This window comes from Prionailurus viverrinus, unplaced genomic scaffold, assembly GCF_022837055.1.
Source record: "Prionailurus viverrinus isolate Anna unplaced genomic scaffold, UM_Priviv_1.0 scaffold_35, whole genome shotgun sequence".
In the NCBI taxonomy this organism is placed as follows: domain Eukaryota; kingdom Metazoa; phylum Chordata; class Mammalia; order Carnivora; family Felidae; genus Prionailurus; species Prionailurus viverrinus.
The window spans coordinates 5,285,492-5,425,139 of record NW_025927605.1 but is presented as its reverse complement, the minus strand read 5'-3'; the positions used below and the strand labels follow the sequence as shown (position 1 = coordinate 5,425,139).

The window sequence follows — 139,648 nt, the reverse complement described above, 5'->3', positions numbered from 1 at the left end:
AAACTGTGGTACATCCAGTCAATGGAATATTATTCAGTGCTAAAAAGAAATGAGCTATCAAACCACGAAAAGACACGGAGAAACCCTAAATGCATATTACTAAATAAAAGAAGCTGGTCTGGAAAAGCACCATAGCATATGATTCCAAATACATGACATGTGGAAAAGGCAAAACTCTGGAGTCAGTAAAAAGACCAGGGAATGGGGCGCCTGGGTGGCGCAGTCGGTTAAGCGTCCGACTTCAGCCAGGTCACGATCTCGCGTCCGTGAGTTCGAGCCCCGCATTGGGCTCTGGGCTGATGGCTCGGAACCTGGAGCCTGTTTGCGATTCTGTGTCTCCCTCTCTCTCTCCCGCTCCCCCGTTCATGCTCTGTCTCTCTCTGTCCCAAAAATAAATTAAAAAGTTGAAAAAAAAAAAAAAGACCAGGGATTGCCAGGGGCTGGGGCTGGAGAGGAGGGAGGACTGAATAGCCATAATGTGGGGGATTTTTAGGGTACTGAAAATATTTTGTACGTATGATACCATAATGGTAGATACATATCATTATGCATTTGTTAAAACCTATGGAATGTACAACAAGAGTAAACCCTCAGGTAAACTGTGGACTTTGGGTGACAATGATATATCTATACAGCTCATCAGTTTTAACAAATGTACCACTCTGGTACGGGATGTTGATGTGGGGGGAGGCTGTATGTGTTGTCGGGGGTGTGCACGGCCATATGGAAAACTTCTGTAACTTCACTCAATTTTGCTGGGAACTCTAAACTGCTCTAAAAAATAATGTCTATATGTAAAAAAAATTTTAAGGATGGCACTGAACCTTTATTATTTTTTTTTAAGTTTTAAAAATTTAATTCCAGGATAGTTCACTTACAACTTAGCCTTTAATTTAGAAGATTTTTTCTAGTTAAAAAAACTGGACTATATGGGGCGCCTGGGTGGCTCAGCCAGTTAAACATCTGACTTCGGCTCAGGTCATGATCTCATGGTTCGTGGGTTCAAGCCCCATGTCGGGCTCTGTGCTGACAGCTCAGAGCCTGGAGCCTGCTTCAGATTCTCTTTGCCCCTTCCCCACTTGTGCTGTCTCTCTTTCTCTCTCTCTCAAAAATAAATAAACATTAAAAAAAATTAAAGAAAAACTAGACCATAGATATTAAGCAGCCAGATTTTTAAAAATATGTACAGTATTCCAGGCTGTGTGTGCTTATGGGAAAGTAGATGAGCACTGTATCTTTGTCTTCGTAAATCTTTCAAAAATCATTAAAAGGTATTTTAAGAAAAATAGTTTTCTGTTCTATTAAATAATTTTTACCAGACCTCATGAATGCAAGACTAATGGCACTATTTTTTTTTTAACTAACAGCAATTATTAGAAAAAAATTCCATGAGTAGATTTGGCAGGGCAGTCATTGCAAAACACTGGACAAGTATAAAAAAGAAAACGTTCCTGTGGGAAAACCTGCTAAAAAATGAATTTCCAGATGGTCAAAGTTCAGGCTTGACTCATTTGGAATGTTTTACAAATTAAAAACACTGAAACTAGGAAAACTCAGAAAACCATAATTCTCATTAATTGACTGAAATTACTAAGTAAACAAGCCTCAGTATCAAGGGTACTGGCTGGATACTAGACAGAGTTCATTTCAAGCCGAAATGGATGCTGTAATTTTTCCGGCAGGTGGCAGCAGAGAGCTGTATAAGATTTTAATATGTTTTCTGGATCGAGGCCTGGAAATCCCAAAGGTAGAGGACTGGAAAACACTTTAGTCACAAAACACCTTCTTCTCACAGACGAGGAAACTGAGCTCCAGAGAGATTATCTGACCTTCTGAAGGCAAAACTCTGCATTATACTTCCTTGAAACATGTCAGGCTGTGCAGATTTCATTTATAATTATACTCCACCCCATGCAAACAAATTTAATTAGATATGACAAAATATTATATTTCACATGAAATTTAAGTTATAATTTAAAAAGCTTTGGGGGTATTTCCAGAACTCTCTCTCTCTCTCTCTCTTTCGTGTGTGTGTGTGTTTTAGTTTTTATTTTAGTTTTTATTTTAATCGCAGTCAGTTAACCTACAGTGTTATTTTAGTTTTGGGTGTATAATATAGTAATTCAACAGTTCCATACATCACCCTGTGCTCATCGCAAGGGCACTGCTTAATTTCCATCACCCACTTCTCCTCTGGTAACCATTAGATTGTTCTCTATAATTAAAAGTCTGTTTCTTGCTTTGACTCTCTCATTTCGTTCCTTTGCTTGTTTGTTTTGTTTCTTAAATTCCACATATGAGTGAAAGCATATGGTATTTGTCTTTCTCTGTCTGACTTACTTTATTTAGCCTTATACTGTCTAGCTCCATCCGTATCGTTACAAATGGCCAGAGAACTCTCTCTCTTTTTTTAAGTTTATTTATTTATTTTTGAGACAGAGAGAGAGAGAGAGAGAGAGAGAGAGAGAGAGAGAATCCCAAGCAGGTTCCACACTGTCAGTACAGAGCCCAATGTGGGGCTAAAATTCACCAACTGTGAGATCATGGCCTGAGTGGAAATCAAGAGTCGGACGCTTAACCGACAGAGCCAGCAAGACAGCTAAAAGCTTCTGGTAGAAAGTGCCCCGAGAGGGAAAAGGTACAGACTGGAGAAGCAAACCTGAATTTCATTCTTCACCCATCTCATGTCTGCTGTCTCACCTGGAAAAAATTACTCAAGCTCTGTGTTTACTTGTAAAATTGAGTAATATGTACCCCCATAGACTGTGGCAAGGTTTAAGTGAGATCACATTTATAATGCACTTGGCTTATACATAGCTGACACTCAATGAATGAATGTTACTTCCTTTTCCCATCCACTCCAGGGTACACAGAGATGGAAAGCCTGGGCACTTCATTCCCAGAGCTGCCAGATAAAATACAGGGCACCCAGTAACATTTCAATTTCAGATAAATAATAAACACTCTTTTAGTGTAAATATGTCCCTGATTTTGCATACTACATACTAAAAAATTACTTGTTATTTATCTGAAGTTAAAATTTAGCTGGGTGTTCTGTATTTTTCCTTGCTAAATCTGGCAACCCTAAGGTGGTTTTTGTTTGTTTTAATAATGTATTTATTTTTAAATGTACATCCAAGTTAGCTAGCATATAGTGTGACGATGATTTCAGGAGTAGATTCCTTCATGCCCCTTACCCATTTAGCCCATCCCCCCTCCCACAACCCCTCCAGTAACCCTCAGTTCTCCATATTTATGAGTCTCTTCTGTTTTGTCCCCCTCCCTGTTTTTATATTATTTTTGTTTCCTTTCCCTTATGTTCATCTGTTTTGTCTCTTAAAGTCCTCATATGAGTGAAGTCATATGATTTTTGCCTTTCTCTGACTAATTTCACTTAGCATAATACCCTCCAGCTCCATCCACGTAGTTGCAAATGGCAAGATTTCGTTCTTTTTGATTGCCGAGTAATACTCCATTGTATATATACACCACATCGTCTTTATCCATTCATCCATCGATGGACATTTGGGCTCTTTCCATACTTTGGCTATTGTTAATAGTGCTGCTATAAACATTGGGGTGCACGTGCCCCTTCAAAACATCATACCTGTATCCCTTGGATAAATACCTAGTAGTGGAATTGCTGGGTCATAGGGTAGTTCTGTTTTTAATTTTTTGAGGAACCTCCATACTGTTTTTCAGAGTGGTTGCACCAGTTTGCATTCCCACCAACAATGCAAAAGAGATCCTCTTTCTCCACATCCTTGCCAACATCTGTTGTTGCCTGAGTTGTTAATGTTAGCCATTTTGACAGGTGTGAGGTGATATCTCATTGTGGTTTTGACTTGTATTTCCCTGATGATGAGTGATGTTGAGCATTTTTTCATGTATTGGTTGGCCATCTGGATGTCTTCTTTAGAGAAATGTCTATTTATGTATTTTGCCCATTTCTTCACTGGATTGTTTTTTGGGTGTTGAGTTTGATAAGTTCTTTATAGATGTTGGATGCTAACCCTTCATCTGATATGTCGTTTGCAAATATCTTCTCCCATTCCGTTCATTGCCTTTTAGTTTGGCGACCCTAAGTTTTAAAGGCTGCTGGTTTATTACAAAATGAAGAAATGCCAAAGCAGTGTTATAAAATGTATGCTAAAATTTTTAAGTATTTACATTTAATAAATTAGAATTCCAAACAAAAACTACAGTGCAGGGGACGCCTGGGTGGCTCAGTCGGTTAAGAAAGTGAGTAGGGTTGGGGTGCCTGGGTGGCTCAGTCGGTTAAGCGTCCGACTTTGGTTCAGGTCATGATCTCACAGTTCGTGAGTTCAAGCCCCGTGTTGTGCTCTGTGCTGACAGCTCAGAATCTGGAGCCTGCTTTGGATTCTGTGGCTCCCTCTCTCTCTGTCTTTCCCCCGCTCACACTGTCTCTCTCTGTGTCTCAAAAAAGGAATAAATGTTAAAAAAAAAAAAAAACCCAAACTCCCGTGCAGTATAATTGCTGGCCACAAGATAACAATAGGACAACCATTCACTCTTAGGGAAGTGTGGTCTGGTATTGAGACATATGCTTAAAACTGCATAACAAATGTTTTCATCTTTTTTGTGTGTCTTTTAAAATTTTTTAAATTTAAATTCTAGTTAGTTGACATACAGAGCAATATTGGTTTCAGGAGCAGAATTTAGTGGCTCATCACTTACATACAACACCCAGTGCTCATCACAAGTGCCCTCCTTGATTCCCATCACCCATCTAACCCATCTCCCACCCACCTTACTCCATCAACCCTCAGTTTGTGTGTGTGTGTGTGTCTTTGTGACTGTATTGCAATCTCATTATAGATGAGGTCAAAGATCTAAGTTTGAGGTCTTTTGTGACTGTGAGGGCCCAGCCAGATGGCCCTCTGCAGCCCCCCCCCCCACCCTACCAACCATAAGCCCTACTCACTTTTTTTTTTTAATGCTTATTTATTTTTGAGAGAGAGAGAGAGAGAGAGAGCATGAGCAGGGAAGGGGCAGAGAGAGGAGACACAGAATCTGAAGCAGGCTCCAGGCTCTGAGCTGTCAGCACAGAGCCCGACGCGGGGCTCGAACTCACGAACTTTGAGATCATGACCTGAGCCGAAGTCGGACACCCAACTGACTGAGCCACCCAGGCACCCCAACCCTACTCACTTTCTGATATAATAGAGATTGTTAGTACTTCATCCTAGAAAAATGTTTCCTTTGTCAACTGTGACAAGATCTTTTATGTGCTTATATTTTATGTGTTGTTTTTTTGTTGTTGTTGATGTTGGGGAAAAAGGCAGAGAGAGCTAATGGGCTGAATGCAGCCAAGGGACATGGTGGCCCAATTTCTACCCTGTAAGGAACTGGAGGATCTTCAGTAAGCCTTTAATATGCCCCAAAGGAGGGTACGCTCTCCTTTTAATGACCAACATACAGGAGAGTGATAGTTTATTATGTACTGAGGTTGTCTGTTTATTACATCACAAGCACTTTTTCAGACCACTGTGGTCATCCCGGGGCACCACTAAGGTATTAGGAAAGAAGTAGCCAGGACAAGTAGTTCGATCAAGTAGCTGGCCTCAGTGTTTGACACAAGCCAGATTTACAAATAAAGCCACAAGTTAAAAAAATATACACATATATTAGGGTTTTCTTTACAAATTACCCTTATTAACTATTTGAATAAATAAAAGTGAATCTTTGCAAAATATATGTAAGGAGTAAATAATCATGATGGGAGGACACCCATGTGTATCCCACTACCCAGTTGTAGAAAACAAAAATCAGCATGACCTCTGAAGTTCCCTGGGGTCCCCTTCCAGATCGCCTTCCTTCCCTCTCCCCCCAGAGGTAAGCATTATCCTGCATTTGTGTCTATAACTTCCCTTGCTGTTCATTATTGTTTTGCTACCTGTGTTTATAGGTGTTTAAGTTTTTTTTTTTTTAATGTTTATTTACTTTTGAGACAATGCGAGAGACAGAGTGCAAGCAGCGGAGGGGCAGAGAGAGGGAGACACAGAATCTGAAGCAGCTCCAGGCTCTGAGCTGTCAACCCAGAGCCCCACACGGGGCTCGAACTCACGAATCACGAGATCATGACCTGAGGCGAAGTCAGATGCTTAACCGACTGAGCCACTCAGGCGCCCCAATATGTGTTTAAAATTTTAAGAGAAATATGGCATGCATACAAAATCATGCATGAAAATCTATGTTTACTTAAAAAAAAACCAAAAATAAGGGGCACCTGGGTGGTTCAGTCGGTTGAGTGTCTAACTTCGGCTCAGGTCATAATCTCGCTGTTCGTGAGTTTGAGTCCCATGTTGGGCTCTGTGCTGACAGCTCGGAGCCTGGAGCCTGCTTCGGATTCTGTGTCTCCCTCTTTTTCTGTTCCCGCCCCCACTTGCACTCCCTCTCTCTCTCTCAGAAATAAACATTAAAAAAAAATTAAAGACCACAACAACAACAATAAAATCAACACTTGTGAATCTATTAGCAGGCTGAGGAAGCACATTATCACGTCCCAGAAGACTCATGTGTGTACCTCTCCAACTGCATCTCCTATTTTCATCCCAGAGATGAGTATTCTCTGGAATTTTGTGTTAACCATGTTTTATTGGGGTAAAATCTACAGAACACTCACCATTTTAGCCATTTGTAAGTGTACACTTCAGTTGCATTAGGTACATTCACACTGTTGTGCAACCATCACTGACTATCATCCATCTGCGGAACTTTCCATCTTCCCGGTGAAACTCTGTACCCATTAAACACAAATCCATTCCCCAGTCCCCTCTCCCCTCAGCTCCTGGGAGCCATCATTCTTTCTCTAGGAATTTGACTACTGTAGGTTCCCCATGTCAGTGGAATCATACGGTATTTGTCCTTTTGTGACCGACTGACTTAATTTAGCATTCAAGTTTCGTCTTCATTTTCATCTTCAAAGTCTTCAAGGTTCATCCGTGTATGCGTCAGAACTTCTTTCCATGTATTTATGTATGTACGTATGTATGAGAGAGATAGAGAGTGCGTGTGAGCAAGGGAGGGCAGAGAGAGAGAGTGAGAGAGAGAGAGGGGGAATCTCAAACAGGCTCCACACTCAGCGCAGAATTCAAGCGGGGCTCCATCTCACAACCATGAGATCATGACCTAAGCCGAAATCAAGAGTGGGATGCTTAACCGACTGAGCCACCTAGGCACCCCCCCTTTTAAAGACTTAATAATTAATCTGTTGAATGGGATTGCATTGGATTTATAGATCAATTTGAGGAGGTGATATTTTTATTCATGAGAGTCTTGCAGTCTCTGAACATAGTATAGCCCTGTATTTATTTTAGCATTCTTTAATATCTCTTAATAAAGTTTTATAATATTCCTCCATAGAGGTGTGGCCCATCTTCTGTTAGATTTATTCCTAGGAATTTCATATTATTCATTTTATTATAAATAATATCTCTTCTAAAAGTACAATTTCTGTTAGTAGATGGTTATAGAAATGCACTTGATTTTCATTTATCTAATACTTGCTTGCTAAATGTATCTAACACGCTTGCTAAATTTTCTTATTAATTCTTGTAATATGTCTGTAGATTCTTTGAGATTTTCAAGTAAGTAACCCTATTACCTAGAACAATTTTGTTTCTTTCATTCCAATTTTTATACTTGCTCTGTGTGGTCTCTGGTACAATATAGAAAATCAGTCATTTTTGTCTTGTTTTCAGTCTTAAGAAAATAATTTTTACATACTACCATTATGTTTGTTAATAGTTTTTCTTTTTTAAAATCATGAATGGATGTTCAATTTTGTCAAAGACTTTTCCCTTACTCAGTTAATGTGGTAAATTTCATTACCTGGTTTATTTTTTTCATCATTTTTCATTATGAAAAATTTCCAGTGTACGTAAAAGTTGAAAGAACAGTACAATGAATACACATGTACCTATGGCTTAGGTACAAGCATTGTTAACATTTTATTATTTTTGCTTTATCTATGTAGCTTATATAGCTCTCTAGACAACATGTATACATCATATATATATATATATATATTTTTTTTTAACCATTTGAAGTTAACCTGCAGATATCATTACACAGCACCCATAAAATACTTCAGCATGCAGATCCTAAGTATAAGGACATTTTCCTCCAAAAACACAATATATCATCACACCTAAAAAAAAGAATAGTTAATTGATTTATTAATAATAAATCTCTTAGGCATTCTTGGGGGAAAATCCAACTTGGTAATAATCTATTATCTTTTTAAACGTTGCTGAATTCAGTTTGTCAATAGTTTACTTATGATATTTGCATCTATATTCATGAGTGAACTTGGTAAATAGTACTCTTTCCCTATATTGTCCTTGTATGATGTTACTTAGAATGTTACTTTGGCTTTGTTCTATGTGTGTCCATTAAATTAATCTAGGTAATCGTGCTATTCAAATTTCATAAATCCTTATGGATTTTTTTTTTTTTGCCTGTTTAGTTTATTGATCACTGGAGGGTGGTATTAGTGTCTCCCATTATCATGATAGATTTTCAGTCTCCACTTTGAGTCTGTCAGTTTTTGCAATTTTTTTTATCATTATACATATAGTGATCTCTTATCAAATAATAGATATCTTTTTGCTTTCAAGTACATTTGGTCTGATACGTTCAGAGTTATATCAGCTTTCTTTTACTTAACATATGCCTAGTGTGTCTTTTACATTCTTTTGATTTCAATCTTTCTGTATCTTTACGTTCTAGGTGGGTTTTTTAATAAACTGTATAGAGCTGGGTTTTTCCTCTACTCTGACAATCTCTTAACTACAACATTTATTGCATTACACATTGCAATTGCTGATGTATTATTTTTATTTTTTCTTATTTTATCATTTTGAAAAGTTTATTTATTTATTTATTTATTTATTTATTTATTTATTTAATCTCTACACCCGACGTGGGGCTCGAACTCACAACCCCAACAACAAGGCTTGCATGCTCTTCTGACTGAGCCAGCCACATACCCTTATTTTTCTTTTTTAAACTGTTGTTGTCTTCAGTTAACCGTTGAAGAACATGGATTTGAACTGTGTGATTCCACTTATAGGCATTTTTTTTTACAGTAGAGTCCTATAAATGTATTTTCTCTTCCTTATTATTTTTTTGATAATCCTTTGTTTTCTCTAGTTTACTTTATTATAAGAATACAGTATATAATACATGTAATATACAAAATATGTGTTAATTGACCGTTTATGTTATTGGTAAGGCTTTCAGTCAACAGTAGGCTAATAGTAGTTGAGTTTTGGGGGGAATCAAACATTATATGTAGATTTTTTATTATGGGGGTGTCAGTGCCCCTAAGCCTCGTTTTGTTCAAGAGTGAACTGTATTGGGTCTCCCCCACCCTTTTTTTTTTTTTTTTTTTGAGAGAGAGACAGAGAGAGAGAGAGTGTGAGTGAGAGAGGGGGGTAAAGAGAGAGAGAGAGAGAGAGAGGGAGAGAGAGAATCTTAAGCAGGCTCCATACTCAGCATGGAGCCCAATGCAAGGGATGATTTCACGACCTGAGTTGAAATCAACTCAACCAACTGAGCCACCCAGTCGCCCCCGGTTCTCCCTTTTTATGCTTATTTTTCCTTTTCTAACTTTTTATCACTTCAGTTTTCCTCCTCTATTACTGTGGAAGCTAAATATTCTATTCTTAGACTTTCAGTAGTTGATCTAAAAATTTATTTTGTAGATTTAACTCATTAAAGTCTAAAGTAAATCGTTATTCTTTTGCCTTCTTCCAAACACTGTAAGGACCTTAAAACACTACAATTCCAATCACCCATCTTCTGACTTATATATTACTGGGTTGTGTGTTATGTTATGTTATGTTATGTTATGTTATGTTATGTTATTTATTTAATGTTTTTATTTAATTTTGAGAAAGAGACCAAGTGTAAGCAGGGGAGGGGCAGAGAGAGAGGGAGACACAGAATCTGAAGCAGGCTCCAGGCTCTGAACTGTCAGCACAGAGCCTGATACAGGGGTCAAACCCACAAACCTCGAGATCATGAGCCAAAGTCTGACGCTTAACCAACTGAGCCACCCAGGCGCCCCTGGGTTGTGTGTTTTTAGTTCTTTCTTGCCAGTTTATTTTTTTTCTGTAAAGCTTTTCTTATGCATAGAAGGGGGAGGGGGCTCGGGCCACTTGGCAGCTGCTTTCCTCATGGTGGCCAGGATGCCGCTCAGTTCTCTTATTTCTTCTTGGTGCAGATATGTGTCTCCAATGTTTTCTTTTCTTTTAATTTTAAAAATATTTATTTTTGAGAGAGAGACAGACAGACAGACAGAGACAGAGTGCAAGCCGGAGAGGGGCAGAGAGAGAGGGAGACAAAGAATCCAAAGCAGGCTCCAGGCTCTAAGCTGTCAGCACAGAGCCCAAAGTGGGGCTCGAACCCACGAACTGTGAGATCATGACCTGAACCGAAGTCAGACATGTAACCAACTGACCCACCCAGGTGCCACCCAGGTCTCCACTGTTTTCTTGATGAACTTGAGGGCCTACTTGCCCTTGGAGACCTTGAGCAGTTCCATGGTGTGCAGTTCATGTACCATTTAGAGCACAATTGCACACCTCTTGGATTATGTTCCACAGAAACGTGGTGTGCTTGATGAGGAACCTAAGGCTACAGCTATGTCTTGGCCTGCTCATGTTCTTGGTTACCTTGGCCCCTTGTTGAGATCCATGGCTGTGAGACAGTACAGAACCATGTCTGGACCTATACTGCATCCCTGGGGGCTAGGTGACAGCAGATAGCCTCTTGTTAGTTTTTCAATGCTATAGGACATTATCATAGTTTTATATAGTCAGTAGTAGGCCAGTAAAATAGGTTGTTTATGTTTGATTCATTATTTTACCACTTTTATCTCTCTTCACTCCTCCATCTCATTCCTTCCATCTGAGATTTCTTCTGCTTGAAATATATACTTTGAAATTTGCTTAGGTGTTGATCTTTGGTAGCAAATGCATTTAGTTTTTATTTGTGTGCCATTCCTTCTGTTCACCTTTGTTCTTTTTTTTAATATATTTTTTTAGTTTTTTAATGTTTCTCCATTTTCGAGAGAGAGACAGAGAATGAGCGGGGAGGGGCAGAGAGAGACACAGAATCTGAAGCAGGTTCCAGGCCCTGAGCCATCAGCACGGAGCCCGATGCGGGGCTTGAACTCACGAATTGCAAGATCATGACCTGAGCCGAAGTCGGATGCTTAACCAACTGAGCCACCTAGGCGCCCCCTGTACTTCTTCTTTTTTTAAAGTAGGTTCGAATCACTAAGTTCTACACCTGAAACTAATATTATGTTGTATTTGGCTAACTGGAATTTAAATAAAAACTTGCAAAAAAAATAAAGTAGGCTCTATACCCAACGTGGAGCTTGAACTCATGACTCTGAAATCAAAAGTACCACACTCTACTTAGTGAGCCAGCCAGGTGCCCTTGACCTTTGCTTTTTATAAATATCAGTAGGTATTGAATTCTAGGTTGATTGTAATTTCTTCTTAGCACAGTGAATTCCATTATCTTTTTACTTTTGCTGTTTTTCTTGAGAAATCAGCTCCCAGTCTAATTGCTGCAGCTTTGATGTTATCTGACCTTTCTTTCTGCTTTTATGATCTAGATTCTGTCTTTGGTGTTCTGCAATTTTATTATGATATGTTGGAATGCAAATTTCCTTTTATCTCTAGTAGGAATTCATTGGGATTCTTGAATCTGAGTATGCTTTTGTTTCCCATTGTTTGTCCTGCTGTGCTCAGATGAATCATTTCCTTAGATGTCTTCTAGCTCATGAATTCTTTCTTCACTGTGTCTGTCTGCTATTAAATCTGTCCACTGAGTTTTACATTTTATTTATTACACTTTTCATTTCCAGTATCTTATTTGCTTTTTACAAACTGCTTGATCATTTTTGTAGTCTTATTATTTACTCGTATTATATTAGTAATATATAAAAAGCATATTAATGCCCTTTTTATTTCTTAAAAGCTCTAAAATAGTTATTTTATGTCATGTCTCTCATAATTCCTATATCTAAAGTCTGTAAATCTGGTTCTGCTGTCTGTGTTTCAGCTTCTCTTGTTCATGGTGCCCAGTTTCCTTGGGTTTTATGATTTTTGACTATGGGCTTACATTTCTTAAAACTTTATCTGTGGGAGGGGCGCCTGGGTGGTTCAGTCAGTTAAGTGTCCGACTTCAGCTCAGGTCATGATCTCACTGGTTCGAACCCTGCGTCGGGCTGTGTGCTGACATCTCAGAGCCTGGAGCCTGCTTCGGATTCTGTGTCTCCCTCTCTCTCTGCCCCTCCCCCACTCATGCTCTGTCTCTGTCTCTCTCAAAAATGAATGCATGTTAAAAATTTTTTTTAAAACTTTGTGGGAATTTGGGGGGACCCTGGGATAAAGGTGGGTTCATCTAGAGACGATTTGCACTTGTTTCTTCTAGCACTACAGGCACTTAGGACCACTTTGCATTAAATTCTCTGGTGAAGGCTTTTCAGACCACACCACTAACGTGGATGTGTGCAAGCTAGCTCTGGGCATACATTCTTGGGAATTCGTTTCACTTTCATGCGGTACCAAGAACCAAGATAGCCCATTTTGGTCGCAGACCCTCCAGGTGGAAAGATGAGATTTACAGATCTTCCTTGATTTATAGTAGGGTTACCTTTGATAAAGCCATGGTAAATTGGAAATATCTTAAGGCAAAAATGCATTTAATACATCTAACCTATGGAACATCATAGCTTAGCCTAGCCTACCTTAAATGTACTCGGAACACTTACATTAGCCTGCAATTGGGCAAAACACAAGGTCTATGTTTTATAATAAAGTGTTGAATAGCTCATGTAATTTACTGAAAACTGTACTGAAAGTGTGAAACAGAATGGTTTTCTGGGTGCAGAATGCTTGTAAGTGTATCGATTGTTTACCTGCATGATTGCCCTGTCCAGCATCATGGGAAAGTATCTGACAGCATATTGCTGGCCGGAGAAAAGACCAAATTTCAAAATTCGAAGTATGGTTTTTATTGTACATGTATCACTTTTGCACCACCATAAGGTCGAAAAATTGTAAGTCAAACCATAGCAAGTTGGGGACCATCTGTTTATCTAGCTTAGTCTAACAGTGAAGATATAGTCTGTATGGCCTCACCTGTAGGAGAGGGCATCCAATCTGAATCTCCATTTCAGGCAGACCTGAGGCTCTGTCTTCTGACCCTGGAGCTCCTTAAAGTGTTGAAGACTGAGGGGCGCCTGGGTGGCGCAGTCGGTTAAGCGTCCGACTTCAGCCAGGTCACGATCTTGCGGTCCGGGAGTTCGAGCCCCGCGTCGGGCTCTGGGCTGATGGCTCAGAGCCTGGAGCCTGTTTCCGATCCTGTGTCTCCCTCTCTCTCTGCCCCTCCCCCGTTCATGCTCTGTCTGTCTCTGTCCGAAAAATAAATAAACGTTGAAAAAAAAATTAAAAAAAAAAAAAAGGTGTTGAAGACTGAGAGTTAACTGGTTTGGCAATTGCTCCCGTGATCCCTCTGGGCTCCTATCATCCCGTGGTTTGGGCTGAATATGTCTTATTTGTATTCATGTATTAGAACAAGATACTTTTAGTATTTTATCTAGAACTTAAAAAAATTTTTTTAGTGTTTATTTATTTTTGAGAGTGTGCAAGTGGGGGAGGGGCAGAGAGAGACGGAGACACAGAATCTGAAGCAGGCTCCAGGCTCCGAGCTGTCAGCACAGAGCCTGATCGAGGCTCGAACTCAAGGACCGGGAGATCATGACTTGAGCGGAAGTCGGATGCTTAACCGACTAAGCCACCCAGGCACCCCTAGAACTTTAAATTGTTTACAGCAGGACAGTCAGGGTGCCTGGGTTCATTATGTCATGTGAAATTGAAGACTGCATCACTTATTTTTCATTAATATTCTTTTTTTTTAATGTTTTATTTATTTTTGAGAAAGGGAGAGACAGAGCATGAATGGGGGAGGGGCAGAGAGAGGGAGACACAGAATCTGAAACAGGCTCCAGGCTCTGAGCTGTCAGCACAGAGCCTGACGCGGGGCTCAAAGTCAGGGACCGTGAGATCATGACCTGAGCCGAAGTCGGCCGCTTAACCGACTGAGCCTCCCAGGCGCCCCTCATTAATATTCTTAAAGTTCCTCTAGAAAATCCTCAGGCTTTTATGTGTCAAACCTTTTCCCTTCTCTTTATCCCATTCTTTTCTCTCAGTACCTTGTCTTTTAAGTATGACACATACTGACCAAATTTTTAGCATGTGAACCTGATAGCTTGGGCCAATGAAGAATTATGTAATGTTAGGCAGAGAAAAAGATTTCAAGGGCAGCTGAAGTCTGCAATGTTCATGCAGTTTTGGATTTTGTTTGTTTGTTTGTTTGCCTCTTGTTTTCTTTTATGGTTTAAACTTCAATTTTGAAATACTCCTAAATAGCCCTATTGTTTATTTTCCTTGTTAACATTTCTGGTAAACAGAACAGTTTGATGTTTATCAAAGGAATATTTTTAAGGACAGCATGATCACATTGGACGGTCTCCATTTTTAGCGTGTCTGGTTTTGAAGCACGTCATTGAAACATTTTGAACATCTGATTCTCCTCATTTCATTAAATAACATGCGTTATTTTCTATGAATGCACTGATTATTGTAGCCAGAGTCAAGAAAACACGGCAAAGACGAGACGAGATGCACTTAACCCTCTCTCCTTCCTGTTCTCAGCTGAGAAGCTTTTTTTCTTTTTCTCACTTTCCTTCTATTTTCTTTTTTAATTTTTTTTTCAACGTTTATTTATTTTTGGGACAGAGAGGGACAGAGAGAGACAGAGCATGAACGGGGGAGGGGCAGAGAGAGAGGGAGACACAGAATCGGAAACAGGCTCCAGGCTCTGAGCCATCAGCCCAGAGCCTGACGCGGGGCTCGAACTCCCGGACCGCGAGATCGTGACCTGGCTGAAGTCGGACGCTTAACCGACTGCGCCACCCAGGCGCCCCTCCTTCTATTTTCTAAAACCTTCTCTGACCAGCCTGGGGGAAGTCCTCTCCTCCTGAAGGGGAAGGAGGAAGGTACTCTTGTTCTCAGTAGCGTCTCCCCAGGTGACCCACTACATCTCAGTGTCTTCTGGAACATGCTTTTCTCCTTTTTTTTCTTTCCTACCTCTCTGGCCTCTCCTGCTGACCTCCTTCTCAAGAGCCCCTTCTCATCCACCTACTCCTTAAATGCCAATGCTCCGTAAGGCTGTGCGAGAGACTCTTTTCTCTTCCCCAGCCAAATACTCACCCCCATCTGAGGCTCCATCCACTGCCTTATGTTGTGACTCACAAAGATATATCTTCAGGTCAGTCTCCCCAGGAGCCCCAGATCCCATGTCTAACTACCCACTGAGCACCTCCAACTGGATGTCCATGGGCTTCTCAACCCAATATGTTCTGAACTCATTTTTCTACCTAATGCCCCACCTCTACCAATAGCTGCTTCCAGCCAGAAGCTGGGAGTCATCCTAGACCCTTCCATTTCCTTATTTCCTCCTCTTCTTTTTCCTCTAAGGCTGGCCAGTTTTTTCCTACATGTAAATATTTGTTCTCTATTCCATTACAAATGCCACTGTCCCATCAAGGCTGGCTTCATCCTTTCTTGCCTAGGCCACTGAATTTGCATCTTAACTGGTCTCCCCGCCTCCCATAATATCTTGCTCTCACCCATCCTCCATGCTTCCTCCAGGGGTCCTCCAGAGTGATTTTTCCAGAACGCAAATCTGGTATCTTTCCCTCGATTAAAACCGTTTGCTGGTGCTCTCACCTTAAGGACCTGATTAGAGGTCCTCAGGGACGCATGCCACGCCCCCCCACCCCGGACTTGGCACATGCCTCTCCCGGACCTTGCCACACCTACCCTCTGTTCCAGCAGAGTGAATTGCTCTTAGCTTCCAAAGGCTCCAGGCTCTTGCACCACTCTCCTTTGCTGGAAATGCCTTTCCCCTTGTCAGCCTGCTTGTCGCCAGCTCATTCTTGTTTATCCTTCCAGATTCAGCTCAATATCACCAATTCTGGAAAGCCTCCCTTGGATCCTAACCCTCTGCCTTCCTCGGTCCGAACACAATTGTGTCTTGGAGCAGTAGTCAGTAGTGTGGAGGTCAGTCTCCGGGGTTGTGAGCTCCTTGAGCGCGGGAGCCATTTCTGTTCTCTTTGGGACCTTTGGCACCTAACACAGTGCTGGCACAGCAAGCATTTGGTCAATAAGCGTCTCATGAGGGACTTTTTGATCCTGAGTTCTTCTGTTTATTAGGTGTGTGATCTTGGGTGAATCACTTAACCTCCTTATGTTTTAGTAGAGATAATAATACGACCCTCACAAGGATCAAATGAGATAAAGCACATTAAAGTGCTCTGTAGATTGCATTTCACTGCTACTCAACGTTTTTTATTTTATTTTTCGAGAGACAGAGAGAGACAGAGCACAAGCAGGGGAGGGGCAAGAGAGAGACACGCACACACAGAATCAGAAGCAGTCTCCAGGCTCTGAGCGGTCAGCACAGAGCCCGACGCCCGTGAATGTGAGATCATGACCTGAGCCGAAGTCAGATGCTCAACCGACTGAGACACCCAGGGGCCCCATCGTTGCTTTTCAGATACAAGGACTTATTGTTATCACTATGTGCTGCTCTGATTGGTAGGCTTTTTCAAAATACATGCTGTCTCGGTTTTCCCTTCCTTCTCCGGGATTTGCTCTGCTCCCCCAAATGGCCTCTGTCCCCTTCCTTTCCACCTCTCTGCTTCTTTCTCGTCTGCCTACAAATCTGGTATCATCTCACCCATTCCAGAAATCCCATCTTCCTCCAACCCTACCTCCCACCACACCGCCCTGGTCCTTCCTTTCTTCTCCCCGCGGCTGCCAGGGCCCTTCAAAGAGCGCTTTAGCTGGCCGCCTCCAGGGTTTCACTGCCCGCTCCTTCCCTACCAGACACCATCTGGATCCCTCAGCAGCGTCATAGTCACTGCGCCCTCTGTGGGCTCTTGTGACCTCCTGTTGCCAAATCCTGCGGGCTTTTTCAGACCTCGTCCCACTGGACCTCTGAAGCATCTGGTCCTGCTGATCACCTCCCCCTCGAAAGCAGCCCCCTCCGCGATGCCGTGCTGCGCTTTCCTGGTTTCCCTTTTGTCTCTCCAGCTGCTGCTTATTCTCTTCCCTTGGTGTGGGCATTCCTCAAGGCTCTGCCTCCGAGGCTCGAGGCTTGGGTCTCCTCTCTCCTCTGCCCCGTGACCTCACCCGCTCCCAAGATTGCCACTGGAACCTCTCTGCGGATGCCCCCGGGCTCCAGAGCTCCCGCTGCATTGCCTCTTGGCTAGCTGACTTTGGGCACGACCTGGAACTCAAAGTGTCCAAAATGAAAATCATCCTTTGACTGCCTTCCCCCACCTACATGCTTCTCCTCCTGGTTGTCTTCTTTCTATTAATGGCCCCATCATTTTTTCCCAGTCATCCTAGGATCCTTGCTTTTGCTTTCCTCCCCCACTGGCCATGCCAGAGATGCTCTTACTAAAGGACTGTGGATCGCCCACCTGACCATTTCTAACTCCTCCGTCACTGCAGAAAGGTCTCTGGTGCCTCTCCCCAAACCATCTTCATAGCATACCACAGGTTTGGCTTTTTTTTTTTTTTCCTTCCTTCCCTCCCACCTTTCTATTTCTTTCTTTCAATAAATATTTAATGAGCACCTACTATGTGCCAAGCTCTGGGGAAACAATGAATTAATGCAGTGCAGGACCGGGCTCAAACTCACGAACCACAAGATCATGACCTGAGCAGAAGTCGGATGCTCAACCACCTGAGCCACCCAGGTGCCCCATGCATCTGTGCCTTCTGCTAATAGTTCCATCCCCCTGTCACCCCTGCCTGTAAAAATCCCAACCACGGGTCTATATTCAGCCCTGATTCCGGGAGGTATAACTCTTTCCTCCGTTGGTGCTTCAGACCATTTCATCATCCCTCCAGTGTGCAGGAAACCACTGATTCGGTGAGCAAACCCGCCACTGGAGACTCAGAGAGCTGCAGCATCACCCAACTGTCTGGGGTCAGCAAGCAACCCCTCGAGAGCCATCACCAGCAGCAGCCAGGCTTCCACAGTAAGTGTAGACAGCCCAGAGCTGTTAGGGGGCACCTCGGGCTCATGGAGGAAGAACGCAGATGGGACCAGAGCCAGCTACACTCGGTGAGCACCAGCACCGCTGTCACGGTGAGGCGACCCTGAGAGTAGACCCAGCGGGTGGTCTCTTGAGTCTGTTTTACACGGGGGTGTAGAGCATGTCACAGAGTCCTGGGGGACATTCTACATCTCAGGTGCCACCAACGCTTTCCTGAGTTCTCCAGCTCACGCTTTACTGCTATCACCTTTCAACTCCCGTGACGTGTTGTTTTTCACACCAGTCACCCAGTTGCAACCGCGACAGTTGGGATGTTCTGCCTTGGAGTTCTGCTCATTTGTGTACTTTGTCTTATCCCCCCTGCTAGACTCGTAAGCTCCCTAGGATGGGGACCACGAGCCCTGTGCATGAGAGACGGGGATTCGCAAAGTATTTGCGGATTTCAATACAGAGAAACTTCTTCCACTGCAGTATAAAGCAGGAGCTATATTCTATTCTTGGTGCTTCCAGGGTGACTCACACACACGTGTTCTCAAGAAATACTGCTTGATTGATGGATCCAACCCTTGAAGGGCCCCTTCCATAGTATTTCAGTTGAAACATTATGATGAAATCCCAAACCAAAGGGAAATGCGAACCACAAAAATCAAATCTAAATGTTTAAAAAAAAAATCAAGCATTGGGTTCCTGCCACATAAAAATTCCTAGGTCAGCGTCTGACGTATGGATGTGTTGAATAAATGTTAATGTTACTCCATGAGCACTGGACAGCCAACTCAGTAATGTGTCCTGAGATAGCACAGCTGGAAGAAACTGGTTCGGTAACATTTTCTTTATTTTTTTATTTTTATTTTTTTACATTTTCTTTTCTTTTTTATTTATTTTTTTTAATGTTTATTTATTTTTGACAGAGAGAGACAGAGCATGAGCAGGGGAGGGGCAGAGAAAGGGGGAGACACAGAATCCGAAACAGGCTCCAGGCTCTGAGCTGTCAGCACAGAGCCCCACGTGGGGCTTGAACCCACGAGCCATGAGATCATGACCTGAGCTGAAGTGGGACGCTCAACCGGCTGAGCCACCCTATGTTTTTTCTTTAGAGAGATGCTACTGGGGGTAACAGGCAGGAAGGTTTGTCCATATGGCCAGGTGGGCGGGTCTTCATGGCGCTGGGCTGCCAGAGGGGCATTTTTGGACTTAGCAGATCATGACTGTAGCCTCCCCACATTATGCTGAAATGCCACAGGCGGCCAGGGAATGCTTCATTCCCCCCTGGGGGTGATGTAAATCTTACACTTTTTCTGGACATTCTGTGGTAATCTCTCACCCGGGGTCATTATTTTGAGGGAGTCAAGAGCACAGATTTAGAGGATCTTTCTCTTTTAGAGATACAAACTGAATTGTTAATGGATAAAATGGCATGATGTCTAATGTTTACTTCGAAGTAACCTAAAAAAAGAGAATGGGCAAGCATAGAATGGCAACAAAGGCTCTGTGTTGATGATTGTTATAACTTGGTGTTGGGTATATGGCTATTTGTGGTGCTTTTCTGTATGTTAGAAATTTCCCATAATAAAATTTAAAAAACTTTTTATAAAGACCTCTTTATTTTTTTTAAGTTTGTTTATTTTTGAGAGAGAGAGAGAGAAAGAGAGTATGTGTGCATGAGCAGGGGAGGCGCAGAGGAGGGAGAGAGAGAATCCCAAGCAGGCTCCGCACTGTCAGCACAGGGTTCAACACAGGGCTCAACACAGGGCTCAAACTCACGAACCGTGAGATCATGACCTGAGCCAAAACTGAGAGATGCTTAATTGACTGAGCCACCCTGGTGCCCCTTATTTTGTTTTTTAAAGCACAGATTTTAGAGCACGGCAGAGCTGGCTTCAAATCCCTTCTCTGCTACTTTTTGTCTGGGTGAGCTTGTCGTTTAATTCTTCCGAGTCCGGTTTCCACATTTCCAAAATGTTAATAAGAATAATTCCTGGCTCACACATTTGTGGCAACTATGTAGATGGAGACTTAGGGCAAAGCACATGGCTGGCATCAATAATGCTACTAGGGGTTTACGTGAGCCTAACTATGCTAGTTACACCAACTCTTAGAAACGGTCGTGGTTAGGACCGCAAACCGTGGCTGCTGGCAGATGGTTGACCTGAGGTCTTGACCACACGGGGCCTCCCACAGCTTCTCTAGATGAATTGCAACTGGGGATCAAATTATAGGCTTCAGACCCTTTACTAAAACCCGTAAAGAGCATTTCTTTTATTATTATTTTCTTTTTATTTTGAAAGCGGCAGGGAGGGGCGCCTGGGTGGCTCAGTCGGTTAAGCGTCCGACTTCGGCTCAGGTCACGATCTCGCGGTCCATGAGTTCGAGCCCTGCGTGGGGCTCTGTGCTGACCGCTCAGAACCTGGAGCCTGCTTCAGATTCTGTGTCTCCCTCTCGTTCTGACCCTCCCCCATTCATGCTCTGTCTCTCTCTGTCTCAAAAATAAATAAACATTTGGGGCGCCTGGGTGGCTCAGTCGGTTAAGCCTCCGACTTCGGCTCAGGTCACGATCTCGCGGTCCGTGAGTTCGAGCCCCGCGTCGGGCTCTGTGCTGACCGCTCAGAGCCTGGAGCCTGTTTCAGATTCTGTGTCTCCCTCTCTCTGACCCTCCCCCGTTCATGCTCTGTCTCTCTCTGTCTCAAAAATAAATAAACGTTAAAAAAAAATTAAAAAATAAATAAATAAATAAATAAATAAATAAATAAATAAATAAACATTAAAAAAAAATTTAAAAGGAAAGTGGCAGGGAAAGGAGGGAAGAGGCAGTGGTAAGGTTTAGTGATGCCAATTCTCATGGCTGTGAGTGTTCTGGGTTCACAGCTCTGTTGTCACTGTGAGGGGGACAGACCAGGAAAGCAGACCCTTGGAGTATGATGGCACGGGAGCTGGGTGGGTGGAGGGGAATCCCTTTTGCAGATCCCTCCTCTTGTATTCTGTCCTCGACTTTATTTATTTACTTAATTGGAAAGAGAGAGGGAGAGGGGCAAAGAATCTTTTTTGTTTTTTTTTTTTCAATGTTGGGGAGAGAGACAGAGACAGAGAGAGACAGAACATGAGCAGGGGAGGGGCAGAGAGAGGGAGACACAGAATCTGAAGCAGGCTCCAGGCTCTGAGCTGTCAGCACAGAGCCCGATGCAGGGCTTGAACTCATGAACTGCCGGATCATGACCCAAGCCGAAGTCGGACGCTCAACCGACTGACCCACCCAGGCATCCCGGGGCAAAGAATCTTAAGCAGGGTCTACACTTAGCTCAGAGTCCAACACGGGGCTCGATCCCAGGACCCTAGGATCATGACCTGAGCCACAATCGAGAATCAGATGCTCAACCGACTGAGCCACCCAGGCACCCCATGTCCTCAACTTTCACCCGTTAGCAAGCAGCCAACAATTCACAGGCTGCGCTGGGACTTGGGGTTCCGTCTACCTGGGCACATTGCAAGCTCTGGCTGGCAAAGCAGCCCTGTTGAGTTTTGCAGAGGAGGGTGTGTGGAAGGAGAGTGAGATCACGAGGAATTCATTAGCATCCCAGATCCTTCCTCTTCTCCTCTCTATGCCTCTCCCAACCCTGAGTCCCAGTCCCTACCCCCAGCAATGTGTTTTTTCCCCTTAGAGTAGCTGAGGGAACCTGTCAAACAAAGCCAGGCCAGAAGCTTGCCTTTTCTAAAGACACAGCATTCAGCCCTCACCAGATGGGAACCTGTCAGCACAGCGGGCAGATAATTATCCTTTCAGTGGTGGGAAGCCTTAGCATGAATGGAAATTCAGATGTTTGCTGCAGCTGTGGCCCCACAGCCAATCAGGGAGGCTGTCTGTGCACATGAAGCAAGTGAGATTTACCTAGGTCAAGTCTGTAGGACGTGCTGGGCAGTGAGGTGGCCCGAGTGGGGTGTAGGGCAAATTAGGGCACCATTCCCCACAAAGCAGTGATGAAACTGCCGGACCTGTATCTGAGACCTCTCCTTAAAGGCCAGTGCAAGCCAGCCTGTCCTTTCGGCCTAAGCTCAAGTTGGCTGCCTCCTCTCTGAGTATACGAAACTCAAGGACAGAACTTAGGATGGACTGATGTCTCCTCATTTAGTGGAGGAAAATCTAATAAGCAGGTGGCCAACAATAGGGCATGCTGCCAGGAAAGGTAATGACCTCCCCATTACCATAGGTATTCAAGCAGATGCTAGCCGTCTGTCTTCCAGGAATGCTGCAGAGAGATGACCTGACATGGGTGGGAGTTCAGCTCCTCTGCCCTCTGTCAAAGGTTCCAAATAGCCAAAGCAAAGCCAATGAATCACTGAAGCAGTAAATAGGAGAAATTTATTGTGCACACACCAAAAAGGCAGTTTGCAAACTGGGAGCACTCAGACCAGAACATGGAATGAGGCTCAGGAGTGTATTGCTGTCAAGCAGCTTAGATAATGAGAAAGCAGTGATTGTTTATTCTTCACAGTGATTGGTTACAACATGACAATTTTCAGTGGTTCCCTCCTAGCAAGCTGGGAAACAGTTCAAGTTTTGCTTATCGTTTGCAGAGGCACAAGCAAGAAATAATCCAGGTCAGGTTAGCCTTGCAAAATAAACTAAATTAAGCTTTGCCTGCATGACTAAACTGGTTCTGTCTCCTCAGGGAACCTTTCAAGGCCGGTGTCTCTCTCTCTCTCTCTCTCTCTCCTTGATTTTAACACCTCCAAAGCCTTCTTACCTCTGTAGTTTCTCATGGGGATGAGAACATGAATTAGGAGTTGTCATAGATCCAGGTTCGAGTCCTGGCTCTGCACTTGTTGAATGGATATGGGCAAGTCACTTAATGTCTTTATTTAAAGTAAATTACACAGGCGTAGTTTATTTTCCTGATAAAGGATGATCATGGTTAAAAAACCAATTTAATGGTTAAAAAACCTGAGTGGCTCAGTCAGTTAAGCATTCAACTCTTGATTTTGGCTCAGGTCATGATCTCATGGTTCATGAGTTCAAGCCCTGCATTGAACAGCACAGCACAGAGCCTGCTTGGGATTTTCTCTCTCCCTCTTTCTCTTTTCCTCTCTTTCTCCCTCTCTCTCAAGATAAATTAATGAACATTAAAAAAAAAACAATTTAGATGGATTCCATCACAGTACACATAGTTTTAATTTACCCTCTTATTTTATTTTTTAATCAAATTTTGATTTAATCAAAATTTTAATTTTCTTTAGTTTTTTAATCGCACATTAAGGGAGTGAAATTAATTTTAATAACTTATATAACTCAACATATCCAAAACATAATTTCAATAGGCAATCAATATCAAAATTATTAAAGACATATGTTTACAATCTTTTTTCTGGTATTAAATTTTTTAAATCCAGAGTGTATGTTACACTTATGGCACATCTCAACTGGGACCAGCTGTGTTTCTTTTTTTGTTTATTAATTAAAAAGTTTTTTTTAATGGTTACTTATTTCTTTTTTATTTCTTTTTTTTTATTTTTTTAATTTAAAAAAAAATTTTTTTTTTTCAACGTTTATTTATTTTTGGGACAGAGAGAGACAGAGCATGAACGGGCGAGGGGCAGAGAGAGAGGGAGACACAGAAATGGAAACAGGCTCCAGGCTCTGAGCCATCAGCCCAGAGCCTGACGCGGGGCTCGAACTCATGGACCGCGAGATCGTGACCTGGCTGAAGTCGGACGCTTAACCGACTACGCCACCCAGGCTCCCCTAATGGTTACTTATTTCTGAGAGAGACAGGACACAAGTGGGGGAGGGGCAGAGAGAGAGGGAGACAGAATCCAAAGCAGGCTCCAGGCTCTGAGCTGTCGGCACAGAGCCTGACGCAGGGCTTGAACCCACAAACTGTAAGACCATGACCTGAGCTGAAGTCTGGCACTTAACTGACTGAGCCACCCCAGCAGCTCATGTCTTTTAAGTGCTAAGTAGCCATGTGTAGCTAGTGGCTACTCTACTGAAGGGAGCAGCTGGAGATCTTCCATCTTGGTTTTCCTTGGAGCTACCGTACCTCCGTCTGAGAGTTACCAGTTTAGGCCATAAATGTGGATTCGGTTCTATGGTTCTCTGTTTCATGCGACCTCATCTTTCTCACAGACTCTACCTAAGTACCGTAACTGTGTACTTAGTTATGGTACTTAGTATGGTAACTAAGTACCATAACTGTGACTATGCGACTAGCTCTTATTTTCTATATGCCCACGTCTCTTGCTTTGCAGGGTCCAAGGTCAGGTGCCCAAGAGGCATGTTTTCATTGACATCAGTGGGAATCCAACCATGAGTAAAGGTCATGGCCTCCCTTCTTATCTTCTGTTGAAATGCCACCGAAATGCTTAGCACTGCAGGACCGCAAAAGACACTCCATAACCTTAGCTGTCCTTGCCATATTATTGGTGGCGGGCTGAGGTGAAGTTCCCATGCGGTGTTCCGGTCCGAGGCAGTGGGGCCTGGGAAAACCATTCATGCTCTGAGCTTCAGTTTCCTTTATCCTTACAATGAGATCTAGTTTCTACCCTGCCAACCTGGAAGAACTAGGGAGCTCAGACCATAACCGAGATATTGAGAAAATGTTCTTGACCACTAAGAAGATTAATCGCTAAGACGTATAGTTATGCTTATACTGAACTCAGCATCGTGCTCGGCTGGGGCTGGGGCTGGGGCTGGAGAAGGGACAGGCAGTCGAGTGTCCCCAAGGCTGGATGGTGTGAGCTCTGCTTGCCCTGCCTTTGAGACCTGAGTGTGTGAAAGTGTTTTGAAAGCTGTAAAGCCCCCTAGGAGGGATCCTTTTATTCTGAGTGAGTGTGGAGGTGGGAGAGGAGCCCTGTATATGCCAAACTGCTGAGGCGCTTTGTTTTCCGGAGTGTAGGAAATACAGGTGGTGCGGGAGACGCGAGCTCATTTAGGCTCCTATAATTGCTAGTTGTCAAATCTGTACAGTTGCCTGAAAGGAAGGAACTCAGACGGAAGTAACAGAAACCGCCACAGCGGTGAATTATTTCTTTAACCATCAGATCCAAGTCAAGGAACAGAGAGAAAGCCTGGAGGAGACCCTGTGGGGTCTGTTCTGCCGTCTCTGAGATCTCAAAGGCAGTTACTTCCTCAAAAGGCCTTTTTGGTAAATCTTCACTAACAAAGGAAAAAAGAAATTCCTTTGTAGCCTTTTGGTGCTTGATTCTAACCCGCCCTGGGCCATGATCCCACACCACCCACTCTCCCAGGGTGTTTATATAGCAGTAAGTGATTTTCCCCAGAAACTGAGAATCTGAATTGCGAATACCAGGCCAGGAAGGAATTCGTTCCAGAAATGCTCCAGAAAGGCACCCGGCGCCTCTGGCAGCTTGCTCTGCATTTCTTCATTTTGTGTCCTTTCTTTATGCAGCAGGGCTGACTATGAGTCATCTATTTGGGTGCTGAGGACTGAGAGTTAATTTATGCTTTTTTGCCAAATAACCAGAAACCAGCAGACCCAGCCTGTGCTGTTTCTGGAAGCTGCTGGGACAGCGACCTTCTCTCCTGAAGGAGGGGAGGCCTCCAAAGGGAGAATTGAGGGTTCTAAATTTGGGTTTTCTGGTTATCCTGTGGGCCTAGGGATTAGAGGTCCCCTCCTCCTGCTCTCCCTGGGGTCTGTGAGCCTGCAGCCCACCTGAACACATACCCTATAAGAGAGCCACATCTGGACTTGTCTTGGCCTTATGTGCCTTTGAAAGAAAATGAAGCCTTTTCACCTTTCTTTCTTTTTTTAATGTTTATTTTTGAGAGAGAGAGAAAGAGAGAGAGAGCGAGCAGGGGAGGTTCTGTCCTGAACTGTCAGAACAGAGCCCAACGCGGGGCTCAAACTCGCAAACCTTGAGATCGTGACCTGAGCCAAAGTCAGACGCTTAACCAGCTGAGCCACCCAGGTTAGTTTAATCTGTTTTTTTTTTTTTTTTTCCATTCCAATATAGTTAACAGTGTTATATTGGTCTCAGGCATACAATATAGTGATTCCACAATTCTATACATTACTCAGCACTCCTCATGATAAGTATACTCTGATGGGGTTTTGGGGGTATTGGTGGGGGTTCTGAGCTGACAGCTAAGAAACAATTCTTGAAGTCGTCTTTGGTGTAAAAAGGTGATTTTATTAAAGCACAGAGACAGGACCGTGGGCAGGAAGAGCTGCACTGGGGCTCTGCAGAGTGACTGCTTATCTACCGTAGAGTTGGGGAAGGTAAAGTCAAGAGGAAGTTTTTTAAAGGGATTTCCATATGCTAAAGAGGGTTTACAGATTACTGGAGGCATAGGTATTGCCAAGCTAAGGTTGTTTTTCCCTCTAGGGAAGCATTATTAAGATAGTAGGGAGTTCCTGGAGATTAGGCCATTGATGAGATATTTGTAAACTGATGGAGACTCTATCACTTTAACCATTTGTTTCCTGTACTTTCCTTTGTTCTTGGGCAGCCTGGAGTGCCTGAGTAATGTCACACTTACCCCACCTGGTGGGGGGAGTGGGGGGGCTTTGTGCTAGCTTGTGCTTGGCCCTCAGCTTCCTTATGGCTTCTCATCCATCACACTCTAATCCCCATCACTCATTTCACCCATTTCCCTTCCAATAACCATCAGTTTGTTCTCTATAGTTAAGAGTCTGTTTTTTGGTTTGTCTCTTTTTTTCTCTAGTCATTTATTTCGTTTCTCAAGTTCCACATGTGAGGGAAATCACGGTATTTGTCTTTCTCTGACTTATTTCACTTAGCATTATACCCTCTAGATCCATCCATGTCATTGCAAATGGCAAGATTGCATTCATCTTTTTTTTTTTTTTTTTTGAAAGAGTGTGCGGTGTGCATGTGTGCACAAGCAGGGGAAAAACAGGGAGAGGGAGAGAGAGAATCTTAAGCAGGCTCCATGCCCAGACCATGAGATCATGACCTGAGCCAAAATCAAGTCAGACGCTTAACCAACTGAGCCACCCAGGCGCCCCTCCCAGATTTCATTCTTTTATGGCTGAGTAATATTCCACTGTGTGTGTGTGTGTGTGTGTGTGTGTGTGTGTGTATCCTATCTTCTTTATCCATTCATATATAGATGAATGGATATAGACTGTTTCCATATTTGGGCTATTGTAAATAATGCTGCAATAAACATAGGGGTACATATATCTTTTCAGATTAGTGTTTTCATACTCTTTAGGCAAATAGCCAGTAGTGCAATTGCTGGGTCGTAGGGTAGTTCTATTTTTAATTTTGGGGGGAATCTCCATACTCTTTTCCATACTGACTGCACCAATTTGCACTCCCACCAACAGTGCATGAGGGTTCCTTTTCTTCTACATCCTCACCAACACTGTTGTTTCTTGTTTTTGATTTTAGCCATTCTGACGGGTGTGAAGTGGATACTTCATTGTGATTTTGATTTGCATTTCTCGGATGATGAGTGATGTTGAGCATTTTTTCATGTGTCTGTTTGCTCTCTGTATATCTTCTTTGGAGAAATGTCTCTTCATGTCTTCTGCCCATTTTTTAAAAAGTTTATTTATTTATTTTTTGAGAGAGAGAGTGAGAGAGAGAGAGCACAAACAGGGGAGGGGCAGAGAGAGAAGGAGAGAGAGAGAGAGAGAGAGAGAGAGAGAGAGAGAGAGAGAATCTCAAGCAGGCTCCGAGCTGTCAGCACAGAACCCTAAGCGGGGCTTAAATTCACCAACTGTGAGATCATGGACCTGAGCTGAAACCAAGAGTCGAGTCGGATGCTTAACTGACTGAGCCACCCAGGTGCCCCATCTGCCCATTTGGAAATTGGATTATTTGTTTTTTTGGTGATGAGTTGTATAAGTTCTGTTTATATTTTGGAGAGTAACCCCTTTATCGGATATGTCATTTGTAAATATCTTCTCTCATTAAGTAGGTTGTCTTTTGTTTTGTTGTTTCCTTTGCTATGCAGAAGATTTTTATTTTGGTGTTGTCCCAACAGTTTATTTTTGCTTTTGTTTCTCTTGCCTTAGGAGCCATCTAGAAAAATGTTGCTATGGCCAATGTCAGAGGTATTACTGCCTATGCCCTGTTCAAGGATTTTTAGGGTTTCAAGCCTCACATTTAGGTCTTTAATCCATTTTGAGTTTATTTTTGTGTATGGTGTAAGAATCTGGTCCAGTTTCATTCTTTTGCATGCGGCTGTCCAGTTTTCCCAGCACCATCTGTTGAAAAAACTGTCTTTTCCCCATTACGTATTCCTGCCTCCTTTGTCAAAGATGAATTGACCATATCATCGTGGGTTTATTTCTGGACTTCTCTATTCTGTTCCATTGATCTGTGTCTCTATTTTTGTGCCAGTACCATACTGTTTTCATTACTACAGCTTTGTAGTAGATCTTGATATCTGGGATTGTGATGCATCCAGTTTTGTTTAGTTCAATCTGTTTTTAATTTAGGTTTAAAAGGAACTAGAAAAGAAAACCCAGTGCCTCATCTAGACTACTTACAAAACAGTCGGCCTTGGGTACTGAGACCCTCCTTCAAAATTAATCGCTGAGGGCAGTTTTCAGGGGTTGATTTCTGCGGAAATTCTGCAATATCCCTTTCTCATATTCCTCTATTTTTCCCTCTAAAGAACACGAAAATAACTTAGTGTTTTGAAGATAAATATAGAAAGCTAAGAGTGAAGAGTGAGGAGGCATTTCAGTGCCTGTTTCCTTTAGAGTCACAAGAGCCACCCCTTTGCAAGGATGTCTGTCGACGTCTGTCCCCACCCTGGGGTAAGTGGGAGGCTTTCTGAGAGAGAGATGCTGCCTGCTGAACAGGTCGCCCAGCAGAGCACCATCTTCTGGTGGAAACAACACCCAAACATAAAGGCAGTAGAAGGTGCCAGAAAATCCATTCACCCCCAGTGATAATACATCATGCTGCAGTTAGTAATTAACAAGTGAAAAAGAGGTAAAGAGGGGCCCTTGGGTGGCTCAGTCGGTTGAGCGTCCAGCTTCGGCTCGGGTCATGGTCTCACGGTTCATGGGTTCAAGCCCCGCCTCGGGCTCTGTGCTGACAGCTCAGAGCCTGGAGGCTGCTTCAGATTCTGTGTCTCCCTCTCTCTCTGCTCCTCCCCTGCTTGTGCTCTGTCTCTGTCTCTCAAAAATAAATAAACGTTAAAAAGAAGGAAGAGGAGGAGGAGGAGGAGGAGAAATGGAGACCTGGAGAGCACTTTCTGAGTGCTCTGCAAATGCTGGAATATTTAATCCTTACACAGCCTGATGAGGCAGGTGCTACTATTTTCATCGCTTCCGTTTAGCTGATGCTATAAGTGAGCAGGGATATGGAGCGATTGTGTAAGGTGACAGAGGGGGCATGTGGCATCGCCAGCATTCAACCCAGGCCCAGGGGCACCAGAGCCCCTGTGCTTTACCCACCGCACATGCTAGCTCTGAGAACCAGCAAGCCTGGGCCCTCCTGCTTTCTCTGTGGCTGTGGGAGAGTCATTCTTGGCCTTCACGGGCCTCTGCTTTCCCTCTGTAAAACTAAGGGGTTGGGGAACTGGACAAAGCCATTCTTGTAATCTGGGCTCTTATGGACAAGAAAACATCAGGTAACAGTCTTTAAGATGTGTGACCCAAAGGATAGGAGGAGCACCACAAGGGGGTTCATTTCCAGAGAGCTTAACACCTGCCGAACTGGGCGCCCCATCTGGGCGGCCTCAGAGATTTAAAACCTGAGGCAATGTTGCCTCTTTCCATCTAATTCCATTCCCTGGCTTCCATGGAGGACAGAGTTCACAGGGCCTTTGACGGAGGGCTGGCCTGGCCCCAGGAACCAAAGCAGAGACATCGAACAATAGGCCAACTGACTTCTAGTTACCTTTGCCAAGGTTTAGTTACTTTGCCTGAGTGACCTAGCTGGTGATCTGGAGCAAATTTCCTCCTGTGCTTTGCACCTCAGTGGCCTCCTTGTAGGGTAGAGCTAACAATAACACCTGCCTCCTAGGTGATAATACAAATAAATCTCATACCCCATTGCCTGGAATATAGTCAGCGCTTAGTAAATGTGAGCTGTCTGCCACCCGCCCCCATCGTCATCTCAGAGGACAAAAGTAAATGGGATCAGGGCTTTTGTAAGTAAGTTTTGCCAATGCCCGATTTTGTTTGTTTTGGTTCCTCCCTTGCAAGGAAGAGGCCTGAGTGCTTCTCTCTGGAGGCAGAAGAAAGAGCAAAGGCAGCTGGGAAGATTTTGCTCAGTCCATAGAGGTCTTGGGGGAGAAGGGTCCCAAGGAACAGAGAGGAGTGTGGACCCTCTAGAGAGGGGACAGGGTGGGCCCTGGGACCGGCTGCCCTCTTGGCCTTGAGGAGAGAGGCTCTTTGAATTAGTTACTGTTCCTTGGGAGAGAGAGTCCGGGCAAAAGGCTCACCATTAGGCACTTGATTTACCACATCTGAGTTTCTTGAGACCTGTGGGTCCTTGGAAGAGAGATGGGATTTGTTATTTCTTGAGGATTTTCAGACTTTCCTCAGCTGGACCTGGTGAGCCTTAGATTATACCTTTTGGACCCTCCATCGGATCCCATGGTGGTGACAGTCGATTTCTGAATTGAAAAGGAAAGACTGAAGCTGGAAGGGAAGGTTGGATTGTACGACGGGGAATGAATGATGAAATGTTATTGGCCTATATTCAGATATTTCTTTTTCAGTGCTTTTAACTTTATGGAAAACTGTGGGCATGATTTAGCTATCTCGAGGGACCAAATGTAAAAATGCCTCATGAACGTCAGAAAAATCGTCCCCCAGAGACTTTCTCTTTGGTTTTAGCAGTTCAAGTGAGGACTCCCCCTTCCCCCCTCCCTTCTCTCCAGCCCCATTGTGGCAAATGAAGTAATCAATTATCCTCCATTCAAGAAGAAAAATAGCACAGAGGCATGGTCCTTGTTCTGTAAAGCCTTATGGAAAGTGCTTCCAAATCTTGCGAGAGGGTCTCCCAGTGGGGGACATTTTCAAGCTCTTGGGACTGTGGAGATAAATACCTGATAAGCTCACAGTTCCAGGAGCCAAGAATGAGTATCTGAAGTCATTGTTATGCATCTTTTTGAGGCTCCCTACAGGCCTGGGAGGACTCTGTTTTCTCTGCAGTCAGCTTCTACAACTGAACCGTGGCTGTGTGGTTCTGGTGCCGCCCTGTGGTACACAGGCGATAACCTCTGATGGGAACCCCAAGTCCTGGGTGTGGAGATTGTCCCGGCTACTTAGCTAGCTATGTGACCTGGGGCAAGTCACTTAATGGTACCCAGCACATGCCACACGGTAGGTGCTTAATGAGTATGGGTCAAATTAATAAATAAACAAGTATAAACCCCCTGTCTGAACGTCAGTTTCCTCATCTAGGAAACGGGGGAATAATGCCTCCCCAATGGGCTGGTATCATGTAGGTAAATTGCTTCCTGGAAGTGCTTCCTAAACTTTCTTGGGTTTCACATGAGTCACCTTGGGGAGCTACTCAGGCGCAGATTCTGGCTCAGGAAGTCTGGGTTGGGTGGGCCTGACTTCTGCATTTCCGGCTAATCCTTAGGGGTTGCCTATAGAGACCACACTTTGAGTAGCTACGTCCGAGACTCTAAAGTCCTTGAAAATTTTTGTACCTTTTTTTTTTTTTTTAAAGTAGACTTCACACCCAGTGTGGGGCTTGAACGCAGGACCCTGAGGTCAAGCTGTTGCCTGCTCTACTAACTGAGCCAGCCAGCCCCGCCCCTGCCTACAGTGCTTGAAATTATTAATCTTATCTTTTCAGCCAGTGGAGTCTGGATAGACCCTAAGGCTAGACTAACCAACTGGTGCTAGTCCTTGAGAGGTTTCCTGGGACATAGGACTGTCAGTGTTAGAAACAAGAAGGTCCCAGGCAGAGTAGAACAAGTTGGTAACCTTATCAGGATAATGGAAAAGGAAGGGTCGCTTGGGTCTGAGGTGCTGTGTGAAAGGGCGAGGGTTGTGGGGTGGGAGGTGGAAGGAGGCGAGGCTGTTTGCTAAGAAGACGAGCATATTCCTACCCAGAGAAGTTGGGCGACTTGGCCCACATCACACAGCTTCTCAGGGACAAGGCTGGGGCTATAGCTCCCACCTTCTGACCGGCTACATAGCTTAGTGCTTTCCCTCACCAGCCTTTGTTGCCTTCTCCAACTCATTTCTCCTTACTTGGCGACGTGGCATGTTTATTTATAAATCAGCTTGTTTGGAGCCTGAAATTTGGCATAGCTGATTTTGGCCGTGAGGAGTTCAAATTTTTCCTCTCTCTGTTTTGGTCTGCCTGACGGTGTTTTGTGAACAAAAAAACGCAGAGTGATAACACAAAGAGGCCGTTCAAGTGGTCTGACCGGAAGACATCCAGAAATGTGGCAGCCTATCTTCTGCAGATTGATTTTACATCTCTAGATAGTAGATTAGAAACCCGCAAGGGTTACTTCCAGGGATTTACATACCCCAAACAAATAAATAGCTGGGATCTCTTTCCAGACTGTTTCTCCCGGAGGTAGGATGGGAGGCTGGGGGAGGACCCCTGATGGGCACGTTGCTGGAGGGCTGCACCTGTGCTCCTTAGTGCAGGAACTTTGCCAGGAGCAGCAATGTACAGGAGGTACTCAAAGTTCTTGGCACTTTATTTTGCACACAGCAGAAGTCATAGAAGAAAGTTGCTTTTTTATTATTAACACTGAGTGTAAGTTCAGGTAGTTTTTTTGTTGGGAGGTGGGGCAGGGGAAAAAGTGGGGGGAGAGAGAGAAGGAGAGAGAGAGAAAGAAAGAGAGGGAGGTTGGCTGCATTTGATCTGTGACGCTCCCGGGTGTGGGTTCCCAAGGCCAGGGAGCCTGAGTGCAGCCCCTGACGGATCAGTGCTCTGTGCAAATCTGTTATCTTTTCCAGGACTGGGAGAAGAGAGTCTTAGCCTTGCCCACAACCAGATGAGTGATCAATTCAAGTGTTGAACACTCTGCTTTTCAAATAGTGTGGTGGGCTGGTGGCTTTTGCCACTGCCTTTTTTGAAAAAAAAAAAAAAAAAAAAAAAAAGTTTTTTAATATTTATTTATTTTTGAGAGACAGAGTACAAGTGGGGAAAGGGCAGAGAGAGGGGGAGACACAGAATCCCAAGCAGGCTCCAGGCTCTGAGCTGTCAGCACAGGGCCCAGATGAGGGGCTCAAACTCATGAACCGTGAGATCATGACCTGAGCCAAAGTCGGAAGCTCTACTGACTGAACCACCCAGGTGCCCCAGCTTTTGCTACTGTCTTAAGCCTGAGCACAGCTACAGCTCCATCCAATGTTTTCAGCAACAAAATGTACATGTGTATGCACATATGTGTATGCATGCCTAAATATATACACACACAGGGGAGCCCTGCTAAGACACACAAATTGAAAAACTTCTAGTGGTCCATAGAGGACCTCTGATGGTGACAAAAGAACATTGGGCTCAACCTCGGGCTGCAGGCTGAGACATGAAAAAGTGGCCTCTAGTGTCATCGCAGGCCTGCTGGCGTGAGCGGGTGGCACTTGATTCTGGCGGGAGGGAGATGGCCAGTCATTCGAGTTTGGAAACCTCGCCTGCAATACCTGGGGCATTCCTGGTGCTGGGGTTGATGGCTCGGCTCATATGTGCTCATGTTCTAGAATCCGAAACCCCAGGACCTTCCCGGACAAACCCGCACATCTGGAGGCAGCAGACTGAAGGAGTATGGTTGGTGCTGTCAGCCTGACCCAGGGCCCCTCTCACAGCCGGCCTCTGCATTCCTCTTCTCCCCCTCACACGGGCTCTCTTAAGAGTTCTGGTATAGGGGCGCATGGGTGGCTCAGTCGGCGAAGCGGCCGACTTCGGCTCAGGTCATGATCTCGCGGTTTGTGAGTTCGAGCCCCGCGTCGGGCTCTGTGCTGACAGCTCGGAGCCTGGAGCCTGTTTCGGATTCTGTGTCTTCCTCTCTCTGACCCTCCCCCGTTCATGCTGTGTCTCTCTGTCTCAAAAATAAATAAACGTTTAAAAAAAAAATTAAAAAAAAGAGCTCTGGTATAAAACAGAGCTTCCCTGAGAACTTCCGATTTCTGGGTACAACACAGCTTCCCAGAGCCCTGTTTCACAGAGTTGGAGCTTCCTGTCACCGCGGTGAACTCCCACGGATCCTGCCCTCCCGCCCCGCAGTGAGATCATGGTGAGGACACCCAAAGGCACCACGTGGGAAAGGTACCTGCCAACGACCTGTTTTCCTAGGAGACTATCTGCCGGTGGGGCAGAAGGTCCTGGAAGTCTGCAAGCCCTCTGTGGTTGATCGCGCACTTATGTGAGGTGCTACTGGCCTTGCTGGACTGTCAGCCAAACGTGGAGGGTTGACCGCCAGACCCCTGTGTCTCCTTCTGGCCATTCTCCAAGTGAGGCTCTCTCGAGCACCCCCGCTAACCTGCTCTAAACCTTGGCGTAAAACTCCCCGAGTCTAAGAAATGCTTATCTTGTCACAGACCCTAAGGGTAGTCGGGAACTGGCGTTAACTCTGTGACATGCCTGCCACTATAACTCAGGAGCATTGGCTATGTGTTTTGGCTCGGGAGCATTGGCTATGTGTTTTGGCTCGAGAAATCTAAAGACTCTTCATGTCCAGGGGCCTCTCCTGGTGACACATTTTTAGCTCTTTTTGCTGTAAACAAACAAGGCCACCTGCTGCCAAACGGCTCCACTGCCGTCACCACTGTCAACACAGGGGTCAGCCAGGCTTGCTCTGACCCGGCAGAGGCATCCCGAGCTTTCTCCACCTGCGGGGGCCATGGCACAGGCCTCACCGAATCCCTACGCCTTTCTTCATTCTCCATGTTCTTTCCCTTCAGGAATCCTGAACAGTGGGCAGAGCTCCCACTTGGGAAGAAGCTTGCTGGAGTTTGGGAGGGGGGCGAATGGTGCTGTGCCCTGCATTGGGCCACCACAGGAACGGCCCCACTGGCTTTTTTAGACACATAAAGGTCATAGATGTTTTGCTAGACAGGCAAGGGCAAAAATCACCCTCCTGCCAGCCGGGAGTGCTGGGAGCCCAGCTCATTTTAGCGCCTGGCTGCTCTTCTCTCATTAAGAAAGCTCAGTTATAGACCTTTCTGTCCTTCAGAAGCTTGGAAAGGACCCCTATTCTCTTGGTTGCACTTTTTTTCTTTCTCAGATTCTGACCTTCTCCATACCTCTTCCTTGTCCGGTTTATGGGAAAATATTTATATGCATATATAATATATATAACATATATTATATATTATGATTGTATATTATATGCATGTATTATAGATATAATACATATATTGTATATATATATATCCAGCATTTTCCCCACGTGGGTTGTCAATAGCGGCCTCACTGAGGACAAATCACGAAGCGTCTGGAAAACATTGGGTCAAGTGTTCCCATGTGTCTGGTTATTGGCAGACTCCCTACCCCCACCCCAGGAGGCCTTGTACTTCAACTTCTTTCTTCTGCAGTGTCCCGGGTGACACTGACACGGTGATACGCATAAAAGGGCGTGACTAAGTAGAGGTTGATTTAACATTTATTTGCTGCTGCTGTTCTTTACTTTGAATGAGGTTGAGCTATGGATTTTAAGTGTAAAGGCTCTTCAGGAAGCAGCCACAATTCATCCCTGGGACAGAATTCCCTTAAAACCAGGTGAAGTTTGCGAGCCTAGCTCTTGGCTCCAAAAGCTTCCACCGGAGCTGGAAAAAGATGGAAGCCACTTTCCAGGTCAAGGTCGCGTGGAAAGTCCTTCCTGCCCGTGCCGGCTTCCTCTGGCCCATCCATTCCGGCCGCTTTGCTCCTCAACAGAATCCAACTGAAGTTCCCTGCCGAGTAGGTCTCCAGAAGCCCTCCTGCCAGCCTGTTTCTTCTCTTTAATGGCTAGAAACATTCAGCTCAGAGGAAGAAAAGAATTAGTCTGGCAGGCCCTGCCTTTGAAGGTACCTGCTGACACTGACAGGCCAAGCCAGTGAATTCAGTGGCCGCCGAACGTGCCATTGGAATCAAGAGCCCCACACCGTGGATGCGGCCACACACAGCACGGCTCACCAGGCCAAGGCTGGGCCGCAGTTGCGGTAAAGCCCATGATGTGGGCTGCACGCACGTTCGTTGCGAAAGGACTGGTTGCCAGCAGAAAGGATAAGTCAGTCGAGAGAGGGTAAATGCAACTTTCCCCACCAGGTGTTTTGTCTCCTCCCATTTGGCTTTCCTCTGATGACAACCTGCCATACAAAGCCATACCTGTGCTTAACAGATGGATAGAACTTCTTCAGACTTCCAGAACCACAGAGGCTGGGGAAAATACACTGAATCCATAGCCATGAGGACCAGCTCTGGAGTCTATGGACCCTGGAATGGGGCCGCCCCAATCTAGAGTTTTGGCCTCTGTGTCACACGGAGGGGCGTTAGGTGACCGGAGCAGGGTGTCTGGCCATCTCTAGGTGGGAGGGGCCCCTGGGGCAGTACCACCAAGGAGACCACTGAGAGACCCAGAAGGGGACAGAGACCCCTTACATCAAAACAGGATGAAATCAGGTTGTCATCCCTTAAAAACCTCACGTGGTTGCTTTTCTGCCCCCTGCTTCAGGATATGGGGTGTGATGGCCAAACTGTGGCTCTGGTGACACAAGCCATGGACTCATCTTCATCTTCCCAGCCAGGACATGTTCAGAGGAAGCCAAGGAAAGTCACTTCTCCGCTTTGCTTTTGACTGGTCTTTTCTGGGGTCCCGGGGTCTTCTTTCCTGTCCTTCCAAGGGGAGACCGGGTGCTCTCAGCACTGTTCAGCCTCCACGAAGCCCTCCTTCTCGTGGCCCGAGGGCTCGACCTCCGTGTAGGTGGCGTGGTTGGGGTGGTTGCGGAATTTCACAGCTGGCCAGTGGTGAGGTCTCCGCTGTCGGGGGCACAGACGCAGAGTCAGCGGGCACGGCCTCACCCACCTGGGACTCCTCCACACCCCCGAGGACAGTGCTGAGCACCGAGACTCTCTTTACAAGGGTGCTGGGGGCCTACTGTGAGCCAGGTGGAGTTCAGGGCCCTCCTCCCCAGAAGCCTCCCCACTGTGATCCATCAACTGCTGGGAACCTTCCTGGGAGCCTGGGGAGTTTAAGAGGAGGTCATTTCGCCGCTCGCGGCATTGACTGCAGGACTGTAAGAGCCTGAGCAACGTACTGCATGGAGCCCTGAGACTGAAAAGTGAGGCAGTAGGTGAGAGATGGGATGATCTGGGAGGTTCTGAAGAAGTCATGGCAGGACAGGTCCTGCAGCAGAGTCAGCTGGGGAGTTTGTAAACATGCAGATTCCTGGACCTACTTCAGACCTACTCCGTCAACATCCCTGGGGCTGGGTGATACTTAGGACTGGTTAGGGCTTACAAGAAACAGGGGCTTCTAAACAAAGAGGAAAGCCCCTCGCAAGCACCACCTGCGCCTCTGATTGATGAGGTCAATGGGCCTGTGACCTTTGTGGGGAAGACTGTGGGCACAGAGGTAGCACTAATGGACCACAGGCAGAGCTGGGAGGGACTGACAGCGGAGGACAGGGGAGGGAGCTGCTGAGCCCCCGTGGCCCAGAGAGAAGAGGGCTGGCTTTTACCTCCCAAGCTGCACTTTGAGCTGCTTCTTCTGACTTCCGAGACATTCCAAATCATAGCATCCTCAACAAAAGCTCCCAGAGAGAGCAACTCTTAGGATTATCATGCCTTGTCAATTCTAACCTAAAAACCCCCAGAGCAGGCAAAGAGGCAGAGATCCCGGTTCCATTATGGCTTTGAATAAACACCAGGCCTGGAATATGGGGGTGAGAGACCACAAATCATTAAGGAGGGGCTGCACAATCCCTAGTGATTTCTCTTTCTTTCCTCTGGAGGCTCTTCTGATTTCACAAATGGGGGAGCAAAGGCAGACGGGCTGTTCAACAGGACAGGAGGGGTGCCGCACTCCCGGGGGAGCCCTCGGGGTTAGGGACTAAAGGGGCACCAGCCAGTGCACAGTGTGCAGGATGGAGTCAATGAAGTCTCCTCAGATAGGAAGAGGAGTCGGACATGTGGGTGTGAGGCGTGAGGTGGGGAGAGGCAGGCACCCAGTGGCTGGGGAAATGCTGATGCAGAGGCAGACAGACAGCAGAGCTGTGGCCAAATTCAACACTGACCTCGATGAAGAAAAGCGCAGCGTTGGAGGTGGGGTGGCCGTTGATGTAAATCCCAGCCAGGATGATGGCTGCTACCAGGAGGACGGCCAGCACGATGCCCACGATGGTGCCCAGGTGCACGGGGGGGCCCTTTGTCTTGGGGGACAGGTTGTTCTGAAGGCCTGTGGAGAGACCATTTAGGGTAGGGAGTGGCCACAGGGGAGCAGGGAAGGTGGGGCCATGAAGCCCCAGGTTCTGACAAAATCTCAAAGATGAAATCTAGAAGAACCTCAGGGTCTGCTTATGAAATATGTAAAAAGGTGGGGAAGGAGTGGGTGGAGTCATGAGCATAGCATTTATGTTGCCCTTGGCATGGTTCAGGCGGTTTTCCAAAATCACTTAAAAGTTGCCCAAATTCCTAAAACGGATCGCAAGAGAAGTTTTTTCCAATACTCGCGCCACAAGTGCCTTTAAGGAATCCTCAAAGGGTATGAGATGGTGAGGAGTTTCGGATCTGGAGTATGGCGGCATGTTCAAATCCAGGGTGTGCTAACTTACTAGCTGCGTGACTTTGGGCACATTATATAACCTCTCTGTGTCTCACTTACCACTTCTGGAGATGAAGGATAATAATGACTACCTAATAGAGCTATTGTAAGGGTCAAAACTAGATAATTCACGTCAACTGCTGAGGACCAGGGCTGGTGTCTTGGATGACCTCAGTGTTAGCCATTATGATAACAAAATGACCATATTTTCACTTATCACTGTCCACTGCCAGACTGCGGCCTCCTGGAGGGCAAGGACGGTGTCTTATTCATCTCTGTGTCCTTAGCTCTTAGGAAAAATGGCGGGCCCCATGGTAGGAGCTAAATAAAAGAATGAATCAGGTCCTCTGAAGGCTCATATACCAGTAGGCAATCTCTGAGAACACCCTGAGCATTTGAGATACATCCCAAGGAGGAGACTGAGTATTGCCGTAGACTATCAAGCTGGAATGTCATCTAGTCCAACCCCTTTCTTGTATGGCTGGGATAATGGAAATACAGAGAAGTAAAGTGATTTGCTCAAGGACACAGTCACGCCGACCACTAAGAAGCCCATGTTCCCTTATTGCCTGCGGTGGCTATTTGTTTCTGCTCCCTACCCTAAAGGGATGTGGAGAGAATGAAGTAGAAAAAGACAGATGAGCACATAAGCAAAAGAAATCATTTTTCTTTTTTAAAGTAGGCTCCATGCCCATTGTGGAGTCCAACACGGGGCTCGAATTCACGACCCTGAGATCAAGACCTGACCTGAGATCAAGGGTTGGATGCTTAACCGACTAAGCCACCCAGGCGCCCCTCAAATCCTTTTCACAGAGCTAGTGGGTAGAATGAGAATCAACAGGAGGTGGGGATTTTTAATGGGATGTTGCATACATTCCAATCCTCGTCCTCCCCAACCCCTCTTCTCTGTAAGCAGAGGAAACCCAAGTAGGGAAATTGTCCCCGGGGCACTCCGATGCATGGTTAGTGCCACTATCTGCCAACAGGTGGGACAGTTGAAGTGACATACCCCAAGCTAGCTTCCCCTGACCTGGCAGTCAGCCCGCAGCCCAAAGTGACCCTGGTGATCTGATGGTCAGGGTTTGGGGCTGATGAGCGTGTGGTGCAGAGCAAGGGGAATGTGGCCCAGCACCCGCCCCAGACACACAACACACACTCAAACCAGCTGCCCACAGAGCAGTAACGGCTTCACCTCTGGTGGGAGACTGGATCAAACCATGCTGCTTTAACAGCCTCTCCTCTCCTGCGGGAACCCAGGACAACAATCTCCCAGTCCCTAGAGCTGGAAGGTATTTTCATCTCCCCCGTGCAGTGGTTGCAGCAAGGGCCAGAGCTGGCTCTGGGCAAAGGGCAGGGGAGGTGGGCCGCATCACATCACCGGAGAGATTATCCTCCCAGGTAATCTTGGGAGCAAAGGACCCCAACTTCCGGCACCTACAAAAATTGGGGTGGACAACTTTTGTGTACTCTCTGCCAACCCAGGCTGGGAATCAAAGGAAACCTGATGTGGGAAAAGCTACTCTCCACCCCTCATGGACCATGAGGCCGGTGGGGACAAGAGGCCAATGGTGAGGGGCCCTGCGCTGCCGTGCCTGCTCTAGCTCAGCCTTTCTCTCCTCTCGCTGCTTTCAGGGCAGTGAGGATTCAAGACAGATCTACAGGCGGTTCCTGGCTGATGACAAGTGTCTAGACACATTCCTTCCATCTAGTGGGCCCCTGCCCAGGAGCCCAGCAGGAGGTCTGGGAAGCTCAGGCTGCCATTGCTCCCCTCCTCCCCACCTCAGAACAGAAGCAAAGAGGCCAGGTGACTGATGCACCCTCTTCTGGGGGGTAGCGGGGGTAAGAGGTGGTCCAAGGGGCAGGGCAGGCAGCACAGTACTCACCATCTCCTCCTGCGTAGGGATTCAACTTGGTGTCGTCTTTAAAGAGGAGAGAAGGCATAAGATTAGTGGAATCATTTAGGTCCAGATGGGACTTTAAGGAGGTTTAGTCCCACCCTCAATTTAATTTTTTTTTTAATTTTATTTTTAAGTCATCTCTGCACCCAAGGTGGGGCTCAAACCCACAACCCTGAGATGAAGAGTCGCATGCTCTACTGACTGAGCCAGTCGGGCGCCCCTCCGCCTTCATTTTAGAGGCAGAGAAACTGAAGCACAGAGCGGGGAGGTGACTTGCTTAAAGTCACACAGCAGTGTAATGACAGAAGTCCGCAAACAAACCAACTTTTCCTAGTCTTGTGTCCATTCATCCAAGCAGGATTTATTGGACGCCTACTACTGAGCTGAGCACTGGGAGAGGGTACTGGGGGTAGACACGGTCTCTGCCCTCAGGGAGTTAACAAGCAGGAGAGATGGAGTGACAAAACCCAGCAAAATGGAGCTCTGACTGGGGGCCTCATCCAGACAAAGGGTGTCAAGATGGAGGGGTGAGATGTGGGGCTGGGGAAAAAGGGTTCCAGGCAGAGGGAAAAGCACGAGCAAAGGCCCAGAGTCAGAGAAATAAAAGGCAGTGCAGTGCCGCTGGAGGGTGGAGAGGGTAAGAGATAAGGCTGGGGGTGGGGGATGGCTGCCTGCAAAGCCTGGGTGAGGACTTTTCCTGTTCTCCTTCCCCTACGGGCCCCCGGGAAGCTGAGGAAAGGGTGTGTCACCAGTTCAGATCTGCTGGAAGACCACCCCCTCCCCACATACAACTCGAAGGACAGATTTCATGCCAACACCCTTTCTACAGCACCAGGTGTGTGTCCTGTGGTTTCCTACATAAGTTCCGATGGTTGACCATTCTTCCCCAAAGATTCTCCGGGGAAAGGCAAGCAAGAGTTCCATGTCAGGAGAATGCTCTAGAGGACAGAGGGTTACTGCTTGAAGCACCGAAACGTGAAACAAGTTGAACAACCCGGAGTGTGTCGCCTATAAGGTACATTTCATTCCTCTTTCCCTCCTGCACCTCCATTGCCCATGTCATTTTAAAGACTTTTACGGGGCGGGGGGTGGGGGGGCTTCTGGGGGGCTCTGTGGGTGAAGCATCTGACTCTTAATTTTGGCTCAGGTCATGATCTTGAGGTTCGTGAGTTCGAGCCCTGCATCAGGCTCTGTGCTGACAGTGCGGAGCCTGCTTGGGATCCTCTCTCTCCCTCTCTCTCTGCCCCTCCCCTGCTCTCATTCTGTCTCTTTCTGAAAATAAATAAACTTAAAAACATAAAATAAAATAAAATAAAATAAAATAAAATAAAATAAAATAGAAGTTTTTACTGATTCCCCTTTGCTCACAGATGTTCAAGGCTCTTCACAATCTGTCCCCTCTCTTCTTTCCTCTTGTCCTTCACCACAACTCAACACCACGGCAGTGGCCATAACAAGCTGCCCAAGACTCCCGAGACCTTGGAGACCTCTCAGACCTCTGTGTCACTGCATAAACTGTTCCTCCTGCAGGGAATAGACTTCCTCCCCTTCACTATTCCTCTTTGAAAAGTCCCACCCCCGAAATGCCCTCTGTAGGCCTGGGATTAGCTCACACAGTGAAGCAGGGTCCCATTCTGTCTTTTTTTTGAAGTTTTGATGTGTTGTTCATTGTGGAATTTTTGGCATCAATTTTGTTGTTTTTTAATTTTTAAATTTTTATTAAAAATATTTAATGTTTATTTATTTTTGAGAGAGAGAAAGACAGAGACAGAGTGTGAATGGGGGAGGGGCAGAGAAAGAAGGAGACACAGAATCTGAAGCAGGCTCCAGGCTCTGAGCTATTAGCAAAGATCCTGACGCGGGGCTCGAACTCATGAACCGTGAGATCATGACCTGAGCCAAAGTTGGACGCTTAACCGACTGAGCCACTCAAACTCCCCTATTTTTGTTTTTATAAATATTGCATTAAAATATTATTTATATTGATTATTGCTTTCTTTTTGGTGACTCCTTGAATTTTATACCTGAGTGGAGAGCCTCATTTGCCTCACCCCAATCCTGGCCCTGTCACTTCCAGAGGACAGGTGGGTGTGTCCTCCTCTGTGTCTTCCTGCATTTTGGTATCTGTTTCTACATCTCAGGTCCCAGTTTTTCCCTGCACTGCAAGTCCCTCAACATGCAGCATATTTACACTCCCAGTGCCTGGATGTGGCTTCCTGCTGTGCTATGCATTTCCAATAAATCTTGAAATCTCAAAAAAAATCACATTGATCTTAAAAATTCTTGTTGCGGAATCATTTTCTGGCGAAATCCCTTTGTCAAGCAAAATTTTTGGCCTCATGGGAGCTGAAGTCAGACAAGTTTTTGATGAAGTTAACAGGACTCTGGTGAGCTTGTAATTCTACTTTATATCCTGAAAGATAGTTTAAAAAAAAAAAAAAACAACTCCCAAAGAAAATCACTGTGGTCTGAAAACTCATCTTTGGGGGGAAGAGTTAAGTGTCCAAGGTTATAACAGCTGATGAGGTCAGAGGGAGCTGACCTGGCGACTAGACTCTGCCCCTCCACAGCTGACGGCTTCCAGAAGAAGTGAGTTTAAATTCTCCAGTAGACGATACTGATACCAGGGAGGACAAGGGAGTGGGTAGGGTTGGAGTATTAAGATACAGGCTACTGCATTTTATCCAATGGTGGTGGGAGAGGGGTACCTGGAGAAAACAAAGTCAATCTTTTCCTTTTTTGAAACGAAGCTAAAACATGAAGAAATGTATTTTTTGTTCAATAAACACGGGATAGAATTCCAACATCCCTAGCCACAGGGCCAGTTCCACTGAGAAGTGAACAGTGGGGGCTCCAAATTTTGCAAGCATTTGGGGAGAGGGGAGAATTGGCTTTCTGTTAATTGGCAAATGTTCCAAAGAGTCTCTGTGTTCGTTGGGAGGTGCTGTTATATATACACATGTATGGACCAGAGTCTCTGATGAGTTTATAAGGTTCAGAAGAGATGGTTGATAAAATCTTGTGTTTTGCTAATTTATACCAGTACAAGTCCAGTAGAACTCCAAAAAAAAAAAAAAAAAAAAAAGGCACATTGGATAATGGGGGAATAAACTATAGATCATTAAAAAAAAAATTTCCCCCTATAGGGAAAAGAGGATTGGGTTGAGGGGAGAAAACTAGAAAGTAAAATTATTTGCATATACCTGATTTTCTAGATTTGACTTTGGAACCATGTAAGTCATCATTTAATTATGAGATAATTATAAAAATTAAATTCACAAAACACCCCTAAAAAGTGAAAGTAAAACAAAACAAATAGAAAATTGTAGACCTATTAATAGATGTTTTCTTCAGAGATTTCAATAAACAAGGGATTTTAAAAAATATCTTTTATAGTTCATTTTTTTATTTTGAGAGAGAGTAAGCATGAGTGGGGGGAGGGGCAGAAAGAGAGGGAGAGAGAGAGAATCCCAAGCAGGGTCCACTTTGTCAGCATGGAGCCCGATATGGGGCTTGAACACAAAACCATAAGATCATGACCTGAGCCAAAGTCAGAGACCTAACTGACTGAGCCACCCAGGCACCCCAACAAGGGATTTGAAAACAACTCTGAGTCTATTTTGTTACTGCAAGTGGAAAACGATGAATTGTCTAGTCGAACCAACCAACATCACCCTAAACATCATTGGGAAAATTAACTTGATTCAAATCAGTTTGTTTCTAATCTAAACCATTGAAAATCCACTATAGCCCAGTCCACATCTACCACTGGCAGACAAAAAAGACCCAGTGCTACCTACAGCCTGTCCCTCCCATAGTGACTGCAGGTGGCCACGCTGTGCCCACAACAGCTTTTCTCCCACTCACCAAGGGCTGGTTCCCGGCTGCCATCTTGTTGGGGGTCCACGGAAAGCAAACTGGCTCCCCAATTAGTGGATTGCGGTAGAGTCCCGTGAAGACTCACAAAGTGAAGAAGTGTGGGTGATGTGTATTGAATGAGTGGTCATTTCTCTGAGTGAGTTGTCACTTCTTGCTGCTATATTGGGGTGTTCTGTTCAGCTGCTCATCAGATGAGCCTTTCGATTATACACAGTTATTCTGGGGGAGGGCCTGGCTCTGCTTGTAAAAAAATGCATGGGCTTTGTGGCAGCTGCTTGCTACTCAGAGGTCATTCTGGTTCACTTCAGTGGGTGCCGTTCGATTGCAAACGAAAACTCTTAAAATCCAGCCCCATACCTCCTGCCCCCCCACCCCCCACCCCCCCGGCCCTCTCTGCTCCTGTGCCTGGCTGGTGCCAGAGGAGGGGTCCACGCACCCTCCAGCAGCCTGCTCCCACTAACTCCTCTGCTCTCTGGCTCCCCTCCGGACAATTTTAGATTAATGGAAGCTACCCGATCTGCCTTGCTTGTTCACCCTTTGCTGTATTTCTCCAGTCCCCCGAATCCACAAAGACCTTTAAAAAATTCTTTTCCAGCACCAAGGAAAGCAGTCGAGGGACAAGATTGCTGCTTTTGAGCCGAATGAGACCTGACCACCTCTTCCTGGTCGTGTGACCCTGGGCAAGTCACTGACCTCCCTGAACCTTCGTGTTTCTTCTATAACATGGGGATCTGACATCATTGACGCGCAGGATTGTTAGGAGGACCAAGTGAGTGTTAATGTCTGCACAGCGTTAGCACCCTACCTGGCACATGGTTAGGCCCCTCAAAATGTTAGACCACCTGTCATTTCTTCCCTTTCCTCTAGGATTCCCTCTGGCAGGATCCATGGGATCTGGCTCTCCAGTTCTCTAGGCTGCAGTTACAAAGGCAGGGGGCACCAGGGAAAGACCATTCTGCCACTTACCTTTCACGTAACCCCGAGTAACCGACTTTGCCCCCTACGGGCCCTTTTCCACACACACAAAATGGGACTGTGGCTGAATAATGCTTTCAAACATTTGGCTTTTTCTTTTCTCCTTTCCTCTTTTCCATTTGTCCCTTTATGTGGCTCCATGGAGGTGGTAAGAGCCCACATCGTTCATTCTGAGCCTAAGGAAAAAGGGCTAAAGCCTAGATGTGATGTACCGAAAGATGGGACAGGAATTTTTCAGTGGGAGCCAAAGGATCCCGGAGGGGCTTGCACAAGGCTTCTCCGGATGCTGTGTGGTACCTCTGGCAGGTGCAAGACCCTCAGGCCTTAGGATGGCGGAAGTCCCCGGGGACAGCCAGATCCTGAAGAGGCAGGCACGGATCACCAGCTATCCTCTGGGACACAGCTGCCCCCACTCTGACCCTCTGTCCACACAGGAGCAGGAAGCCAAGCCCCAGAACAGCGGAGGTCCACCACTCCCCCCGAGCGAGGGTTCAGAGCCAGAAACACCACGGTAGAAAAATGAGGCAATCTTTCTCTCACGTCTGAGTGCGTGGACTGAGTTCACACCTGCTGCGGGGCTGATAAGACCTCACGCTTTCTGCGAGGAGAGCTACTGAGATGAACTGAGGTGGACTATATATAAAATACCCGGCCCTGAGCCGGGACGGTAATTTTCCCCTCGCCGCAGTGACTTCCATCCCACAGTCCCGATGTGGGCCAGCACAGCAGTTGGAGTCCGGGCACGGAGTCCGCTTGTTTGAAACCTGGCTCTGCCTCTGCCCAGCACGCGAGCCCAGCTCTCTGAGACCCTCATCTGTGAAAGTCAAGGCGATTCCTATTCCCTGAGCTAATCCCTGGCAGGAATAGTTGTGATGTCCCATCCCAGGGTGGTAGCCCTTTTCCATGGCTTCTTTCGCCGCTGGGGCTCAGGCCTTACCTTCGGTGGTGAGACTGTCGATGAAGAGGGAGGAGGAGGTGGTGGTGAGGTCCCCGTCCAAGGGGCTGAAGGAGCCGTTGGGGGAGGACGAGTAGTGGCCCTCGTCCTGGAAGTCCTCACACGTCCTGCCCTCCGCCTGCAAGAAAGACCCAGCGCCACCCTGGACCTCACCGGCCAGCGTGCTACGCAGAAAAGAGCCCTCGAGCGGGAGGACGGAGGGGGCCCCTTCATCCCTCAGCGGCCAGAAAACTTAAGATTCCCGTGCTTGGTTCAAGCATGGTAAACTAACCAAAGCTGAGCCCTGAGTGCATTTAAGCCTCCCACTTTATCCTGAAAACGTCTTATCTCCCAGGGCAATTTATCTGTTCGCTACTTCGAATCCTTCCTCAAGGAAGGAGCTGAGATGCCAGTCTTAAATAAAGCAAATCTGTACATTCAGCACGGCCAATGTCAGAAGTAGGCTGCTAGACAAGATTTTTTTTTTTTAAAGGAAAGGTTTTTATTTTTATTTATTTTTTAACGTTTTATTTATTTTTGAGACAGGGAGAGACAGAGCATGAACAGGGGAGGGTCAGAGAGAGGGAGACACAGAATCTGAAACAGGCTCCAGGCTCTGAGCTGTCAGCACAGAGCCCCACGCGGGGCTTGAACTCAGGGACCACGAGATCATGACCTGAGCCGAAGTCGGCCGCTTAATCGACTGAGCCACCCAGGCGCCCCGACAAGATTTTTTTTTAAGGCCTTAGAAAGCTCATCCAGGCTTACTAATAAAATAGGTGGTGGTGAGCACACAGCCGTGGGGTCTGGGGGTTTATGTTTATTTAAAAAAAATTTTTTTTAATGTTTATTTATTTCTGAGACAGAGAGAGACAGAGCGTGAGTGGGGGAGGGGCAGAGAGAGAGAGGGAGACATGGAATCCGAAGCAGGCTCCAGGCTCCGAGCTGTCAGCACAGAGCCCGAGGCGGGGCTCGAACTCACAGACCGCGAGATCATGACCTGAGCCGATCATGACCAGGCGCCTCTGGGGGGTTTAATGTTTAAATGTGGGGCCTTGCACTTTCACTATCCCACCAGTTGTGAGAGGCAGGTCAAATCATTACATCCCTCTATGCCTCAGTTTTCTGCTCTGAGCAGTAGGGGGCACCGGCCCCCAGCTCCTGGAGCTGTTGGGCTTCAATCCGAGCAGGTATAGGCACTTGCAGGGAGGTGCTGGGCGCACACAGTGTGCTCATACTGCAGGACGGGATGGAGAGAGGAAGGAAGAGGAAAAGGATGCACGGATGAATGGATCTGTCTGTGTGGGTGTGAGGTGTAAGAACAGGATGCTCCCCGCCCAGAATCAAAGCCGTTGTGCGTTCCGGAAAACTTGAGCAGTGAGAAGGAACCTGTATGGGATTCCAAATAGGAAATCCCCTCCTCACTCCCAGAACACTCCTCTTCACTCCCTGAAGAGCCTGAGGGCTGGAGGCAGGGCAGCTGCTCCGAGAATGTCACCAGCCTCCCAGAGGATCCAGCTGTGGCCAACACCATGCCCAGCATACCCTCTGCAAGCACCAAAACAGCTCCCGGAGAGCTGCCCACTCAAGGCCAAGTTTCCAGAAGGGCTTTTCTCAGGGACCCGCAGAACCCTCTAAAATCTCCCGAGTCTGGTCTAACTGGCTCAGAGCAGTCTGAGAGACAAGTCCCAGATGGAAGGGAGAATTTCTTTGCCAAGAAACCAAGACGGCTTGCAAAGAGCTCCAGGGGGGTGGGGGTGGGGGGTGAGGGGGACGGGTCTGCTGGCAGCCCTGCCCCTCCCCACAACCTGGCTCACTTAAGCCTCTCACCTCCTGGGCACAGCCGTAGGCCAGCCACTCCTGGCGGTAGCGGTCAAAACCACTGGAGCACCTGCGGGGGGACCAGAAGATAAGAAGTGTGATGGGGTTGCCAGAGAAGCCCTCCTCTTCACTCTCTCCTGTTCAGTAGCAGCTCTCCGATGACGGGGCGGAGGGGGCTAACGTCCCAGGGCTGTGGTGATCTGGACCACCGGGCAGGTGCCCTCCTTGGCACCTGGCAGCTGTGGGATCAGGAGTCAGACCCTTCTTCTCCAACTACTCCTCCAAAAGGAAGGGAAGGTGTCTGGCGTCTCCACTCTCCTCCTGACCCAGCTCCCCAGGACCAAGGTCACATCTGCCCAGATGTGTGCATATAGGGAGCTAGATGAATTGTATGACCTCAAATGAGCTCTAAGATCCCCTTGACTCTAGGCGGCCATGAAATTGCTGAGAGTTCAGGGAATTCACAGCAACGTCTTCTGGGGAGAGTTTCACTCATTCACAGACAATCCTTTTTCTTTGTGGAGGGGCCTAAACTTGGCAAGGAGAAGCTGGGCTGAAGGTGGACTTCAGCACATTTAGCCAATACCTCCTGTGTGATCACTAAAGGGCAGAAAGGAGGGTCCTGCCAGCAGCTAGGAGAGATCGAAAACCAGCTGACCAGCGTCCCGGGAGAGGACACTGTGCAGCTCAGCTGGGCTGGAAGGTGCCAAGTGTTTCCCTAGGGAAGGGATGGGCGTATGCGGATGAACCAGAAAATGTTCTCCATGGCACCGTGCTCAAATGGAAATTCTTCACTCTGGTGCCAGGGGAATCCACCAAACCCTGCTCAAGCTCTGGAACATCTGCACGGGAAGAATCATATCATGAGCCACCAGTGCTGAGGAAGAATTCATCGCTAGTTAATTTTCTCCACTAGCAACCGCCCACCCATCTGCCAGGGACCCAGTGAGGCGGAGGTCAGTTTTTCCTTCTGAAGATGCCTCCTGGGGCTCCGAGCTGCCCCTCCTGCAGCAGGGACAGCTGAACTGAGCCCCCCCCCCCCACTACCCCTCCCAGGTCCTCTGTGCCCACTACTTTGGGACATTGAGGACTAGGCGGTCTATTGGGGGCTGGCAACTAAAGTTTCTTTTAAGCCAAACGAATTGATTCTTCCAAGCACTGAGCCTTTGACATAGGTCTAGGAGCACCACGTTCTAAGCTCCGAGCCAACCAACCCAGATGCAGAGAAGAAGGACATCAGGCATGGCCACTATTGGGCGCCTCCTGAATGCCAAGTGCCGCCGCGGCCATATGCTGCTCCTGTAGTATTTCATGGGACCCTCACAAGGACACTGTAAAGCAAGGACTATGACTGCTCATTCCCCGGGCCAAATCCTGCAGGTAAAGTCATTTTAGACTCCAGAGTGGGCCCTTGGGGCGGGGGAGGGGCAATGTGGACTGAAAGGAAGACACTGGCCTTGGTAAATGAAATGATCTAAACCAGATCCAGCCCCAGGGCAAGGAGGGGAAGCTCTGGGAGGCTGCAGAAGGCTGAGTGGGTGGCGAGGAAGGGGAAGCTGGGAACCCACACGGTGACTGCAAGCAGCTGTTGGTGGGAGAGTCCATGGGGCTGGCCCCTCTGCACCAGCCCTGCCCTCTGGCTCTGTAGAGACCTGGAGTCAGCTCTCAGTTGGTGCTGAGGCTCCAGAGAGCTGGCAAGGAGGGGCCCACGCTGGGGTGAGCCCAGACCCATGGGCATCTGGGGACAGGATTTCAGCACCGCGTCAGCCTTGATTGCTCTCTGATGGAACTTCTGTGTCCTATAGCTGACATAACCACAGCAAAAGCGGTGTCCGCACCCAAGGCCTTGCCCTCCCCTAACCTGACCAACCCTCATTAAACTGTCACGGTCTCTGGGTTTGGGCGTATGTGTTAAATGGGGATGTGTCAATGGGAGGGTTTTGCTTTCATCTGACCCATTTTGAAGTTCTTATGGCTCAGCTCTCGCTGGATGCTGAGTCATGTGGTGGCAGCCAGCCCCAGGATTCCGGGGCTCATCCGAGGTCATCTGGATTATCTCTCGGTGCTGAGACAGTAGCTCTCAAACTCAAGAGTGCATAAGATGGATGGTGCTGCAGAGCTGTTCTCCAGGAGGACCCCAGCCTCCAGGTAGGAAGGACACCCGGAAATCCCTCTCCCCTTGGCCCCCGGGGCTGTGTCCTGTGCCGGGCAGGCCACCTTTTAGCTCCTATTTCTGCCCTGGGCTATTTGAAAGGAGCAAAGGAAACACTGACAGATGCTTGCCAGCTGCCTGGAACTCAGAGACACTGTAATTTGCAACTTTCAAGATTGCTTCATAGGGCTTCCCACTCTCATGAGAGCCCTGGTCCCCAAAGAAATCGTTTTGTTTTGTTTTGTTTTCCCTTCCTGCTATTTATTTATCTTGGACAGGAGAACAGGGCTCGAATTCTGAGTCTAATCTGTGAGGAAATGATTTGAGAACAAGGAGTGGAAGATGAGTGGGGATTTAAGAAATTTATCCCTCTTTATCCCTTAGCCTGAATCTCACCCAGAATTTTCCCTGTTTCCAACACCAAGCAAACACAGCTTTGTAGCTTGCCCCAACTTTCCACGGATGCCCGCAACTTCCACACCCCTGATTTTCAGGAAACCCCATTACGGCCCGAGAAAGATCTTAAGGCGGTGTTTGGGGGGTCACGGGACCCTCATCCAACGGCAATGGGTCTTTGGAGCTGGCGGGTCTCACATTTGTTTGCAGATGAGGCACTGTGTTAATATGCAGGTTTCTGGGCTTCTCTCCCAGAGATCCTGATGCAGGGGGCCTGGGGCAGGTTCCAGGAACCTGCATGTTCAACACGAGACCTAGCTGATTCTGGGATCCTCACATCTGTGGACCGTTCTCTGGGAAGCCCTGCGCTAGGATGAACCAACCCTTCCGGGTGTAAGAAGCCGCTACAGTAGATAGAATCTCTGAATAATCTTCCAGAAACCTAGTGTCACCATGGGGACCCTGCCACACAGTCACCTTGATCGGGCCTCGGGGAGAAACTCACTTCTGTGACATTCTTGTGCTATGGGGCACAATGGGCTGGCTAGAGATGCTCTCGTGTTGGCAATGAGGCCCGAGGCAGGGAGGGGGCCGTGCCACCCTCTGCCCCTCCTCCAAGGCCTCCTGGGGAACCAGAGGGTCAGCCCAGCACAAACCTCTGGAGGACGTGGCACCAGCTGCAGTTGAAGGTCAGGTCCGAGGACACGCAGGCATCACAGGTGCGATGCTGCAGGCAGGCTGCAAGAGAGAAGGCAGTGGTCCCTGAGCATCAGACCCTCCACAGACCTCCAAAAGGCGCAACTCTCCCAAATGTTGGGTCCTTACAGAACTACGGAGTCTCTGACTGGCAGGGACCCCAGAGGTCATTAGAGCCACCCTCCCTTGAGTCCAGCCCTGATTCTTCCATCTCTTTCTCCCTCCTTCCCTTTTCCTCCTTCCTCCTTCTTTCTGTCACCAGGGGGGCAGGCCCCCAGCGGGTGCTGGGGATTCTGCAGGAAGTCTTCTCTGCAGAGGCAGACTCACTCAAACAGATAATCAAACAAAAATAATCACCATTGCGATGAGGTTTGTGAAGCACGTACAAAGGGATCTCACCTAGTCTGGGAAGTTATACTGCTGGGCCGTGGCCCACAATTACAGGGTTGCAAAGGACTTCAATGGTCCTACCAGGTATTCATCCACTCATGCATGCATTCATTCATTCTTTCAACAAATATTTACTGAACGCTTACCACGGGCCAGGCCCTGTCCCGGCTGCTGGAGATGCAGTGGTGAAGGGGCAAAGACAGAAATGCTACCTGCATGGACCCTGCAGTTGAGTGGAGGAGACGGCCAACAAATACACAGACAAGGGGGCGCCTGGGTGGCTCAGTCGGCTAAGCATCTGACTTCCGCTCAGGTCATGATCTCACGGCTCATGAGTTCGAGCCCCGTGTCAGGCTCTGTGCTGACAGCTCAGAGGCTGGAGCCTGCTTCGGATTCTGTGTGTGTCTCTCTCTCTCTCTCTCTCTCTCTCAAAAATAAATAAACATTAAAAAAACAAATACACGAAGTCTACACTAGGGTTTCCAGCGCTGGACTGTGAAAAAAAGTGGCACAAAACCAAGAGGCAGAATGACAGGGGCGGCGGGGGGATGCATTCTGGTCAGGGAGGTTGGTAAAAGCTTCTCTGAGGAGAGGTCGTTTAGGCAGAGCCTGGGAGAAGGCAGGAAGCAAGCCTGGCTGCTCTCCTGGAGGAGGCGAAGTGCAAGCAGAAGAGCCCCTGCACGCAGAGGCCTGGGAGGAGCGTGTTTCAGCCTTTCAGCCGTGTTCTCAACAGCAGCCGGGATGCTAACAGGCTGGGCGGAGTAGACAAGCTGAGGGTGTTAGAGGAGGAGCGAGAGCTGGGGCCTGGCCTGGGGCAGTGCAGAGCCAGAGAGCAGAGGAGTTAGTGGGAGCAGGCTGCTGGAGGGTGCGTGGACCCCTCCTCTGGCACCAGCCAGGCACAGGAGCAGAGAGGGCCGGTGGGGGGGGGGGCAGGAGGTATGGGGGCTGGATTTTAAGAGTTCTCATTTGCAATCAAACCGCACCCACTGAAGTGAACCAGAATGACCTCTGAGTAGCAAGCAGCTGCCACAAAGCCCATGCATTTTTTTACAAGCAGAGCCAGGCCCTCCCCCAGAATAACTGTGTATAATCGAAAGGCTCATCTGATGAGCAGCTGAACGGAACACCCCGATATAGCAGCAAGAAGTGACAACTCACTCAGAGAAATGACCACTCATTCAATACACATCACACACACTTCTTCACTTTGTGAGTCTTCACGGGACTCTACCGCAATCCACTAATTGGGGAGCCAGTTTGCTTTCCGTGGACCCCCAACAAGATGGCAGCCGGGAACCAGCCCTTGGTGAGTGGGAGAAAAGCTGTTGTGGGCACAGCGTGGCCACCTGCAGTCACTATGGGAGGGACGGGCTGTAGGTGGCACTGTGTCCTTTCAAAAGAACGAGAGCTCTCTGGCTGCTTCGTTCCCTGGTGTATCCAGAGGTCCTAGAATAGCACCTGGCACGTGGTAGGCAGTTTACAAATGTTTACGCAATTGATGTATTGATGCTTTCATTATCCCCATTTTACAGAGGAGGGAACTGAGAGGCTTACAGAGAGTCATGAAGCTAAGAGTGGCAGGTCTGGATTTGAGCTGAGGTCTGTGGGAGCCAAAAGCCCGAGCTTTTGGCCTTGAGATCCCACTGTGGGTTTCCCTGCCCCCTGATCCCACCCTCAGCCCACGCCACCTCTTCATGAGTGTCTCTTCTAGACAAGGGACCGGGAAGAACCAACCACAGAGCACAATGGCTTAGAGACAGCCCATCCACACCTCTGGAAGAATCTTGGCTAAGTCCTCCTCCACCCAAAGGTAACAGAGCCATCCTGCACTGAGGGGATGCAGAGTTTTCTCAGGACCAAGGTAACCAGGCTTCCAGGGGTTTAAATCACAGCCTTGGTAGCGCTGGCCCCTCCCCTGGCAGCTGTATCTACATGGGCACCCACACAGGAGCCCGTGGCCAGCTCATTCCAGTGATTCCGGAGGCCCCTTGAAAGGCTCTAGTCAAAAAACCCTGGGAGCTTCCGTGAGGTACGTGTAAAATCTACTGACCTTTCATTCTCGTCTGCATTTCAGATGTCCTGTGCGCTATTAAATGCTCACGAAATTCACCGGAGGGGTGAGAAGTGGCTGAAACATACAGACGGTGTCCCAGAAACGTATTCCCGGGACGTTTCACTTCTGCCCAGGCAGTTACCCTGCCCTTGGATGTCCTTGCTCCTAAGTGCAGTTTATTCAAGGGCTAGGACTGAGGTTTGCTTTCAGCGTCCTTGAGGAGCCCCTGGTTCTCAGGCCCCACGTCTTTGCTGCCCGGAAAGAGCGCAGTGGGGGTGAGGGTGGCGCTGTGACCTGCAAGTGGTCCTGTGACCCTGTGGTGTCTGTGTCCGTCCTTCCTCTTTTCCAGGGGAAGACACCTGCTGAGCCCAAACAAACCTTAACAATTAAAAAAATAAAAAACAGGGGCGCCCGGGTGGCGCAGTCAGTTAAGCATCCGACTTCAGCCAGGTCACAATCTCGCGGTCCGTGAGTTCGAGCCCCGCGTCAGGCTCTGGGCTGATGGCTCAGAGCCTGGAGCCTGTTTCCGATTCTGTGTCTCCCTCTCTCTCTGCCCCTCCCCCGTTCATGCTCTGTCTCTCTCTGTCCCAAAAATAAATAAAAACGTTGAAAAAAAATTTTTTTTAAATAAATAAAAAATAAAAAACAAATAAAAATGCAAGAATAAGGGACACCTGGGCATCTGGCTCTTGATTTTGGCTCAGATCATGATCTCACCGTTGGTGAGTTCAAGCCCCATGTCGGACTCCAGCCTGCTTGAGATTCTCTCTCTCTCAAAATAAATACATAAACCTTTTAAAAAATGTTTATTCATTTTTTGAGAGAGAGACAGAGACAGAGCATGAACAGGGTGGGGGGGGGTGTCAGGGGGAGTGGGGGGCAGAGAGATAGGGAGACACAGAATCTGAAGCAGACTCCAGGCTCTGAGCTGTCAGCACAGAGTCTGACGCGGGGCTCGAACCCACAAGCCGTGAGATCATGACCTGAGCCAAATTGGGGCGCTCAACCGACTAAGCCACCCAGGCGCCCCCAAATAAAGAAATAAACTTAAAAAAAATGGCAAGAACAGGAGTACTGTCCTCTTCTCCCTCTCTCTCCCCAGCTGCCCTGACCATATCCTGAAGAGCATCTAACCTTGATCCTGTGGGGTCAGCAGCAGCTGGGGCCTCAGTCATAGTGTGCCTTCAACTGTAGGTGAGTGGGGTGGAGGGTGGAGGGTGAGTGGGGTGCGGGGGGGGGGGGCAGTGCAGAGGGCCTGGCCATGGTTCTTGGAGGGCTGCAGGATAAATTGCTTTACTGTCTCCTGCCTGTGGACTCCCACATTGCCCCTCCTCTAAGGAAAATGCAATAAGAAATTTAAGGACTGATCCATCCAGTTCCTGGATTACCTTTCCTGGAGGCTGAATCTAAAAATTCTGGGAGGTACACCTTCCCTGGGTTTAATTGTGTGTTAGTAACAATAGCTGTCATGTGCCAAGTACAAACCACGCCCCAGGCCGGGGATGCGCCAGTTGGTTGTCAGAGCTTCCATTCACTCATGTCCCCGACTCTACTTACTGTGGTTCTCACTCTTACCACAGCTCTGGGGGGGAAGGAGTGCCAGGCCCATGTGACACATGAGAAATGGCAGCCCAGAGAAATTACGTGGCCATATCCACCCAGGGATCAGTGGTGGGCCTGGGAATGGAACCCAGATTGTCTGACTATAACGCTCTTTGCAGGACACTGGGAATGACCCCTACTCACTTGGCAGTGGGGTGAACTCCACAGCTGACATGCTGGTGACCTTGCTGGGGTCGAGCTCCACACGGTGGTATTCGAAGATAGTCCTCCGCCGAGATTCTGAAACAGAGGCAGAGCCTGTCATCAGGAGCACCTCACGGCCGGAGGGCTCCAAGGCTTGTACCTGGAGCCTGACAGGTGGGCAGGGGATTGCAGCGAGTGGAACAGGGAGTCAGTACGCAGCCGCTGAGGGCAGGAAGTAAGCTCATCAACCTGGGACAATGATGTTGGAGCTGCAGGGAGACAGGAAGACAAGAACTGACCCTGAGAGGAGAGCTTTGTATTGTAGGCAGGTTAAACTGCTCAGGCCAGAGGCCCGGTTGCTGCTGAGGTCAGGACATAGGAGCTCCCATGCTTCTGCATGGCTCTGAGCCTTCACAGCTGCTGTTCTCCTGATTCATAATGTTCTTCCACCCCTTCTCTCTTTGTCTAGGTGAACCTTCCAGATCCAGCGCAGGGTTCCTTCCTTAGCCAGCTCCCTCCCCGTCTCCACTCAGGCCAGGTGCCCTGCTCCCACTGCACTCACCATATTGTGTGGTCATTAGGGTCTATTTGGAGGGCAGAGCCATTAGACTGGGAGCATCTGGTCCTGAACCTGACCCATAGTGAGCACTCTGCAAACATCTGCAGATGCACAGGCTGAACTTAGAGAAACTCTCCCCTCCTGGATGGAAGCCAGAGCAAGGTTTAGGGCCTGGGGCTTGGCTTATGTCCTGCCTCAGTCCCTGCACAAACTCCCTACAGGACATCAGAGTCAAGAGACCTGAGTTCTGATTCCAGTTCTGCTCCCCTTCTTAGGGCCTCAGTTTCTCATTTGTGATGTGGAAAGACAGAAACACTTTCCACAACACCCTTGGGAGGAAAGAAGTGGAATTGTAGATGAAATGACTTCTCCTAAAATGACAATCTGTGATGCTTTGATGTTTCCCACGACATCCCCATACCCACCCAAGAACCATGACTTGGGGTTGATTTCCTTAGGCTCTGAAAGGCAGGCAGGTAGGTGCTGAGCTTTGTGAATGAGCTTCCCTACAAGGGGAAGGGGTTGCATAGTGTTTGGCCTGCCCAGCACCCCTTCTTCCTTTAGGAAACAGCATCCCCCTTTGGGGATACTACCCCTAGTCCATTCCTACATGTGGCCTGCCCTGAAGCTACCATGTTCCTCCATGACCCCGCCTCCCTGGCTACACAGTGATTGGTCCAGGGCTGGGCATCTGATGCAAGCTGGGCCAATCAGAGACCTTCCCTGGGACTTTTCAACTGTAAACAAAAGACCCTTTGCTTTCTAGTAATGAAGCTGAGAAAATGCACGCTCCAGGTCTGTGAATGGCCATAGGTCCGATGAAGCAGGAAGTTCTGGTGGCTTTCTAGGCTCTGGTGTCCCAGGACCTGCCCCGGTCCCTGTCTCCCTAGCCATCAATTGTTCTTTGGGCTACTTCATATCCCCTTTTCCACTTAAGCTTGTTGAGTTGGGTTTTTATTACTAGAAACCCAGAATAGCCAAGGATACATGTTTCTCTCTCAGCTGAGCATCTCAACTCTCAGCATCCTGTGCAATGGCTGGATGTCCCATCCCCCCACCTCCTCCTGAATGAAGAATCCAGGGGAGCATCTGCTTCCTAAAAGAACATCTCATCTACGTTTCTATCATATATTTATCCCCAATCTTGGAATCAATGTCTCCTACTTAACCCAGGATTGAACCCCCAGTTGGTCTGGTGCTAAGACATGCTGTCTTCCTATGACCCCACACTGCTCTGCAGCAGAGTAATGATGGGCACCTCAGCCCCTGAAACATTCCCAACTGCAGAATGTCCTGGAAACATTCTATGCAATGAATGAGTCCTGACTTGTGGCATCTGCTGATTTCTGTGATGTAAATACTCCCCGTGCTGATTCCAAACTACCAGTTTGGAGTCACTGAACACAGAATTGGGGAAAGATGTGGTCACTCTGCTCGTGTGACTCCTCACAAAGGTCTCTAGCACACCGTGGTTATGGTTTCTTTTGAAAAAATTTTTAATGTTTATTTTTGAGAGAGAGAGAGACAGCATGTGTAGGGGAAGGGGCAGAGAGAAAGGGAGACACAGGATCTGAAGCAGGCTCCAGGCTCTGAGGTTTCGGCACAGAGCCCGACACGGGGCTCGAACTCACGCAACTGCGAGATCATGACCTGAGCCGAAGTTGGACGCTTCACGGACCGAGCCACTCAGGTGCCCCCGTGGTTTCTTTACAGTAGTCCTCCTTATCCGCAGTTTCCCTTTCCACGGTTTCAGTTACCCGCGGTCAACCATGTCATTCGCCTCACTTCATCTCATCACACAGGCATTGTATCAGTCACCTCCCATCCTCACAAGAAGGGTGAGATTGGTACAATAAGATATTTTGAGAGAGAGACCACGTTCACATAACTTTTATTACATTGTATTGTTACAATTGCTCTATTTTATTACTGGTTGTTGTTAATCTCTTACTGGGCCTAATTTAGAAATTAAACTTTACCATAGGTAGGTGCATATAGGAAAAAAACATAGTATACATAAGCTTCAGTACTACCCTGTGGTTTTAGGCATCCACTGGGAATCTTGGAACATGTTCCCTTGGATAAGGTGGGGGACTACTGGATTTGTGTTTCTAAAAGAGTAGAAGGGAAACATTTACAATTTTTTTTTAAGAATAAATAATCAAGGGGGCGCCCGGGTGGCTCGGTCGGTTAAGCGTCCGACTTCGGCTCAGGTCACGATCTCGCGGTCCGTGAGTTCGAGCCCCGCATCGGGCTCTGTGCTGACGGTTCACAGCCTGGAGCCTGCTTCCGATTCTGTGTGTGTCTCTCTCTCTGTACCTCCACAGCTAGTACTTTGTCTCTCTGTCTTACTGTCTCTCTCAAAGATAAATAAACATTTAAAAAAATTTAGATAGGGGACGCCCAGGCAGCCTTCCACAGCTCCATCCCACCCACCACCTCCAGAGGCTGTCTCTGCTTCTGAAAAATCATCCTTTTGAGCACGAAAATGTAATAGGAGGGGAAAAAGTGAAATTCCAGGTCTTCCAAGGAGCCTGAGACCATGGGGTCTGGAGTCTATGTGAATCTTTCTTCCTTTATCTGCTTCCTCTTTCAAGGCTAGCTCAAAGGTCATACCCTCCTTGAAGGCTTCTCCACCCTCCTCGGGCACAGTTAGTTGGTGGCCCCTCTTCTGAGCTTCACAGCCTCCTGCACAATGTCTAGTGTCACCTGTTACACCGATCCATCAGTATCAACTTTGCTGGCCACCTGCCCCACCAGGCTGTGAGCTCCCCCAGGGAAGAGCCTGCTAGTTATTTGTGTCTGTCCCCCAGCCCCTAGCACCGGGCCCTGCACATAACAGGGCCTCAAGAAATGACTGTAAATGAATGAATGGATTATAGGGAGCCACAAAAACTTCAGCAACTTATTATAACTTCAGCCCACAGCCCAAAGGAAGAATGCCCTTCCTCCCTAGCCCACCACAGGCCATGGCTTCTCCCAAAACGGCGGCCCCCAATGGGCTGCAGAAAGCCAGACATGCCCCTTCCTAACTTAGAACTCCAAGTGGAGGGAGAGCTGGCTTTCAGGATTTCTCCCCCTGCAAGGATGTGAGAGAGACCTTGCACCCAGGATCAGAAGGAAGGACAAATGGGAGGGACCAATGGAGCCAGGGCTGGGCAAAATGGAGACATGAACTTGTCAACGCGCCCAGTTCAGGGGTAGAGACAGACACACAGCAGCCAGGGAAGGTGAGGTTCCCAGCAAACCTCACACCAGAATCTAGGGATGGGTCTCCCCACCACCTGGGCTGGGGAACAGAGTTGAGGATGTGCTTCAAGTGAGGATGCAGCCAGACAGGGTCAGGTGCCCTGCAAAACCTGACACAGCCCTAACCCAAGGCAGGGGAGATGAGTGTGGTAGGAAGTGGGGGGAGGGTGGGTGCATGGAAATATATCTCTGATTAAAAATATTTGCTCACTTCAACTGTTGCCAACTTGTACTTGATTGAGTGTATGGCTTTGGGAATATTTTTATTTCTCCATAAACAGAACTCTTAATATCCCCGCCTGAGTTATTTGCTTTTGGATTAGCTCGCCAACATCTGGGGCTCACCCAAGGACGATGACGTCCATCTGCATGACCAACAGATCTCTCCAGAACTGAGACAGAGGCTGCCCCAAAGCCACATTTCTGGCAGTTTGAGACATTCTGCTTTATCTCTGTTTCCACTCATCAAAGATTCAGAAATACTAGGGTCCAGACACAGAAGGCCCAGCTGCCCAAACAAGAAAATTTAAAAAAAAAAAAATTTTTTTTAATGTTTATTTTTGAGAGAGCGAGTGAGACAGAGTGGAAGCGGGGGAGGGGCAGAGAGAGAAGGAGACACAGAATCTGAAGCAGGCTCCAGGCTCCGAGCTGTCAGCACAGAGCCCGATATGGGGCGTGAACTCACAAACCGTGAGATCATGACCTGAGCCAAAGTTGGATGCTTTAACTGACTGAGCCATCCAGGAGCCCCACCAAGAAATGTTAATGGCTCAAAAGAGAGGTTTGCATGTCCCGTGTTGTTTCAAAACAAGACACGAGCGGGGAAGGGTTGGATCAGTCAGAAGAGATCAGACTGACAAGTCCTGTCACAAACTGCCCTCCAAAAGGGGTGGTCACGATACAAAAGATATAAGATGGCGGTTCCAGAAAAAGTTTTCACCTACTCGTTCATGTATTTCTTTGCTCATTTGATTATTCATTCAATAATCATAAATGGAGCCCTAGCAGGGACCCCCAGAGGTAAACACAAAGGAACAGGACTACAATTTGGAGCCCTTAATAATGAAATCCTCATTAACTGATTCCACTAATTCAGCATCTCAGTTTTGACGTCGCTACACGAACGTTGCTTTTATGCTGTCCATGAAAGAAAGAGTTTTTTAAGCAAATGAATAGAGGAAATTATACTGACTTGTGGGTGAATAGAGGAAATTATACTGACTTCTGGGGGCCCCTGCAGCCAAATAAAGAGCATATAAGTTACCCTGTGTGTTTTGCCTGCCTCTGCAAATAGCTGCTGCTAACTGCACGTAGATCTTTGCATCAGGCACGCTCTGCAGATTCTCTGCTGCAAAATCGATGTAGCAGTTTATATATGTAAATGGCAAGAAAAACTCTGGCCGCTTGCCGCACCTCCTCCCCTCAATGCCAGGAGTGAGACTGCTCTGAATTCCCTCCACCCTCAGGTAAAGGTGGGAGGAAAGTATTTGGAGCCTGGGGAAGGAGACGGTCCCCCAGGCCAGGTTCAGGGGCTGGGCGGTTCTGGAATAGTGGGGAAACCAAACTCTACCTCTCCTGGCACTCCAGGCAGGGAGGAGCTAGGGTTCAAAGACAGGGACACCCTCCATTCTGGTGGCGGTGTCCGAGGTGGGCTTGGACAATGGGAGTATCTGTGGTGATAATGGGATAACCCTAACTACAGACCAGAGAGCTGTCCTTGGCTTTGCGTCTCATTTAAGCCATGGTTATTTGGGACTTACTGTTATTTGGCAGCTCAACGTAAGCCAAACGAATTCTCTACTTGTGGGTCGAATAGCAGACCCAGAGGAACCTGACCTCTCAGCCACATCAAATCCATCACTCCCCAAAGCAGAGGTGGTGGCCCATTTAGAAGCCCCGTGACGGCCATGGATGCTGTCCCAGAAAAATGCATGCATATGAATATGCCCCACCCACACCTCAATCTTCCTCTTCACGTCTATGCCTGGAGCCCAGGCTAGAGATGCAACTCATTACCCAAGTACTCCCTCCCCACCGCAAGTGACATCAGGCCCCTGTTCTCACTGGGGGGCACCAGAGAGCAGAGGACAAGGTCCCTTCGGTGACACTCATTCTTGTGCGATTTTTCATTTTTGAGTGTCTGCCCTGCGGCAGGCACAGGGCTGAGCGCTGGGGAGAAGGTGCTTGAGGAAACCGTGAGTTCTGCCGCACGGAGGAGGCAACATCTGAGCTGCAGCAGTGGATGGGGAGAGTTTTGCCAAGTGGCAAAAGAGTTGAAATGGGGGCCATGTTAGGCAAGGAACTGGGTCCTAGAGATGTGGACAGCCCTTGGCATGCTTAGGGAACAGAGCGTGCAGACCGGTGATGGCCTGACAGAGAATGGCAGGTGATGGGAGGGTCTAGAGAGGAGTCTATGAAGGTGGGCCGTGCCAGCTGCACGGGGCCTTGAACGCCGCACTGAGGATTTTCCCTTCACGGTGCAAGCAACAAGGAGCCAGAGAATGACATGATCAGATCTGGCAGTGACGAGAAGGAATGGGGGACAGAAGGAAGGGGATGAGAGGCTGGGAGCTGCGGGGCAGTGTCTGGGGGGGGGGGGCAGGTGCCGGCTCTCCCTGGCGGGTGGACCTCACACCTCAGCAAACAGCACCTGGAGCCCCTAATCCAGCAGCTCCCACAACACAGCCCTGCCTCCTGTTGTGTCAGGTGGGCTATCCCCTGCCCTTCCTCCCGCCTCCCCGTATCTCCCAGGCTTGCTCTAAAACAGCCTTTCATTCCAGAATCACAGAGAAACCTCAGATGCAGACACTCCCTGGGGGATCCGACTTCCTCTAATTCACCCTCATACAACAGCTGGATCCAACACACATTTCCTGAGACTCTGCCAGCCCACAAAGCCCTGTGAGGGAGCCACCGAGGAGGCAGACGGGGTTCAGCAATGCTCACGGGCAGGGGGACGTGGACACTAAGAACTGCCTTTCCTGCAAAACAGCCTGGGAGGTGTGGGTGTTTTGGGGAACTGAGGAGGAAAGGATTTACCCCTCTGGTTGCAATGGGGGTGGATTAGATTTAGCAAGTCTCAATGGTCGACTCCAGGGTTTAAGAAAAACAGAAGATCTGGGTTTCAGGTCTCTCTCATAGCCATGTGACCACAAGCAAGTCATTTCACGTCTCTGAGCCTCTGTCCTCATTTAGAAAGTACAGACCCCACTCACAGTGTTGGGAGGATGACTACAGAAGATGCTGTAAAGGTCAGGGGCGCCTGGGTGGCTCAGTCGGTTGAGCGTCTAACTCTGGCTCAGGTCACAATCTCACGGTTCGTGGGTTTGAGCCCCGTGTCGGGCTCTGTGCGGGCTCAGAGCCTGGATTCGGTCTTCCTCTCTCTCTCCCCTGCCCCCCTCTCGTGCTCTATCTCTCTCAAAAATAAATAAAACATTAAAATTTTATTTAAAAAAAAAGGATATTGTAAATCTCAGAGCCTGGGGATGGGATTATCCGTGTGGTGATCAGGCAGCCTCTAACATGGCCCCCAGTGGCCCTGCCTCCTGGTGTTGACACCTGTGGAATCCTGTCCTTAGTGTGTTGGACCTAGCGACTTGCTTCTAACCAGCAGAATATGGCAAAAGTGATGGGATGGCACTTCTAAAATTAGGTTACAAGAAGACCGGCTTCTGTCTTGCTCACCCTCTACTGCTCTCTTGCTTGCCTGCTTTGGTGGAAGCCAGCTACCATGCTATGAGGAGGTCCACATGTCAGGAGCCAAAGGGGGAGCCTCCTCAAGGAAGTGAACCCTGCTAACAATCATGTGAGAGCTCTTGGAAGCAGACCCCCACCCCAAACAGTTGTTGAGAGGGCTGTAACCTGGCAAGCACCTTGAGAGCAGCCTGTGCAAGACCTTGAACCAGAGGACGCAGCTAAGCTGTGCCTTGCTTCCTGATCCACAGAAACTCTGGGATAACGTGTGTGTGTGTGTGTGTGTGTGTGTGTGTGTGTTTAAGCTGCTAAATTTCAGGATAATTTGTTACGCAGCAATAGCTAACTAATACAATCAGAGTGACACTGAAACTATTTAGCAACCAGCTCAGTACATGTGCTACCCAACCAGTTAGAACAGATGCTGCCTGGAGCAGAGGCTTGGTGAGCTGCTTGCTAGTGTCCTGGGTGTTCAGGGAAGGTCAGGATGGGTAGGTGGAGTAGAGGGAACGTATTTATGGAAATACTCACAAAGGGGCCTAAAAATAGCTGTTTGCAAGAATATTCACTGCAGCGTTATTTGTCGTAGCAAAATATTGGGAACTGTAAAGCCTATGTCCAGGGGATTGGCTAAATTAAGGTACATCTATGCAACAGGCTATCAAGTAGCCATTAAAAAGAACGAGGTGTGGGCTGATAGTTTATTCATGAAAAAAATATCATTTTATAGATTCCGATAAGGGAGAGCATTCATAAAGAACAGGATGGTAATTCATGTTGACGGCACAAATCTCCAAGGTGTGGTGCATCAAGTGCAAACAGCCGCTCTAGCAGGTGACTTTTTGTTGCTCGTTGCAGAAGTCACATGAAAGTGCTGTGGTCCTGGCATCTGACCTATGACACACCAGCATCAGGACATCACGTGCTCCTCTTTCTGCACTGTTTGCTACTGTACCGGACGCCCTGCTGGACTATAAAATACTGAGTCGCGTGATAAAGGCTGGCAGAGAAAGATATTCTAATATAGGACTCACAGACTCGACGTGCCAGACATCAGGCCAAACACTTGTTGGACGTCACCGTGTTCATCTTCACAAGTCACCGCAGGGAGCATGAACCACTTATATCCCCAATTGCCGACAGAGAAATCAGCTCTAAGAGGTTAAGTGACTTGCCAGGGGTCAGATGCTTACGGAGAGTTTGGACTCGAATCCCCGCTTCCAACTCCAGAGCCAAGCCCCTAACACTATACTCAACCTTGCACGTGGCGGCTCCTGGATAAAGACTTCTAACATGAGCCCTTGGTCCCTTCCCTCAGATTTCTGTTAAGGACAGAGGCTCTGCTCAGATGATGAATCCCTCCATATCTTCCTCTTCATCGTATCTCAGTAGCACCCAGAACATAGTGGCCTCGTGCATAGCAGGAACTCAGATCATGTGTATTGATGGAACTCAACCAACAGATGTAAGTAAATATGCTTCCCCAGGAAGCCCTGGAGTGTCCAGAAAGGTAGTGCCGCGCCCGTCTACAGGATAGCACTTTGGTGGCTCCCAAGCACATCCTCTCAACCAGCCTGGTGTGGCTAGGGTGGAGTTCAGAATGTTCCTTGGTCCCATCAAGCACCAGTAGGGACAGAAAAGCGCAGACAAGGGTCTCCTGCTTGGGGTCCTGTAGGTTAGACAGAGGGACTTTTGTATACACAGCATAGCAGAAGAGGTCGGGTTCAAAAGACTCTGAGCCAAGGATCCAGAAGCAATGGACAGTGTGCCTACGGTGCCTCCCCCAGAAGTGTGAATTCAAGACCCCCATGGGGGTGAGCAGGGGATCAGAAGAAGAAAAAGTGCTGTGATACCAAAAAATATCAGAACTGGAGGAGGACCAGGAAGGAAAAAGCAATGTTCCAGCTACACCCCCATCTTACAGATGAGGCAACTGAGGCTAGAGAGATGTGATTTCCTGAAGTACAGACAGTTAATAATGTGGCTGGGACTGGCCTCCATCCCCTGAACCCCCGGTGATGCTCCTATCACGTGGGGTGGGGATGTAATCATGGTTGTGTTCTGGAAGGACTAAAAAACCCTAATCTGGTGCCTGTGGAGAATTTCTAAGTGGATGTGGTGCTGAGTGGCTCCCCATTCCCCTCCAAACCCAGAGCGTCGCCTCCCACTGGAGATTTCATTGGGAAAAAATGGTTCCTCTGCTTTAATGAAGGAAAATCAGAACTCATTATATGTTTCATCTTCCTTCAGCGCCCCTCAGCAATCAGCCATCCAGCCACCTCCACCACTGCCAGTCCCCCCGCCCCCAACCCAGTCTGGGTCAGTCGGAGCTCCGTCCAAGCCCGCTGAGCGCTCCACGGAACCCCTGGGGACTCACCTGGTACATCCGGGGATGGGTTGAGAATCATGAAGGCATCTGACAGGCCTGCTTTGACGGGGTGCTGGGAGGAGCTGATTTCCAGGACAGACATAGGGATCTGCAGCCGGGGAGAAGAGGCTCCATCTACCCCCTCAAAACACCCTTGGACCAGCCTGGACATCCCCTCTTGACCTCCACAGCCCTCTGCCTGCTCCATGCCACCTCTTGGAGGACTCAAGGACATCTCAAATCCAGTGGGTCCCCGTTCAAATTGCAAGTCTACTCCAACCATCTCCAGCACATTTCTTTTTTCTTTGCCATACCTCCACGCAGGCCGGAAACCTGGGAGTCACCCTTTCTTTCATCTCCGCCCTCCTCCACCTCACACATCTCTGAATCCTATTAATTAGCCTGCTAACGGGCTCTTAAATCTGTCCAGTTCTCTCCATCTTACCCTACCCTACTCCAAGCCGGCAACACCTCTCTCTCCAAAACCACCTCCCAACCTTTCCTCTGAGCCACCAACAACCTGTTCTCCATTCTGAAGCCAGAGTGACCTTTCTCAAAGGCAAATCTGGGTGTTCTCCTGCCCTGTCTTGCTCCCCACTCTCCCCTCCAGTCTTGCTGTCTTCTTCCTATGCTTTGTACCAGCCATGCTCTGTCCTGCCATAGGACCTTTGAGTGTGCTTTTCTGTCTCTTCTTTGATTCCTTAACTCCTACACATCCTGCAGATTTCAACTCTTTTCCTCAGGGAAGCCTCCCCTGACCTCTGCTGAGGTAAAAAGCCTCATGAAAGAGAGAAAGAGAGAAAGAAGGAAGGAAGGAAGGAAGGAAGGAAGGAAAAGAAAGAAAGAAAGAAAGAAAGAAAGAAAGAAAAAACAAGAAAGAAAACAAGAAAGGAAGAAAATAAGGAAGGAGGAAAGAAAGAAAGAAAGAAAGAAAGAAAGAAGGAAGGAAAGAAAGAAAGAAAGAAAAAGAAAGAAAGAAACAGGAAGAAAGAAAGAAACAGGAAGAAAGAAAGAAAGAAAGAAAAGACAAGAAAGAAAACAAGAAAGGAAGAAAATAAGGAAGGAGGGAAGGAAGGAAGGAAGGAAGGAAGGAAGAGCATCATGAAAGGCTCCCTTCGCACCAGGCACCTCGACTTAGGAACACTTGTCACAGTGGTGATTCTACATTTGTCCCTGCAATTACTGTCCATCTCCCCAACCAGACTTCTAGCTCTACAAGGGCAGGGCCTATGGCCTTCTCATTAACTGCTGTCTGCCCAGCACCGAGGCCTATGCCTGGCACGTTGCAGGTTCTCTACAGATATCTGCTGAATGAAAAACTCCAAGACCCGGCCACCTCTGCAGCTAAGCTCACTCACCTCTTTGTAGCCAAATACAATGCGGCCGTCTTGGTGCAGAGCTGCCTGGAAAGTGAAGCTGCCTCTGTCTTCCCGGCCTTGGAGGTAGACGTGGTCCCACTGAACAATAAAGACCGTCCCTAGGGAGGGGAGCAGAGACCCGGCTGGACAGGAAGGTAGTGCAGGGAGGAGGGCCCCGTGGAATCGGCGGCCCACATAGGTCTGAGGGTGATTGGGTGCTCAAGGGACAATCTGGTGAGAGTAAGAAACAACGAAGGTCTCTGATATTTGTCACCTCTGCTAAGAGCCAAGCACTTTTCTTTTGTTATCTCGTCAGACCCTGCTAGGTAGCAGGCATCTTGTTGCCATCTTCTAGATGAGGAAATTAAACACGGGGAGGTGGGGTGGTGGCCTTGCTGTGTGACTGTGGGTAAGTCCCTTGTCCTCTCTAGACTTTGGGCTCTGCTAAAGGGGCTGTGCCCTGGAGCCAGGTGACTTAAACTCTGAGATCTGTGCTCACCATTGTCAAAGTAAGCGACTGTTGAATTGTCAGAGTAGCCAGGGTTGAAGTTGGCCATCAGAGGCGCCACATACTGAGTAGCCGTGAGCATCCGGTGGATCGTGTCACCCATGAAGATGAAGCCTGGGGTGCGGACAAATGCATAGAAGTCACTAGAGAAGGCCTAGAGAGGTTGCTTCCTTATGCAGGAAGGGATAGTGCAGGTGGGGCTGGAAGAGAATCTTGGACCTCTGTCCCCAACCCCCACCTGCTGGGCTCTGGGTCTGGTGTGTGGAGCAAAAGGGCCCCAGTCCAGAGAAGGTTCTCCCTGCCCCTCCAGGTGGGCACAGAACTCCCACCTCTCCCTGTCCCTGGGAAAGGGCACAGGAATCAAAGATGGGCCCCTCATCTCGACAAGGAGCCTGATCCCAAGAATCACGTTCTCGTGAAGTCTCCTCCTCTCTCTCATTCACAGACTCAGAAGCTCAGGGACCACAGGCATTGCCCACGCTAGCCTGAGCTAGCCCAGAGGGACACACACACACACACACACACACACACACACACACACGGGCAAGTCAGCCAACATCAGGAAGGTGGTCCAACACACACACACTGTTCTCCCTCCTGAGAGTGAGGTCCCGAGAGAGCCCAACGCGGTACCCTCCCCAGTCTCTCTATACACCCCTGTCTCCAATAAACCTCCCCAGGTAGGTCCCTCACGTTCTGGCTGAGACTCCAAATCTCCCCCAGTCCCACCAACACAGCCTTACCTCCGGTTGCTATGGTGATCTGCCGCAGAGGATGCCCGTAGAAAGGAAAATCAAAGGACAAGACCACTCTCTGCAGGGCACGGGAGAGAGTCAGCATGGGCCATGCTGTAGGCCAGGAGGCTGGGCGCCCACACTGCCCCATGCTTGTCTGGACAACGTAGGGGGCAGGCACGTCCAGGGCAAGCCCCCAGGACCACAGGTGGCCACCTTAACTCTGGCCACCGCCCCCCCCTCCCAGGGTTCCCCGGAACACACCTCCCAGATCACAGACCTCAGGTCACAACCATGCCCACTGAGCGGGCATGGAGGGTTGGCCCCCAGCCTCCCAGCCCAGGGCACCGCTGCCAGGTCTGGCATACTCACCGAAGCCTGCCGGTGAGTGTTGGAGAGGATTCTGTGGACCTTCACTTGGCTCTGGTTGGCCTTGGCCACGTCTACCCACAGCTCCCGGCTGCGGGGCTCGCTGGGGCCGTACAGACGGGACACATAGTAGCTGTGGTTGTCTTCCTGCCGCCACCAAGACAGAGCCCACAGGAGGTATGAGGAGCAGGTGGCCAGGAGCCATCCTCTGCTCCTCCCCCCCCACACATGCGAAGTCACAGCCCTCCCTGACACTGGGCCTGTAGCCTCGAAGGCTCGTGTAGGCCTGGATGTCCTGGGCTCCCCTTGGCCCCAGACGACAGCTCAGTACCAAGCCCCTCGCCATGCCCCAACGGCTCTGGCCCCAGCCAAATCCACACCCGCTGTACCCACGCTTAGCCCTGCCGTTCCCAGACAGGCCAGCAGGCTTTCCCTGCGGCCCCTGAGTACCCACAGAGCACGCCCAAGGCAGAGCTCAGCTTGGGACATGAGGGAGAGACGGACAAGGCAGCCCCAAACAGAGCTCTTGTCTTTGGGGAGCCCCCAGACTGAAGGGGAGACCCAGTCCTTGCCCTGCGGTTACCCTGCTTAAGGAAAAAGAAAAAAAAAAATGGATCTTAGAAGCCACCAGCCCAAAGATGGAGGCCGACCCTTGATCTTGGGAAATCGCTAGTCTGATGGAGGAGGTGGGACTTATGCGAATGGAACACACAGACACAGACCTTCCCGCAGAGAGGAAGGGTAGAGAAGCAGCAATGGTTCCTTCGAGACATATTTTTAACTTCTGCTACGCGCCCGATGCGGGGAGGATAGAGAACAAGCCAGAACGCGGCAGGCTGGGAGTTGATTCTGTAAAGCCTCTTCTGCACGGGAGAATTTAGGGCCAGGACTTTTAAGAGGACAGGGAATAGTTAGCAGAAAGGGTGGCAGGGCCAGGGGAGGAGGCGATGTCACAGCATTTCAGCCCATCTGGGAGCGCCAGCCATGGGGGGAAGGAGGCAGAGCAGGCTGGTTCGCTTGGCTGCCGCTGCCGAGACGGGGCTGCTGACCCGTGAGGAGACCTGGACGCGGCGGGTCATTAATCAGGCTGTCCAGTGGCAGTGGCTGCAGACACATCAGAGCAGACCATGTTGTCCCTGCCAAGCCGCCAGCTGCCCAGCCAGCTCTTGCCCCGGGACCAGCATGAGCAGGGACGAGGGATGCCTGTTCTCTCCACCCGCCAAGAGGCAGACTCTGCTCTTCTGACAAATGACATGCTCTGGGGACCTGGGGTCAGGGCAGGGTGCGGGGGGAAGATGAGCAGAAGAAACATGGTGTGGCGGGGAGGGGGCGATCTCCACCGCCACTGCCTGGTTCCTTCCCTCCGGCCTCCAGACTGCCCACCCCTCCACCCACCCTCAGCGCGGCTGTCAAACACACATAAAACACGTGCGAGGCCACATCGCTCTGCTCACAAGCCATCTGGGGCTCCCACCGTCCTCCAGACAAAACCCAAGCCCTACCCTGACATGCGAGGTCTCATCAGGAGCCAGCTCCACTGTCTCTAGCATCGCTGCTCTTGCCTTCTCTCATGCCCCGTGCAGCCTTGTGCACCCACTCACCAGCTCAGACTCCCCTGACAGTCTCAGGCCACCAGTGGTCACTCATGCCTTTGCACATGCTGATCCTCCTGCCTGGAACGACCTTCCCTGCCTTCTCCCCCCAGCAGATCCCCACTTCTTCAATGCTCAGCTTAAACCATCACCTTCTCATCGATCTTCTCCCCGCTACTTGCCCAGTGAGGACATCCATCCTTTGCAAATAGCCCCCGCCGTCCACGGGAGTTCTCAAGAGGTGACTCATGTGTGCTATTTGGGTCACATGGACCCACCTTTGTTGGATTTCTGGTTTTACTCATAAGACCACCTGAGGGGCCCACCCTGATGCCACCACCCCTGGGGTAAGGGCCAGTGCTCGTGCCAATGATGCCACCTCCCATTGCCGCCGGTTATCCACCCTGGGGACCCAGAGGAGGAAGCGCTGCTTCCTAGCTCCGCCCATGGGCACCGAAGCCACTGTGCTGGTGCCCAGAACTCACAGCCTCCCTTGGGAAAGCAGTTCCTTCAGGGTCTGCTTTTCCACCCACTCCCCAGGGGATCAGATGCCACATGTCTTTGCCCCCTGCACCTTCAGCTCCCCTCCACCTCTGAGGAGGATTCCCATCTTGACCCCCAAAAAATGAAAACAGAAAAAAAAAAACCACCCGCCGAGAAACAAAGCTCTATGCACACCAACTTATGCAAAGAGATGTGCCCAGAAGACGAGTGTGATGGCCCCCAGCCTGTTTCCTGGGACTCACGTGTGAGTAGTTTTTACTCCACCTCAAAGCAAAAAGGGAGGGGGGACCTGAATAGCACTACACTGGGCAGTCTGAAGGACCCCAACTCTGAAGCCAGTTTAGGGTCAGCTAAGACCACCCGCCACAGCCATGGCTCCAGCCTGAATTTCCCCCCACTTACTCCAGACAAAAAAGTGGTTTATTAAAGGGCATCAGTGAGCCTAAAATTTTGCCTGCTGGAAGAAAGGCACTCAAGTTTAGGTACCATTCAGCCCATTATTTAAATGTCTGCTCCCTCCATGCCTCCCCCCACCCCAAGCTATGAGCCACTGACACGCAGGGATGGGTGAGGCTGCCCCTGCCCCCGCGACTGAAGACCCTCACATCCTCAGAGCTGAAGACGTATTTGCCAAGGTGAGGACAGCCCCGTGCCAGGAGCCCAGACCCCGTGCCAGGAGCCCAGGTACTTTTGCCTCGTACCTGGCACTGGGTCAAAATTTTGGAAGTAAACCCACCTCCCTAATTTCTGGGCTGTCTTTACGGGTGAGGGGGAAACGAGCAGCCCAAGAGAGCAAAGCAGCGTCTAGATGGCACATCAGTCCCTTTGCATGCCCTCCAGGATTGTGTCCTACAAAAAAGGTATATTCAAGTCCCAACCCCTAGTACCTATGAGTAAGACCTTATTTGGAAGTAGAACCGTTGCAAACATAATCAAGTTAAGACGAGATCAGACTGGGGGGTGCCAGAGTGGTTCACTTGGTTGAATGTCCGACTCTTGGTTTTGGCTCAGGTCATGGTTCGTGGGTTCGAGCCCCACACGGGGCTCCACGCTGACAGTGCAGAGGCTGCTTGGGATTCTCTCTCTTCCTCTCTCTCTCTGCCGCTCCCCTGCTCGTGCTCTCTTTCTCTCTCAAAATAAATAAATAAACTTTAAAAAAAATGATGAGGTCAGGCTGGATTAGGGTGGGCTCTAAATCCAATGGTGGGTGTCCTTGTAAAAGAGAGAGAGAGATTTGGATATAGACACACAGGGAAACGGGGAAGAAGGCCATGTGACGACAGAGGCAGAGATTGGAGTGACGTAGCTGATGAGCCAAGGAACACGAAGGAGAGCCAGGAGCCACCAGGCTAGGAATAGGTAAGGCAGGGTTCTCCCCTCGAGTCTTCAGAGGGAGCATGGCCTCTCTGACACTATGATTTCAGACTCCCAGCATCCCAAACCGGGAGAGAATAGATGTCTGTTGCTTTAAACCGCAACGTTTGTGGTAATGCGTTAGAGCAGTTCTAGAAAACTGTTATGTAGGCCGAAAGATATGTGTTGCTGTGGCTCAAGTAGGGCAACCCTGAGTCGTCTCCCCCTTCCATGTTATCGCCCTGCTTAGAACGATCTATGGCTCCCCGGCTGTATCAGGATGCAGACCACGCTCCTTACCATGACCTACAAGGCCCTGTGGGGCAGACTCTAGACATGCCTATACAATATCTACTCCCTCCTCTTCTTTGCTAACAGAACATTGGGCCTGTAGCAAGCAGCGATGTAGCCAGCTAAAACACCTCATTCCCTGGATGTGTTAAGGGTTACCACGTGCTATAGGCTGGCTAATAAGTGAAGATTCTCGTGCAGCTCACATGTGACTGCTTGTCCCTCTTCCCTTTGCCCTTCTCCTTATTCCTGCCTGGAATGTAGATAAGATGACTGGAGCTTCAACAGCCATTTTGTGAGGATAAGGACAAGAGCCACGTAAGGATGGTGAAGTGATGAGCTGGATGGAACCTGGGTTCCCAATGATATTCTGGAGGGATGCTCGTTCAGCCCTCTGTGACACGAAAACACAGCCCTTCCTGATACATGGTAGTCTGGCTCCCACCCACCACCCCCATGTACTTCACACCCCGTGTGCTTCAGCCCCGCTGGGCTTCTTCACTTCCTGAAATCACCAAGTGCTGTCTGCCTCAGGGCCTTGGCACCTCCTGGGCCTCAAAACCTCTCTCCCACTCCATTCAGGAGCTGAGTCTTCCTTTTCCTTTAGGCCTCAAGTCAGCAATCACTAGCTCAGAGCACCTCCCTGATGCCCCCATTACTCACCCCACCCTGGATTTCTCCCTCCCAATATGTCGCACACTTGTGATGATTTACTTGGTTTTTAGGCTTCTTATCCCCACACCTACCTTTCCTGTGAGACCATTCCCACACGGGTGAGCTCTGCCTTTAGCTACGGTGGTTAAGCACAAGAGTATAGGCTTTATTGGAGGACGTGCTGACGAGTGAACGGTCACAAAGCACAGCCCGTCGAAGACCTGCTTATCCTCTGTTTTGTTTCTACCACCACGCATTCTGGTGTCCAGAATGGGATCGTGTTACCCAACGAAGCGAGGCGGCACCAGACGGGGTCCAGACACCCGCCGGTGTGGTGGGAGTCAACCAGATGCAGCGCTCAGCTAGGAACCTGAGCAGACCTGTGTTTAAAACCGCTGCTTGGAGGCTTGGAGAAGGGTCTGGTGTCCATTACCTCCTTCCTGGGACTCACCAGTGAGAGCTTTTGCCAAATCTCCAAGCATCAGACATGAGGGGCCTGGGCAGAAGCCACGCTCTGCGGTCGGAAAGCCCAAACAGATGCTAACACGTCTCTGCTGCCTCAGCTAAGACGGCAGAGGGTGGGGTGACTAGGGACGCGTCTCACTGGCCCCATCTGAAACCAGGGCAGTCACGCGCCATGACAATGGCTTTTCCTCCGTCTGTGTTTTCTCGGGTCTTTAAGTTACTGCCCCACTGGAAGGTGCCATGGGCCACTTTTCAGTCATTGGTTAAAACTTCTCACATCAGAAGGACCAGCGTGGGTCCTTTATGGGACACAGAGCTTAGGGGACCACGTCATGCTCATCTCCTCACCCCCCAGCACCTACCTAGTGCAGGGTTTGGCACCTGGCACCTGGCAGGCGTTGGGATCTGTCTGCTCAATGCGTTCAGTCACAAGGATCCCGCAGCCGACGGGGCCGGAGGCTGTGCCGAGGATGCGTGGTCTGGTGACAAGGACAGCATCCTCCCTGAGCACCAGTGGCAGGTGATACAAAAGCCACGTGTGAAGGAAACAGCTGCTTCCTCTGGGAAGACTTCCCAAGTCTGTGGAAAGCATCCCATAGCCGGGACGTCCTGCCCACAGGAGGAAGTCCCCTGACTCCTCAAGCTCTTCTCTGAGGAAGTGAAAGTAGCTAGGGAGTCGCTCTCGGAGCAAGGAAGAGGTGCCCTCGGCTCCGCCAGCTGAGACACAGCAGAGTAGGGGCGAGTCCGTCAGGGCAGCAAGCGCAGAACGTGCGTGACTGTCCTAAGCGTGACTGCTTGTCCACAGAAAGGAGAAGGAAGACCTCATGTGCATCTGGCTTCAATAAATAGATGCTGGGTGAGTAAAAAAAGAGACAAGAATTGGGGCGCCTGGGTGGCTCAGTCGGCTGGGGCGTCCTGACTTCGGCTCAGGTCCTGATCTCACGGTTCGTGGGTTCGAGCCCCGCGTCGGGCTCTGTGCCGACAGCTCGGAGCCTGCAGCCTGCCTCGGATCCTGTGTCTCCCTCTCTTCCTGCTCCTTCCCTGCTTGCACTCTGTGCCTCTCTCTCAAAAACAAAAATAAAGAAAAACATTAAAAAAGAAAAGAGAGAGAGGCCAGCACTGAGGTGGGCCTGAAGACACAGAGAAAGCAGCCCTGGTTGCTGACTGATTTCCGGGTTTCTGAGGTCAGGCTGTCCGTTATCTCCAGTCTTTGGATCCCACGGTAGGTCTCTAGCCCTCGGTAAACATATATTACTTTTTGAGAGAGAGTGAGCGCGTGCCAGAGCGCAAGCAGGGGAGAGGCAGAGGGAGAGGGAGGGAGAGAATCCCAAGCAGTTCCACACCCAGCACAGAGCTGACAATGGGGCTTGATCCCAAGACCCTGATTTCACGACCTGAGCCGAGATCAAGAGTCTGACGCTCAACCACCTGAGCCACCCAGATGCGCCTCTACCCCTCACTATAAACCTTTCTCCTGACACAGTTCAAATAGCTCCTCGGAACCAAAAGGGCACTAACTAGAAGAGTCTTGTTCGTGGGGTGATCAGAGGGTCATCCAGAGAGACCCCAGACGTCCTTCACCGGCACAGACCGTGAGAATACGAATGGGAAGAGACAGGTGAGAAACTCAGTTTCTGGGAGAATTTTCCCTGACGACACACAGGCCGCCATGTTTTTCTTCTATAAAGCCAGTCACTGATGGCTTCTTGACTGACTACAGAGGGGAAAAGAGCCAGTGTGGGATTCCCCAACCTTAGGGGCATTTCCCATTTTCTCCTGCAGGCCTCTGTTCATGCTGCCACCAGCACCAGCAGTTCTGATGTAGGAGTTCACCCGTGACAGAGTTGGATAAATGTTTCCCAACAACCATTCTCTCCTTCTTCCTTTAGAAGCAGAACCTTCCAGGGTTTTTTAATGTTTGCATTTTATTTGTTTTGAGAGAGAAAGAGAGAGCATCTGAGCAGGGGACGGGGCAGAGAGAGAGAGAGAGAGAATCCCAAGCAGGCTCCTCACGGTCAGTGCAGAGCCCAACGTGGGGCTCAATCTCACGAATCATGAGATCATGACCTGAGCCAAAATCAAGAGTTGGACGTGTAATGGACGGAGCCGCCCAGGTGCCCCCCTTCCAGTTTTCATTAGGCAAATGGCCACGCACCTAAGACTACGTTTCCTAGCCCTCCTTACAGTTAAGTGTGGCTACATGACAATGTCTGGCCGATGGAAGACCAGGAGGATGCTTGTCCTCAGTAGGAAAGGGGAGCCATCTTGGACCACAACATAGAAGACATAAGTTGCAGAGGGGGGAACAGCAAGATAGAGGGAAGCTGGGTCCCCAACACCATGGAGATGCTATGTCAAGCCTGCTTACTTATGCTCACACTATTACATGTGGGAGAAGAAAAAACTCTCATGCCCAAGTCCATCATCAGTTGAGCATTTATTAAAATAGCTGAATGTGTATCCTAATTAATACAAGGTCCTAAGCAGCCTCCTCAGGCAGGTCAGACTGCAGGCTTCTTCACTGTAATCCATATACACACGTCTCTCAAAAAGGATTTAGAGACCGTGCCCGGCAGTGAACTTGCCCCAGGAGTTCACCCGGTTCGGGCCTGTCACTGACTTGCGGTCTGTGGGGAAGTCCCACTACCCCTGAGGGCGGCCCTCCAGACACTGTGGACTGCAGGCTAGAAGCCATGACAGTGGTGGCCTGACCTCACAGAGGGTCGGGGGCATAGCCTGAGCCAGATGACTTGGCAAGCCCACCAAAGAGAACTGTTTCCTTGAAAAGCCCCGCTCCGCAATCCACATTCGTTCTGGGAGGCGGCATGATGTAGATTTCAAACATTCTTGGTCATGAAATCCTTTCTTCCAATCACATCAAAGTACGGCCGTTCTGGGGGAAGGAAAGAAGGGCCTGGAGCCCGGCCTGCTGTGCGACTTCCTTCTCCACCACCCTCCATTCCATGGCAGTCCATGCAGGAAGCACCTCTGCGAACCCTTAGGGTTCCACGGGGTGCACTTTGAAAACCACTGCTCCGAAAAAAGAAAAAGAAAAGAAAAGAAAACCACTGCTGTAGGATCAAGTGCAGGGTCTGTGGAGTCAGACGGACCCAAGTTCAAAAGCTGGCTCCACTACATAGTAGCTGGTGCCGAACGTTACTCTCCTCTCTGAGCTTCAGTCCTTCGTCAGTAACATCGCTCACAGACTTCTTGAAAGGATTAGACACAACACATCAATGTGAAGCTCTTAGCCCAGTGCCTGGTCCACAGTAGGTGCTTGCTAAGTAGGAGCTATTACGACGATTTTGTGGGACGTTTCCAAGACAGGTTTTCATCGTGGAGGCTGCCTCCTCAAAACCAACCCCAGCTCCATCCTAAACGTCCGCTGTTACAATGTCTCTTCTGCCTCAATTATTCATGCCTGGAGCCCGCCAGGCACTTCATTTCTGACAGCGGGACAGCATTTACCTTGGCGGAGCTCAAGACGTTTCTGGACAGGAACTCCGGCTAAGCTGTCACCATCGACCCATCAACTGCCAGCCAACTGGCAGGTGAAAATGCTGGGGCAGGCGACCAAGGGCACCCTGCGGGGCCTGCCGGAGAGGCCTGGCCAGCCAGGCTTGTCAGGACGGTGCTCCAGGCAGCTGGGTCCAACCCAGGAGGTGCTGGTGGGATTTCTGGGGGAGGGAGCATCCCGTTCACTGCCACCCCCATTCCATGAAGCCTTATGAGACCCCAGAATGTTTTTCTAGATCCCTGCTGCTCAAAATATGCCCCACGGACCAGCAGCATTTGCATTACCTGGGAGCACATTGGAAATGCAGAATCCTAGGCCCCAACCCCAAACCTGCTGGGTCAAAATCCTAATTTGAACAAGCTTATCAGGGGATTCTTTTGCACAATAAAGCTGAAAATCACTTGTCTAGAAGCACCCCCTGTCTGGACCAATATGCCACTCATTTTCCACAATGAGATAGTGGTTAAATCCTTGGACTCCAAAGGCAGAAAGACCTGGGTTCTTGTCCTGGCTCTGTCACTCATGAGCTCTGCAACGTTGGGCAAGCTCTTCACCTCTCTGTTCCAAGACAGTATTAGAAACATTTGCCTCCTGGGCGGTAGGTGGGTGAATTAAACGTAAGGCCAAAGAATGAGGTCTGCACTCAGGAAGGGCTCCTATAACATCACCTGTTATTCTTATTTTCCCTTGCCTCGTGTATCCACATAATAACCTCTATTTGCCCTCTGGAGGTATTCGAGCCTCAGGTTGAAATAAACCCGCACAGAACACTTGTCACCACAGAAGCGCAGAAAGCCCTGGAAAGGGAGGGACCCAGGCCGGACAAAAGGGCACTGGCATCAGTACTGAGGGCCTACTGTAAAGAGGTGTCAGGATGGACGAGGCTGACCTAGGGAGGCCCTGGAAGTGGGGGGTTGGACCAGACTCAGAAAGAGGGTACGGACCAGCTTTCTAGACCAAGCATTTCTTTAATTTTTTTTTCAACGTTTTTTATTTATTTTTGGGACAGAGAGAGACAGAGCATGAACGGGGGAGGGGCAGAGAGAGAGGGAGACACAGAATCGGAAACAGGCTCCAGGCTCCAAGCCACCAGCCCAGAGCCTGACGCGGGGCTCGAACTCACGGACCGCGAGATCGTGACCTGGCTGAAGTCGGACGCTTAACCGACTGCGCCACCCAGGCGCCCCGACAAAGCATTTCTTAATGCCCCCAACGCTTCGTGGAAATGGAAGAATCATCTTATCCTGGCTCTGACTCAACATGTGGGCTGTGGGAGGAGTATCAGCCAACCCAAGATTTTGACGGCATAAATATATATCATACAACCACACAGAATTAGGACAAGGAAAAACAAAAGCAAAAACAGACTCCCCCATCCCTCATCTGTCCCATGCTGGCATATCTCCTTCTCGTCTTTTCTATGTGTATATAATTTCACACGGTTATAATCCTGCTGATCATCCATTTGTGTGGCCTGCTTCCGCCAGGTTTCATGAATACCTAGAGCAGTTTTTGATGTTGAACATGATCTTTTAACCATCATTTATAACAGCTTCCTGGCCGTCTACTCAGAAGAAAACCCACAATTTTCCTATTTCTCTATTGTTGGGCATTTTGGTAGCTTCTAATTCTTACGCTCTCATAAATACTCCTGTGATTAATTTCTTTTTTTAATGTTTATTTATTTATTTTGAGAGAGAGAGAGAGAGAGAGAGAGAGAGAGATAGAGCGCACAAGGAGGGGCAGAGAGAGATGGAGAGAAAAAATCCCAAGCAGGCTCCTCATGGTCAGTGCAGAGCCTGACGTGGGGCTCCAACTCACAAACTGCGAGATCATGACCTGAACTGAAGTCTGGACACTTAACCGACTGAATCCCCCAGGTGCCCCTCCTGTGACGAATTTATTGATGTACTTTCCGCATCCAGGACTGTTTCCCCTGCTTGAAAGCGTTTGGCACAAAGCAGTGCTTCTCAAACCTTGATGTGCATACAAATCACCCGAGAATCAAATTCTGATTCCATAGGGTCTAAGTTCCTGCGTTTCTTTTCTCTTTCTTTCTTTCTTTCTTTCTTTCTTTCTTTCTTTCTTTAAATTTTTTTAAGCAATCTACACCCAATGTGGGGCTCGAACTCATAACCCCAAAACCAAGAGTTGCATGATCCACCAACTGAGCCAGCCTGGCACCCCTAGGCTCCCAGGTGCTGCCGACGCTACTGGTCCCCCACCATACTTTGAGTAGTGAGGAGACGAGGCATAGCACCTGAAGTTTCAAGGCCAGGAAATCCTCTTTCGTTGCTAGCATACTGGTTTTGTAGTTCCAGGTAAGATCTGGGGGGCAAGCACTACCTTTTCCACCCCCCTACCTTTCTGGTTAACCTTCTCAAGAAATTAACTCACCCGATTTTTATAACAATTCCATGAGCCATTCTCAGTCCCATCTTGTAGATGAGGAAACTGAGGGGGTGCCTGGGTGGTTCAGTCGGTTAAGCGTCTTATGAGTTTGAGCCCCACGTCGGGCGCTGTGCTGACAGCTCAGAGCCTGGAGCCTGCTTCGGATTCTGTGTCTCCCTCTCTCCCTGCCCCTCCCCACTCACGTTCTGCTTCTCTCTCTCTCAAAAATAAATAAACATAAAAAAAACCCTTTTTTTTAAATTTTTTTTTTTAACGTTTATTTATTTTTGAGACAGAGAGAGACAGAGCATGAACGGGGGAGGGGCAGAGAGAGAGAGGGAGACACAGAATCGGAAACAGGCTCCAGGCTCTGAGCCGTCAGCCCAGAGCCCGACGCGGGGCTCGAACTCACGGACCGCGAGATGGTGACCTGAGCCGAAGTTGGACGCTCAACCAACTGAGCCACCCAGGCGCCCCCAAAAACCTTTTTTTTAATAGATGAGAAAACTGAGGTTTAGAGCGATGATGTGGCAAGGATACCTAGTACGTACCGTCCCTGGGACCACAGTAGGTTGACCAGCCATCCTAGTTCACCTGGTGACTGGGACCTCCCAGGATGTTGAAAGTTCATTGCTAAAACCAAGACCATTCTGGGAAAACCAAGATGACTGGTCACCTAGACCAGGGCCTAATTCAGAGTCAGCTAATGTTTATCATTCCTGCCCCTGTGCCAGGCCCTGAATGTAGATTCCTGTAGAACACCTTTGCAGTTACATTTAGACAACAGCATCCCCATTTGACAATGAAGTGAGGTTAAGAAATTTGCCCAAGACAAAAACACAACCCAATTAAAAAACGGGCAAAGCAGGGGCACCTGGGTGGCTCAGTCGGTTAAGGGGCTGGCTTTTGGTTTCTGCTCAGGTCATGATCTTACGGTTCACGAGTTCAAGCCCTGAGTCGGGCTATGCGCTGACAGCATGGAGCCTGCTTGGGATTCTCTCTCCCTCTCTCTGCCCTTCTCCCGCTTGTGCCTGTGCACACACGTGCGCACAAATGCTCTCTCTCTCAAAATAAATAAATAAACTTTTTAAAAAAAGAATAATTTTTTTAAATGAGCAAAGCGGCAAAGGAGACATTTTTCCGAAGAAGATATACAAATGGACAACAAGCACGTGGAAAGATGCTTAACATCATTAGTCATTCAGGAAACACAAAGCAAAACCACGATGAGATGCCACCTCTTACACCCCCTAGGATATTATAATTTAAAGAAAGAAAGAAAGAAAGAAAGAAAGAAAGAAAGAAAGAAGATAACAAGTGTTAGCAAGGGTGTGGAGAATTTGAAACCCTCACACATTGCTGGTGGGAATGTAAAATGGCTCAGCTACTATGGAAACCAATTTGGAGATTCCTCAAAAAAAAACGTTAAACATAGAATTACCATTTGACCAGCAATTCCGCTCGAGGTACATGGCCCAGATAGTTGAAAACAGGTCCTCAAAGAAATACATGGCCACATGTTCACAGCAGTACTATTCACAACAGCCAAAAGGCAGAAGCAGCCCAAGTGTCTATCAACAAATGAATGAATAAACAAATTATGGTCTATCTGGACAATGGAATATTATTCAGCCATAAAATAGATGTAGACGTGAAAACATCATGCTAGGTGAAGGACACCAGACACAAAAGGTCATACATCATATGATCTCATTTATATGTGAAACATCCAGAATAGGTAAATCTATAGAAACAGAACACAGGTTGGTGGTTGTGAGGGAATGAAGGGACAGGGTTTAAATGGTACAGTATCTCCTTTTGGGGTGATGAAAATGTTCAGGAAGTAGATAATGATTGCACAACATTGTGAATGTCTTAAATGCATTTCACTTAAAAGTGGTTGATTTTATGCTATGTAAATCTTACCTCAACAAGAAGGAAAGAAACCAACCAACCAACCAACCAACCAACCAACCAACCAACCAACAAATCTACCTAAGGGAAAGGAAAAGGGTCAACAAGACTAATCTTTGTGGGAGATGGACGTCCTGGGTCTGAGCAACCAGGATTGGTCCTTGGCACCCGTACTGAGCCCGGAAGCGGGTGGGTGGGGAGATGACAGGATCAGAGAACTCATCATGTGCCTCGCATTTTGCTCTAAATTTTGCTTTAAATCTCACCCTAATAAGATCAGTATCTACTACCCCATTTGGGAAATTTGAAACTAGTAGGGGTTTGCAGGGGCTCCCAATGCCGGGTTCATTAACTGAGGGGGTAAGCATCCAGCCCAGGGTCAGGCAGCTGGTACACGACTGGGGGCCGGGACTGCTGGACCGCTTCCACAGTGCTGGAGATGAGACGTCTGGGCTCCACACACCCCCTCCCAAACACCCCTTCTTCCTAGAAAATCTCTTTTTTTTTTAATGTTTTTTTTTTTTAATATTTTTGAGAGATAGAGAGAGCATGAGCAGGGGAGGGGCAGAGAGAGAGAGGGAGACACAGAATCGGAAGCAGGCTCCAGGCTCCGAGCTGTCAGCACAGAGCGCAGCACGGGGCTTGAATTCATAAACCACGAGATCATGACCTGAGCCAAAGTCGGACGCTGAACCGACTGAGCCACCCAGGCGCCCCTATCCTATAAAATCTCTTATCTTCTCTCTTCGTGACCTTCCCCTCCCTCCAGCCACCTCACACACTACTCTCAGAATTCTCCCAGTACTGGCCTCCTCACCTCATCCCCTCCCCTGGCCCACCATAGTGTGGTCCCTCCGTGAGCACTGCTTGTTCTTCAGGCGTCTGTGCGGTGAGTCTGTCTGGGCCGTCTCCTCCAGGCCCTTCGATCTGGGGAGGAGGCCTTCTAGAAGTCTCCTTTTGGAAACTCTGTCCTTTGAGAGGTGGCAAAAACCAGGCATGTATTGCACCCGTTTGTCCCTCTTGCTGTCCACTGTCTCAGACCACATGGTGCCTGCCTGGCTGCAGGGTCCCTCAGCATTCCTGGGCCCACCATGGTGGGGAAAGAGCAGGGAAGTTTTACTTGGGCGAGAGAGAAGAGGAACTTAGGAAAGCCGGGCCATAGGGAAGCCTGGGGCGAGGGGACGGAGCTCTTCCTATCACGGAGAGAACTATTCAATTACGGGGGAACCTCCAAATCTGAATGTTCTCAAGCTTGGTTCCTCCCAAACTCTGGCCGAGATCTGAAACACAGAACCAAGAAAACCCTGCACTATGACTGGAAATCCCCAGGCTGGAAAAGGAATTTTGTCCAAGGCCTCCCCTGTCCAGCCTCTCAGAATAAACTGTGCCACAGGCCAGGGTCTCTGACTTAGCACTATGGCTCCCCCAACCCCCTCCCTACCCCCTCCGAAAACAGTTCCCAGGGTTCCAGGGCCTCAGAATTGGTCTTTGGTGGAAAATCTGTGGAAACCTGGTCCAGAAAAGAGTCCTATTTCCACTGGGACGTTGGTGGTAGTGTGGGCGTGAGAAGAAAACCTAAGGAGAGGGCTCTGGTCAGGGCCCTTGGGGCTGCCAGCTCGCCCTGGGAGGGCTGGCTGGAGGCCGCAAGGCCTCAAAGAGAGACGGTCTGAGTCGGAAGGAGCGCTGTGTGAGGTGGCCAGGCCGGGGATGTTGGGCAGAAGGGATTGAGCAGAGGACGCCCATCAGGGAGGCTGGGCAGAGGGGCTGGGCCGGAGGGGACAAGACAGGAAGACGGTCAGAGAGACCGGGCAGGGAAGGTCTGGGATGGGGGCTGGGCAGAAGGCCCGAGCAAGAAGGGAAGCCCACGGCCAGGAGGGTGTACTGAGGAACAGCAGCAAAGGGAATGAAAGCCCACCTGCCAGGCCCTTGGCCCCTTGATATGGCCCTAGAGCAGAGGCATGAAGCAGGCTGTGATACAGAGAAGTAGCAAAATGCTTTCCTGTTGAGGCTCAAGCAAACCTTTTAAAACAGACCAAGCCAAATTAGCTGAAATATCTTCTTCCTACCACTCCCCTCTCGCCCAGCCCTTTGCCACCAAGCCATTGTCTAGATCGGGTCTCCTCCAGCCAAGCAGACCCCAGCTCTCAGGGTCACTGAGCAGAGACTCGGGAGAAGCGGGTGTCTCTGGGGCCCTCTGCTGGGCCCCTGCGTGGCTGAGGCTGCCCCACTGTCCAGGGCAGGGTGGGCACAGAGCCTGGACAGGGATGGGAGGGGGGCCTTGAGGCCTGGCTGTGCTGAAAGGGGTGGTCCTCAGTGTCCCCCGTCAAACACCGCCCGGCGCAAGGCCTAGTGGGTTCCGGGCAGAGTTGGGAACGGAGTGGAGGCCGCCCCGAAGCCCAGTTGGGTGGCAGCTGTATGCACACATGTTCTGGTGTGTGTAAGCACTGCCGTTCTCTCACGTGTGTGGGAATCCAAGAGCCAGTAGAGTTGGAGTCCTTGGAGGCACTGAGTCCAAGGACAGACCCCAACGCAACCTCTTCTCTTCTACAGTCCCGTCTTCCGAGGTCTCTGGGGATGGAGAAATCCCTACTTCCTCTGTTCCTCCAAAGGAGGAGCTCCTCCTGTGTGCCAGGCACTGACAGCCCGGTCCTCAAAGTCTCGGGTCTCGTGGTGCTTCCATTCCAGGCAGAGGACGGGCAATATAAACAAATAAATAGATAATCCGGTGCAGGAAGTGACAAGTTCTATGGAGAAAAATAGTCTATTCCCTCTGCAGCAGTCACAGCCCTGCAGCTGTTAGAACACAGCCAGAGTCAGAGCCTTCTCTAGACCAGGCTAAATGCCCACGGGCTTCTTCAACCATTCTGGACTCCCCTGGTTTCTAGATGGCCATCTCATAGGGGGCACAAGCCCTCCAGCTTTATGGTCAGGTCAGGAAATACCTCCCTAGGACCTCCAGAGCCCCAGCACTGGTGCCCGGATTTCTGTGGGTTTCCGTGAACACAGCCAGCTTTCCCACCTCCACCCTTGGCAGCTACTTCACACTCCTGACTCATCCCCAGCCCACAAGCAGCGAGGAGCCCCACAACTTTTCCTCATGAAGTGCTGCTGAGCCACATCTCTCCCACCTTATTTTAAACGAAAGTGCCAGGATTTATATTTATCCTGGTAGTTTCATCTGGCGTGAAGCCGACAATCACTCAGCCTGCCAAGGCAGGCTTCCGGGTCCCAGTCTGACATCTGAACCCACTTCCAGCTAAGGTAGAAGTCTGATCCTCCCGTCTTGCCGGCAGAGCTGGGCACAGCCCCCCGGGGCAGTCAAAGGGGTTTCCTGCCAGGGGGGACCTTGCTCCTTCCCAAGGACTCTAGACGTGTGGCTGTCGAGGGGGCCACAACGCTCCCGGGATGGGGGAAGTCATGTAGTCAAGTATAGCCACGTGGTACCTGGGAAAGCTTCAGGTGCTGGTGGTCGTTCTAGTAACTGCTTTCAAAACTGGCTTGAAATATTACAGATCAGAAGTCCCCACATCTAGATGACCATCAGGATCACATGGGAACTTTTAAAGGAACAAATTCCCAGTCTCCATCTCCAACATTTCTGAACCAGTCCAGGGTGGAGCCCGAGAATTTGTGTTGTTTTTGAAGTTCTGGGGTTATTGAATCCATACCGGCTCTTAAGGATCCCCACTGCCCTTTCTGACTCCCCACAGACAATTGCTTCCAGAAGTCTGCCTCTCTGTGGCTCTCTTCTGCAAGGGCCTCTCTGCATGGACTGGGACATGGCCCTTTGACCATGGTGTCTGGCCAAGAGCAAGTATCAGTTCTTTAACTAATGGCCCAGCAAAGCTGGGGCAGGGGGGAGTGGGGAAGGGTGTCCAGGACCCCTTACACCTCTCCTGCCTCGGCCTTCCACCCCATCACCCCACCATGGCTCCTTGGTTCTAGAGGATGGAGAAGACAGGGCACAATGGGAAGTGAGTTGGGGCTTTGTTCTCTGAAGTTCTACCAGGTTCCACCTCAAAGATTAGGTGAGGCGGTGAGGCCCTGACCTCAGGTATAACGCTTAAGTTGGCACTAACAAACCCAGTCGTCAAGAGAGAGGAAATTTTAAATATACATATTTTTAAGTTTATTTATTTATGTTGAGAGAGAGAGAGCACATGCAGGTATGTGAGCAGGGTAGGCTGCAGAGAGAGAGGGAGAGACAGCATCCCAAGCAGGCTCTGTGCCATCAGTGCAGAGCCTGATGCAGGGCTTGATCCCACAAACCATGAGATCACGACCTGAGCCGAAATCAAGAGTCGGATGATTAACTGACGGAGGCACCCAGGCGCCCCAATGTAGAAGATATTTTAAAGCAGTATTTTAAAACAGAAATGAGTTCCAAAAAATCCACGATCAGGGCAACTGCATGGCTCGGTTGAGCGTCCGACTTCAGCTCAGGCCATAATCTCGCAGTTCGTGAGTTTGAGCCCCATGTTCGGCTCTGTGCTGACAGCTCAGTGCCTGAAGCCTGCTTCCGATTCTGTCTCTGTCTCTCTCACTCTGCCCCTCCCCTCACTACACACTGTCTCTCTGTCTCTCAAATATAAACATTAAAAAAAATTTTTTTTAATCCATGGTGAACAAAATATCAAAATTATAAATAAAGACAGGATCAGTAATAGTGCCAAGCCTTACAGGAGCCTGAAGTAAAAGGAAAACTAAGTCACAGAAACAATGATGCAGGAGGAGGGAGAGTTTAGAGCATTTATGACTCCGCTCCCTTCCTACCAGGCTGCAAGTTGGCTCTGGTCCCTCTTCAGTCCCCACTGCCACAGCTCTTGGAAGCAGACCCTCTTGCAGAGACAGTCACAGCTCTTGCTGGTTTGGGTAACCACCCTCCCTGCCAGCACAAGTGTAGACGTCTTAACGGCTCCTGCTGCTCTTCCTAAGACACTTTACCATCCCCTGCTGTTTTCTTCACCCTGCCCACTCCTGGGTAAACTGTCCCTGCATTCAACTCCCCCACTAGAAAGCAAGATAGAAAAACAAAGTCAAAAGACAGGAGGGAAGGAAGGAAGAGAGGGAGGGAGGGAGGGAGGGGGGGAGGAAGGGAGGAAGGAAGGAAGGGGAAGGAGGAAAGGAAGGGGGAAGGAGGGAAGGAAGGAAGGAAGGAAGGAAGGAAGGAAGGAAGGAAGGAGGAAAGGAAAGGAGGAAGGAGGGAAGGAAGGAAGGAAGGAAGGAAGGAAGGAAGGAGAAAGGGAAAGAAAGGAGGAAGGAGGGAAGGAAGGGGGAAGGAAGGAAGGAGGAAAGGAAAGGAGGAAGAAGGGAAGGAAAGGGGAAGGAAAAAAGGAAGGAAGGAAAGAAAGAAGGGAAGGAGGGAGGAAGGAAGGAAGGAAAGGAGGAAGGAGGGAAGGAAAGGGGGAGGAAGGAAGGAAGGAGCAGGAAAGAAAAATATTTAAAATTTTAAACTATCCTAAGACAGAAAAGATCTTACATCCATGACACAAGAACAGAATGCCTTTTTTTTTTCCTAAGGAAAGAAATAATCGGAAAATAATAAAGAGCTCTTAGAAATTAAAAATATGATCATAGAAAAAAGAATCAGTAACATTCAGAAAATAAAGTTGAGAAAAGCCTCCCAGAAAATGGACCAAAACCAACAAGCAAACCCTGCAAATATACAACAGAAAAGAGAAGTTCAGTGATCGATCCCTGAGATGAACGTTGAATCAAGGAGACCTACAGAAAGAAGGAAATAGGCAGAGAGAAGATTGTCAAAGAAATAAAACAGGAGGACTTGCCAGAACTGGTGGGTGTAAGTCCCAGAGTCAGAGCACATCACTGCACTTCCAGAATGTGCGGGTTACACCCCAAGAGCTTCCAGAGCAGGGAGGGAACACATATAAACACCAAGAGTAAGAAGGACATCAAACCTCTCAACAGTGACACTGGAAGCCAGAAGATGCCTGCAAACCTCTGAAGGAAAATTATTTTTAATCTAGAATTCTATATTCAGCCAGACCATCAATCAAGTGTAAGGATAGAATAAAGGCATTTTGGGGGCACCCAGGTGGCTCAGCCGGTTAAATGTCTGACTTCAGCTCAGGTCGTGATCTCACGGTTCGTGGGTTCCAGCCCCGTGTCAAGCTCTGTGCTGACAGCTCAAGAGCCCGGAGCCTGCTTCGGATTCTGTGTCTCCCTTGGAGGAGAGGGAGGTCCCACAATGACCGTGGGGTGGGCAGGTGGGCAAGCAGCCAGCCCAGGTTGGAGCAGGACAACAGGAGAGAGGTTTCTGGGCGGTGGGGGTGGGGTGGGGGGGGAAAGGACAGGTTGTACCACACCAAAAACTCTATTTGAAGCCAGTAGATATATAAGAATATATAGCTATGGTAAGTACAGAAAAGTAAACAAACAGGGGTTGGGGCAAGGATCCAGGAAAAAGAAAAACTGTACAAGAAAGTCAACAATAATATTACCCTGCTTGAAGAATATTTACACGATTATCATGATATAAAGCAGAGCAGAGATTTAACAAAAACACTGGCAGGAGAATGAAGGTCGAGGGAGTGCATAAAAGGCAAATTTTCATCTACACAACAGGTAGTCAACAGACAATGTCTAAGGGAATTAATCAAGAGGCGGCAGCGTGAGCAAATTACTTAGAAATACGGTGGTAACCCACCGTATAGTGTACATAATATACAAAAACCGTCAGACGCAGGTGCAAACACACGCACACGTGACGACAGATTCACCCCCAGACACAGAGGCCCCCGTCGGCCTCCCAGAAAGCCCGCTGGAGAGCAGGGCCACACGCTGCAAGGACAGCACCTCCTCTGGGCCTTGACTCTCCTAGCCCGGATGCACCACCCCCAGAACTGCCCCAGGCAGGCGTTTCCTTCTCTCGCTAATTGTCTTCTCTACTCAGTGCCCTGCCCTGAGGCTAAGCAGCCTGAGCCTCTTTGGCCGTTAACCCTTTGGGGCTACAGGGTCTGTAAATGGTGCAGGAATGAGAAGGGAGAGGGGCCTGAGCGGGCAGCTAGATGCGACCAATAACGCCACCTTCATTCAGCGTTTAGTGGAGGCCTCGGGCCACGCAAGAACCCACGGCCAGGAAGCCTGTGCACATGCTGTGCATCCTTGAGCAAGTCACCTCACCTCCCTGGGTGCACGAGGAGGTGGGCGATCTATGAAGCTCTGAGATGCGAAGATTTAACGTCCCAGGCTGGGCCCGGCTCTCATCCCCTCCCCTGGGATCCCTCTCTCCATGCCGACAACCAAGGCCAATCCCAAAGGATATGTGATTTGCAGGGCTGACAAGTTTACTCAGGGCACCTGGGGAGTCCCTCACCGCCACTTCCCTCCCCTTCCACGTTCCTCCAGCACTCACCACCACCCTGGTCCCGTTATCTGGCAGTGTGTCAATGGCCAGGGTGCCCCCACCCGGGTCTTGGCTCAGCTGGGTCCTGTCCGACTCTGATGCCTGCCCGGGGCTCTCTCGGGCTCTCCGACTCCATCCCTGCGTGATCCGCTTGGCAGCCCGCCCAGAGCCTCCGCCTGCATCCCGACCTGGGAGAAGGAGACAGTAAGCTGAGTCCCAGCAGTCCAGAGTGAAGGTCCAAGCAGGGGAGCAGCCCATTTACTCTGCAGAGGCCCCAGCACCACGCCATCACTGACCGTGGGGGCAGCTGCCAGGGCAGGAGACACCCATTGTGCACTGAGCGCCACGTGTCGCCTCTGTGCCACACACTCTGCACACAGCACACCGTTAGACCTCACCCAGCCCTCCGCGGGAGATAGGATGCTCTCCATTTTGCAGACAGGAATCAAGGGCTCACAGAGGTTAAAGAGAGTCACCTGTTGGGTTAGGGAGGGAGATAAGTTCCAAATGTCCAAAGGGGTAATTATTTTCAACCTCTGCTGCACACAGAATCATTGGAGGAGCTTTAACAATTCCTACTGTCTGGTTCCCACCCCAGAGATCCTGATATAATTGTTCTGTGGTGTGGCCTGGGCATTAGGATTCTTAAATAATCCCCAGGGGAGCTTTTGGGAAGCCCTGAACCTAACTCTGTAGACAGGGGTGAGCACCTTTGCTCTGGAACATTCCAAACCAGTTCCTGATTTCTCTGCCAGAAATGGCGCATAAGCTCATCTTCCAGGAGACTCCAGGGACTAGAAGTCAGAGAGTAGAGTTCTTTGAGTTCAGGGCTTCTCAACATTAGCACCATTGACATTCTGGACTGGAGAATTCTTGGCTGTGGAGGCTGTCCTGAGCATTGTCACATGTTCAGCAGCATCCCCGGCCTCTGCCCACTAGATTCCAGTAGCACCTCCTCCCAGACTGTGACAATCAAAGATGTCTCCATAGCGGGGACCACTGTGTAGTCCTGTGACTACCTGCAAACACCTTGGGCAAGTCCCTTTCCCCATAAAACATGGAACTTAGCCTCCATCAAAGATGGCAAATGGGTTTCATCTCAAAAGCCATCTCCAATCAATTAGTGACAGCCAGGAGTGCTCTAATCGAGACAAACCCTGAAGCCCCATCAGCGTTTAGCAGGAAAGATTGTCACGATCAATTAACGATGTTTGCCAGGGCCCAGGATGGGGAAGTGGCCGCACTGGCCATTCAGCAGCCATTCCTAGACTCGGTGTTCTCTGTCCCGTCTAGGTCATTACCTTTATTCTGAATGGCACAGAAACCATGCTTTTCCTTTTTAGAAAGATTTGTGCCCCTAAAGATGTGTCTTATATTGTCACTGCAATTGTCACACCTACCCTGGACGTGTGTATGGGACACAGGTCACCAGAGAGGTAGGTCTGATATTTCCTGTGATATTCATCGATTTCAGGCCGACCCTGTGTCCGATGCCCTTGTCCGCCACTCCCTAGAGCTTCTGGATGTAACCCTCTTTCCTAGAGCACCCACTGGTGTAACTACATGTCTGTCCCTCTGCAGACGAGCTCCCCCAGGACTCTCCCCACCTCCTGCAAATATGCATTCTCAGTGTCTAGCAAACAGTAGGTGCCCAATCACTGTACCATTGAGGACACGATAGTGGAGGTAACTCTTGGGAGCCTGCAAGGACAGAGGTTGAGACAAGGCTTGGCCAGCACCAGGCCTGGGGCTGGGGCCAGGACTCTGCTGTGGGGCCCCGGTTTGTCATTAGACATTTCATCCAATTAAGTCATTCTTGGCTGCTGGTGCTTGCTGGACCCTTGCCGGCCCTCTCTCACTTCTCTGCCCCTAATCGCAACCAGATGCTCTGGAGGAGGTGGGGAGTGGGGCGGCCCCCAGGCCCCTTCCCCAGGTTGCCCACTGGCTGAGACGGGCCTAAGCCCAGGGCTGGGAAGGCAGCCTGCCATTGGCTCAGACCCCAAGCCAAGGCTGTCTTGCCCCTCTCGGGTGGGGCCCACAGCTGCTTCTGGAGATAGAACGGTTTGTGCCGGGCTGCTCTGCCCAGCTCCCCGGGTCCTCCTGCAAGCAGCCCTCGGGCCTGGGCTGGAGCCAGAACAGGAAAGGAACGTGTGCAGAGCCAAGCAGAAGGGCTTAGCCGGCCTGGAAAGGGATGCTAGAGGTCTGCACGCTTCACAATCCTGCAACTGAGACAGGAGGGTGCCTGCGACGTGGGGGCCCAAGGCCTGAGAAGAGGGCTGGGAAGGGGGGCCCAGCCAAGATGAGGGGTCAGGGAAGGGACACCCGCACCCAGAAGCTGTTTGACCTTGGACCCATCTGCTTACCTCTCTGAGCCTCAATTCCCTCATCACTAAAATGGGGGTGACAATCATGTCTACAGGGCAGGCTGCCATGAGCATCAAGTGAAAAACAAATGAGAAGGCTTTAGAATTAGAGGGTTCAGGGCCAAGGTCAGAGGCAAAGAGTCCACTAAGTCGGGCAGGGAAGGGGATGGAGAGGGAGACGGCCCGGGAACCTGCCCTACCCTGGCCCGGCCCTGAGTCTGACCCTCTCGGCCCCCACGACATCTGTCTCCCTGCCACTCTTCCCCCTCCCAATTGGCGAGGACAGGACATCACCCCCTCAGCTTGTGGAAGGAGCCAACGCAGCTGGTTGCTCACGTGTGTCTGCGTGCAGGGACCCACGTGCCTGTGCACACGCAGACTTGCCTGAAGGTCCGGGCCGTCCCCCCTGCATGCTCACACATGTGTTGCACACTCTTCCAACCCTCGGCCACTCTCTGCTCTACCTTCTGTCCCGCATCGGACAGCTTCACCTTCCCAGCACCCACGTCACGTGAGTGCACCTGCCCGTGAGTGACGGCGAGAAGCTCCCGGAGATCACGCTGTTCTTTATTCATCCACGCGTTCACCCATGGCCCCAAGCAGCATGCTGTCACGGCGGCAATAGGAAGAATAAAAATGACAGCTAACTTTTCGAAAATGCTCACTCTTTGCTACCACTCTTCCAAATGCTTTAAAACACATTAACTCATTTAATCCTCCCAATAACCCCTTGAGAGCGGTGCTAGTTTTAGATCTATTTTACGAATTGGGAACTGAGACACAGAGATGTTAAGGAATCTCCCCAGGTCACACAACGAGTCCATGGCGAGATTGGCACACAGGGCAGGTTGACCTTAGGGTCTGCTCAGGCCACAGAAAGCATAACAAGAAGTGCCCAGCGACCCCAGGCTATTTCCTAAGGTGCAGGGGCAGCCCAGGGAAGGACAGGCGTGTGGGCTGGGCTTACTGGGGACCACTGGGCCTGAATTTTGGAGCTGCCCTGGGAGACTGTGACCCCTGGCATGCAGGAGGGCGGCCCAGCAGCAGTAGAACCCCAGGTCTCTCCACGTGCCACTGTCCTGCTCTGGCACAAGAAACCACGGGCTGACTTCAGGAGGCCACGCCATGCCACCCCAGTGCCTGGCCAAGCCACCCTCGTCCCACCCGTCACCCAAGCTCGCCATTCCAGCCCCACGGCCACAGCCTCCGCCCTTAATGCCCTCCAACTAGTCTCTCACACTCTCTCCAGGGCATTCTTTCTAGAGGACACACGTGATTCCATTTCTCCCATTCGTCCAGCTCTCCAGAGCCCTCCAGCTGAAGGCCCTTCCTGACCGGATCCCTCCTCTCTCCTCCGCCCTCCTGTCTCCCTAAAGCCCTCGCCAGGACCCAGCCCTGCTCTCTCTGGCCACAGGGCCTCACACACGTGGCTTTCCCAGCCGGAACCACTCTGCTCCATAAATGAACCCTTCTTCTGATGACCTTTTGCTCATCTTTCAAGTCCCATAAGATGTCATCTCTCCCCAAAGCATCCCCTGACATCTCTCCTCCTCACCCCAAATGTTACATGCATCATCCCGGCCCCGATCCCAACATGTTGTGACTGTCTGCGCATCTGCAGGCTCTAGGTACCTGATACAGAGCAAAGGCTTAGAAAGTACATATAGATGAAGGAAGGAAGGAAGGAAGGAAGGAAGGAAGGAAGGAAGGAAGGAAAGAAAAGAAAAGAAAAGAAAAGAAAAGAAAAGAAAAGAAAAAGAAAGAAAGGAAGGAAGGAGGGAGGGAGGGAGGGAGGAAAGAAGGAAGGAAGGAAAGAAAGAAAGGAAGGAAGGAGGGAGGGAAGGAGGAAAGAGAGGGAGGGAAGGAAGGGGAGGGGGATCTTTAAATGCCTTGGTTACTTGAGATCCGCAAGGCTCAGAAAACCCTTCCCCTGGGGCACAGGCCCACTGGAAACCCTCACTGCAATGCCACAGCAATAAAGGAGCACAGGTTTGGAATCACACAAACTTGAAGCTGAACCCTGAATCTACTACTTACTGACTGTGACGCTGAACAAATTACCTAATCCCTCTAAACCTCAGCTTCCTTATCTGTAAAAGGGGAATGATAAAACCTACACTTGGAGTCTTTAACAAAATACTATACACAAAGCACCCAGCAAAGTTCCCCTGCCTTCCCTGGGTTTTACGTGAGAACCAACTTTCCAAGGAACTTGAGAGAGTCTCCAGACTCTGAGCTGAAATCTGGTGCCCTAGTTACGAAGCCCCCAGTCGCATCCTCTTGCTGGGAAACCCACTGAGGCTCCCACCGTGGACCTTCCCCTGGGGAGAGGGAAGGAGGCACAAGGGATTAGCAGGAAGGGACCACCAAGTAGTCAGAGAAGAACGGGAGAGCAGAGGAGTGTGAGTTTCTCTCGAAGGGAGAGTCTGGGGTCCGTGACCACCTCCGATTCACTCACTCATTCAATACACACTCACTGAGACCCTACTGTGTGCCAGGCACTGCACTGGGTGCTGGGGCAACAAGAGGGAACGGGCAGAGACAGCCCCTGTGCCCGTGAAAATTCTAGTTGGAAAAGACTCCTGCAAAATGAAGAGTGTGGTGAACAAGAGAGCGTGCGGTGGGGACGGGTGCTCTAAGACAGACGGAAGTGTTGGGCTTTATTTCTACCCTGGGCAGCGCCATCACGGTGGGCCTCTGTGTGGAGGAGGAGGTGGCCCTTGAGCTGAGACCTGGATGAAGAGAAGCCCGTGTTACTTGAGGACCAGAGGGGACACAGCCTGGATGTGTTGAGGGATGGACCTGGGGAGCGTGAGAGCAGGTGCCGGGATGGGGGCCGGGGTGGGGAGGCTATCCACTCTAAGAAATTTGGGCTTTAAGGCAATACAATCCAAGCTCTTATTTATTAATGTTTTCCTGAGAAATGGAAATTTTTCCCAATTGGAAAACAAAACAGAAATCTGGACTTTAGTCTCAGTTTGTTTGGAAGTGTCTGGTGGCAAGAAGGAGGTTGGAAGCAGAATCATGGTTATAAGGGGCCCTAGACACAATCTGGCCCAAACCCCGTTTTATAAAAGAGGAAACCAAGGTGCAGAGAAAGGAGGAAGTGGCCAGGATCACCAGGGATTCGGGTTGGGCCTGATCTCCCGACTCCCAGACCAAAGACATGCCCTCCAGCTGCCTCTTCTCGCTATAGCTGTTTTAGGCAGCGCTGGTCCCACTGGGGCCGAACCCTGCTGCCCCTGCCAGTGCCTCCTAAGGCCATCTTCCTGTCTGTCCCCCTCTAGTGGTCTTCCCTCCCCTCCTGACTATATCTTTGGGTTACTCATCTTTCTCCTGCTTCCATTCTAATGATGGATGGAGTTTCAAGGCTCCACCAAACAAGCCAACCCATCAAGAGGGAGGGGAGACCGCAGCTCCCTCCTGAGGGCCCCCTGCCCACAGAGCTTGGAGCCTTGGGGCTGGATGATGCCCCTTCACATCCAGCTCCCCGCTGCCCTTTCACCAGGCCCCAGGGCTCCGCCACTGATCTGAGCCAGGCTGTCCCTCCTTAGAGGCCTCCCCTAGAATATCCACCCCTCCACCTCTTCCTCCAGCAGACAACGCCCCCTACCTCCACACAGACCTTTCCTCCAATCCAGCCGGGCCTGGTGAAAAAAACCGCTGGGCCGAGAGTCAATAGCTGCCCCCTCTGGCTTCCTAGAGCTTCCTTAAGTCCAACCCATCTCTCCTGCTGCAGAGAAAGTCCATTTTTTCCTGGCTGAATCTCTGGCAAAGCTGAGAAGACAGGGTGTCCTCTACTTAGAGATTTGAATTAAGTCTCTGCCTGCCCCCCCTCTTCCTGACCTCCCCAGGTATCTACGACCCCAACCCGACTCTGAGGAGGCAGCCCTCAGCCAGGCCCCAGTCTGGCCACCATCCCCCGGCACATGCTTGTTACCTCTCAATTCCCCTTCCCCAACCGTCTCCACAGTTCTCCCAACTCAGCCAGGGGTCCAGGGCCCACCCCCCTCATCAACCCAGTCACATCCTGGGTTCAAAAGATCCCACCAGGTTTGGGGCTGCAAAGGACTTCAAAAACTGACCTGTCCAACCTCTTCCTTTTTAATATCGATTTTTTGAATTATCAATTACCCACACATGTCACAACAAATCTGAAAGGGAACGACAGTCATAAAAAAGAAAAAAAAAATCTCTCGGAATCCCACCACCAAGAGGTAAAGATTTTGCTCACAGCCTCCCTTTATAAGTGGAGAAACAGGCCCAGAGAAGGAAAGTAACTTGTTCAAGGTCACACAGCAAGTGAGATGTTGGGACAAGAAGCCAAGTCTCTGGCCCTTGTCTGTGTGGTCTCCCTGAAACCTGGTGGTTCTGAACCAACAGCCTCTTGCCACATCAGCTTCCACTGCTCTCTGCCCGCATTTCCACCACCAGTACCCTTTCCCACCTTCCTTCTCAACAGGGACCCAAACTTGTCTCAGCTACATACAAGGACCATTAAAGTCAAGAACGCTGTCACTGATGCTGTGCCTGATGTAGCACAGCTCAGAGACAAAGCAGCCCCAACCACAGCGTCTCCCGGACAACCTCGTGCCACTGCTCTGTCCCATTTAAAGGACACCTATGTCAGTGAGGCATAAAGCTCTGTCTTCCCAATTCCCTCTGTCAAGAGGCTGGACTGCAAATCACCCGCCTCCCCAACCCCAGAGAAGGTCTGGGTGCCTGAGGAGAAAGGAGGGGCATGTAAAATTGCAAGCTGAAAAAATGGTTCTTTTATAATATGAGAGACTCAAGGTAGACCTCAGAAAGGACTTCCAGGTGGGAGAGACGATTGTGGAGAACGGTGTAGGGGAGAGGAGTGTCCAAATAGGAGCCCCCCACTATCCAGAGCAACTAATGGCCAGAGTCCACAAGGACAGTGCAGCAAGAGTGACAGGGGGACCCTGGAGGCTGGGGAAGGGGGGAGCAGCAAGTTGCTTCTTCGTGGGCCCAGGACTGTTCTCCAGGCTCCAAGCAGGGAGACGAAGCCTGCTAGCAGGCCAGGCTGCTACAGAGCTTCCTCTGGGAGAGATGCTGGGTCTCCACCATTCCCCTGATTGCTCCCACGCAGCCCCCAAATCCGACTCAGACCCAACCTGGGTCAGCTTGGGGGTGGGGGTGGGGGGCGGTGGGGCACAGAAGAGAAAGAGGAGGCAAAGCTGGGGCAGGAGGCACCCCAGGCTCCCCATCTCATCAGATTCATCCTTCTTCAGTGTGACCAGGGGTCTCTACAACTCCCCCACTGTCCCCTTCGGGGCCAGAGTCACTGCCTTATGTAGCCCCCTCTACTGGGGTCCCTCCAGTGTCCTTCCAGGAGGAAAGAAGTGGGGGGTATCAATGTCTGCCGCCTTTACTCTCACTCACGCATGTGTTTAAAGAAAGTGAGTGGGTCCCTGTCCACCTGCCACAGCCCACAGAGCTCTTGGCCCTCCGCGGACAGTGCCCCCCTCCCCCACCTCCAGCCCGACGTCTCCAGCCGGTGGGTACTTGCTCGTGCCCACGCCTGCCTGACTGCCCCCTCCCCGGCCCCGGCCCACCCTCCTCCCCCTCACCAACTCCGGCCAGTCCTACCTGCTCCGGACGGGGGGCTCAGCGCCCGGGCAGCCTCCCTGAGCACCAGCACCAGGAGCCAGAGCTCTGCCCGCATGGTGGGTGTCGGGACCCGCCCCCGGCCCGCTGCGGCCCGGGCCCCGGCGAGGGAGGGGCCGGGCTCCCGCGGCGCGGTCCCCGGGGCTGGCGGGCGGAGGAGTGGGCGGCGAGGCGGCGGCGGAGCGCGGGGCCCGGCGGGGCGGCGGGAGCGGGCGCGGGCGCGGGCGCGGGCGGGCGGCGAGCGAGCAGAGCGGCGGCCTCCCCGGAGCGCGGAAGGGGAGGGGGCGGGGCGGGGGGGCGCGGCGCCTCCCGAGCGCTCCCGGAGTCTTCCCGGGTCCTCCCAGCCCTCCCGGAGCGCTCCGACGGCGGTTGGGAGGGGGCGGGGGGGGGGGGGTGCTGGGGGCGGAGTAGGGGACGGGGCGGGGGACCCTGGGCTGGGAGAAGCCCTGGAGAGCAGCCGCGGCACCCCACCCCGCACCTTAGCTCCTGCCTCCCTTCCCCTCCTTCACTCCCGTGGGAAAGCCGGGGAGACAAAACCCTGGTGGGGGGTGCACACTCCAGGAAGGGACAGGCCGCCTCTCTCCTCGGACGATGGGCTCCTGCCATAGCGACCCCCCAAGCTCTACCAGGCTTCCCGACTTTCTGGGCTGTTCCTCAGAGTTCTGTGGCTTTCTGCTGCCCATCCCCACCCCAGGAATCTCCCCTTGCAGCAGAGACCCCCCAGCTTCTCTCACCAGTACAGGCCCGAATTCCACCCACCGACCCCGTGGCTCCTTTCTTTTTTTCCCGTCACTCCCCATTTCCAGCACCGTCTTGCCCACCAGCCCAGCAGACACGGGGGCGGGGGGGCTGGGGTGAAGGGGGCCTGGCTCACACCTACTTTAAAATAGCCTGCACCTCCCCTCACCCCCCGGCCAGAAGGTAGCCGAAGCCACCCTTCTCTTTGGGGACTCCAGGCCTGCTCAGGGTCCCAATCAATCTTCGAAGCCAGCCCCACAGCAAGAAGACGTCTCACCCCACCTGCCACCACCTTATGACAGACTCTGGGGATAGATCACCATTTTTTTTTTTTTTCTTCCAGGACAGAATAAAAATACCCGCAATTTAGGAGATTTAATAGACGGCAGGGAATCAGGTCAGGACACGGAATTGTCTCTTCCCTCCCCTGACCTACTTTGTGCGATACCAAGGAGCTGGAGCACCTGGGGGGGGGGGGGGTGGCTGGGGGGGGGGGCGAGTGAGGGGTAAGGGGCTTCTGGCTTCTTCTGGGGCTGGGGCCTAGGGACTGGACAATCGCGGACAGGTAGGGTATGGACTCTGAGTGCCCTTGGGGGAATTCCCCAGGAAGAGGGATACGCGTGGGGACAGGAGAAGGAGCAGCATGGGCTGGAAGAGGGGTGTTCCCTGACAGGCCAAAGGAAGGACCTGAGAAGGAAACAAGAACTAAAAGACCCCCTAATCCCTCAGAATCCCAGTTCCTCCCTCCTCTGGATTCAGGGTCCCAGAAACAACTTCCTCCAGCCCTGAACTCTTTAATCCCTTACAATGGGACAAGGCAAGGCCTGTCTATAAGTTCTTCTCGTTGTCTAATTCAAATCCCAATTTTGCCCACTCTCAAAGGAGAATAGGCATCCGCCTCCAGCTGTGGCTTCTTGCTGCCCTCTAGTGGCCACATGGAGAGACGCGGTCTATCTTACAAGGTCTCTTTTACGGGCTCAGGCTGAAAACAGCAGCTTGGAAATAATTAGAAGCAAGGGACGTAAATTTTTTTAATGTAAGCCTCAGGATCTTGAGTGTACATCAAAATCACCTGGAGGGCTTATTAAAACACAAATTTCTGGACGCCACTCCCAAGTTTCTAATTCAATAGTTCTCAGAAAAAGCGAGAATCTGCATTTCTAACACGCCTCCAGGTGGTGGTGCTGATCCGGGGAGCACATTTTAAGAACCATAACTTGAGAATTCCCGCTTCTTGCAGGCTCTCGTCTTTCTTGCACCAATTGTCGTCTCCCCAAAAGAGGGGTAGCGAAGGAAATGTCAACATGAAATTGTGGACGGGGGGAAACTTTAAATAAAAACGCGCCTGGACACCGTGGTCCGCGAAAACTAATCCCAAGGGGGCACCCGGATTTGAACCGGGGACCTCTTGATCTGCAGTCAAATGCTCTACCACTGAGCTATACCCCCTCTGCTGACGGCACGGCGCGGTAGCCTCTTAGTGCTTCTGCTGCGCAGGCGCTTTGACAGATTTGCGAAAAGTGGGGTCCGACGTTTCCAAAAATTGGGAATGATCTCAATCTCAAAAGATTACTCTCCTGAGCGCAGAACTTGTTTCCCGAAAATGCAGTTTGGGAATGTGGGAGGAGAAAGCCCTCGAGATCATTCGAGAGCCCTCGATTCGGAGACATTCTCTTGCGCGGGGTTCCCAGTTTCCTGCCCTGCTAGAGCTCCTTTATTGCTTCTTGGCGCCACTCTTTCCGTCCCGCACCCTCAGGCGCGCTTCTCTGGGCCTTCCTTCCCCAGCCCAAGGCTGGCCCTTAGATACTCGACCTCCCTCCCCAGGAAAAGCCGTCGGGTCACTGGCCAAGCGGCCCTGGGAGTGGGACCGCCTCAGCCGTAGCACTACCGAAGTGGGTCGTGTGTATCGTCCACCTAGGGTTAGCCCGGAGCTCCTTGCCCTCGCACTGCATCGCTCTAGTCGACACACGCGACCTGAGTGCGTGGATCTGCGGGGCGGGACTCCACCCTGGCCTTCCTGCAAAAGCAGGTAACAGGGCCCTGAGTTGCATCCCCTCTCCCTTGCTAGGGCACTTTGAGAAGTGGACTGCGGGACAAAGAAAACACGAAAAGGCTGGGACAGAGAGGGGGCACCCGGATTTGAACCGGGGACCTCTTGATCTGCAGTCAAATGCTCTACCACTGAGCTATACCCCCAACACGCTGCTGGCCTCCTCTTAGAATAGATTTCTGTAGTATAAGAAACTATTAAATTATGCTGTTACCTGAGAGCCGTGCCAAAACGATCTAATGGAAAAAGCAGGATCTGAATGGGGATGGCTAGGATTGCTGAGTTCTTCCTCCACAATCACGCCTCAGGAAAACCACAGGGTTAAGGAATCCTGGGACCTCTGCAACTGTGTCCTGACTGCCCCGGAGATGTCCACTGCCTGACTTGGGAAGGAGAGAGACCCACAGGTTCCAGGACCATCCCAGGTCTTATGGGGTAACGACGCTGCTCCCTGCATACAGAAGGACAGCCTGGGTTTCCATCCTGTCTTCAGCTCTACCGAGATCGGACTGCTGGGCTTTTCTAATCCCTAAGGGCCTCTACTTCCCTCCTCCATGAGTCAGCATCAAGCCACTCCACCCCCAGCCCCAGGTACAGCCGAAAGCTCCCAGTCCTGGCAAGCCAAGTGTCAGTTACCTGGGCAGAGGGTGATAGAGCCCAGGACCAAAGAGCCAGCCAGTCCTCTGGGCAGATGGACCTTAAGGCACCACCCCCTCTATTTCCAAGGAAGATTTCCCCCTACCTGATAGCCCCGTACAAAAACCAAAAGCCAGGTAGAAGGAGCAGGCAGAAATAAGAGGTGAGCAGTTTTCAATGCATTTATTACACTTTTATAAAAATTCTAAAACAATGTGGAAAAAATTCATTACAAAAGATGGTCAAGATAGGCACTCTGTAGGAATCAGGGAAATTTGGGAGGAATGGGATTCACATTGGAAGGACCGGGAATGAAGGGCATAGGATGAGATGGCTGAACGCTCACAAGCTGTGGTCAGAGCCAGCATCTCAGAGGGAACAGAAAGGTCTGGGAGGAGTGGGACTCCCCGCCATGCAAGGGACTGTCCCTGTCTGGGGTGTCCCGTCCTCCTCCCTCTCCCTTCCCACCAGTTTTTGGCTTTGCCCTCCTTCCCTTGAGCCCGCCCCTTCACCTCTCTGGAATCTCCTTTCCTCAAAGATGGCTGAGGGGCCAGAGAGCTGGGGTGGGAGCCAAGGGGCCGGGGGTGGGGTTCTAGGAAATAAAGAGCAATTCCAGGGGGTCTCTTACTCTGCCCCCCCCCCCATTTTTTCCTCAAAGAGGCTGCAGGCCAAGGGGACTGGGCTCCACGTCCTAATCCCTCAACACGTCCGACAGCTTGCCTGGTGCCTCCAAGGACACCTGCTTCCACGGAGGAAAGGGCAGCTTTTCTGCTGTCCTGTCTACAGCAATTCAGGGCATGCAGTCAAGTTCACAGGGTTGGGTGGACTGTGGCAATCTCACCTCACTGTCCATAGCCGACCCAGCTCCCATCCGAGAATCGTAGAAAAGGAATAGTCACGTGGGTTTTCCACCCACGTAGTCCAAGCAAAACCCCCAAAGTATCTGGATGGCCTCAGCCTGGGACATCAGTTGGCAGTGGTCTGAGACTGCATCCACTGGAGCCCCGCGGGCAGCCTGCAGGGAAGGTGGAACAGGGCAAAGATCAGCATATCCTGCAAGGATGATGGCCTCCAAGCCCCCGGCCCCTACTGACGGAGGGAACAACCAAAGTCGCATCCAATCTCTCAATCGACAAGTATAAATGGACTGAGTACATCAGGTTACTGGTGAAAAAAAACAGACATGCCCTCTGCGGTCTACCGTCTGGCAGAGGGGATGGATGTGGGTTGCGGGAGGAGGGTGGCAAGGACACTATCAGAAACGTGTGGTTCCTTGGGCCCACCTGCCTAAAGTCTCCGGGCGCCTGGGTCCCCAGCCTGCTGTGATCCCACTTGAGAGAGAAAAGAGAATTTTCCAAGCCTGACTCAAGGCCCTTTCTATGTGACCGTGACCTGGCTCCTTCACATCCTTCAGGTATTTATACTCAGCAGCTACTTTCTGGTGGCCCCTCCCTGGTACCTTATCCAAAATGGCAACATTTGCCCACGTGCTTCCAATCTCCTTTGCCTACTTGATCTTTCCCAAGCATTTATCACTTTCTAACTCACTATATATGTTTCTTATTTTTATTGTTTAGTGTCTGCCCCCCACCCCCCCATGGAAAGTAACCTCCATGAGGGCAGGGGATTTTGTGGTTTGTTCGCCGCTGTTTCTCTGGTGCCTAGAAAAGTGCCTGGCACAAATTCGGGGCTCGATAAATGTTGGATGATTGATGTCATGTGCTCTCAACAGGAACTTACAGAGGGAGTAGGTATACTCACCCTCCTCTTTACAGATAAGAAAACTCAAGGTCAGAAAGAGTCAGCAACTTCTGCCTGGAAGGCTTGCCCCCAGGTCTTCCCATGGCTGTGGCCGTCTTCTCCCCATTTGGATTGCAGCCCAAAGATCATGTCCTAGTAGAGGGCGTCCCTGACCACCAGAGCTGAGTCAGACCCAACCCTGCCCCGTCTATCACTGTTAATCCAATTTCACTTTATTCAAAGCACCTCTGTGTACCTAAAATGTTTGTGCTGAGATGGCCTGTCGCCTTTCAGAATGAGCCTGAGCGCAGGCACTCTATCCTGCTCACTGCTTACCCACAGCATCTCAGCTGTGGGTGGGTGCTTGACTGACTCAGCCCAGGAGCTAAGTGTGAGCCAGATCCTGACAGGAGAGAAACAGGAGAAGGTTCTGATGGTCAGCTGTTCATTGGTTGGGCCGAACCCTGGAGGTGCAGGTGGGGCAGCCACTAACCCTTCCCCAGTGAGGGCACAGCATCCCTGTATGTGCCACGGGTGGTCTTTGATGGCACTAAGAGTGAGGAATTGAGAGATTTCCACGGTGGTCATGGAGTCCTTCATATCCTGCTTGTTGGCAAAGATCAGGACGGAAGCATCTCGCAGAGCCTGTGGACAGAAGAGCCCAGCCCCAGTCAGCCTGCAGGAGAGGCCCACGCCCAGGTGGGACAGGGACAGGGCAACCACATCAAGTGAAAACAACCACATCCATGGACACTGACAGCTCACGGAATGCCTCCCAACCAGCTCATATGATCCTTACAACGGTCCCATGAGGCAGTAATTTGGTGATCCCTCCCATTTCATACTTGGGCAAACTGAGGATATGAGAAGTGAAGCGACCTGTTGGGCGGTCCCACAGTGAATGAGAACCAGGGTCAGGACCTGAACCAGCAACTCTGGCTTCTGTGACCAGGCGTGCTGAGGGCATTATTGCTCTTCAGACTGCCGGGGTGGAGGCTCTCAGAGACTGGGGGATCAGGAATGAAGCTCAGAGAGGCTAAGTGAGTCGGCTGAAGTCACACAGCGAGGACACTGGGCTCTCTCCCAACCTCAGGGGCCTTACCTCATGGGCCAGCATCCTGTACAGCTCCTCCCGAGTGGTCAGCAGCCGATCCCGGTCCGTGCTGTCAATCACAAGGATGATGAACTGGCCAGCAGAGGGGAACTGTGAGCCGTGGGCTTTCCCTCTGATGAACGTGTCTGCCCACTGTGCTCCCGGACCGGTCTCTGCACCACCCGGATGTAAGCCCCGCAGAGAACTGGTCTGGTCTCAAGCTCTCACTGCCTCCTTGCATTTTAATTCCCTTTTCCACCCAGGCGGGGGGGGGTGGGGGGGGGGGTGGGGGGGGGGTGGCGCACAGCACAACCTCTGATTGCGTGCCAGAGGCTGGGCCAAGCCCTGGCCATTCACGACTCCGGTCAGGTCCCCCCGTGCCGTTGGGACCATTGTGATCCCCATTTACAAATGAGGAGACGCGTTCTGCAGGAGGACAGATCTTGCTCTATGACACACAGCTGGTGAGCGGGAGAAAGTAAGGCCCCTGGAGACCAAGGGCCTACCCCATGCAGTGCATCAAAGTGCAAGCAGACAGAACTGCCAAGGAGTATCCAAAAATCTTAACTGAACGCTTGTGCTGCATTAAGTATTTGAAACATATGCATTGGCTATTGTTTTATTATTTAATTTTCACAACAATTGAGGGAAGTCATTGCAATCTCCACCTCACCAAGCGGTGGGGGGAAGCAAGGCTCAGAGAAGGCTCAGTGACGGGCTCACATCACACAGCTGCCTTGAAGGCCCCTTCCGGCCCCGACGCTCTCCTCACCTCAGTATTGGAGTAGTACGTGTTCCAGGTAGAGCGCAGAGCCTCCTGTCCCCCTATGTCCCACATGAGGAAGTGTGTCTTTTGCAGGACAATCTCCTCCACGTTGCTACCGATGGTGGGAGATGTATGGACCACCTCATTCATCAGGCTGGGGAGGGAAGAGAGGTCACCAAGAGCTCGGCCCGTTCTGTTCCCACCCCTCTGCTCGCAAGTCAGGCTGAATCAAACTCAGAACAGCTCAGCCCGGGGTTGACCAAGTCTCTGGGCCCAGGGGAGTGCAGGCAGGAGTAAGACCAAGTCTTGCCCTGGTGCAGACCGAAGAGATGGGAGTCTAAGTAGAGCAGTGTCCCCAAACTTTAATGTGCAGCTGAATCACCTGGGAGTCTTGTTAAAATGCAGGTTCTGAGCCAATGAGCCTAGGCAGGGGCCCAGTGTTTTGCGTTTCTAACAAGCTTCCAGTGGATGCCAATGCGGCTGGTCTGTGGGAAAAGGAGACCGATACAAGCAAAGGCCATCCGAGAGGTGCTTTAACATGGAAAACACTCACCGTTTTATATGCAGGGAGTGCCTCTGGAAGAGGCGGGGAAACTTAGTTTTCACTGTATGCGTGTGTAGTGTTTGATTTTCTCTTTTCTTCTGGTTTAAAATAACCATTTACATAACACTACTTTTTCAGGGGAAAATCTTCCTAAGTAAATACTCTGGAGGCTCCAAAGGAGAGAGATGCCATCCAGAGACTGCATATTGGGGAAAGCAACGATGGATAATTAGTCAGCACTTGTGTCCATCTCGGCTGGATCGGGAGCCACAAAGCTCAGCCAGACTCCAAACTGCACCCTCTCCCTTTTGGGTGTGAAGAAGGGGACAAAGTTAGGAGGCAAAGGTGAGGTGCGGGAGTTAGAAAGGAGAGACCGGCCGCTAGGGGGAGCGAAGAGCAGGGAGGCGGGAAGAGAAGTCCGTTTCTGACAGCTTCAGGGCTGCGCAACCCAGTCTGGTCGGTTCGGGGCCGGGCGGGGGTGGGGGGGGGGTGTATGGCGGGGAACACTAGGGCTGCCCATACGGGCAGGATTCGAATCCCAGGCGAGGGGCCACAGGTCTGAAGGCTCACTGTACCAGGAAGGTCACACCAGCGTCCCCCCTCACCACTCCTCCTGGCTAAAAACCAGGGGACCCAGGGAAGGGCTCCGGTGATTGGTCCAAATGTCTGTCAGTCTGGTGGGAAGACCCAACCCCCACCTCTTTCCATCAGAGGGTCACTTACAACTGGTAGAGAATGGTGGTCTTTCCCGCATTGTCCAGTCCCACGATGATGACCTTGTGCTCTGGAGTCATCCAGGGGGAAGGGCAGGGTCAGGGCCAAACTCAGTAACCAAGGGACCGTGTGCCCTGCCGGGCTTCCCCAGAAGAAGACGAGTGTTTCCAGCGGGCTGGGAGACCTCTGCCCACTGTACCACTTCTGCTCCCCTACACCCCTCCCCCCCACAAAACCAACCGGACAGGTTTGCTTCCCACCCAGCCCCGGACACCCGCGCCACTCCCAGACAGTAGAGACGAGAGCTGAGCGCCACCTCCGTCACTCCATATTTCCAGAAAAGTGGTTGTCCGAAAGGTCAGGGGCGCCCTGGGCTTGCCAAGAGAAGGGGTCTGGGGAAAGAGCCGAGCGCGAAATCGCCATCGCAGGAAAAAGCGGCGGCGGCTTTTAGCCAGGAGGAAGGAGGCTTGTCCAACCCTGCGCCCCGGGGTGCACCGTAGCGCGCGACCCTCGAAGAGCAGGCGGGGAGGGGGCAGGGGAGACCGCGGAGTCTGCAAGAAGTGCCCACGCAGGGCTCTCGGAGCCCGAGGTCCCCCAGCGCATCCGCCCCCACCCCAGATCTGGGGAGCCCCAGGTGGGAGCCGGATCAAAGCCGTCGCTTGAAGGCACTGTGCGCCCTTTACCCTGGTTCGCGAAGATGCTCATCAGCTTGGCGATCAGTAGTCCCATAGCGCGTCCCCGGCCGGAGAGGGGCAAGACTCAGCGACCTTCGGGCACCCGGGTCTACCCAGGGTGCTTGCAGCCCCGCCCCCCCGGGGAGGGGGGTCAAGTTTTGCCTGTGAGGTCACGGAAGTCCCACAAGTCACCTGCGGAGCCCGGGAATCCCCTGGGACGCTGCCCCCACCCCCCCGCCCCGCGGGTGCTATGGATGTCACGGTGACAACGAACAAGCTACTTGTCTAGAGCCCTGCAGGTGCAAGGAAAATGGGGTCCAGACTCCACATCCTCCCCTTTGCCCTGAGAAAGCTCCAGAGGTTCTCTGGGCGAACTGCTCCCTCACTGCGTATCAAGGATGCTCACCGCAGTGACCCACAACCAGGCCCCAGATCTCCCTTCTCCAAGTGCCATGTCTGGGTCATTAGACTGAAGCAAAACCCTACTTTCTGCACCTGCCAGCTATGGGAGCAGAGGGCTCACTGATCCTCTCTGAGCTGGGAGAATATTCCAGCTCCCAATGGATCTCTAGTGGTTTCACTAGCGTGGGGCTTGTAGGCCCCCTCAAAGTTAGTTCCCTTAGGGAAGGGCAGGGTCTCCCAAATCCCTTGGTGAAAGGCAACTTCTAGAAATAAATCAGTACTGCTTCTATGATTCATTAGCAAACCGACTGCTCAGGCACAGCCCCCAGATCGTGGGCTGGGGTGGGGGGGGGGTGTGGACATCTGAAGATAGGAATGGAACATAAAGAGAGATCTCACAGCCAGAGGCCGTATAGAGGGGCGCCCGATACTAAGAGCCAGGAGAAGAGAACCTGGGGCCAAGAGAGAGCCGGGCTGGAGAAGGAAGAGGAAGGAGGAGATTTTTGTTATGAATTTCCTTCTTTGCTTAAACTGGGAAAAACCAGAAAACAAAAAGAGAAGTGGAGAAGGCAAACCAGCCTCAGGCTGAGGGGGCAGTTAGTTGAGGCCCGTTATCACACAGGAGAATCAGCTCCTTCTGCCCCACGGCCACTGCCCTCCTAGAGCCATTAGTGCTCCCCTTCGCTAAGGGAACAACCTCTAACTTGTCCCCCTGCCTCTGCCTCCCCCTGACTCAGCACAGCCCTATTCACCTTTGTAAAGCACAGCTCAGATGATTGCCTATCGCCCACTGGCTTCAGATCAGTCTCCTCACCTGACGTTCAAGAGCCTCCGTGAGCAGCCCTCACCTGCCTTTGCAAGTGATCTCTCATGTCCTGCATCCGCGCTGGTCCTTGCCCGCAGAGGCCGAGCCCCTTCCAACTCGGCATTTGCTTCTGTGTTCCCTCCACCTGAATGCTTTCACTTTCCCAGGAAGGTGAAGCCACCTACTTCCCAAGCTCTGGCCTGGTGCTCCAGACAAATGGGGCTTCTCTTTAGCCTGAGATTGTAGACTGGCCTGTTTGTGCCAATCAGCTGTGAGACCTAGAGGGTGGGGTTCATGTCTTGTTCGCCTGTGTTCTGCTCCCCACTCCGGGCCTGGTCCCCTGCCTGGCACACATAAGAAACGTGCAGCTATTGAAGTACAGTAAGTTATGCCATAGCTTGAGAGATGGTGTTTCGAACATTTAAAAAGAGGTGTGAGCACAAGTTGAAGAGGAATGAGGAAGGCTGGGAAGTTCACGGAGAGAAGAGGGAAAACAATTGGCTAAATAAGGAATTTTCATCCCACCCGCCTTGGTGCCTGGAGTTAGAAGGAAGGAGAATTGACTACCAGAGCCCGTTTCAGCCCCAGGAAAGGAACTCGGAGTGTGATGGCAGGCGCAGGGGTGGGTAGCGGGGTGGGGGTGGGGGTGGGGACACAGAAAGGTGCTGGGGGAAGCAGCAATCCTTTAAGCCCTTTTACCATCTGTTTCCCGGGGGGTGGGGGGGAGGAACCTCAGTGCATCCTGCTCCCCCCCCCCCCCCCATTACCACCACCAAATTGCAGAATTGAAAGTGACATTCTGCTAGCTGGAACACATTCAGTAAACAGACAAGGGCTGCTTCTGCTGTGAAGCCTAGGGCCTCGGTCTTAGGGGGCATTCATTCAGTTATTTGACAAATATGAGTCAGGAGTTAGGAAACATGCCAAGTAGACAAAACAGACCCGGTCTGGCTCTCTTGGAGCTTACGGTCTAGTGGGAGAGAGAAATATACACACCAAAAAACCAAAACCAAAACCAAACCCTGAGAGACAGTAGGTAGGATGGCCTGACTTAGGAGGGAGTCACAGCTCACTTTTCTGAGGATGTGATTTTGGAGCTAAGACAAGATTTTCCTCTAGGGTACCGGCTGGAACACCCCTTGCTCCTGGGCCATGGAGGTCCCAGCTCAGCTCCCTTGACTTTTTGGAAGGTGGAAACCTTCAGCCACACCCAGGACTCACTGTGGACAGAAGCTACTGGTCAAGGAATGAGATGAGGGGTCCCAGATAAGAGGGGTCCCAGCACCTCAGTTCTCCACTCCCTGAGGTGACCGTGGTGGTAGCATCAGCCTCTCTAGACCTCATCCCAGCCGACTTCATGGTTGTTGAAATCTTCACATGTTGACAACCGCCAACGTGCTGAGTGTACATCAGTTGAGGGCTTGTGGTTACCAAAAGACAAGAATCTCTCTTTCTTCATCTCTCACTATCTCCACGCCACCTCGAAATGCCCCCGCCTGCAAGTTCCGGGCAAATGCAATTTCAGGCAGCAGATGCACGAGGAGAAGACAGACATATTCAGACACCTGCTTCCTCCTCCCCTTGCAGAAGCTGGAGCGGGGGGATTAGCACTAGATTTAGGGCTCACAGGCACCACAGATCTTGAACTCCAAAGATCTGAATTCAAGTCCTTGCTGCATACCTGTGCAGCTATGGACAAGCTGCGAGCTTTATCTGTAAACTAAAGTTAGTCATCTCCGCCCTTGATTCAAAATATCAGCCTCCACCCCAGATAGAGCTCTCTGCCGTTCCCCGATTCTCCAGACCAAGCACCCATCTGTCTCCTGCTCTTCTCTTGGACGTCCTCCCGCGGGCACCATAAACCCACCTTGTCCAAAGCTAGACATCATTTCTGTCTCTAACCTGGTTCTTCCACCTGCTTCCTCTATGTCTGGAAAGACCATCACCCAGAGTCACCCCGTGATGCCTCCCTCCTGCCTCCCTCCCTCTCTCTGGCCACCTCCAAGAGCCAGATTGGAGAGTTCTTGATTCTACCTGCTAGATGGAGGCAGCCACTGCCTCCTTTCCCATTCCACTGTTGTGGCCCATTGCAACCCCGCCCCCCGCCTCTTACCTGGAGTATTGCAGCCGTTTCCAGGGCAGGCCCTCCAATTTATGCTCCAAACTGCAACCAAGGCAACTTTGCCATTGCTACTTACAATCCTTCACTTTCTGCACACTAGCTTCAGGACAAAGCCCAAACTCCTTAACATGACTCAAGACCCCCGTGACCTGGGCCTGCTGACCCCCCTCTGACCATCACCTTGAAAGCACACTTTGCCTGTGAAGTGCCAAGAAGATGCCACGCATGCCACCCGCTTCGTCTGCCTTGAACACTTCCCCCCAGGCTAACTCCTAACCAGCCTTCTAGACTCCACTCGAGCCTCACCTCCTCTGAGAAGCCTCTCCTGTCCTCCCCAGGTTAAGGGCATTACCCTTCTTCCAGGTTCCCTCAGAACCCAGTGCTTCTCACAGCAGAGAGCTCATCATGATGTCCTGAATTGTCTGCGGCTCCCTTTCAGACTTGGGCCTGGTACTTGGTAGGTGCTCAATAAATGTTCAGAAAGGAGTAAAGGATTGATTCCATTGAAAGGCAGTGGGGTGAGAGCTAGGCTGGGAGGCAGAGAGTGGAATCCAATCCCAGCAGTCTTTGCCATCAACTCCCAGGGACCTTGGGCCAGTCACTTGGGTCTGTTAACCCCTCACCTGAAAGGCCTAGATGTCTGTTGCCCTACACACACACACACACACACACACACACACACACACACACACTTTGGGCAGAAGCATTCAGATGAGGGACCCAGGAGCTCTAGTTCCCCAGGTCCACCATCCCAGAAACAAGAACCAAGAGAATGGAGAAATGCCATGGCGAGTGCCATGTGAGGGAGACACAGGTGAGGGCAGTCACAATGGTCAGAGGTCCACATCCTGCCAGCTGGTAATGTCACCTGCTGACTTTGTCCCTCTTGATGTTCTCAGGCTGGGGCTAGGGGAGTCCCCGTTCTCTCTCCCCCGCCCCCCAAGTAGACCTCTTCCCCTCTCCCAAAGCTGGCTAGCGGGCCATCAGTGGATGAGGGAGCTGGTAGGAACTCAGCCGCTCTCTTTCACGTGTTGGGAAGCAGTAGAGGCCACAGGAGCAGAAGAACGAGCACATGCCCTTAAGACATCGTGCCAGTGGGTCTGGATCTTACCCACTGAATAGTGCCCGCGACACCCCATTTCTCCACCTCAGCTTTCCATTTTTCCTGGCTCTACTTACGGGATAACAGGTTAAGACTTGGGGCTGGCTTGAATGGGAAGGGGAAACTGGCCACACAGCTCCCATCAAGCTTGATCATAATGCATCAGAGCCACAAAACAAAGTACCATCTCTCCTGCTGAGTAAACAACTTGGGGCACAGCTTCCTGTGCCCACCTCTACCTCTCCCCCTGCATGTGGGTAACTCCCACATGCCCGGCTGGCCGCCGTGTGGCAGGAACAAAAAAAGCAGGCTCGGGAGGCAGCTGCAAAGGACAGGACGGCGGTTTTATATGTGGCAAAATACTTCTAGGGGAGTACAGACAAACAGACAGACAGATGGGGGCACAGGACACCAGACAGGGAGGGAGGAAGGTTGGGCAGTGGTGTCTTCTAACCAGTAAGTGGAAGCTGCACCCCACCCCAGGTGGGGGGGTGGGACAACATTGGCACAGGAGGTGGCGAGACAGGCATGAGGTGCCCATCCCTGAGGCGGGCAGCCGGGCAGGGCCCAGTCCTCGTTGGCACAATCGGCTCTCTCTGGCCCAGCTGGGTGCTGGAGAGGGGCAGGGCTGCTGGGCTGTAGGGATGCTAGGCAGAGGGACACTCCAGGGCAGAGGGGGTACCAAGGCCTCTCCTAGAGGGAGTGGACATGGGTAAAGGACAGGGTCACAAGAGGCAAATCCGGAGCAGCAGCAGCAGCAGCCAAGCCCCCCAGGGGAGATCCGAGGTCCCGAGGCAACCGCTGGGGTGGTGATCACCTCTTGGGCACCCACCCCCAGGGCCTCTCCCCTGGGGCCTCCGGGTGAGAGTGAAGGAGCAGTTTTTTGGTTTCAAAATGAGGCGGACTAGAGTGTTCCATGGGTGCCACACCCAGGTGAAACAGGGTGGGGGGCTCAGACGCAGAGGGGCCCCCCTCTTCAGACGGCAGTAGGCAAAGGATGTTGTAGGCAAAGCTCATTCCTGGGGTAGGCGAAGGCTGAGGCATGGAAGTGGTGGGGTGGGTAGCAGTGTCTCGGGCTGCCCACTCCTCAGGGGTCTAGGTCCTGGGCAGGCAGAGGGCACTACATCTGATGCCTGCCCCCTTCTACCCAGACCCCTCCCCAAGACAAGCTCCCCATGGGGCTTCCGTTCCATAGCTTCCACCCACCAGACAACGCTGCCAGGAAGCTGGGGAAGGGGTGGGCACGGTGAAGGACTCTGGACCTGGGGTTTGGGGAAGAGAGCCCTCGTGGGAAAGAGTCTGTGGTCTCCCTCTCCAGGAAAAGCCCCCCACCCTTCCCAAATACTCCAGTTGGGGAAAGAAAGGGCTACCCCATGTAGGAACCTTATTTAGAGCCCCAAGTAGAGTTAAGGAAGTGCACCTTTTCTCTGGGAGTGAGGGGAGAGAGCCCCCTGATGTGGGGAAGAGGGGACACTGCAGAAAGGTGGGCATCCCCCTATCCATCCACAGCAGGTAAGTGAAAAACCTACAGTTGGGGCTTAAAGTTATCCCAGGAGGTGGGATGCTACCACCAAAGAAACCCCAAAAATTGAGCAAAGGCATCTGAAAGGTGGGAGACAGCGCCCCCTGGAGGAAGGATACATCCCTGTGGTGAACCCCTCTGTCCCGCCCCTCCCCCGGGCTCAGAGCCCTTCCCCCCACTGTGTGGCCCCTGCTTCTCAGCGGATGTAGACACCTCGCCCCCAGCCTTCCAGCTCATTCTTGTTGCGCCCCAAAACTGGACCCCCACCCTCTGCGCAGTAGCGGGCCTTATTCCGGCCGCGGTTCCGGTTGTCGGTCAGCTCCTCTTCACAGTCTTCTTCCTCATCCTCCCAGGATCCCTGACGGGCTGGTGGGGTGCTGCCCCCTGCAGGGTCTCCAAGCCCTGGGCCCTCTGAGGGGTCAGTTTCCATGTCCACACATGAGTCTCCCAGCTCCGTGTAGGCAGAGTTTCGGTTGCCAGAGGTGTCGGCATCAAACGTGTCTTGGCGAGACAGTGCCCGAAGGGTGCCCGCCCGGCCTGGTGGGTGGCTGCTGGGATAAAGGCCTGGGGGCTGGCCCAGCTCCCCCGGGTACTCGTGCACGCTGGCGTGCTCCCCGGTGGCCCGTTCCAGCGACTGGTCCCCGGAAGCAAGGTAGGGTCCCTGGTTAGCAGACGGACAGCACACACCATGCAGATCAGGCAGGGGTGAAAGAGACACAACAAAGCAAGGCAGGTTAGTAACGGCACCAAGATACGCAGCCTGGCTACAGGAGGTGGGTACTGGCTCTAGGGGATGGGCAGTCAGGCAAACGACTCTACAGCCCAGCCAGAGGACAGACCTCAGGGCATTTGCTCCTCTATTGGGACGGGAGGCACCCAACATTCATAAGACATGAGGAGGCATGAACTCCTCCGGTAACCATGGTAGAGAGCCCACGAACAATTTGTCACTGCTTCCTCAATGCACGTCATTAATGCTGTCTTGGGCTAAATCATCATTAACAGCTCATTAGTATCGCCACTTGTTAGTGGTTGATTGGGTTAGTCACTGCCCCAGTTTTCCAAATATACTCAGGGAATTTCAGCTCAGAGCTCACTAACCCCAGCTCCTTCAGCCCAAACCAGACCCCAGCCGCAGGCTTCCAGAACCCCTACGCTTTCCCCTAGCCAGTCCCTAGTCAGAGAACAAAGTTTCCAAGGTTGATGAGATTCCCGTGTGCCCCCAGCAAAGATCGAAGCAGCAGGCTGGAGAAAGCCAATGGGTCTCTAGCCCCCAGTAGAGACAATGAGGTGGCCCAACATCCTCAGCACCAAATGCCACATGAAGGTGATCTGATGGTCACTGTCACCATGGAGGTGGTTGGGTGAGGTGCAAGAAGGCCTGGGTTCTGGTCCCATCTCCTGCCACTTCAAGCTTGTGTGACCCTGAGCAAATGACTCTCCTCTCTACGGCTCAGTTTCTCTGTGGTGGTGTGATAGGGATTAGACCAGCAGTTCTAAGCTGTTCCCTGGAGACCGAGGGTGGAGTGGGAAGGGCACAAAGTGCTTCAGGGGTCCCTGAGGAGGTGAAATGGAAGCTAAGCCACCAGCTCCCTCCGAGTAGAGCAAGGACACTTTATATACTGAGGTTCCTTGTAAGTTGCAATGAACAAATGAGCTGTTACTGAAAACAAATTTGAAAAGCAATCGTCTTAGAATGATTTCTTGGCTTTCTCCTGGCTCTAATCTAGAACCAAATAGTGGTGCGAGCTCAGAGATGGGAAGCAGCTCCCATGGGAGGAGGCTGAGCCAGGGCAGGGCACCCACAGGAGGCCCTTCCCTGGAATGTGTTTCACCGGGAGAAGCATGGGAGGTATGGCATCAACTCATAGAAGATACTTCATTCTGGGGCCCCTCTGAGGAAACTCCTGGGATTAGGGCTCTGGGAGAGGGGACAGGCTCTTTGGCTTTAATGGCCCTGCTCCGTGGGAGTCCCTGGGTCTGAGGGCCCTAGCTCTGTTGGGTCTAAAATGCTGTGACCTCCGTGGGGTCTAAAATGGGTGTGGGGGCACCTGGCTGGGTCAGTTGGTAGAGCATGTGACTCTTCATCTTGGGGGTCGTGAGTTCTAGCCCTACACTGGGTGCAGAGATTACTTTAAAAAATAAATAAAAATAAAAATGAAATGAGTGTGGAGTCCAGTGAATGAAAATACCAGTCTTCCTTATGTTTTCTTCCTAGTCAATTGTCTCATAGTAAGGCCCCAGTCAGGCCTCATATCCAAAATCTCCTAGGGCAGCAGATACAGTCCTATGGGACCAGGCCCAGGGAGGCACCACGAGCCAGCCCCAAACCCATCAAAAACCACAGACACCAGAAGCTGCCACTCACCACATTTTTTACAAAATAAAGCTCTTCCCTTCCTTCCCCATGTTCCCTGAGCTCCAGTCCCGAGCCTTGGGCAGGAGAGGAGATGGATGGGACACCTACATGGCGTGCTCCTGCTGCTGGGGCACCGACCTGGCCCTCTGCGAGGCGTCCAGCCCGCCCCAGAAGCTGAGATTTCTCCTGAGTGAGGTGAGCACCTGTACCTGGAGGTTGGAGACAGGGGCGGGGCTGGCGGCCAGAGCTGCAGTAGCCATGGTGCGGTTCAGCAGCGGATTGGGCGGAGTGCTGCTGGGCGGGTGTGTGGCCTTCCAATAGGCTTCCAAGTATTCGGCCAAGTGCTCGCAGGCATCCTCCAATTGGTTCTCGTCCAGGATGATGTCAAACATTTCCTGTGGAGGCGGGGTTAGGGGGCAGGGCTGGGATGAGCTGGGCGTGACCAAGGGGGTGAGGGGTGTGGCCTGGGTGCAGTGGGTGGAGTCAAAGGGTTGAAGGACAAAGTTAAAAAGAAACCTCTGGATGTCCAGGAAGAGGAGGACTCTCAGATACATACATCGTCAGAACTACCAAAGGTGTTGGCACCCAGAATAGCCCGACTCTCTCATTCTAGGTAGAAGGCAACCAAAGCTGGAAGAGGGGCCTGTCTCCCCACAGAGAAGTGGTGCTTCCGGGGTCCAGCACCCTTTTCCCCTCAAGACCAGGGCACTCTAACAGACCCCACCCTGGTGCTCTTGGTCACTCTGTCTCTGACGCAGGCCAGAGGAAACAGGACAACCCAAATGTCCCCCTTTCCCTTTCCCTGGGTCTGAGCACTCACCGGGGGACACTGCGCCAGCTTCTCTGAGGCCGCTATTTGGACATTGAGGTGTTTGGACTGAGACTTCCCTCGGGACTTGATGAGCCTCTGAAGTACCTGGTTTGGGAGGAGAGAAGAGGAGCTAGAGGGACTCCACAACACACCCTATCAGAGAGGCAGGTCCTGGTTGGCCCCAGTGTGTCAGAGCCGGGGGGGACGTTAGAGGACTCTCAGCCCTGGCCACGTCTTCAGAAATGACCTCCCCTGCCCCGTGTCCATCCTACCACAATGCTCAGGCTCTCCTGGGAAGTGGCTATTTGAAAGAGGGTGATTCTCCTTCCTGAACCCTCTAACCTTCTTCATAGCTTCATTCTCCAGGCAGACATCTCCACGTTAACAGCAGCAGCAGCCAGCCTTTATGGGACACTTGCTCTACACAGGCACCATGCTGTGCTTTCTATGCGGTCAATTCGTTTTGTCCAGACAATAATCCCATTAGGGAGCCACGATTGCTACTCTCATCTCAATAACGATAATATTTACCAGTGATAATGGTAAATAATAGCTAAACATAAAGCCACAGCCTTAACTAAAGGATCAAAGTTAACATCACCAATTACACAACAGAGACACATCGCTCTGGTGCTATTCCCACCAAAAATGCAAAATCTGAACCTCATCACAATGAAATATCAAGCAAATCCATACTGAGGAACAGTCTACTAAATCAGTGATCTGTACTCTTTAAAGATGTCGGTGTCATGAAAATCCAGGAAAGGCTGAGGAAATGTTCCAGTTTAAGAATGCTAAAAAGGGGCGCCTGGGTGGCTCAGTCGGTTAAGCGTCCGACTTCAGATCAGGTCACGATCTCGCGGTCCGTGAGTTCGAGCCCGCGTTGGGCTCTGGGCTGATGGCTCGGAGCCTGGAGCCTGCTTCCGATTCTGTGTCTCCCCCTCTCTCTGCCCCTCCCCCGTTCATGCTCTGTCTCTCTCTCTGTCTCAAAAATAAATAAACGTTTAAAAAAAAGAATGCTAAAGAGACAAAGCAACTAAATGCAACACATGATCCTGGGTTGAGGGGGAAATTGCCATAAAAGGCATTATTGAGACAACTGATGAAAAATGACAGACTGTTTTGAAATATTTCTTGGGGCACCTGGGTGGCTCAGTCAGTTAAGTGTTCGACTTTGGCTCAGGTCATGATCTCACAGTTCTCGAGTTCAAGCCCCGTATCAGGCTCTCTGCTGTCAGGGGCTCTCTGTTGTCAGCGTAGAGCCTGCTTCAGATCCTCTGCCCCCCTCTCTCTCTGCCCCTACCCCCATTCATGCATGCGCACTCTCTCTCTTAAAAATAAACATTTGGGCGCCTGGGTGGCTCAGTCGGTTGAGTGTCCGACTTCGGCTCAGGTCATGATCTCATGGTTCGTGGGTTCGAGCCCCGCCTCAGGCTCTGTGCTGACAGCTGGGAGGCTGGAGCCTGCTTCGGATTCTGTGTCTCCCTCTCTCTCTGCCCCTCCCCCACCCGTGCTCGCGCTCTCTCTCTCTCTCTCTCTCTCTCTCTCTGTCTCTCTCCCTCTGTCTCTCAAAAATAAAATAAAAAAATTAGCATTTAAAAATAAATAAACATTTTAAAATATGGTATTTCCTGAATTTGGCAATTGTACTATGGTTATATAAATTAACATCCTCGCTGCTAAAACATACATGATGAGGTATTTAGGAATAAAGACTTGATATCCGCAATTTACTTTCAAATGGTCCAGAAAAAATATATATACACATAACAATACATATATACAGAAAGATAAAGTAAGTGTGGCAAAGTGTCCAAAATTAGTGAATCTGAAGAAAATTGAATAATATACTTTAAATGGCTGAATTGAACGGTGTGGGAATTATCTCAATAAAGCTGTTAAAAAATGAGTGAATCTGAGTGAAGGGCAGTCAAAAGAATGGCAGTTCTTGTACTATTCTGGCAGCTTTTCTCTAGACTTGGAATTATCTCAAAACAAAAATCTTAAAAAAATAAAAAGAAAAAATTAATAGCTGTAGAACTTGGTAGGTGCCAGGTACTTTGCCTGGTTAATTCACTTATGCAATCCTCATTGCCATTTGAGGCAACCATTTGAGGATCCCTACTTTGCAGGCGAGGAAACGGGCACAGAGGAGTTAGGGGGTTTGCCAAAGGAGCACAGAGCTGGGGAGCAGCAACGCTGGTAAACTCTGGGCATTCTGGCTCCAGAGTCCCCACCCTCAACCTCAGCGCCCAGTGGGAGAAATTGAAGTATCTGTTACTTTCTAGCTCACAAAGTGCTTTTGTATCCATTATTTCATTTGATCCTTTCAACCACCTCAGGAAGTACTTAAATCCTATCATTCCCTTTTAGCTCATCAGAAACTGAGGACTCAGAAAGGTTAGGGTTAAGGAACTGGGTAGCATCATGAAATGAGAGTTACCGCCCTTGGTTGTCATCATGAATCAGACAGAACTCTGGGCTCTTTACATTATCACCTGAAATCCTCTCAACGATAACAAGGGAGGGTTTTTAATTCCCATTTTATAGGTGAAGAAACTGAGGCTCAGAGGCTAAATAAATCCCCCAGAGATCCCAAGCTCAATAAACAACAACAACAACCACCAAACGACAAAATTTAATTAATGAATTATTTAATAAAGACTTGAACCCAGTACTATCTTCTAACGTCAAATACCGCACCTGAACTCGCCCTCCACATTTCTCAAACCCCCACTAACATCTAGGAGGAAAAACTCACAGAGCTGCAGTAGGAAAAATAAGTAAATTAGCCTTCCTACCGATTCATCTCTATCAAGGTCCAAGTGAGGACAGTGCAGCAAAAAGGGACAAAATCAAATGACAGTAAAGACCTCCCAACTGCCAAGCCGTTGGGTGACACTGCAATAAAAAGTACAGAATTCTTTCAGTTTCCTCGACCAAGGATGGGAGGTCAACCAGAGTGGAGACAGGGGACTGGCCTGCATGACCCTATTAATGGTATTTATACTAGCTAATACATGAGGAAGCACATTATACCAGACACTTTGCTAAGTGCTAAGCATTCGCATTAGGTTCAATCTTCACAATGTCCATTTGATGGAGTTTTACCGAGCAGGCAAATAAGGCTCCGGGAGATTCAGTCACAGAATTAATAAGCAGTTGCTGAGGTTTAAACATAGGCCACCCGACTCCAGAGCACTACTGTCCCCACTAGGGTTAGCCTCCCGCACCCACCTTTGGAGAAGTAATCTTGATGTAAACAATGATGGGGGCCAGTGAGGTCTTGGAGAGCTGGGCTGGGTGGTTGATGGTGTCAGCATCCAGAGCAACCAACTGAAGGGTCCGGGCCAGCTCGAAGATTCGCTCGATCTCGCTCTGAACCTCAGCTGGGAGACACGGAGTCATGGGGAAGGGGGAATGTAGGGGAGCCTCCCCAAGAGACGGTGGGCAATAGAACACTTCTGGAGATGCCCCCCCTCCTCCCTCCCTTCCCAGGTCTGGGCCCGGAAGGGGGGTGGCAGGGTGGGCTCACCCAGGCTGGAGCGTGTGTTGGAGCGCTCAATGATGATGTGTTTGCTAGGGTTGTTGAGGACTGAGCGCTTAGCCAGGGAAATGTCCGCTGTCACACGAGTGATAGAGATCCTGAGGGATGGGACAGGGGGATTGAGGGGTCAGGATGGGCTAGAATCCGCTGCCCACTCCCAAGGCTCCAAGTCCTAGACCTCAGTCCAAGAGTCCCAGAATCATCATTCAAGCCACCCTGCCCATCCCCAGCAGCACAGGACTAGAGTGAGAGTGGGGTCTTACCTGCCATCAAATCGATGCTTCAAGAAGTCAAATAAAGCTTTCTGCATCATATCTGTAACCTGAGGTTGGGGGTTGGGGGGGAAGAAGTCAGGTGTGGGTGGGCTGCTGAGTATTTACACCCTCACATTCTATTTTCTTCTCAAATTCCTGAGATAAATGGGCCTCTAAGGGGGGTGGGGGAATTCTTTCTGGGTGTAAGGAGCTTCCAATGGGGTCTCTGATTCCAAAGGTTCTTCTAGGTGGTATCTCTGGGGGGGACCCTTCTCGGGGGGGGGGGTCTTGGGAGGGGGGAACCAGATACTTCTGAATGGGTCTCCTTGTGGGTCAGGCCCCTCTGGGCCTGTAGGTCTGTAGCCCTCTGGGGAGATACCCTGGGAATCTGGGCCTTTCCAGGAGATCTGCCTGGGGTATGAAACTCTGTAGCATCTCTCTGGAGGTCTGGGCCCCTCTGGGTCCACTCCCCTCTAGGGCCTCCTACCTCATAGCCCTTGAGCGACGGTCCCACCAGGATGATGGGCCTCATGGAAGGTACCACGTCATAGGGGGGCACATGCTCTGTCTGAGGGGGAAGCAGGGAAGGGAAAGCCCAGAGTGGGGATGACATTAGCCCCTCTTCCCCAGCCTCCAGGCTCCCCCATGCATTCTTTCCTCCCCCTGGTCCCAGAGCCCAGATGTGGGGATTGAGGTGGGATGGGGAGGGATGGCCAAGGAGAATCAGGGAGGGTGAGAGAAGGCTGGGGCGGGGGAGAGGTGGGGAGGGCACAAGAATGGGTGTTAGAAGGTCCCACTAGCTCATCCCAGGAGGTGGGGAGGGGGACACAGAAAGCTGTGATACTCACCGACTTCTGCTTCTGTTTGGCTGGGTCCAGAGATTGCCAAGAGTGGGGAGGTGGGGGAGAGAGGGAAGGGCACCCAGGCAGGGGCAGAGGGCAAGGAAGGAACCAGGACAAGAGAGGGAGGGAGAGCGGGCAGACGAGGAGAGATAACAGGGCATGCGTGTTAGTGACAGACAGAGCCAGAGAGAGGGGACGGGACCCCATGCCAAGGGGGAGCCAGAGATGGCCCTAAATCAGGGCTGGGAGGGCTGACAGTCAATCCAGCGGATTTGGGAATATTCAGACATACCCTTCCCCTTTCTGGGTCTTGGGAAAGAGCTGGGAAGGGTGACAGCCCCAAATTTGGTGCCCATCTCCTACCCCTAATGCAGTCTAGGAACCTTCCCATTTTAAAGGTTCCTTTAACCGTCCTGCTATGCAGCCAGGAGACCCTCATGTGCCCACGCTAGACCCACAGAGTCCACAGAGGACAAAGAAGGGTCACCATCCCAGTGTCTCCTTCGCATGCAGGGGCGAGGACATGGAATATCCCAGTGCTAGCGAGGGATGAGGCCAGGTTTCATTAGCACCAGACCCTGATTCCAGTGGTGGTGGGGTCAGGGGGTACCGGCTGCCAAGAGCAGGGGTGTTTCAGCTGCAAGAACCGTCCCTTCCTGGGGGGTGGGCCAGGGTGGGGTTGTGTGTGGAGCCCGCTGTGCCCATTCCCCACCCGCTCCCTGCTCCTTGGCAGGAGGCCCTGCTCCCCACAGAATCAGGCTGGTACCACATCTGAATCCATCCTGGTCCCCTCCTCCTGCCCCAGAGCTGGGCCCTGACCCCTCGCCCCCTTGCCAGGGCCCAGCAAGAATTACCTTCTTGAAGAAGGGGATGCGTTTGCCATGGGGTGGCGGGGTGGTGACACTGCTAACACTAGTCTTGGCAGAGCCGCTCTGCTCCCCGAGCTCTGCCTCCTCGTCCTCTAGCTCTAGGGGGTCTAGTTCAAAGGCTAAGTTAGTCATTTCATTACCTGGACCGCAGTCAGGAGAGAGGAGGGAGGCGAGGTGGGGAGGAGTGGGATGGACATGGAGACACAGTACAGAAGGCAGGGATGGGATGGGGAAAAAAGAGAGAAGAAGAGGTGAATGGAACAGAGCTAGGAGAAATGAATGGGGGTGGGGTGGGGGAGGGAGGCAGAGAGACGGAGCTACCAAAGAAATGGGAAGGAGAGACATGAGAGAATGGGCGCGGATGGGCCCAGCTGGGGGGGTACCCTACTCTTCACGGAGGGGGTACCGCTGGGTGTATTTGGAGGACTCGGGACTGGGGTGCCCCCTACTGCAGGGAGAGGAGGGGACAGGCGATGGGAGACCACCCCACCGAGGAGCTCCTCCCAACGGCCTCCCCGCGGCCCCGTTCCCTAAGGTGGCAACGGCTCTTACCACTGGCAGGGGGCGTGGGGCGGCGGGTGCCAGTCACCACGTCTCCCAGGCTGGAGCTGGAGTTGTCACCTGATTTGCTGTGTGGGCAGAGAGGCAAATGGAGCTGTGAGCGGAGGGGTGGGCGTCAGGGTGGGGGAGCCTTGTTCTCTCCGGTGCTGCCTGCCCCCCACTCCCCTGGAGACCCTCCAGCCCCACTGGTGACGCCGGAGGCAGCTCTGTGCGCTCAGGGCAGTGGATCAACCCCCGTGGCCTAGTCCCAGCTGGATGGCCTCTCTGCGGTCCCCAGCTAGACACCTGGAGCTGAGGCGGTTCTGGCGCAGCTTCTGTTCCTGCAGAAGGCGCAGGCTGTCCAGTTTGACGGGGCTGGGGATGAAGCCAACCTCACAGCCCTCCTTCACCAGTCGCCCAATCCACCAGTCGTTATTGTATTTCTGCAAACAACAGCGGGTGGGGTGGGAGAGACCAAGAGGGAGATTGGAGTGGCGAGCCAGCAGCTACTGGACCCGCCAACCCTGCCCAGGAGGCGGCACCTTCAAAGAGCCAGCCCCTGGCTCTGCCTGTGCCATGGACCACCCTACCCCCAGCACATCCCTGTCCCACCACGTGCCCACCCTACCCTCGAACGGCAGGGAGAGGAGTAAATGCTGACCCCTACGTGTGCCTGCATGCCGCCTCTCCACCTCCAGACCTCGTCACAAACCCTCTCAACAACTGTGTGACCTGGGCATCGCCACCCCATTTTACCAGGGAAAATTAGAGGCTCAGAGACGTGAAGAGATTTGTCTAAGGTCACACAGCGGATTCCGCCAAGCTCTGCTTGGCTCGGAGCTCCGGCTGCCCATCTCCTGGTACCCACCCCCTGCCCTCCTTCCAGATACCAAGTGCTCTCTCCACCTCTTTGATGTGCAGGAAGTCCTTGGGCTCGAAGGTGATGGCCACTCCCTGCACCGGCACCTCATCCCCCGGAGACGGGTTGTAGCCGACATTTGTCCTCACAGCAAATGCCACCGGCTTGGTCTAGAGGAGGTGCATGGGAAGGGTAACAACCAGAGGGTTAAACCACAATGTAATGTGCTGGGGGGAGGTGGGGGCATGATGCGGAGGTTTGTTTGGTTGATCGCTAAAATGTATACTGAGTGGTTTCAGTAGTGTTCCTGTATGTATGTTAAAGTTCACAATAAAAAAATAAAAATTGACTTCAGCCTTCTCAGGATGGAGGGGGCCACGGGGGACGGTAGGTATTAGCCCAGAATGACACCCAGAAAAATCTTAGTAATAATAATAATAATGACAGTAGCTATCATTTACTGCTCCAGGCATCGTGTTACATGCTTTACAAGCATTACCTCACTTATGCATCACAAAAACCTTAGGAAGTTAACTACTAGGGACTTCCGGCAAGCTCGGTCAGGGGAGTGGGCGACTGTTGTTCTCGGGGTTGTGAGTTCAAGCCCCACATTGGGTGTAGGGATTACTTAAAAGAAAAATACTAAAATCTTTTAAAAAACAAAAAAGAAGCTAACTACTATAATTATCTGTATTTTAGTGAATGAGACTAAAGTTCAGAAAGGTTAAGTGGCTTGCCTAAGATCACACAGCTAAGAAGAGTTAGCCCAGGAAGTATGACTCCAGAAAGAAGTAGAAAGTCTCAAGTTCTTATTACGTGTAGAAACACTATCAGGCACTTATTTATGCTATCTAAAAAGGCAAGTTTTATAGCCCACATTTTACAGCTGCAAGACAGAGGCACGTCGAGGCCCTGGGGTACACCAGCCAAGAAGTGGCTGGGACAAGACTTGACCCTGGGTCTATCCAGGCCATCTCTAAGGCCTGGGGGTGAGAGAAATAATGCCAGGACAGCCCCCTGATTCTGTATTTCTCACCTTGGCTTTCTCGAGCTGGGCTAATGCCTGGCGTTCTGCCTCCTTCCTTAAGGCTTCCCGGTCCTCCTCCAGAGACACGTCAGAGTCCGATGGACGGCTGGTGTAGGACTCCGCTGAGCCCTGAAAACAGACACAGGGCCAGCTCAGGGCCAACACTGCCTCCCAGTTCCTGGGCCTCGGAAGGCACAGAGGTGCCAGCCACCTATCATGGATGCCTCAAGCCCCAGCCAGCCCAGCGTGATGCCACAGGGGCTAGGAAAAAGTGGCATTAGATGAGAGAAGCCAGGGACTGAGATTTGCGGGCCCCTGAGGAAAGTGTGGCCCTAGGAAGGGTGACAGCAGCAAGCAGGGGGTTAAGGCAGATCCAAGGACAGCTGCTTGGGGCCCAGGGAGGGGTGGGAACCTGATAGGGGCACAGCGCAGGGGAGGAGTGCCAGGGGACGAGTCTCCACTCCCAGTTCCTCCTTCCCTCCCCTGCCCCCAGCACCAGCTGAGATAGACTCAGCAGAGGCCCACTGAGTCCTTCCAGGGACAGTAGCCACCAGCTTAGGCCTGAGGTCTCTGCACTGTGGGCAGAGGGCAGCCTGCTCTTGCTCTGCGTGACGGGGCCGCCAAAACTTTTGCTATCTTCTGCTCAACGGTGAGGGAAGATAGAATCCTACTTCTCTGGCCAGAATCAGAGGAGCCCCAACCCTCAGGCTCTCACGAGATCCAAAAGAGAACCCAAGATTCCTGGGGTAGTGCAGGCAAAAGAGGCAAGTTAAGAGCAGGACAGGGGGCGGGCCCTCTCTCCAATACCAGGGCTGCTGGCTGCTCGGGGTAAGGCAGGCCCAGAAGTCTGGCTAGGCCAGGAAGCTGGCCTTGACCACACTGACCATCCCAGAGCACAAGAAACTCTGTCAGGGATGCGGGCACATGTGTGGGACATGTAACCTGTCCAGACCCAAAGTGTCAATGAACATGCTTATTCACAGGCGTGCTTGGATGTGCAACTTCAAATGTGTTTAGAAGGGCGCATTCTATGGTATGTGCTGGATAAACATGACTGAATGCATAGAGGGGCACGTGAGCGCAAACAGGGGAGCGCCCTAGGTGTCGGTGTCCCTGACGATGTGTGGCACGTGAGGGCAGGATCCAGGAGGTGTGAATCTGTGTGACTGGGAAGTGGTGGTGTTGCTACAGGGGCAGGAGGTGATGTGGGGAAAGAGCAGCACGGCAGACACGTGACGGTTCTTTCCTGAGGCCATGAAAGGGTCACTTGGCCAGGAATGCCCGTTAGCTTGGTAAGGAGGGGACCTAGGAAAGAGAAAAAACCAAGTCCCACCTCCCCCAGAGGGACCTGGTCATTAGCTAGTGAGGTTGCCCATTCCTTGAGCAGCCAGATCACAACAATGGGAGACTCGGTGAAGGCACCAAGAGCGGGGTGGGGGTGGAGACGCTAATGGAAGGTAGAAAAGAGACAAGAAGGATCAACAAGAGCCAAAGTCTGGAAAGAGCCCAAATGTCCATCGATGGATGAGTGGATAAAGAAGGGGTGGTATATATACAATGGAGTATTACTCGGCAGTCAAAAAGAATGAAACCTTGCCATTTGCAACGACGTGGATGGAGGTGGAGGGTATTATGCCAAGCGAAATTAGTCAGAGAACGGCAAAAATCACGGGACTTCGCTCATACGAGGACTTCACGCTATAAAACAGATGAACGTAAGGGAAGGGAAGCAAAAAGAATGTAAAAACAAGGAGGGGGACAAAACAAGAGACTCGTAAATATGGAGAACAAACAGAGGGTTCCTGGAGGGGTTGTGGGAGGCGGGATGGGCTAAATGGGTAAGGGGCATGAAGGAATCTACTCCTGAAATTATTGTTGCACTATATGCTACCTAATTTGGATGTAAAATTTACAAAAGAAAAGAGACAAAAAGGAAGAAGAGCGAAAACCAGCTAATCTACCACTCTCCACCCCTCCCTCCTGAGGGGAGTACTCCGGGTCAGGGAGACAGATGCCCAGAGAGCCAGAGAAACAGACCCAGAGACAGAGTGACAGAGAGACATGTACTGATCCTAACACACATATGCACACACGCACACACACAGACATGCGCGCACAGAGACAAGGAGCAGGAGCAGGAATGGTGAGGAGACAAGGAGACAGGCTGGAGTGAGCACCCCCCCCCCCCACCAGCTTTCCCTTTGGGGCTGCTCCCACCCATCCCTACCCCATCCCTAGCTCACCACTACGAGGGTCCGGCTGGGCGCCTCCATCCCGGCGCCCTCAGTGCCTGGCCCTGCTGGCCTAGGGGGTGGCCCAAACTGCCCGTTCCCCCGGGGGGCTCAGGTTACAAGCAGAGTTGCTACATGTGCAAACTGCTAGGGTATATTTAGCTCAGAGATGTGGCAAGGCCTGCTCCCCCACTCCCCGCCACCTACTGGGGGTCAGAGAGAGGGAGCTGAGAGGAGGAAGGATTAGAGGCTGGGGTCTGATCCCCTGTGGTGGCAAACAGTGAAGGAACCAAGGCCCTTCTCTGTCAAGAGGCGTCACACCGAGCACAGTGTCATTCCTCCTAGCCCTGGCCCTGGTCCAGCCCTGCAACAGGAGGAACGAGGAAAAGACTGAAGAAAGGACTTCTTATCCGTCTGTGTACTTGGAAGATGCTGGGATGAAGGGATCCCTGTCTGACCCTCTGAAGTCAGGCCTGAGCTCACAGGTGCCAACCGTCGTGGAGAGAGAAGAATCAAAAAGAAGAGCTCACTCCAATCTGTGGTGGATCTGCGTGGCACCTCTCTCTCTCTCCAGCCCAAGGGGGGCTGACCTCCCTACTGTCCTCTGCCCTCATATGCCCTGCCCGTTTCCTCTTTGGCACACTCCCTTTCCTTGTCTGATCCCAAGCCTCTCTCGCCTTTTTTGGGTACCAGGCTTTGTTGAGATGCTCTGTAGTCATAGCAACCACATGCCTCTCTGGCTGCCTCTCCCTGAGCCTGAGATGGCCTGGGGTTGAGAGTGAGAACACAGAGGAGAATGGCATTTTCCCGACTGAGAACAGAAGACCCCAGAAAGCTATCCACTTATCTCCCTTCGCTCAGGGGTGCTGCTCTCTGAAACCAACTCCCTCCTGCCCTCACCACCACCAACACACTTTCTGCATACTAAAGACCAGTCATAGCTGGATATGCCGTGGGCCTTTCCCTGACCCTTACCTACCCGGGGCTCCAGGGACCCAGATGACCTGGCTCTACATTTCTTAGGCTCTGCTTCTACCCCATGCTGTCACAGATTCTGGGGGAGGACATGGAAGCAGACAGCCGGCAGGGGGAGTGGGTGACAGCCCGAAGCAAGCTAGAAGGAGGCAGGCTGTCCCTGAAAGAGATGACGCAGGCAGGCAGCAGGGGCTGGTGCCTGGAGCTGGGGGAGGGGCGGGGCGGGGGCTGAGGGAGTGGGTGCAGCTGACAGTATATGCAGAGGTCATGGAGGTAAGGGTGATCCGGTGGTTCCAGGCAGGTGACAAATGACATGGGGGTGGGTGCCTGGAGAGAGCCTCAGATCCAACTCACTAATGCTGGTCTCCACCAACCAGCCACCTCCTTTCTCTCAGCCCAGCCTCCCCATTACCTGGCGGACAAAACTGTTGGATGTCGTATCCGAGGACGTGCTCCCATCCGACCTTTTGAACCGCCCTTTCCTCTTGCTGTATTTGCCCTGGAGAAGCCAGGAAGGGACAAGAGTGGAATCAGAAAGGGCCTTTCCCAACCCTCATCCCATCAAGCCCAGAGCTACAGCCAAGCCTTGGGAATATCAGCCCCTGATCTGAACAACCCTTCCCCCCATCTTCTTCCTGAGATGGTACAGCCCTAAGGGGAGGGAAGGCCCAGACCACAGCCCTGGGGTGGGGGACAGTGCAAGAGAGCCCCAGGAAGCACACACGGAAACCCCCAAACCAAGCCAGAGAGGCTGGGAACGGGGAGGCGCTGAGAAGCTGGAGGCTCATTAGGCAGCAAAGCTAATTAAGATGCTGGGCAGGCTGCAGAGGCCTCCTGGGAAGGGAGAGGCTGCCTGCAGTGTTAGGGGGGCAGAGAGAGCTGGGGAGAGTCCCCCTCCCTTTCCCCCTTAGCTGGAGCAGAGGGGCCGAGTATGCCTGTAGCCCCCAGAGAGAAGAGGAATCGCCAAACCAGGCCCAGCTTAGCTCTTCCTGTGACCGAATCTTGCCTTCATTTTTCCGCAGAGTGGGGAGGGGAGTGGCAGCTCTCGGCCCTGGGAGACCCCAAACTAGATTTCCGGGGAGGGGGCTGGAGGGGGGGGGCATTGAAATGTATTCAGAAAGGAAACATCTAACCCCAACCCACTCCAGTGGGCAGCCCTCAACCCGACCCCACAGGACTTTTCCTCAGCCCCCTCCTCACAATCAGTGGTCACACCCCTCCCCTTGGGGAAAGGGATCAAGCTTCCACTGTCTAACCCCTGGCTGCCACCGCCTACGCCCCGTCCCCATGGTCCCCACCAGGCTGCATCAAGTTCAATGCCCCTTGGCCCTGCCCCAAGACAAGCCTGGGACACAACCCCCACTGTTTCCTGGGGTAGGCTGGCTCAGTCTCACTGGCTGGGCTCCTGGCTTGGGTGGAGTGGACCCTGTCTGACCTCTCTCGAGCGGCCACACGTTCAGGTATTTCCAGGCCTCCTGTAAAGGGGGCTGCTTCCTTGCCCTCCTTAACTCATATACACACGTGGCCCCAGGCCATTCCAAAGTAGGGCGGGATGATTGAGGGTTCAGGCCCTCCAAGCCCTTGCCCCCACTGTCAATCCTAGAGTTTCTTTGCCAAAGAAGCTAGATTAGATATGGTCACATTAGGGGCTCTGGTTCCTTAGGCCTGAGTACAAGGAGCATGGATAAATGGGAGAGAAGGGTACCTGGGAACCCTTCAAAAACCCTCCCTCCCATCCCCTTCTCTCAAACCAGACAAATACCCAACCTCTAGGACTGAGGATCCCTACAAACTTAAGAGGATCCTTCAGTGAGCCCCAGACTCTCTTTCACACCACCACCACCACCACCCCAGGATGGGAAAAGGGAGTGGCACCCAGAGAGACAAGGGACAGCTGAAAGGAAGGCTCCAGTCAGCTGCCTCCAGGCTCCAAGGGGCCTGGGGTGGAGAAGGGAGGTATTTTTAGGTCTAACCTGCTTCCCCCCACCGCCATGCCCATCAACCACATTATCATGGTGGTTACAGTTGCTCTACACTGGCAAGAAAAGAGTTAATGGTATCCTAGCCTTGGAGTGTTGCCAGATTAGAGAATGGCCTTGTCCCAGAGAAATCCCTTGGTACCACCACCCCAGACCCTAACCAGCCAGCCCAGATACTGCTGGTCACTCCATGGGCACACACCACACCCAAGAATGCCCCTTCCTGGGGATAACCCAGGTTGCAGGTAAGTGTGAGTAGGGGTGGGGCGGCAGACACCCCCCACCACCCAGGTAACACAGCGTCTTCCCCTCCAGGACAGTGAGTTGGCATCCATCCAACTTTCCAAACTTTGGAGGCGTTTTCTAAGGCTGGGGAGGGGAGGGGGGTGGAGTAGGAAAGATAACGTGGGTGTTGGGGTAGGGAAGCTGGTCCAAAAGAAGGATGTAGCTGAGGTGCCAGGATGGGGGGGGTCTAGCCCAGGGCTGGCCCCTTCCCCACCCTCTAAGGCCAGTGTCTGCGGCTCCGAAGGCCTGCTGGCACCGCCCTGACCATCGCCTCGGCCATCACCCGGTACCTCCCCCGCCCCACCCACCCCCGCCTGGCGCCCCTGAGCGTGCTCTGCGTCGCCCCCTTTGCCTGAGCTCGCTCTCCAGCCTCCCTCAAACCCCGGCTGCCCCGCCAGCACCCCCACTCTCAACCCATGGAGCCGGTACCCAAGCAGCAGAGACCCTGACGCGGGGGAGCCGAGGCGAGGGTGACAGGAGGCCCGATCGCCCCCTCCCCGCTCCGCCAAACCGCAGCCCAACTCCGGGCCAAGCGCCCATCAATCATTAACCCGCAGGGATTGGGGGCGCGCAGGCGCCCCTCGCCCCTCCTCGCCGGGCACATAACTCCTTCTTCCCCGGCGTCCCTCGAGCCGACCCCACAAGGTCCGCGGGAGCGGCCCCCCTGCCCTCGGGCCCGGCCACCACACCTCACCTGCGGGCTGGGGTCGAAGACCTCCATGGGGATCTCCTGGGAGGGTGGGTAAGGGCTCCGGGACATGCTGGTCTTCTGGACCATGGAGAGGAGCCTCCCCTCCGGCCGCCGGCCCGGCCCAGCCGGGCGCCCTCAGCGCATGAAAGAGGCCGTCGGAACCGAGAGCAGCGCAGCGCGGCCGGCACCCGCTCCAGCCACCTGGCCCGGCCTTCGGCTGCCCTGTTCCAGCCTCCCGTCCCTCCTCCCGCTCTCTCCTCTGCCGCCGCCGCCTCCTCCGCCCCTGAAGGCTCAGCATCTCCCCCCGCCCCCTCTGCTCCCACCTGCCCCTCCTTCCCTCCGCCCTCCCTCCCTCCGCCCGCCCCGGCCCCGCCCCTCGCAGCCCCTCAGCAGGCTCCGCACAGACAATGGGAGGGCAGCCGGAGGGAGGCACGCCCCTCCTGGCTCCGGGAGGGGGTGAGCGCCGGCCTCCGACCGGCCCGGGGAGAAGGTGGCTCACTCCGGGTACAGGGGTGGAGGGAGGAGTGAAACCCTGCCTTGGGGCGGGAGGGGCGGGGGGGGCGGGGGAGGCGCGGTTTACCAGTGGATGCCAAGCGCTGATGGAGGTGAAGCGCGGATTGGCACGGCCCCCCGTTTCCGTCCCAAACCACGCTCACTTAGCAGGTCTGCCCATTCCACTCCAGTGGGGGCCGCCGGAACTTCCCTATCCCTTTGATCCTGGGACCTGGCGTTAACCCCTTTCTCCCCGGTGTGGGCCTAGACTGACTTGAACCAAACCGGAAGAGCCACTCCCTCCGACAGGACCGTGACGGCCCACGGGTCAGCCAACCCGAGGCTGAGGCTGGGGTGAGAAGGATGTCCAAAGCGAGTCCCCATCACAGACAAGAAATCCCAGAGACCCAGGGGTCTTTCTGCCCTAGTCCCTAGAATCCCCCCAGACCTTCCAGAAGGCAAGGTCCCTGCTCCTTGGAAAAAAGAGGAAAGGGTAGGAAGAAATGCGGAGTTGAGAGAGCAAAGTAGTTAAAATCAGATCTAGTGACTTTTGACCTAGAATTCTCCCCCCTTCATCCTCGATTTGGGGACAAATATCCAAGGCCTGGACCCCACCCACCACTACCTATGGAGAGAAGAGGACTAGGGGATTCTAGCAAGCATTCTGGTGTTAGGGTGCTTGGCTGGCTCAGTCGGTAAAGCATGCGACTCTATGTCAGGGTTGTGAGTTCCAGCCCCACATTGGGCATAGAGGTAAGTTTAAGAAAAACAAAACAAAACTCTAGTGTCAATTTGGCTCAGGCTATTTCTGGTTGTGTGGCCCTGGAAAAGTCACTACACTTCTGTAAAATGGGGTTGCCCATACTGTGGTGTCTTTGTTACTTGGGATTACTGGGAGGATGAGGGAGAATGAAATTAAATGAGGACTCCTTAGATGTTTGGAGATGCTGTAAGACGCTGAACAGAGGTCTGTCATATCATGACAGGAGGAACTGTTACCTCTCTATCCCCTCCTTGCTCCTCAAAGAGGGGAGATGAGAAGGAGAATGGACAAGATTTGCCCAGGTTCAGTGACCTGAATATAAAGGCCAGCCTGCTGTCTCCTGCTGGAGGAGAAACTGTGGAATACACTGACTCCTTCTCACCCTGGGTTCTACAAGTGGATGGCCGGTTAAGTCATTTCTCTGATCACATTACTTTGAGGGTGAGTAAGGATGAAGTACGTCAGCATTGTTCTATGAACAGATCCAACCCTAAGCAGGGGTTTAATCTGTCCCTTGGACACAAGAGAACCTGGTATGAGAGAGAAAGCATGAATACTGAATTTGGAAAGACCTGGATTTTCAATCTCTTCTACCTCACTCGGCTGTAAAATGAGAATGACATCAACTGTGTTGTTTTGAAGAAGTGGCATAAATTTTGCTTTTCTTCCTCTCTTTCCTCAGCTCTTTAGCAACCAGAAAGTTCAAATGATAGAGATGGGTGATTAGCTAGAGCCAAACAAGTAGTTAGACCCAGGACTCAAATCTAGGTTTCTTGAACCCTAGAATACTCTCTTCGGGTTTTTGCATCGGGTGTTTAAGAGCAGGAGAAAAGAACTATGGATGTCCCTGTCATTCCATTTTTTTTTAACTTTCACAAGTATTCATTCACTCAGCCAATGCACCATTTCTCAAATGCTTACTATATGCAGAGCCCCATGCCTCCTGTAGTACAGTGTGAGCCAAACAAGACTGGTTCCCATCACCAAGGAGCTTGTCTTCATGTCCTCCTTTGCAAATTAACTCTCATGGTTTTCACAAGGGATGACAGAAATATTAGGATTACGTACACTTTACAAAGGAGCAAACTGAAACACTAAGAGATAAAGGACTGCAGTGGCGCAAAAACATAAACTAGTGTCTTTGGTGATCTACCCTGTGCTGCACGGGTTCCCAGTGTACTGCGACAGTGAATAAAAGGTTTCTCTTAACTGATCTCTACGCTCGTTATCTTCTCTCACTCCATTCACTAATTCCAACCCCCCCCCCCTCCGCCCCGCCCCGCCTCGCTAATAAAACATCATTCCTGAGAATCCAGGACGCCGGCAAAGAATAGGCCACTCCAGCAAAACTACAACCCGCCTGCGCCCATCCAGTCGTAACTTCCGGCTCCCATTACCCACGTGATCAGGTACGCTTGCTGCGCATGCCTAGTAGGAAGTCGGGCTATACCACTTTGCCTCACCGAGAGGGTATATATTGTATGTTTTTAAGTTTAAAACAGATTCCCGAGATTACGCTTGTATTATCTCGGTATTCACAGAGGATAAGAGTAAGTTTAGGGTGGCAGGAGATGAAAGGACCGGAGGGGAATATGGCGAAAGCGGAGCAGGGGATGGGCTCTCCCCTTCACAGATAATGGGAGGAGCCTGGCCAGAGGGAGTTCTTTCCTTTCGGCGCTGCGGCCGCAGCCATGAGGTGAGGGCGCGTGGGCCTCTGATTCTAGCTGATCCGAGGTGCGGGAGGGCGACAGGGCTTCCTTCCACGGCCCCGGGTGGGAGAGATGAGGTGGAGGCTGCCCTGAAGCAGCCGGTCCCGGAGCTTGGGCTAGGCCGGAGCACACTAGGCCCCGGCCTCGAGGAGATGGGGGAGAGCGTCCCGAGAACTCTAGGCCGCGGGGAGGGAGGGCCCCGTGCCCCATACGGATCGCGGGTGACCTGCGCAGGCAGAGGAAGGGCTGCGGCGGGGACTAGGCTGTGGTCACCTTACTAGCTGGGTGCCCCGAATCGGAGCCGGTCTCTGCTTCCATGTGACGTAGGACACGTCTCTCGTAGGCCGCGGGCCTCAAGACTGCTTGGAGTGAGGCGATCCCTAGCACTTTAACGCCTTCCACCCCATGGACGGTACATAAGAAAACTCTTAAGGCTAGCAGAACATAAGTTTATTACTGTGGTAAGACGAAAACTGGCCCAAGAAGCAAAGGATTAGCAAACCAGATACACCGGCCTCGGACTCTTCACATTAGACGCTTGTTTTTAGAGCTCAGTCCAGGAAGGGCAGAAGCCCCCTCTTCATCCAATTTTATCCGGTTTTACCTCTTTTTCCAGAGGAGAAGCCTGAGGCAGAAAAGTTATGGAATAGCTTGGGCTTTGTTTTCATTCCAGGACAGCCCGTTGCCCCACAGGAATGCCCAGCACAGGGTTTAACAAAGGTCTTGCTATAGGAAAGATACTTAATATGGGGTTGGAGAAAGAGATGTTTGCCCTGAATACTGAGAGCCTGCACATCATCCATTTCCATGTTGTAGGTTTCACAACATTAAATGATTGGAAGGCAGGTCTTGCTGGGGATGCTCGTTTTTGCCCTGGAATGGATTCCAGGGCCTGATAGCGTTTTCTGTTTGTCACAGTATGCTCAGGCTTCAGAAGAGGCTTGCCTCCAGTGTCCTCCGCTGTGGCAAAAAGAAGGTCTGGTTGGATCCCAATGAGACAAATGAAATCGCCAATGCCAACTCCCGTGAGTTCTTGGGATCTTCTTCACCTTATCCCTTCCTCATTCTTTATGAGATGAAAGATTTCACGATCGTATTGACTCTTAACAAACCTAGGAAAGCTCATAGTCTGGGGTTTTCTAAAATGGAGGGTCCAAGAAATTTGGAGATGCCAGAGGTCCTGTCCCTGCCATTTGCCAGAATGACAGGATAGAAGTCAATGAAACAACCCAATGTCGTATTTATGACTATTGCTAGAGTTGATATTCTGTTTTACAGCTACGTGAAGGAGTTTTGAGGAGACAGTACAAGGACTGGGAGTAGAGATGGCCAGAGAAACGATGAAGTGATGGATTGGGCAGACCTGGGGCCTCAGGCTTTAGTAAAGGCCTCGTGGCGTGTGATTATTCAAGGCAGTTAAACAGGTGTCGTTCCTGCAGATAGCAACATAAGCCACATTACTTCCATGTAATCATTGTTGCAGAAAAAAGTGTTCAACGATCTTGGTTAAAGATAGTAAGGCAGGCTTTATTCAGGACCATTGCTGCAAGTGTAGGACCACTGCAGTGGGATTTTACACTGGGGGACAGATTGCTGTCCAATCTGAACATAGCATGGTCAAGTAGGAATTCATGGCGAAGACGGTGATGTGAGGGTCAGTGTATGGAAGATTATTAAAAGGAAACCTTAGTGTCAAGGGGGATTCTGGCTAAACTGAGCTAACTGGGTTGTTGCTAAAGACCAGGCCGGGATGATCAAGCATTGCCTAGGAACTGTTGGTGGATGAAGAAACTGATCTGCTATCAGGGGTAGGGGCTTCTGCTTAATTAAATTGACTTAAGCAGGCTTCTTAAAAAAACTAGAATTTACAAGGAAGTGCACAGGTGGGCCTAGGAGGTGGTTTGGGAGCCTGACGAAAGTTTGGTCAAGCAAAGAAGGTTGGTCAATATCAGGGAATTCCTTAACCAGTTTGAATTTGTGGCATTGTGCTATGTGCTCAGAATATCCTAATCTTCAGAACGGTGGGTAATAGTTGAGACAGGATCTGAAGGACTAGGCCATATCTGCACACTTTTGATCACACGTCCCTAAGTACATAAAATTTGAGTGTGCTGTAAAACATCTCGAGAGATAGGGGGGGAAATCTTAACAGAATAGAAACAAGCAGAAGTTCTAGTATTTGTATCATTTTTGAGCCCACTGGGCCAGGGATGTGAGCAATGTCCCTGGCTTGTCCTGTTTGGACTCTGGATCGTGACTGGTATTCTTGGGGCTAGGCCCCAGCACACTGACTGGATACATTATGTTTTCCCAGGTCAGCAGATCCGGAAACTGATCAAAGATGGGCTGATCATCCGGAAACCTGTGACTGTCCATTCCCGGGCTCGATGCCGGAAAAACACTTTGGCCCGCCGGAAGGGCAGACATATGGGCATTGGTAAGTGTGTTCTTCCCCTTTCTCCAAGACTCAAATTAGAGCTGCCTGAGTCTAGACTGAGCTATATCCAGGGTCTACCCCGCCCCCCCCCCCCCCCCGCCCCATTTTGTCTCCTCTTAAGCCCTTTTCTTACTCCTTGATATTTGGTGAGCTTTCTTTGTGTGCAAATCAGAAAGTTGACGATAGTGTTGGAGTTGAAGGTATTAGTAAAAAGAGGTCCTGTTCATTGAGCCCCTACACTATGCCAAGGATTCTATTAGGTATTTGAAAACGTTGCCCAGCAAATTCTAAAACTACTTTCTAGGGTTAGGATACTTTAAGGAGGTGAAGGTCACACCGCCTTTAACTTACCGTACTGCCTTGGTGCACACCCTGTCATACACACGTTATGCACCAAGTGAATGGGGAATAGTAGCCTTGTTGACACTTCCTTAAAATGAATAAATGAAAGAAATGCTTAGTCTCATTATCTGTAAAATGGAATTAATAGTACTGAAAATGAGTTCGGGCACTTGCCACATGACTGAGTGAATTATAAAGTCTATTAGAAATTGGTAGCTGTCCTTGTGACCGGTCAGCTGGCTCTAGTAATGGACTTGAGACCCAGGGGCACTACGGTGGGCTTAACTTCTCTTCCCTACAGGTAAGAGAAAGGGTACTGCCAATGCCCGAATGCCTGAGAAGGTAACCTGGATGAGGAGGATGAGGATTCTGCGCCGGCTGCTTAGAAGATACCGTGAATCTAAGAAGATTGACCGCCACATGTAAGCACACCCTCTTCTTGGCCCACTGAGACTCATTTGGTACTCTTGACAGCTTGTTCTCTGAACAGACCCGCAATCTGCCTCCATTGGCCTTGGGGAGGGAGCCGTGTCTTGCATTTGTTAATGTTTTTAATGTTTATTTTGAGAGACAGGGAGAGAGAATCCTATGGGGCTTTGTCCACGAACCTCGAGACCATGACCTGGGCCGAAATTACGGGGTCGAATGCTTAACGGACTGAACCACCCAGGCACTCCTGTCTTAGGCCTTTTTAAGAAAAATTCTTCCATTCTGTCCTTTGTTATCTGCCTACCCCCTCCTCCCCCAAAACACACACCATCAGAATAGCCCAAAAATTGAACTTACCTGCCAGGCAACCTCTTGTATCTGGAAACTGCACAAAAAGTCTTGGTTTGGGGAAAACAGTCCGTACAGAACAGAGAGGAAAGGAACCTCGCATACTTAGGGACTTGGTGTAGAGGAGCAGACGCCGGGCCAGCCTCTGATCCCATCACTGACCAGAGCCTCTGCGCCTTACACCCTGCAGGTATCACAGCTTGTACCTGAAAGTGAAGGGTAATGTGTTCAAAAACAAGCGGATTCTCATGGAGCACATCCACAAGCTGAAGGCAGACAAGGCTCGCAAGAAGCTTCTGGCGTAAGTTTTTTCAGGAATTGGCCTCTGTCGTGGGGGCAGGTTCTTTGATCTTTATTACAAAGGTTCTTCTGAGACATTTGAAATACACTAATGCATAATTTTGACTTGCTTTGACAGCTTGTCTGTCAGACAGCAGTCTGTCCAGATCATAGCTGTTGTGTTAGAAATCTGTCCTCTGTTCCCTACATCACCTACCATCATTGCAGGGTAGGGACTGGGTTAGTGGAAGCAGGAGCTCTTGGTGGCCCTGATGACTCATTCCTCAAGCTGACTAGGCTCAAAGGGAGAGGTCTGGGCCTGTGCTTCTGTATACTGAGCAGCTCATTCATTCTCAAACTGACCCATCTTTTCTCTTCCATCATCCAGTGACCAGGCTGAGGCCCGCAGATCTAAGACCAAGGAAGCACGCAAGCGCCGTGAAGAGAGGCTCCAGGCCAAGAAGGAAGAAATCATCAAGACTCTGTCCAAGGAGGAAGAGACCAAGAAATAAAATCTCCTCTCTGTTGTCTGTACATAGTGACTTTGGCAGCAACACAGATCAGTTCTTGAATAAAACAAATCTTTACCTGTCTGTCTCTGCCTCCGGAGTTTTTGGCCGTGTGGTTGGTCTTCACTATTTAGAGGGTCAGAACTAACCACACTGAGCATTGGGATGCCGGCCTTTCCTGGGTGCCTGCTTCCTTTCTTCCTTGACTCCCAGCATCTGGTTGTGCTTGTGTCCCTCCATCTGTGGGAGAGAGGGTTTTTTGTTTTTATCTTGTTTTAGTTGAGTATAGGGCTTAATCTGAAGGGAGGGGAAGAATGGCTTCTACCCAAGCCTCCAAAATCCTGTGCTTGAAAACTGCCCTTCACGGCAGGCAGTGGGGGACATGTCAGAAGTGGTGTAAAATGTTGATGGGGAACCAACAGAAGTTGTGACATCAATTGTCACATTGTTTAAACAAAGTCATCAGAAAGTAATATGCATGCACTTGCCAACTGTGCCCTGGGGTCCAGGGTTGAAGTCTATGCTAGAACTCCGCTGCCACCAGCCCAGAATCTATGCCACCTGGACTTTAACTGCCGACCCCATCCCAAGCTCCCCAAAAGACCTTGAGGTCTTTGGAGCATCCCAGTTTCTAAACTTTTTTCCTACCAAAAGGATTTTTGGGGGCTCCTGGCTGGCTCAGTAGGAAGAGCATGCAACTCTTAAACTAGGGGTCATGAGTTTGAGCCCCACATTGGGTACAAAGATTACTGAAAAAAAGAGTAATTCTTGTTTTATTTTTTGAGAGCGGCTATATGAGCAGGGGAGGGGCAGAGAAAGAGGGAAACAGAACTCCAAGCAGGCTCCAGGCTCTAAGCTGTCAGCCAGACCCTGACACAGGGCTCAAACTCACCGTGAGATCATGACCTGGAAAAAAATTTAAGTGTCTTGGTTTATACCCATCTCAGGGCATAAAGGAAAAAGCTTTTCTCAGCAGAAATTGAAATAAAGGCACATGATGTGAAAGCCTGTTGAAGCCACTGTGAGTTGCTTAATGAATTCATACCCCCTTTTGTAAATAGTAAATTTTATTTTGCCACTTAGCTGGTAGTAAGAACCGCCAATAAATTCTCCAGTAAAGTTATCTGCTCTGCGAGCCAAGGACTGTTAGGCACTTTACACTGACTCCTATTGATTCTCTAACCTTCATAACATTGTAAAGTAGGGTTATTACCTTCTCTACTTCGCAGATGAGGGAACACATGAAATGCTGGCTTCACAAGGCTTGTGTTAGTGGGAAAATGCATTCAAGATGTTGAAGTAAAATGGGACTTGGCAGACATTGATCAGCTTTGGGGGACCGGGCAGGTGACGCTTCTGGTGTCAGAAGGAACCAACTGGGTTAGGGACAATGGCCAGATGTCCAGGTGGGAAGCATCAGTCGGCCAATTAAATGGAGGGCCAGAGTCTAGGCTGGGGAGGAAAGTTGCACAGAAGGGACCATCTCCTTTAGTTCTTGGCACAGGGAGGACTGGCATGCCTGTCCCGGTTTCCTTCCTGCCCTCCATCCCTTTCCTGAGGGCCAGTGTGAAGGCCAGCGGGGGACGTCAGGGGATGTGTGGGCAGACGCTCCCATCTGCGCTTGTGTGAGAAAGGCAGGACTAGTGTGTTCTTGGGAACACCAGACCCCTCCTACTATGTCTTTAGGGTCCTCGTCCAGTCTGGACAGGGTGGGGCAGGTGGGTAGCCCAGGACAGGAAAGCCCAGACTCAAAGACCCAGAGTCTTATGCACACACATATGCATCAGAACCTGCTTTGGGGGTTCCTTCCCTGTTGCCACTGTAGCAACCTGTGTGAACTTTATCCATCAGCTCTTGACCATAATCCTTTGCCGTTCCAAGTGTGGGGAAGCTGAAGGGAAAGAGTCCTGGTCAAGCTCCCAGCTTGGATCGCAGGACACGGACACCTCCTTCCCAGGCCTGGCTGGGCCACAAGAGGAAGGGCATTGAAGGCCACCCCACCTCCACGCCCTCAGGCAGTGGGGGGACGACAGGAAGGAGAAAAAGGTAACCCAAGCATGGGACCCTCCACTGGGCGTTCAAAACTTGCAACACAAAGCTGGTTTCCACCCTAGACCAGGAGATGGTGCTGTTCTCTCGCAGGTTGCTGCAGGTGTAGCAAACCCTCACTTTTGGGGTTGTTTTTGAAGGAGTTGAGGTGGGAGGTAGGAGCCTATCTCTTGGGAAGCCTTGGATTTAATCACTTCTTTCTGAAGCTCACCCCAGGCCTGGAGGTTACTTCTTTCCATGGGCCGCCAACCCCTTCCTAGGGCAGTGTCAGGGAGGGCCCCCTTAGCAGGCCGATCCCCTAAAGTAACCACTGGATCTCTTCCAGGTCCTGGAACCTTGGAGAAATTCTGATGGAAAGAAAGGTCCATTCTCTCAAGGTCTTAGAACTAGTCCCACCATATAATTTTGCATACCCTTTAAAGGGGTTCACGGCCCTCAGATAAACACTCCCTGAGCAAATCCAATTCCATTTCTGGGGGAGGAAACCGAGGCCCAGAGAGGCCAATGACTCCCCAGAATCTCAGCACTGCGTGAGCACCAGCACCTTTGACCCTCCCGACGACGTGGGAGACTATGATTCAGAGTAGGTCGCTGCAGAGGTGCCGGGCAGCTGCTGTGGGGCCACGAGCTGGAGAAGGGGGACAAGGCCAAAGGGAGTAGTGCTAGCAAGGTGGGTAAGGCTGCACAGCGGGGCTCACTCTGTTTGTGTCACCGCCCCCTCCCCCCTCCCCGCCGACCTCTGGCATTCACCTCTCTGCTCTTTTAGGCCTCCTGTCTCCATTCCTAGGCTCCCCCCTTTTTTTTTTTGCATCCCTCCGAAGTCTGGCCTCACACTACATATGCCCAGTTAAGCTCAGGCAGAGATGGAGGGAGGGAGGGCATGTGTGGGGCAGACAACGGAGCCAAATGGTGAGCTGGCACCACCAGTAGCTTCCTGGGCATTCTCTGCCCCAGGCCAACGGTGTTGCTGGCCCAACCACCCCCAGAGTGGGCACAGAGGAGGGCAGAGGCTATAGTGGGGGCACCAGCTGTTCCCAACCCCCAGGCTGTGAGCACGCCGTTAGTGGTTCAGCCACCCGAAAAAGCTGCTGTACTCAGCAGTGCGGCAAATGGGCTAGGGAGGAGGCGGGGGTCCAGGCCAGCTGCCTGCTGGTGGCAGACGCAAGTGGAGTGTGTAGAAGGCTTGGCTGAAAGGCTCTCACTCTCTACGGGGGGGTGGGCTTTCGATTCCTGGAGCCCGTGGCCCACTATCCTGGGGCGTCTCTATTTCCATCTCATTAGTTTAAGGCACTGAGGGACCCAGGTAAGGAAAGAGCTCAACCAGGGGGCAAGAGACATGATTTCTGAGACTGGCTTGGTCACCAATTTGCTGGGTGACCTTGGGCAAGTTACTGGTCCACTCTGGGCCTCAATGTCCCTCTATATAAAAGGGGCAAGGTCGGGCTGGATAAGCTG

At 50.8% G+C, this 139,648-nt stretch overlaps 4 protein-coding genes and 2 non-coding genes across 16 annotated transcripts; 1 reads left to right on the top strand and 5 right to left on the bottom strand.

Annotated features, from left to right (window-relative positions):
• Positions 1 to 35,691: 35,691 nt before the first annotated feature.
• PLXDC1 (plexin domain containing 1) lies at positions 35,692 to 96,832 on the bottom strand. The gene is made up of 14 exons (XM_047846087.1): positions 96,642 to 96,832; positions 88,678 to 88,856; positions 68,625 to 68,768; positions 68,262 to 68,331; positions 67,510 to 67,632; positions 67,011 to 67,129; positions 65,662 to 65,761; positions 55,784 to 55,879; positions 51,555 to 51,636; positions 48,360 to 48,420; positions 46,533 to 46,668; positions 40,727 to 40,762; positions 38,317 to 38,477; positions 35,692 to 37,060 (listed from the first exon to the last, which is right to left on the bottom strand). Exons 1-14 carry the CDS (start codon positions 96,715 to 96,717, stop codon positions 36,941 to 36,943), a joined length of 1,503 nt encoding a protein of 500 aa, XP_047702043.1. The 5' UTR covers positions 96,718 to 96,832; the 3' UTR covers positions 35,692 to 36,940.
• Positions 96,833 to 98,774: 1,942 nt separating this feature from the next.
• TRNAC-GCA (transfer RNA cysteine (anticodon GCA)) lies at positions 98,775 to 98,846 on the bottom strand. Its single transcript has one exon. It is a non-coding gene; the product is annotated as a tRNA-Cys (tRNA).
• Positions 98,847 to 99,521: 675 nt separating this feature from the next.
• TRNAC-GCA (transfer RNA cysteine (anticodon GCA)) lies at positions 99,522 to 99,593 on the bottom strand. Its single transcript has one exon. It is a non-coding gene; the product is annotated as a tRNA-Cys (tRNA).
• A 658-nt stretch (positions 99,594 to 100,251) lies between these two features.
• ARL5C (ADP ribosylation factor like GTPase 5C) lies at positions 100,252 to 107,804 on the bottom strand. Of its 8 annotated transcripts, none has more exons than XR_007149435.1 (6): positions 105,624 to 107,804; positions 104,950 to 105,010; positions 103,689 to 103,836; positions 102,926 to 103,111; positions 101,845 to 102,468; positions 100,252 to 101,098 (listed from the first exon to the last, which is right to left on the bottom strand). XR_007149435.1 is itself a non-coding variant. In XM_047845760.1 (6 exons), the coding sequence occupies exons 1-6, from the start codon at positions 105,667 to 105,669 to the stop codon at positions 101,050 to 101,052; spliced, it is 642 nt and encodes a 213-aa protein (XP_047701716.1). In that variant the 5' UTR covers positions 105,670 to 107,804; the 3' UTR covers positions 100,252 to 101,049. The 8 variants fall into 8 exon arrangements, 7 of the variants coding, with proteins under 7 accessions (XP_047701716.1, XP_047701717.1, XP_047701710.1 ...); XM_047845760.1 differs by having other exon boundaries at positions 102,317 to 102,468; XM_047845761.1 differs by having other exon boundaries at positions 102,317 to 102,468; positions 102,926 to 103,009; positions 105,624 to 106,345.
• Positions 107,805 to 111,763: 3,959 nt separating this feature from the next.
• CACNB1 (calcium voltage-gated channel auxiliary subunit beta 1) lies at positions 111,764 to 129,093 on the bottom strand. Of its 4 annotated transcripts, none has more exons than XM_047845750.1 (14): positions 128,840 to 129,093; positions 126,294 to 126,380; positions 122,685 to 122,804; positions 121,696 to 121,818; positions 121,096 to 121,232; positions 120,802 to 120,878; positions 120,235 to 120,566; positions 119,026 to 119,106; positions 118,548 to 118,606; positions 118,273 to 118,382; positions 117,975 to 118,126; positions 114,747 to 114,842; positions 114,136 to 114,321; positions 111,764 to 112,228 (listed from the first exon to the last, which is right to left on the bottom strand). In XM_047845750.1, exons 1-14 carry the CDS (start codon positions 128,921 to 128,923, stop codon positions 111,764 to 111,766), a joined length of 2,109 nt encoding a protein of 702 aa, XP_047701706.1. In that variant the 5' UTR covers positions 128,924 to 129,093. The 4 variants fall into 4 exon arrangements, with proteins under 4 accessions (XP_047701706.1, XP_047701707.1, XP_047701708.1 ...); XM_047845751.1 differs by having other exon boundaries at positions 120,235 to 120,389; XM_047845752.1 differs by lacking the exon at positions 120,235 to 120,566 and adding an exon at positions 119,387 to 119,406 and having other exon boundaries at positions 128,840 to 129,092.
• A 2,563-nt stretch (positions 129,094 to 131,656) lies between these two features.
• Positions 131,657 to 136,228, top strand: RPL19 (ribosomal protein L19). The gene is made up of 6 exons (XM_047845762.1): positions 131,657 to 131,787; positions 132,719 to 132,825; positions 134,115 to 134,237; positions 134,881 to 135,001; positions 135,547 to 135,657; positions 136,024 to 136,228. The coding sequence occupies exons 1-6, from the start codon at positions 131,783 to 131,785 to the stop codon at positions 136,145 to 136,147; spliced, it is 591 nt and encodes a 196-aa protein (XP_047701718.1). The 5' UTR covers positions 131,657 to 131,782; the 3' UTR covers positions 136,148 to 136,228.
• Positions 136,229 to 139,648: the final 3,420 nt, after the last annotated feature.

Bases quoted from the DNA above. Each gene is read 5' to 3' on its own strand.
- PLXDC1 (XM_047846087.1), bottom strand. From the start codon at position 96,717: ATGCGGGCAGAGCTCTGGCTCCTGGTGCTGGTGCTCAGGGAGGCTGCC. The intron at 68,332-68,624 runs GTGAGTATGCCA...CGTGCCCTGCAG, and splicing joins ACACTCACCGGCAGGCTTCG to AGAGTGGTCTTGTCCTTTGA. The intron at 67,130-67,509 runs GTGAGCACAGAT...TCCCCTCCCTAG, and splicing joins AGTCGCTTACTTTGACAATG to GGACGGTCTTTATTGTTCAG.
- ARL5C (XM_047845754.1), bottom strand. From the start codon at position 105,020: ATGACTCCAGAGCACAAGGTCATCATCGTGGGACTGGACAATGCGGGA. The intron at 103,112-103,688 runs GTGAGGAGAGCG...AGTTCTCTGCGG, and splicing joins CGTACTACTCCAATACTGAG to GGCTTACATCCGGGTGGTGC. The intron at 102,469-102,925 runs GTAAGGCCCCTG...TTCTGTCCACAG, and splicing joins ACAGGATGCTGGCCCATGAG to GCTCTGCGAGATGCTTCCGT.
- CACNB1 (XM_047845750.1), bottom strand. From the start codon at position 128,923: ATGGTCCAGAAGACCAGCATGTCCCGGAGCCCTTACCCACCCTCCCAG. The intron at 121,233-121,695 runs GTGGAGAGAGCA...TGTTGTTTGCAG, and splicing joins ACTTCCTGCACATCAAAGAG to AAATACAATAACGACTGGTG. The intron at 114,843-117,974 runs GTGGGTGCGGGA...CTCCCAAACCAG, and splicing joins TCAAGATTACTTCTCCAAAG to GTACTTCAGAGGCTCATCAA.
- RPL19 (XM_047845762.1), top strand. The intron at 132,826-134,114 runs GTGAGTTCTTGG...ATGTTTTCCCAG, and splicing joins AATCGCCAATGCCAACTCCC to GTCAGCAGATCCGGAAACTG. The intron at 134,238-134,880 runs GTAAGTGTGTTC...TCTTCCCTACAG, and splicing joins GGGCAGACATATGGGCATTG to GTAAGAGAAAGGGTACTGCC.